This window comes from Rhinichthys klamathensis, unplaced genomic scaffold (assembly GCF_029890125.1).
Source record: "Rhinichthys klamathensis goyatoka isolate OS25496 unplaced genomic scaffold, OSU_Roscu_1.1 h1tg000110l_1, whole genome shotgun sequence".
Classification (NCBI taxonomy): domain Eukaryota; kingdom Metazoa; phylum Chordata; class Actinopteri; order Cypriniformes; family Leuciscidae; genus Rhinichthys; species Rhinichthys klamathensis.
The window spans coordinates 2152322-2289219 of NW_026606648.1; the positions used below are offsets into that span (position 1 = coordinate 2152322).

The window sequence follows — 136898 nt, forward strand, 5'->3', positions numbered from 1 at the left end:
AAGTATATCACTGCAAAAGGTATTTCCAACTTCTTTTTACTTTTAAGCAAAGAACAAAAATCAACTTTGCAGTTAGTAGGAACTTAGGAAGGATATCAGGGCCTAGAATCACTCGACTCGCGTTCATTCAGTTGTACGTTGCGTCAGTGTGCACGTGTGCCAGCACGCCACGAGCAATAAGTTCCTGGCTGCAGTTCACATAACGGCCACCGGTGTCGCTAATAACAATGTTTTTAATTTATTTTTTAATTTATTTTTTTAATTTACTGAGTTCCTCTAGTGCCCCCATACCTGCCAACTTTTGAGTTTTGCTCGGCGTGAGATTTGTTGACGGGGGGGGGGGGGGGTGGTAGAGACGAGTGAGATTTGTTGACGGGGGGTGGGGTCTCGCTCGCGCAAGGTCTCTCGCTCGCTCTACGCGGTTTGGAGCACAATCTCTGTCTCGCATGCACGCTCGCTCTAGATAACGGGAGATTTTTAACGAATTTGCGGTATAACTAGTCGATGACGAGTGGCTCAACAGGTAGATATATAGATAAACTCATCTTCCAGGCATTTGACCGCCCGGGTTGACACTTCAGCGTGAGAAATCGGGAGTGTGGCGTGTGAGCGTGTGAAACCAATCAAATGCGGGTGTCTCACGGCCAATGCGTGAGAGTTGGCAGCTATGTGCCCCCCTGGTTGAGAACTACTGTATCACGTGTCCAGAATGCTCTGTCACCACTAGATAGAACTATTTTGAATGTGTAGGCTATTACACTATATTCCACTCTTACATTCCAGTACCATTCTGATATAATGATGTATTATTGCACGTAGAAGAGGATGACAAATCACAGTGGTTTATGAAGTCATGAGTTTTAGCAGTCAGATAATGCTTTCCTCATTGTAAGCTCAGTGAACCCCAGAGCGCTCATCCTAGCAGCGGTGGAAAACGTGAGAGCCGTTTCTGAGTTGTCCTTGCCTGACAAAGTGCTTCATCTCCTGTGAGACTCCCTCAAGGGACCAGTTCAGCGTTCTGGGAAACTAATGGCTCGACAGCTGCAGTCATCCACAAACGTGATGAAAAGTCAGCTTCCTCTTCAAACTACACACTTTTCTAATGACCGCTGCGCACATGGGCACAACACAAGCCTACATTTGGGCGTCTACAATTTGGAAAATACTGTGTTTTAAATTGTGTGTGATCACTTTCTTATCACTTTGTATAAAGTGAAAAGATCAGCAAGTGCTGAGTTTGGGGGCCATGCGGTTTCCATGCAAAAGAGAAAAAATAAGCATCCTGAAAAGTTGGCATGATAGGAATTAAAACACAGTATTTTATGTAGGCTATTAAGAAACTTTACTGTGGACTTTGTGACATTTAAGCTAACTAGTACATTCCTCAAAGTATTCCTATTAAGTGGCACATTACAGTTTATGTGTAATACTGTATAGTGTAGTTCTCCAAACTGAATCACAGTATAACTATACAAATGAACAAATGATTTAACACATTAAATGAGATACACTTGGTCAACAGGCGTATACAAATGACTCCATCTGGTATAGGCTACATAAAAAGATTATTATGCATCAAGGGTGTTGATGTAGAAAATAATTGAGCGATTCCACAGGTTGAAAACATTGTCAAAATATGATTTTTAAATGTCTGCTGGGTGGTTAGAAAAATTGCAAGCGCTTTTTAAAAAAAGTGATTTTTTTGTGCTTCTGGTGCTCATGCAATTTTTTTCTTTAAAAGTTAGTTTTAAGCTACATACAGACAGCAAAATAATCAAACACAAAGTCATATGTTTGCTAGATAGAAAACATAATCACGCTATAAAGACAGATTTGAGTGCAATGACTTTGCTGTTTAACTACATGTACGTACCACATGCAGTTTTGTTCATTGCATAATGTCCATTGATGTAAGTTCAAAGGAAGTGCATGAGTACAGACAGTAAAAAGAAAGAGAGAGAGAGATGGAGGGGGATAAAAGACAGAGAGGTGCCAGATGTTTATGCTGTAGCTCCACATAGTCTGACCGCTGCTGAAATGTCTTTGGTGTCCTCTGATCGTGCCGAGACCACAAAAGGCCAGGTCTGTGGAAAAAGAATGAACAAGTCAGCCACACATTATTATTTGCATTACACATTACAGTAACAGTAAATAGTTTTATATACAACCCCAATTGAAAAGTTGTAATAAAATCAAGATTCTGTGATTTGTTCATTCTCTTTAACCTTTATTTAACGGACAAAACTACAAAGAAAAAAATCTCAATTTTTTTCACTGGCCAAATTAATTGTATTTTGTAAATATAAGCACATATTGGCTGCAACACACTCCAAACAAAATAAAAGTGAAAAGATTATATAGAATATAGAATATGTCTTTTGAAACAGTCCACAATAAGCAGTTGAATTGGTAACATGTGAGGGTATCATGATTGGGTATAAAAGGAGCATACGTTTACACGACAACGATATGCTTAAAACAGAAGTTTTTCCGCGTACAGACGGATAGTATTGCATTGTCAAAACGATTCCCATTCACAGGGATCTGTGAAAACGGCTAAAAACGCTGTATTCTGCTGCCAGGCCGATAGATGACAATGAAATATAGACTGAACACGTAATACGCATGCATGACGTCATTGTTTTCAGAAATTCGCATTTATGTTGTTTACACGGAGACCGTTTTCAAAAACTTGCACTTTGGAACCCGTTTTCAGAAGTTTTTGTTTTCAGGCACCCAAAATGCCATCGTCGTGTAAATTAACGGCCAAAATGGCATAAAAAGTTTTAGTTTTTAGTTGAAAACAGTGTCGTGTAATTGTAAACAGTCCCTCAGTCTTTGCAAACGAAGATGGGTCATGTCTCACCATTTTGTGCCTAATTTCAATTAAAAAATCGAATTTCTCAATGCAAGATTGTAAAGTATTTAGGTCTTTCACCAGCATCTACTATGGATAATACTGTGAAAATAAATCCAGAGAAATCTCAGTCCGTGTAGGGAAAGGCAGGAGACCTCTGTTGAATGTGTGTGACCTTTGAGCCCTCAGATGGCATTACATGAGAAGCCATCATGCTACTATGTCAAATATAGCCACATGTTCTCAGGAGTACTTTGAAAAACCATTATCACTGAACACAGTCTGCCGCTGCATCAAGAAATGCAACTTGAATCTCTGTTACGCAAGGAGAAAGCTATACATGTGTTCAATGCAGAGATGCTGCTGAGTTCTCTGGGCCCGAGCTCATCTCAGATGATCCAAAAGACATGGACCATCCAGTCTGTCATCAGCAACAGGTGCAAAAGCAGACATCTGTCATGGTATGGGGGTGCATCAGTGCAAACGGCATGGGTGACTTTCATATGTGTGCAGGTACAGTACCATTGACGTGGAGGCGTGCTGGGATTGTACAGAGACATATATTGTGCCATCGATGACATCTTTCCTGGGAAGCAACACAATGCAGGCCTCATTCAGGGTGTGCTACAGAGTGGTTTCTTAGACACAATACACCACACAGTGGATGTGCTTGACAGTCCAGATCTTTCTCTTATTGAAAATCTTTGGCCCATAATGAAAAGGAAAATCAGACAACGATGATCATGGACTGTTGAGCAGCTGTCTTGAATCAGGCGAGACTGGGCAAATATTCCATATGCAAAACTGCAACAATTAGTATCCTCAATTCCCAAATGATTAAAAAGTGTAATTAAAAGGGAAGGTGATGTGACACAGTTGTAAACATGTCTCTGTCACAACTTTTTTGGAGTGTGTTGCAGCCATCAAAATCAAAATGTTGTTTATATTTACAAAATACAATTAAGTTTGTCAGTGAAAACATTGGAAATCTTTTTTTGTTGGTTTTTTTTCGGTACTTTTATCAGTTAAATAAAGGTTAAAGACAATTAACAAAATCACAGTTGCTTGATTTTATTACATTTTACAAAATGTCCCAACTTTTGGGGAACTGTAGTAAATACACACACACACACATATATTTAATGCAACATATTTACTGTTACTGCAAGTATGCAAAATAAAAAGGTATTAATTATTTATATTTAGGCCTATGTATATTTGCAATATTTGTTTTAATATTTTTTATTATTATTGATATTTAATACAGAATAAAACACTTTATATATTAATTTGTTTTATATTATTTATAATAATTATTTATAAGTATTATTTATTTATATTTAATAATATTCTTATATTTAGATGCTATATTTATCTTTAATAGATAATTATAAACTTATATATATATATATATATATATATTAGTGCTGGGCAAGTTAACGCGTTATTATCGCGTTAACGCATTTATTAATTAATGCCGACAATTTTTTTATCGCGCGTTAACGCAGAGGTTTTTTTTATTATTATTTTGAAAGTCCGTTGCTCACTGCCTCTGAATACACATAGGCCTACAGTCAAACCATGATCACAGGAGGGGTGGGATGTTGGTCAGCCAGCAAATAACCCACCCAAACAAGCAGTGGAGAGGCTTTGGCAGGTTCTCTCAGGTGAACAGAAAGGGAGACAGCGCCCCGCGAGTGAATGACAGGCGCTCTATGGATAGTAACCATGGCACCGGCTTCTGTGCGCTACGCAGCGGTAGCCTTTTTAACTTAAATTAAAATTATACATAACTTTACCTGATAGGCCTGCGTTTAGTTTAGCGGGGATGCTCTGCAATGTGAATTCCCTTCTGTTGATGTCCTGATAACTATTTAGATTCTGGAAACTCACAAACAGCGAGCCGAGGATCAGTCTCTCTTCCAATGATTTGTGCTGCGCGTCGTGTACAAAAAAGTTAGACAATTCAACTTCGGCAACGCGCGGGCGCGTGCGTGAGGCAAGCATGACTGCAACAGTTTCACAGGAACGCACCCGCTTGTCGCTGCACCTGTGCTCGACCACTTCACCTCACTCTTTTCGGCTGATTTATAATTCTGTGTCGGACCTACGCCGGAGCCTCTACGCTATACAACGCGTTGGTTTTCATTTATATATCTGCGTCGTTGTCCGCGTTGACGCGCAATTACACATGAGGGAGAGTGTGAAACCCGGGGAGCGGTTCTAGCAATCACAGCGCTTGCGGTACGCGTAGAATTGACGTTACATTTTTGGAGAGATGCATGTCAGGGTACGCGCGCTACACAGCTACGGCGTGAGTTCGACGCAGAAGTATAAATTGGGCTTTACCTCTGTTTAATGTAATCTTACGTGGGAAATGGCATGCCATGACCAAACCTAAGCTGCTATCAGAGAAGTAACGTTGGTCGACTTATATCTGTAGTAGTGATCATGACCCTTTGACTACATAGACTGTTTCTGCTGCTCCCTGATACAAGATACCTGTTCAGAAAAAAAGAAAACTGGACTCGTTTTAACAAGCTAGATAAAAGGTAATGCCCTGGCAGTGGCAAATAGCTTTGTTTAAATATTTGATTTGATTACATTAATGTTTAAGTTGAGATTTACAAGAAATATTTTATTGATACTGTGTAAAGGGAATACTGCTGGTATAAAAGCACCTTATTTGTTTAAAGTTTTTGCAAACCACATGTTATTGCACTTTTGTAGCAGTACATTTAAATCAAAAGTGCGCAATACACTACTAGAATTCATTATTCAATTTTGCGCGTAACAATGCGATTAATCGCGATTAATCGCAAGAAAATCATGCGATTAATCGCGATTAAATTTTTTAATCGTTGCCCAGCACTAATATATATATATATATATATTATCATTATTTATATGATTTTTATTATTAATTTATATAATTATTAATTTTTATATTTTTGTAAATATTATATTATTATTCAATACAGAATTATAAAAAATAAATACTATATATATATATATATACACATATTAATATTTAATACAGTATACTGTATGTACTTTTAATCAATATCTAAAATATAAAGTTAATTATTAAGTAATGTACTTTAAATTATTATATTAATTATTAAATTATGATTACGTTATTTTTACGTATTTATTTATTTATTTATTTATTTATGTGTATGACTATTTTATGTGTATTTACACATTGTATTAGTGACATTTAATAATAAAAAATAAAATACTAAATACTTTAAAACCCAGTACTTTAGAAAATGACATACTATTATGGTACATTTCTAAAAACAAAAAACAAAAAAAAAAACATATATTGTTAGTGCATGGTATATGTTTTCTATATTTATATATTGTATTATAGATTCTGTATTATACATACAAGTAATAACAATAAAACTTCTCAACCAGATGGAAGTATATACAATCAGGTCATAAACTTAGACAACACTCACTCATACCAAGTTTACAGGATGCACAAAGCTGTTCTGGTATCTGTCCTCTTGTAAGAGCTGTCTGAGGTGAGATATATAGCTGGATGCCAGGCGCAGAGTGTCCAGCTTTGACAGTTTGGTGTCTGCCGGTACCCACGGCAGGCTGGTCTTCAGCCGAGAGAACGCTTTACTCAGAACTCTCATGCGTGCCCTCTCTCTGGCATTTGCTGCGTTTCTCTGAGACTGTCTGCCATCCTTTGCCATCTTCACTTGTTGCTTGTTGTTGCTGGTACCAGCTCGAGGTTGTTTGGTCTTTGCTTTCAAACTGTCATCGATACTTAACTCGTCTTCTGAGTCTTCCAAGGAACGAGTGTCCATGTGAGTGATTGACAGCTCCTGGAGGTCTTCAGGATCACTCACCGAACCTGTGGACATCACGACTGCACCTGCTTCAGAGCAAAAAACTTGATTTTGAAAAAAAAAACTGCACTCCTGCGTTTCAATATGTGATATTCAGCGTCCTTGCTGTAGATTTAAAGCAACAGGTGCTGCCTTGATTTCGAATCTCTGTAGAAGAAGCCCAGGGAAAAGGCACATCAAAACAAGGCCATCATTTAATCACCATTCAAGGTCATTCAGCATTTCCTGAATGTAAAAGGTTATTAAAATTGTCATGTAGACAAAGCAGACTGTATCATCTGCCCCTTCTCGCTGAGCATCTCAGAGCTTGTCCTGCCGTGTACCAAGCACATTTAAGGTTTGGGGTTTGGCCGGGTCATTATGGATCAAGCATTTCTCCTCCCCTTTTCCCCATCTAACTTTTGGCAAGACTGTTTGACAAAGTGGCACTGATAGCATATATATACAAATATATATATATATATTTGATAAATTCATTAGCTAAATATATATATATTTTTTATAAATCAAGAATTCAATATTAAATAAATATTGAACATATTATTACTTCTGAATATATTCAATATTTATTTAATATTTAATTCTTGTTTTATTTATTTAAAAATCAATAATACTATTGTTCAATAATAAATAATTGAACACATTTTGATTACAAAGATACATGCACATCAAATATTATCTATTATTATTTAATTATTATTATTTATATTATTTAATATTTAATACATATTACATATATATATACTGTATACATAGCCTATTTATTTTGTTATATATTAATATGCATAATTAAATTTATTTAATAAATAATAATAATAAAGCCAATAAACAATACATTCATTTTGATATTTATTATTATTATTATTATTATTATTAAATTAATTAAGTAAAAAATATTCAATACATTACCTTTAGTCATGGAAATATATTTATATATTATTTAAATCATTTTTTAATATGTACTTATTTAATACATTTGCTGACTCGGTCTAGATAGTTAGGATGTTTCTTTATTAAATAAAGAATAATAAATATTGAATCCAATTAACTAAAAAAGGCTCCAAAACAACCTGCACCAGTGTAACCAAAACCAACCTTGATACTTCAAATAAATAATTCAGTAAAAATATTGTGAAAAACTTTAGTTTCTTATTTCTTCAGTTCAGTGGTCACCCACGGTCCACTTAAATGCTTTTTCCCACATGCTCTAAAGCAAATAGAAATGTCTGAAAGGCTTATCAAACGTTCTTAATCCACTGGCCATTTCACAGAGATATTGGGTTTCTGCTTGGTTAGAGCGCTCTCACACACGCTCTGTGCACATTGGCCACAGCTGTCAGCACTTTACATTACATCTGCAGGATGGGGGGGCAATCACTGGGACCCAGAGGAAAAATACCCATGTTGACATTCTTCACACTGTGCTCTCATTTGTCTCTCCTATCATATAGAAACATGTGAGGTGCGTGGCAGAGGATACTGTAGAACCACACATGCCTGGCAAAATGATTTTTATATAATTTTTTTCTTGGCAGATGTCAGTTCAGCTGTTAGAGGAAACTTTGTATGACTGCTTCTTCAGTAAACTGTTCTGTATGCCCTGTTCATACTTTTAGAATTGGCAGTTAAATGACACATCAAAGGACGGCATAGCTATTTTGTCATCTGGATGTTTATAATTAATTAATCAATTTTCATCATTATACGGCATCTATAATTTAGGACTTTTAATTTGGCCATTTTGAACAACATCAGCCCATAAAAAAGTGATAACGTCCTTAGCCACAACACATTATCTGTATAAAATTACACAATACGTCAAAAATGTGCTATATCTCTGCATCTTTTATATGAACAAAAAATGAAGAGCGAAAATTCCTAAACCATAAAACTAAATTTCCCACAGCTGAAATGTTCTCAGCATCTCACAATATCTCTCAGTAAACTCGATATGTATGAGTTTTCATTCCAGCCTAATGAGTGTGAAATTAAGATTTTATATTACAGTGGTCACCCTCAGCCAACAATTATCCAAAAGCATAGCTGACTTGTAAGCTCCATTTTTGCAAAGGGTTGTTGCCAAGTAGACATGTGGGAATAACACACATTCTCATCCTTTGGCGTCATATAGGTGACGCCATATGACATTTCGTCGAAATCTTACGCACATGGCATCCTTTAGCGTCGATATAACACGCACTGTTATGGGTAGGTTTAGGTCTGGGGTAGGGTTACGGTTATGACGCCTTGGGATCTGCGTCTCATATTCACGCTAAAAGGATGCCATGTGCGTGGGATTTAGACGAGCGTCACCTGTTTGACGCCTTGGGTTCTGCGTCTCATATTGACGCTAAAGGATGCCATGTGCGTAAGATTTCGACGAAATGTCAAAAGCGTCACATGTATGACGCCTTGGGATGAGAACAAGCTGGAATAACCTACAATAAACAGTTTATTCTTCTTGCTCTGTGGAATTTTAAGTATTCATTCTTACTGTAAGAACCTGTTCACATAGAACGCCTTTTGTTCATTTTCAATCGTTTTTCTAAATGCTTGCTTTTAGACGGACGCCTTTAACCTTTGTGTTGCGTCCCAATGCTTTTTTAGCATCTTGCTCATCATGAATACTGTGTTTTTAAGACGGTCGAGTTAAAAGAAGTTATTTATTATTTTCCATTTGTCCGCACCTCGTCTCACATTTGTTCCACCATCTGGCCAAACGATTCCAGTTGAATTTCCACTTGAACATGGTTCAACAAACCGTTCCAGCTAATTACTTCCCCATGTTCAACCGTGCTGGTGAAACCACTGTAGTGACATGATGCTTTTCTAGTGTTGTAAGCCATATAGACTTCAAGCAAAATCGAAGAATGAACATGTGTGACGTAATTTTGGACAAAATAAGGCAAAAACTATATAGGTTTGTGTGGTGAGCAGGATGGCCGAGGGACGTGAGAGAACGTCGCGAGGCCGGTGGTGCGATTGCTAATGAGCAGCACCTGTGAAGCACACCGGTCTCGCATCTCTCACGGAGGAGCGGAAGCATAAAGGGGGAGCGACGGAGTGGATGATCGAGAGAGGAACAGGCCTGCTTTTGTTTGTATTTTGTGATATTTTATTTTGGTAGCCAGCAGTCGTCCGTGAGGGGCTGCTGGCAGGTATTTATAGTTTATTTTCGGTAGCCAGCAGTTCCGTGAGGGACTGCTGGCAGGTATTTTGTTTGTTTATTTCATTTAAATAAAGTTTTATTTGATTGTTCTCCGGTTCCCGCCTCCTTCTTCCCTGAACCTTGCTACACTGGTGCCGAAACCCGGGAGGAGGGAGGAACGCGCTGTCAGAGAGTCCTCGCCGCTGTGGGGAATCCGCGGTGCCATCGAGCATGGTGCGCGAGTCGCGGACTCGCGGCCATGGGCGCTCGAGGCGGTGTGCTGGAGTGAGTTGCCGGGGGGACGGTCGAGCTCGCTGCCGGCCGCCTGGGAGTTGGAGGGGCGGCTGCCGTCCGGGAGGGAGCGGGGGAGTCGCCGCCGCTTGCCGTGGGCCGGAGCCTGCTGCCGTCCACCAGAAAAGGGGAGGAGCAGGGAGCGGGGGACTCCTACCGTCTGCCCTAGAGCCCAAGGAGTCGTCGCCGTCCACCGGAGGAGCGTCGAGCCGTCCACCGAGGGCTACCCAGCGTCATCGCCAGGCACCGCGGAGGAGATCGCCCAGCTGGTGGGGGACCAGTTGACAGCGCGTTGGGGGAACCGGACCAAGTTTTTTTTTTTTCTCTCTCTCTCCCCTCTCTCGATCTGTCGCTCCTCATGCTTCCGTCTCCGTTTCCCTCGGCTCGTCGATCCATACCCCCAGGGAGGGGGGGGGGGGGGAGTAGGCACAGTCTCGGGTGTACCCCCCGGCCTGTGAGGGGTGATGGGGGTATGTGGTGAGCAGGATGGCCGAGGGACGTGAGAGAACGTCGCGAGGCCGGTGGTGCGATTGCTAATGAGCAGCACCTGTGAAGCACACCGGTCTCGCATCTCTCACGGAGGAGCGGAAGCATAAAGGGGGAGCGACGGAGTGGATGATCGAGAGAGGAACAGGCCTGCTTTTGTTTGTATTTTGTGATATTTTATTTTGGTAGCCAGCAGTCGTCCGTGAGGGGCTGCTGGCAGGTATTTATAGTTTATTTTCGGTAGCCAGCAGTTCCGTGAGGGACTGCTGGCAGGTATTTTGTTTGTTTATTTCATTTAAATAACGTTTTATTTGATTGTTCTCCGGTTCCCACCTCCTTCTTCCCTGAACCTTGCTACAGTTTGTTTGAAGTTCATTTGGACTTTGTTGTTAGTGGGCGTTCCCATTAAGGGCCTTTCACACTGAGGGTACATTTACACGACAACGATATGCTTAAAACAGAGAAGTTTTTCCTTTGAGCTTTCACAGTCATTGTCAAAACGATTCACACTGATACGCGAAAACGGCTAAAAACGCTGTATTATGCTGCCAGGCCGTTAGATGGTGATGAAACACTATAGACTGAACACGTAATACGCATGTGCATGACATCATCGTCTGCAGAGATTCGCGTTTTTGTTGTTTACACGGAGACCGTTTTCAAAAACTTGCACTTTGAAACTTGTTTTCAAAAGTTTGCGTTTTCAGGCACCCAAAACGCCGTTGTCACGTAAATGAACGGTCAAAACGCATTAAAAGTTTTATGTTTTTAGTTTAAAAACGGTGTCGTGTAAACAGCCCCTGAGTGTGATTAAATGATGCGATAATGCTCTTGAATCGAAACAATAGATCCACATGGAGCCATTCACATCGGCTGCGATCAATCTCAAGATTTTTGCACGACAAAGCAAGATTTTTTTTTTTCAGACCAAGTGTGTTTGTTTTTTTCAGTGCCCTGCGATGAAATGGGCCGTCCAATTAGATTTGAGCTTTAGATCACGTACCCGGAGCCGCTGCTGTTGCACAAAAGGGGCGAGCTTGGTGGCGCTGTTTTGAAAACCAGTGTAAACACTGAATAAAGTAATTCTGGAAGAGAGAAGAGAATGGATGTTGATTTCTTGTTCCTGTCTGAGAATAGATTTATTCTCATGTTTACTTCATATTTCTGAGAATATAATTTCTATTAATTTTCCACTGAATTATGGGATGCAAAGAGAAATTAAATGAGAAATGCTGAGCAGGTGTAACTTTCAGTCCATTAGAAAACACAAATAATGCATGTCTGCCCATTATAGCCTGGGAAAACCCAGAAAACTTCCGGCAAATTTAGATTTGCTCTGAAAGTTAGTCTGGCAAAGAGCTCATTTGAGCCCATTTCCAATCCGTCGAAATCCCGGCACCAATCAGAAACGTTGGGGCGGGCTTTACACGATGACGACAGTGCTGGGATTTTGAAGCAGATTTTGTAGCCTACATTACAAAGATGGATGCCGCTGTCGAACATCACTCGTTCGAATCAGCTATCACATCTGTTTTAAGCGATTTGAACGTTTCCTTTTTGTTAAAAACCGAGCAAAGAACAACACTCTGAGATGTTTCTCCACCGCTCAGCATACGCCATCTCCTTCATCGCTCTGATTGGTTTTAGGTCTATCCGCGACGTCCGTTGGTGACGCCCCTCTGGAAATTATTTGTCTATGACGCTTTGCCAGACCATAACTCAGTTACAACTGAGAATGGTCTGGTTTTACCCAGGCTATGCCCATTATATAATTTAGATTGCAATTATTGCAAGCACTTGATGATGGCTTAAAGTGGGTTTTGAGTATAATCTCATAAATTGTGAAGAGTATCTTGATGCTAATTGTTGCTTTAATTATGTTTTATGATGTTTTTGGTCAAAAAGTAAATTTGTGAAAAAAAGTATGTGTCTGAGACATAATACGTTATACACATGCTCATGATGTCACCACTTTCACAAATTTGAGTTTTTGTAGTTAAAACAGAGACAATAACGGTATGGTTTTCAAAAACCCATTTTCAAAAGTTAGCATTTTCAGGCCCCCGCTGTTGTAGTGTAAATGACAGGCCAAAACGGTCATTTTTTAGTTGAAAACAGTGTTATTTTATTTAAAATTAATTTATTGTAGGCTATGTTGTGCAGTGGACGAGGTTAAAGCCAAATGGGAAAACCTACGAAATACATACACGTGGAAGAATGCATTCTCGGTTAGCATTATCTATTATCGTGAATTAGCTGAAGGCGATCAATTGTTTAGCGTTTGGTGCTAAAGCACCATTCATCAGCGATTCGCTTCACTTTATCGTGTCGCATTTCAATGTGTTTACTGGTTGCTAACATTTGTGAATGACTTTCACAAATATTATTCCATATTGTAGACAAGTCTTCTTGCCACTGAAAACAAACATTCCGAAAACTGGTGAAAGTCGCTCTCATTCCCAAAAAGTTAAACATATCTCGAATTTGTCACTTCGCTGGACACACCTACATCCTGTTGCCTATAGGTTACTTTTACTCGTGTCACCTGAAATCGGCAGCTCTCCATTGAAATGAATGGGATCATGTCACTTGTCACTGCGTGTCCCTGGCAGTGTGAATCGAGCTTGATGTAAACTCCTTAAAATACTTGCAAAAACATATTACTCATAATTTTACCTTTCTATATAATAATCCTCCACAGTCCACTTGCTAGTGTTGCCAACTCTTGCATCACCAAGGTAACCTACATTCTAAAGGTGTGGTCACATTTATTGGAGTTGGTTTAAAAGTGATATTTGTGAGTGCAGTGCTTCATACATTGGTACACTATTGATGGACAAAGGACATTTTTGCACGCATAATTACGGTGTGGTCACACTTTTAGGTCACACAAAATTTTCAATAGTGTAGAGATGTACATATGAAGCGCAGCTCAACAGAAGTCACTCCCGCGTGACTACCTTGAACCCGTTGTGAAATTTGCATGAATTAACCCTCTGGGGACCAAGAACGCGCCCGCGCGTTTTGCTTTTTTTTTTTTTCACATAGCAGCAACATAGACTTAAAATACTCCGTCATTTATGGTCATATAAATAAAATCAATACATGATTATAAACTATAGAGGGTCTTCTTTTTTTGTGTACACTCACATTAACATCAAAACCTTGTGTTTTTTTTTAAAATAAATAAAATAAACAGGGTGCGCTTTCAGCTCACTCTGTCTCCGCAAAAATCTTTCTGAAACATGTCTGGAAAATGAACGGAAACTCCGCTAATACTTATCACACAAACATGAAACATACGTCTAAAGAACGCTTTAAATTTCTACTTTTAAATAAAACAATTCTCATTTAAAACAAATATTCTCCTGCAATGTAATCTGTCAAAAACTAAAGAGAAGTACAGTTTCTCCTGTCTCAGCTCATTATCGTTAATTTGTTCACACCCACTCGCAGAGCGCGCTATTCATAAGATAATGTGTTGAGGCCATTTGCAGGCCATTTGCAAAATAGATAAACGCCCCCAGGCAAATGCTGTAAACACACAATATTTTTTAGTCAGATTAAGATTCGTCTTGCGCGGCTATGAGGAATAATCCTGGGACATTTACCACAGAAGAGCTGGTTTATTTTCACTTCGAGGAGGAGCAACAGATTCAGCTGAGAAGTGTAAGTGTTTTGTGCTTTGTTCTAATCGCGATATAGAATAACGTTAGTGTCTGTAAACGGACAAATAGCATATCCTACTGTTTAAATGTGAATTATGTTTCTCTCTCTCTGTGTGTGTGTGTGTGTGTGTGTGTGTGTGTGTGTGTGTGTGTGTGTGTGAATGAATGAATGAATGAATGAACGCACAGATACGCACTGTTACAGACGAAATAAAAGAACATTTCTTTGACCAGTTTTGGATAAAGTTTTTCAAATCAAATAAGAATCAAATAAGCTTCAAAATAAAGACATCAAATAAGCATTATGTTTTGTCAATAAACTAATCAACTAAGATGTTTGTTCCAATGCAAGCTATAACAAAATAATGAATCCTCAACTTTGAAATATGTATGATCAAACTAAGACATTTATGGAAAAAGACTATTTTCTTTTCAAGATGTTTCCAACTCTAACTTTGAACTGAAATAAAACCATGTCTATATGGTGAAGGGTGTGTGATAGAAGTGTCCAGAGTATGCACCCTGTATTTTAAAGAAGAACATTTAATTATTTGCGATACATTATTCATTCACAAAGAATTCAGGGACATTATTCATTTCCCTAAAAGTTAGAGTTTTCCTCATTTTTTAAATTAAGGCATTAAGATTTTTTATTCCTCTTCTTAGTCAACTTTAGCATGGGTGTTTTCACTTATTCTAAGCAGTGTATGTGTGTGTGTGTATATACACTACCGTTCAAAAGTTTGGGGTCAGTGAGAATTTTATTTTTATTTTTTGGAGGAAAGAAATCAATACTTTTATTTATCAAGGAATAATTAATTTGATCGAAAGTGACAGTAAAGACATTTATAATGTTACAAAAGTCTTTTGAACTTCCTATTCATCAAAGAATCCTAAAAAAAAACAAAAAAAAACTGTACAACTGACAGACCAACAACTGTTTCAACATTGATAATAATAATAAATGTTGCTTGAGCATCAAATTCCCATATTATACTGATTTGTGAAGGATCATTTGACACTGAAGACACTGACACTGGTGATGCTGAAAATTCAGCTTTGATCACAGGAATAAATTACACTTTACTATATATTCACACAGAAAACAGCTGATTTACACTGGAATAATATTGAATACTATAACCGATTTTTGTTGTATTTTTAATCAAATAAGCGCAGCCATGGTTAGCAGAAGAGAATTCTTTTAAAAGTATTTAAAATCGTACCGACCCCAAACTTTTGAACGGTAGTGTATATATAATTAAAAAGCAATTTTAACCAGAAACCAGTCCTTTGTTGTGTATCTTTGGATTATGTTGTGTTGTAAATAAATCCAAACAATCTAAAAGCCATTCTTTTTTAAATCTCCTCATTCTTTGTGCAAGGCTCCTCATAAGGGCCTGATAGCACCTAATAGGGCCATTATGGGAGGGTCTTTGTCTTTCTCAGGTGTGAAATGCCATACATATTAATGAGAGATCACGCCTCCTCGCATAAAGCTTTCTCACACTAAACACGTCATACACATTATAAAAGACTTTATTGACTTATCTGAATGAGTAGTCAGGATGATTCTCACATAGTTTTGGAGCAAATATTCTAGGCTATGTGATACAATTTTCAAAAGTCTTGTGAATAAATAATCAATATGTGTTTTGTGGCCTTATTTCAGAAACTTTTATTTTTAAGTTTTTCAATAACCATGCATAAATAATATTCTCTCAAAAATACAAACATGTACATACATGTTGCTCAAATATTATGGTAGCCCCGTTTGTGCTATATAGAGTGAATTTACACCGTTGCCATTAACATGTTTATAAATAACTGAAAAAAGCACAAATGTCAGTGCATGTCAAAACATCCCAAGGGCCTCAAAAAACCCTTGGTCCCCAGAGCCTCAAAAAACCCTTGGTCCCCCCAAATGCAATTTTTGCATTTCAGCCTTATGCAAAAATTCACAATTGCATGGATTCGAATTGAAATCAGTGGAATTTCTGAAAATAATCTGATAAATAACGGGAAACACATTTTTGGCCTAATCCTGATTTCGTAGCATCACAGTGGATAAAACAAAAAACCGGGGAGGTTTCACAATGAGAACCATTCAGCCCATGATGGAAAAGAGGCTTATGAACACGAACAGTAAGAATCTAAATCTCCATATTGCATAAGGTACAGTAGCAAAGTGATCTCCATTTTCTTCCAGGATGAGCAAGATTTCTCACGTGTCATAGCACAGGAATGCTCCTTATCCAAGGACATGATTTTTTTTCGGTCTAGACTCTAGCATGTCTAAACTGTTTTACATGAAAACATCAGTTCATCCGATGGGAACCTGTTGCTCTGCTTGCATTGATTTCAACTAATAATAACTGCGTCTCTTTGAGAGAAACTGCAGGATCAAGATGCCTAGTAAAAAATTCTAAGCAAACAAATGTTAGTATGTGAATCAGTAACAGAGGCACCTTTCATAGCATTTTAACACTAATCTGTACCTTAAACAACTGTGTAAGAACATCTTTCCCAAGCTTCCTCATAGGGACTAATTACATGGGAACAATACTGCCCACGTTGTCTTGGGTCAGAGCTTACATGAGAAATGTGCAGTTGTCTGTCGATAAGCGTGTTAAGGGTCATAGTGTGGGCAGTGGCTCTTTTCCTTCTTTCTCTCCTTCTGTTTTGTGTGAATGAGTAAGCGAGACAGGTGCAGGACTATGACATCAGCTATGGGCACTCTCCTCCCCTGGTTCCCATGGTCACCACGCTCTCACAGCTGCAGTGTAAAACAAATGGCATGTAACAGCATCAAAACGGCCATTAGGAAAATCAATACGCCCCCATTTTAGTGAAGCCTCCCCCTGCATTGAAACAAGCACATTTAATTGAATGATAGAAGTGGCTGAAGAGTGAACTATCCATTTGCTATCCATGTCCAACCAGAATTTGATGGGGTGAATCTTGTGAAACCTGTCCAAGAAAATACAAATATACAATTATCTATCTAACTAAATATTTCATTAAGGTAATGTTAAAAAAGTTTATTTTAAAAAATGGTTTAAAAAAATAATTGTATACACGAAACAGTGTGCCATGCACAAACAATAAAGGACAAAGAATGAGTGAAGGTGAGGAACTTAAACACATGGTGATGAACTAAATGAAGAACAGCTGTGATGCATAAATAAATATATGTGGTAACTGATTATGGCGGGAAAATGAGAACAAAGGAACAGGCAAACAGGTGATTAAACAGACTGATAGAAAACCAAATGAAAAATAAGCATAACTGTGACAGAATGAGTGTTCAGGAGGCAGACGAGGGACTGGTGGAAGACAAAGCCCCAGTGGAAGGAACCAGGGTGGTGATGATGGAGGGAGGAGCCAGGGAGATGAAGATAGGGAGGGTGGCCAGGTGTCCATAGCACACCCAGGATGATAGCCCACGGTGGAATCAACGGGGTAGGAGCCATGGTGGAGCTTTGGTTGACGACACCCGGTGGACGACTAACAGGGGGGAGAGATGGAGCGCACTGGATGGCTTGAAAGTTTGTGGCGCAGGCAGGATGACGGCTGACCAAGGTGGAGCTAGAAGGACGAGGGAGCCCGGTGGAGCCATACGGACGACGGTCTCTGGTGGAGCTGAGGGAGGGACCAGAAGACCTGAGGCTTAACCACACAACGGCCAATTTAATCAACAAACCGATGTATATAGGCCTATTTCTAATTTATTGTGGTGCATGCGGGAACTGCATCAATAAAAGCGCATACAATTGCCAAACACTAATGTGAATGATTGATGTAACATTGTAAAACAAATCTTGCTCCATCCTTTATCTTCAATCAAAGTAGTAAGAACGACAGACAATCTGCATTAATAGACACAGTTTTAGGTGATGGTGGCCCACAACTGATTAGCAGAAGTATTTCAGTAAGACAGTAATAACGTTAGCCGGTTAGCCAGAAACTTACACAATATAAAACATAAAACATATTTCGAACACCCGGTAAAAAATATATACATCAATGATTATTCATACTTACAGGTTGTGATTCTGAGGAGCAAGCTGGTCCAAATAAACTGAGTACTGACCCATCTCTCAAAAGCAAGCATTTTGCGAATCTCGCGTTGAGCTCCCGCGAGATTTGAGAAGCAGTCGTCAGTAAAATGACCCGGAAGGACAATGTAACATACAGTAGGCGGGCATTATGCAAATGTTTTTCCAATGACTATAGAACCATAAAGTAAGATTCGAAACACAAACGACTCGTAAAGGCGGTTCAGAGTCGATTCTTTCTTTTGGGAGACAATAACTTTATTCATCGTGCACTTTCGACTTTACAACTGCATGAGAGAGAATATTCGAAAAACCATAATAGGGGCACTTTAATGCAAATAATGCTTTTGTTTTTACACAAACTTTAACTTCTTATTTTTATTTCTTAAAATAAATATTTATTTAACGCACTGTGTCCTGGACTTTTGTTAGAATCACCTGGTAATAAAATACATCTTAAAATGCCAAACATTGCGAAATGTCTTGATGTTCCTGCACATTAAGGCCCTCAAGATCGATGAATCTGCTGATCAAATCTGTGACATGGAAAGACACGAATTCTCCCTCACTGAAATCTTTTTATATTTGTCTTGCTGAGATCTGAGTGGTGGGTGTGTGAAATTCTGCTTACCCTTTTGGAGGAGGAAGTGATGTGTCTGGGCTCTGTAAACTCCTAATGCTGTGATGCACTGACCAGATGACAGATGAGATTTTTTTGTTTTTCTCTCATTTGTCTCCAAAGCCTAAGCACAGCTGATTGAGCTTCAGTGTCAGAGAATTGAAGACTCCAAAGACTCTGGTTGGCTTGAACACATATTGTGGCATTTAATTTATTTTCCTCACAATTTTTTCATGCTTCAAGCAAATGTACTCAACAGCAGTAAAGGTACACTGCTTAAAATACATAATAATCACCGCAATAATGATACAATCATAGTCTCTTAAGCATTTGCCTATTTAAATCCAAACAGCGACTTTTTTCTTTGGCCAGGCAGTTTATATTGCTTCAACTGACCAAATCTAAAACAAATCCATTCCATCTGGATATTGAAACCCTTGTCATCAAATGTACTACATCTCACAATGTGCATGCTAAATCACAAAGTGATTTTACAGTGTCCTGCAGGTGCATGTCTTAATCTACTCCAAACATGAGTGACTTTTGCTTAAGTCTGTGAAATCACCATTGACAATGTGATCAACAAGATGGTTTTACGTAATGCAGCTTTCATGGGAATATCATCATGATATAGTGGTGGGTAGGTACACTAAAAAGGGAGCTCAAACAGATCCAAAATATGAGGGTTACACACTTGTGCTCTCCTTTAACAGAACTACTTTGAAATCAGTGTTATGACAGCATCCGGGCACAAGGCCAGATGCAATTTACATGCTAATTCTTCTACAAATGTGGACCGATCGGTGTGATAAATCTATATGTGATGCATCACAGAGTTTGAGGTCTTTAAGTTTGCATTAGGAGCTTGTCAGTGCATTAATTCCAAATGCTTTTCTCAAACCACATCATCTTCAGTACTAGAGCAATGAGATCTTCATTATGCATTAAAGCATTGGATACCATTCAAACACTTCTGTTCTGAGTTCAGTACAAACTGCAAGAGTATTTAATAGACTGACTCATAATATATTATATATCAGTGTAACCTTCCAAATACATTATAATCCCATGATTAGACATTTACACTTAACCAGATGGGAGGAAAACCTAAAACTAACATCAAAACAGTCATTATGAAGGTTGACGGCTGAGTATTTGGCTTATATTTACACTATGTCTCTAATATTATTTCTTTGTCCTAATAGCTTGCATCAGTGGGACCCACTTTGACTTCTGAGATGAGGAAGTGGACTGTTTCAGAGCTCTAGGGTTATGTGGGCCGTCATATTCATCAGCCTCAGAAGTGATTTCCATCTTCTGAATGATCAGTTTGAGCAGATCATGCTGTTTCTCCAGCATACAGGACACCACTTTCAACCTGAAGGAAAGAACAGGTCAAATGTAGTTCATACCACTCCATAATGTACATCTGATAAACTCAATTTAAGGGATAGTTCAGTCAAAAATGAAAATCTGTCATCATTTACTCACTCTTATGTCATTCCAAATCCACAAGACCTTCGTTTTTATGCAATCTGAGAGATTTCTGTGCCTCCAATGAAAGTCTATTAACCCAAAGCTCTGACACTTCTCATAAAGAAATTGTAGCAGTTTAATCCAAGTCTTCTGAAGAGACGTGATCGCTTTTATATGATAAATAGATTTAATTTAGGCTGAAGATGAAAATGAATTCAGACGATGAACAAAAGCTTATGGGTTTAGAACGACATGAGGGTGAGTAATTAATGGTAGAATTTTCTTTTCTTTTTTTGGAGAACTATGCCTTTAAGGAAACGAAAATAAAAAAGCAAATGTTAAAGTATGTCTCCCCCTCTCCCTCTCCCTCTCCCTCTCCCTGTCATTTCCGTCAATATCAACGTGACCTGCACGCCTGCAGTAGTAGTAGTTTTTTGTGCAGAGTGACGAAGTATCAGGGAGAGGGAGAGGGGGAGAGGACTTTTCACGAGTGAAGATATTACAGCGCCGAGTCGAAGTGCTCCCAATAAGTGCTATTCCGCCATACATTATAGTTATCCATTTTACCCGCTTATAACAAGCGCCACATTTTATTTAGTGTCACCATACTTGGTCGTGTAACTACTCGTGTAACTATATTTAAATAGAGAAAACGTGGATGTGTTTGGTAGCTTCTAACTTCATCTCTGTTTGGCCCATATACAATGAATAGGGCTAAGCTAACTGCTCTCAAAGTTCTCCGCCCGACAGAGCGATTCAGTGCACGCACTGAGACGAGAGAGGTATGTATCAACTCGTCTTAGATAAGAGAATAACATAGTTTAATATGAAAAAACGGTGGAGTATCCCTTTAAATGACGCCACCACATCCGCACAGATGCATCTAAATGCTTGTATTTGTTATGAAACTAAATATTAATATTAATATATTATTATATATAATAAATCACATTATCTGAAACTGACTTAAAAGTGAGGTAGGGGAGCTATGCGAATCAGAGTCATCCACCATTCACATCTGGATTGAGAAATACCTTTAAATTAAAATGCAATTGAATTTGTGATGTGATTGATGTAGCAAACCGAACTCCAAATTGCAATTTGAATGTCTGGTTGGTGGTGCATTATAGCTGATGAACACTAGGGGCTGCTCTCCTACAAGTCTGAAAGGTTTGTGATATTTATTTTCTAGCACATTGCAAAAAAAAAGAAAGAAAAAAAAAGAAAGTAAAATCACAAATTAAATGCATATAGCCCAAATATTGAGTTAATTAAATAATAATAATAATTTAAATTACATAATACCCTAAAAATACAGGGAAAGGGTAGTACATTTTTTAAAGGTACACTTAATGTACTTACAGTACAAAATACAAATATCCATCATTTAAAAGTACTGTAGTTAAGGTGATCCTAAAGGCACAGTTTTTTTCCTGATAGATGGTTATATAGGCACAACATTGCATATCAAGTCTGATAAACCCTCCCAATAAATAGAGAAATGGAGATTCTCCCTATAAAGCTCACGCAAGCACAACAGTTGGTTCACTTTTAAAATCAGTCCCTTTATGTTGCCCTGGTTGGTGTTCCCAAAACAGAAGTGGTGGCACAAAGAGATCACCTGTTCTTCTGTTTGTGCAGCTCTCTCTCTAGATGCCCTCCCTGTCGTGAGCAGAGGTTCAGACGGGTGCGAACTGTGTTTTGGATCTCACCATCAATGAAGACCTGTATCAGCAATTTCTGTGTAACAAGTCATTGTCATTGTAAACTGTTAATATTCCCTCAAATGTCATATAATCATTGAAAAATGTTCGTTTACAGAATTTGATCAAAAGTTCACGTGTGACCAGAATAAGAACCTAATTTGTTGATAGTCAAACCTTGCATTTATTGGGATAGACGGTGATAGATGATTTGTCCACTCGCTTCAGGAACCAGTAAGGTAGTTTCTCCTCGAGGACAGTGTGAAGATCTATCTGTAATGATTAATGTGTTCTAGATATTATTCTATTTATACTTCTATTGAAAAGTGTTCTCTTTCCCGTGTTGACGTATTTAAACAGGAAGTTTGAGGTTGGGATAAATAGTTGATACTTTGCGTCACAGCTCTGAATCCTGATTTTACTAAAATGGTTTCTCATTCTAGTGAAGATTTGATTGAACAAAAATGTGGACACGCCCCTGAGTACAAGATGAGTCATTAATATTTTTTATTACAATATTTGAATACTAATGATATAATAATGCTTTTAATAATACTAAGAATATTAACTGTTTTTATTTTAATATATTTATAAATGCAATTTATTCTATTCCTGTGACGGCAAAGCTGAATTTCCAGCATCATTACTCCCATCTTCAGTGTCACATGATCCTTCGGAAATCATTCTAATATGTTGATTTGCTGTTTAAGAAACATTTCTTATTATTATCAATGTTGAAAACAATTGTGCATCTTAACATTTTCCTGGAGACCATGATACATCTCAGGCAGCAACATAGTGTCGGCCCAGATCCGGCCCACGTCTCGTACGTGTGGGGAATCCACTATGTTGCGGTCTGCGATTTCTTTTAGGATTCTTTGATGAGAAAAGAATAGCATTTCTTTGAACATTTATAATGCTACAAAAAAATTATATTTCAGTGTCACTTGAATTCAATGCATCCTTGCTGAATAAAAGTATTAATTTCTTCTTCTTTTTTTTTTTTAAAGTTCCTGACCCCAAACATTTAAACAGTATGATCACTCTGTCAACTTTGACAAGTACACTTCAAATCTAACAGACATAAAAGTTAGCTTTGAAGTGTACTTGTCAAAGTTGACAGAGTGATGCAAATCTCCAATTGTGAGTTAGTGATGTCTTTAAATCTTACTAAGCTTTTGCAAAATTTAGCAAAATATTGTTGAAAACATACATCAATATAGAGGTATAAGCGGTATTGAATCCAGTCTTCTCACCTGCATGGCTATCCGTTTCAACTCTGCGTTTCTCTGTACCTCTGCAATGTCTCCTACTGCCAAACCAATCTGCAAACATGATTTAGACAAATAAGCCTAATACATCCTGACAAATTGCAGCTGCCATTAACAACAAAAGCTGAATTCCAGCATGCCAGTGTTGAGTGTCCTACCATTAGGTTCATGAGAAGAATAGGCATGAGAAGCACAAAAAGCACAAACACAGAATAGGTGACCCCAGGGAATGCCATGTGGCCTTCTTCATAAGTGTTCAGGAATGTGCTCTGGTAGTTCAGCTCTCCCACTGTCATCACAAATGTCTGGGCAAGTGCAAGGCCGATGGAGTTGAACTCAGCCTGTTGAAAGCAGCAAACAGTAAACATCATTATCAAACTGCACCAGTTTGCCAAGACTTGATGGGTCTGTCATGCTGGGTTGATATGATCTCTCTTTTTGGACGTACCCGGTGGAGCATCAAAGCGTAGAAGGCCAATCCGAATGCCAGCAAAAGAAAGATAAAAAGAACCATGATGCATACCAGGGTCCTAACGATTCCACCAAACATCACCACGTAGATTCCAATACGCTCAAACCTGCAATGTGAAAATGGCATAAGAGTTTCAATGTTCTACATACATTCTAGACTATTTTGTAGAAAAATAAATAAATAAACTACTCAAATCAATCATAGTATATGCTAAAAGTAAATTTAGTCATCATAACATTGTAACGTTTGGAGCGAAAATGGATATTCCTTTTTAGAATTGCTGAAGATTACATTTAACATTGTTATTCAATTATTAACATTTCTAAAGATGAACTTTAAGTGAGTGTCACACGATGGCAAAGATACACTACCATTCAATAGTTTGGGGGTCATTACGATTTTTTCTTTAAGAAATTAAAACTTCTATTCAGTAAGGATGCATTAAATTTATCAAAAGTGACAGTAAAGACATTTATGATTTTACAAAAGATTTCTATTGCAAATAAATGCTGTTCTTTTGATCTTTCCATTCTTCAAAGTATGAAAAAAGTGTATCACCGTTTCCACAAAAATAACTGTTTTCAACATTAATATTATTAAGAAATGTTTCTTAAGCAGCAAATCAGCATTTCAGAATGATCTCTAAGGATCGTGTGACGCTGAAGACTGGAGTAATAATGCTTTAAATTCAGCTTTGCCATCATAGAAATAAATTGCATTTTAAAATGTATTTAAATAGACAATGGTTATTTAAAACTGCAGTAATATTTAATTTTTATTGCATTTTTAATAAAATAACTGCAGCGTTGGTGAGCATAAGAGAATTCTTTCAAAAACATTTGTTCAACTTTTGAACGGTGGTGTATTTTAAATGTAAAAATAGGGGAAATGGTCATGTACTATTAAATATCAAATATTTACCGATTAATTATTAAAAACCTTGAATATTGACAACTAGTTTCAATATACAGTATATTGTGCATTTCTTACAGTAGGCTCTATAAAATGCAATTCATAGTGATTAATCAGCATATGATGTACTTTAATTAATTTGATTAGAAATGAACTGATTGGAATCCCCAGTAAATTTCCTTGAGATAAATTTGTGCAAGCAGAAAATGTGATTGTTCATATTAAAATGTAAGAAACCTACAGGCCATTAAATCTACCTCTGGAAGTAGAGCAGGAAGCCGATCCATGAAGTCAAAATGGCGTAAGCTCCAGCCTGCCATTGCCACGTGTTGTCTACATTGAAGCACATGGGAATGACAAATACTAAAGAGCTAATAGCTGCACTCCAGTCAGCAGGGTTAGAGAAGTCCGTGAAGTAATTTATTCGCTACAATGTGAAAGACATAAGGGGTTAAATAAAAATCACCTTTAGCTTCCAAACATAGTGCAATTTGAATTCTCTCGCCAGTGCCAAAGACCATAGAACGATGCATGCAAAATCTGAGCTGTGTTTTTATAGGTAAATTACTTGGCTGGAAGGCTTAAAGCACTGCAAGGGAATCCCCACAGCAAAGGCATGTGTACTTAATGTGCATCATGACATTTATGATAAGTGACTGTTTGAATGCCCTCCACTGAGAGTCTCTGTAGAATGAGAGGAATTTATAGTGGATGCATCATGGGAAGTGATGACATGATTATTACCTGCTGAGCCAACTGCACCAGCTCTTTGCAAATGGAATACACATTCATGACGAGCACCATGATAATACAGACTGAGATTAAACATTTTTGCTGGATGGAGGGAAAAGAGAGAGAGTATCATTACAGCATTATCGGCAACTTAATCACATTAGCATAATGAGTGTATCACTTTTTTATTCATAACCCAACTAGCATATTATGCTGAATTAAAAATATCTGCTATGGTGTGTGCATGTTCCTCACACTCAAAAATAGATAATATTAATGCCAACATGAGCTCTCTGTGCAATTTCTCAAAAGATAAATAGTAATATGCGTACGAGATTAGACATACTTAATTTCATGGAGATAATAACCTTGGAGCTGATGAATAAGTGGGACGTTGATGGATGCCATTCAGTTGATAATAACACTCAAAATGTGAGAATGGAGATTCATGTGATTGTAAATGATGGCTTAGATAATTAGCTTGTCAATGCATAATAGATTAGGTCAAATTGACAACAAGAACTTCTGACCCCCATTTAATGACAAATAAGGTAAACGATGACAATATTGCTGTACTTTAAGTAACGCCAAAATCCTTTCAAAGGACTAGTTCACCCAAAAAATTAAAGGCAGCATTAGATGCTACTTACACTAAGTGAAAATAGCAGTATTTTCTTTTCACTAAGCATAAATAGTAGTTACTGTATATGCAATTTATACTATTTCGAACTTGGGACAGTAGCATTAAAAGTTAACGACATCTGCCTAACACGCCACTAGCTCAATCAGACAATGGTGGGCAGAGTTAGTATAAATAGAATCTGCCAACAAAGTGGGTTATTTGCCCTTCATAATTCAAATGTTGTCATCGTTTACACACCACATTGTTTACGTTGTTCCAAACCTTATGTCATATGACTTACTTTCCTCTGTGGAACATACGGTAAGAACATTTTACAAAACACTTTTTGTGTGTGTGTGTGTGTGTGTGAGTTCCAATTCAGGTTCGAAAGTTGGAACAACACAAGGGTGAATAAATGACGGAATTCTCTTGCATATGACCCCGAGCAGCCATTTTTTATATAAGGAACATATATACAGCTCATTTAAAAAAAATACTAAAGTCTTCAAAACTGTTTGTCAAGAAAATAACAAGCTTGCATTTGGATAATATATAATATATCAAATCATCCATGCAATCTGAAAACAACATCATAAATTTAGCTCAACTGGTGCTAAAAATGTCACAAACGGTCACTGTATTGAGCTCTACAAATTGTCCCATTTTTTATCTCTGAAGTCGTCTGACTCCTTCCCCTTGTTTTATGTGACAATTTTTACCATCATCAAAATCTACGATGTGCCTAAATTCATTTTAAAGTTGGCATGATGTTACAATTCAGCCTCTTTTTTTCTACATGCATATTGATTTTATTGTGAATGATTTATTCATGGATGTTTCATTTTTTTTTTAGCTCATAATTTTTAATGAAAATGTCATAACTCGATCTTCCTGCAAAACAACAGACTAATTTAGTCCAATCATTCAGTGTCCCAAAACCCCATCCCTATATTACAAATGACTGCAAGTTTGCCTCCATCCAATCAACAACCGATGTACAGAACCAAGTACCTGCCCTACACTTTTTTTACTGTTTAACTCAACTCCTACTTGTATTTTATTCGAAATTGTATTTTTCTTTATTTTATTATCATTATTTTCTAGTAGCAAACATTAAAGAAATAATGTTTCGCCAGTGTTTTTTTTTTTTCAGCCACCATTTTGATCATTTTCACAAAACTTTCATGGCCCTTAGAATAATTTGTTGTATGAACATCTGAATATGTAATATGTTAGAAAGAACAGAGCCTCTGCTTTTAAACAAACAAAAAACATTTTATTCAAGCTTCATGCATTATTTTTTTTATAAAAACTTGAATGTGGGCAAGTTTCATAAAGAAAGCAACATTTTGATCAAAAAGCTAAGAAAATCGTATTTTTGTCAAAGACTACAACGTGCATTAGCAATGCTTTTGTCAATTGTTTCTGCTTCTGTTTCGCCTGTGTTTTGATCCGGAGATTCTTTACTCTTTCAAAAGATGCGCCCTCTACCATATAACAGTGCAAAACATGGAAAGCTGGACAATTCCATCAATGGCTGGGAAGCGTTATCTCATAAATTATGTGAAAAAAGATAAAAGAAAAGGAAAGAAAAAGAAAGAAAGTAAAAAAAGAAAAAATAGATGGAAAATTCTGTCAATGGTGGGGAAAGAGTTAAAATCATCCGCAAATGAAAACCTAAGCTACAAGTTTAAATAATAAAAAAAAGACCTTAAATTCCCATAAATTAAATTACAGCATTTGTACAATCTTTTTTCTTACAATAAAGTAAAAGGCTTGCACTAAATGTCTGCCTTAATTGACAATGTAATAAGTTACGGGAATGTTCTATCCATAGAAAGAGCCCCCTTAATTGTATCATAACACACAGACCATCCCATTTGTTTTCACGCTGTTGATGTGTAGCACCACTCTGTACATGCTACCATTAGGAGATATCATTAGGGAACATGGAATTAGTTTTCACTGTAATGCCGATGATACTCAGCTGTATATTTCTTCAAAACCTAATGAAACTTACCAATTCACAAAATTAACGGAATGCATAGCTGATATAAAAAATTGGATGACTAGTAATTTCCTACTACTAAATTCTGAAAAAACAGAGAATCTAATTATTGGACAAAAAACTTCCACACGTAATAACCTAGAATACTGTCTAACACTTGATGGCTGCTCTGTTAAGTCTTCGTCGTCGTTTAGGTGTGCTCTTTGATACCAATCTTTCATTTGAAAGTCACGTGTCTAGTATTTGTAAAACTGCATTTTTCCATCTTAAAAACATATCTAAATTACGCCATATGCTCTCATTAACAAATGCAGAACAATTAGTTCATGCGTTCATGACATCAAGACTAGATTATTGTAATGCTCTACTGGGTGGTTGCCCTGCACGCTTAATAAACAAACTACAGCTAGTTCAAAACGCAGCAGCTAGAGTTCTTACCAGAACCAGGAAATATGACCATATTAGCCCGGTTCTGTCAACACTGCATTGGCTCCCTATTAAACATTGTATAAATTTTAAAATATTGTTGATTACTTACAAAGCACTAAATGGTTTAGCTCCCCAGTACTTGAGCGAGCTCTTAACGCATTATAGTCCTTCACGTCTATTGCGATCTCAAAATTCCGGCCAGTTGATAATACCTAGAATATCAAAATCGACTGCTGGCGGTAGATCCTTTTCCTATTTAGCACCAAAACTTTGGAACAGTCTTCCAGTGTGTCGGGAAGCAGACACACTCTGTCAGTTCAAAGCTAGACTAAAAACACATCTCTTTGACCTAGCATACACATAACACATTATAGACTTCTATAATTCAATGTTAGGCTGCATAGATTAGGTCAGCCAGAACTGGGAACACTTCCCTTAAATCCAGATGTACTCGTTACATCATAAGAAGAATGGCATCTACGCTAACTTTAGTGTCTTTGTTTATCCCGAGATTTTCCCGCAGCCTGCTGGATCCAGGCCGGATCCAGATCTGACGAAGGAGATTCGCCTGGACCCGATGACAATGCAGTGCTGAAGTGTCAACTAGCCTCTCCCTATGGAGGATCCCTTTCCCACTCTACAGATAAAGCGTTGTTGAAAATCCGGTTCGCGTACCCCGAAGTGATAAAATAAAACAAAATTCTTTATCAAATGTATAGGCAAGACAAGTAGTTTGTTTAGGCATGGTTTGTAGGGAAATTACAAACCTGCGCACATATATTCAAACGAATATAACTATAGAATCAATTTAATGCACATGTGAACGCCATCAGGTCACAGGTTCGCGTTTAAAGTCTGTTTAGAGAGAACGCCGTTGTCTTAGTGGCCCCTAATGTAATAACAAATGATAATTTTGCTGGAAGTGAATCAAAACTAACTTTAGCTGGAAATAACATTATTCAAAAATCGCTATAAAGCCAAAACAATCTCTGTTACCGTAAATTGTATGTTTATCTCTGTAAAGCTGCTTTGAAACAATCTCCATTGTTAAAAGCTATATAAATGAAGATGACTGACCACATTTAGAAGACAGCTGTTAAAATACACATTATATTACCAATTCTGGAAAAGTTAACAATAGTTTGCATCTCTCTTAGCATTTATGACAGTGTGACTTTGAAAAGTAATTCACAATCAATTTGATTGTCATTTAAATTCAACTACCATTATTCTCTTTGACCTTTCCCTTCTCTGCTTGTCACAGATAAGCACTGCTGTCATTTGTCGCACAAATGACAGAACTCTTTGAGCTCATCTCTTCCCTACAAGATGCTAGAGAGCTCTAAATAGAGGCTGTCTACCTCACTAAAAGATACGGGCACCATGGTGACAGATGTGCCATTGGTAGAAATGTCCTGGCTCGGTCTCAGATTGAGGATGAGGTATGTGAGGGGCAACAAGCCAAGCAGGTAGACTGCCAGGTTGAGCAAATGAACCTTGCTTCCATATGCCTTCCTGTCCGAATAAAACACAATATCAGTCGAAGATTCAAAAGTGTGCTTATGTAAACCAGTGTATTTGTTTGAAGTGATGTTAAGACTCGACTGCTGCTATTTTTAACCATATGCACAAAAGTTAAAAAGCAGTGACTATTTTGTATAGCACATAAAAACAAGTGACTGTAGAAATTAGCATATCAGAAATTGTTTCTCATGGGGACGTTTGTAAAAAACACATTTGCATGGCAGCAACTTCTTGTCACGATCTTGTCTTGTTTAGTTTGATAGTTTCATTGTCATATCCTGTTTTCATGGTTTCCCTGTTCCTGTTTGTTCTTTGTTTGTTTGTTGCCATAGTTTTTAATTAAGTTACACACCTGTTTCTTGTTCAGTTGATTATCCCTGTGTGTATTTAAGCCCCGAGTTATTTCTGTTCATTGTTCAGAGTCGTCAATGTTAAAGTGTAGCCTAGTGTTTCTTAAAAGTCTCTTTATTAATGCATTCTGGGTCACCCATAATCTGTATTGGACTCGCTGCATGCAACCATGACAGAACACTGAACTCAGATTAGATTTCGCAGCAGAAGAAAAGGACATATGAATTTCCCTCTAGTTTGCCTGCTTCTCCTCGAGCATACAGTTGGTAGTCAACCAGAATAATACTTTCAGTTCCCGTAGCGTTAAAATTGGGGATGTGTATTTGCTGCCTTTTACCGCTAGGTGTCGCTACAATCACAGACTTTGAAGTGTCAGTTTATTCTCTCTATTACGTAATCTGCCACGGCTCGTTGAGAGCTGTAGCAGATAAATTCAAGTGAAACATTGTAGTTTAACAAATTCATAAATCACAGTACTGAAATTACAGTACAAATTAAAAAATGAAAATAAATGTATAGGCTTTTATTATTTGCATCGAATTTAAGCAAAGTAAACCTTACTCTGTGAGCCCAGTTTTTCTACAATTAGAAAGCTATGCATGTCAATAGGTTATTTGTCTTAAACTTGGTGTTCTGTTAATTTGTTGTGGATTTTGTTTTAACTGAAACATAGCACTGAAATAAATTAAACTAAATGATCGTAAAATTAAAACATTATCAGGACTTGCTAACCGATGTTAGTCGGCAGCGTGTGTTTTTGCATTCTGTGTGAAATTAAGAATGAAACAGCCTACAGTTGGTTGTTATGATCAGCATAATTTTCTTTAATAAATAATGAAAACATTGAAGTATAAAATAACATTTCAATAGAAAAATGCTACATTAATCAGGCTTTGCATGGGCATTTCAATTGTGTTAGTATTCAATTCAAATAGTATTACTTTAGATATAAAAACTAATAAAAAAAAATTAAAAGAACACTAAAATTTATATTCAGTTTAAACCCCCATTGCACATTTCAAGGTTTAAATGAAGTGTCGGGGCAGTTTTATTTTATTTAAAACAGGTTTGCATCGAGTTTAGCGTTTATTCCCTGTGTGATGCAAAAGGAATACAGAATCTTATTCTTGCGACATTTTAAATTTGTATTGCCAAAGAAACAAATCAGTTGAAACAATTGGATTGAACATGTCAATTGATTCACGTGAAAAACCTTTAAATAGCACATTACAATATTTATTTATTGAGAATGAGATTCATCCTGAAAGGGACTTTGTCTTTGCCTGGGCTGTGTTTCCCAAAAGCATTGTAAACCTAAGTTAATCGTAGAGACCATTGGTGGCAGTTGTTCTACGATGCTTTTGGGAAACCCAGCCCTGCTCTTTAAAGGTGCTCTAAGCGATGTCACACGTTTTTTAGGCAAAAACATTTGTCACATACAGCAAACATCTCCTCACTATCCGCTAGCTGCCTGTCCCCTGAACACACTGTAAAAAAACGCGGTCTCTGTAGACAGCCCAGGCTCCACAAACGGCAACAAAAACAAACTGGGGCAACCCGCTCCACGAAACAAAACAAACAGTGTTCCAGCCAATAACCGACAAGAAGGGTTTGGGGGGTTAGTGCACGTACACATGAAGGGGGGTGTGAAGGAGAGAGAAGCATGAAGAGGGAAGTTAGAATTATAACTTATGAACAGATTGCAAAAATGCAAAGAAGAGGGAAAAGGAGAAGGAACGCGCGAAGTCCCGATTTTACATTGGAAAAGCCTTTGAAAGGTGGCGAGAACTCCGCCGGCAGAAGGGCTTCCAATCCGACATTCAGGTAACTCTGGTTTTGCTGGACAGGTGGGTAAATCCAGTTTGGTTTTTCTAAATGGACTTTCATGTTCGCCTAACAAACACAGGGATATAATTAGCTAGAAATATGAAGTCAGCGCTAACTTTCGTGAATCCAACATATAGGTTTCTAGCAGCTAGCTATCAATCTCTATTGTAAATGATCAAGCAAACTCAGAGTAGGGCGACAGTTTGTGTGAATGTTTTTTTTTACCAACTGTTTGTTATGAATTTGAATGTTCATTCATAGCCTATTGACAACTTTGACTAAATTTGTTTACGACGGGGAACCGTTGTTTATTCTCACTGGGAAACGTGAAGCTAACGTCATCTTGCTATTGCGTCCTTGTATGGGAGCTAAAGTTATAACCTCAGGTGGCGAAACGTTTTATCGTGTTTTTCTGGTAATGTTTCTTTTTTTTCTGCATTATATGAAAGCAATTATCTAACTTGGCGACATTACACCTTGAATGAAGTATCAGTAAAACTACAGGGGGAGGGGACGGGATGAGGAGGAGGGAGGAGCTATAGCCTCCGTTTTGTTTGACAATACTTCGAACATCAACAAGAAGTGACGTCACCCAACATCGCTTAGAGCACCTTTCGTCAGGCTGCTATCCGACACTCTCCAGCGATTCACACCTCATTGTCCGAACTGCCCCTCCCAACCCCCACAGGCTATCTGAGAGGAGAGGAGCATCTGAGACTGACTTAAAACGAAGACAAGTTGCAATTCACACTTAAACCACTATTCTCATTACACATATAAAAGTGTTGATAATGAAGGAATTAAATCATTCAGGCTATATGTCGTAGTATTTCTGTCATAAAAGTTTATCAACTAAATATTTAATTATTTCAATGATTGAAGAATTAAAACAGCATCAGTTGCTTTTGCTTGATCAGATGATGAGATGATTTAGATACTTCGTTTTACAAGGCCAGCTTTTTCCAAGCAAAACGAAATGGTACAAACTTCAAACTCATGTTCTTTTGTAGCACAACATTTTCAACTCACTAATTCCACACGGACCCCTTACAACCATTTAAAAAAAAAATATTTATGTATAGGGAACCCCATAAAGATTTTTTCCTTTTTTTAACGTTAATATTACGATTGGAATTTTACAGATGTAAATTCAGTCATAGCCTACTGTTGGATAATAGCCTATTTGTTCCTTAGTGTAAAATGGAAATACATGGAAATTTTATTTTATAAATGTAAGCAAAAAAACAATATGGTGTAACAAAGTTTTATAAATGCAGGAGACAAATCTCTCTGCGTTAATCAAAAAAAAGAAAAAAAGAAAAGTATAACAGTAGACAATGATTGTTCGGGATTTTAACCCATATCAAGGAAACTGTTGTCCAACAGTGAGCGCTCTACCACTCGACTGGCCTACGAAGTGACTTTGCTGGAAAAGGAAACTTCTGGATGTTTTTCAGTGTCCGTGCACACGAGAGGAGAATCGCTCTTCACTCGTCTTATTCCGCAATAGTAAAAATAATCAGCTTCATTGCACCTAATTTTTTTCACTGACTGCGAGATATGATGGTTTTGTGGTGTATTTTTTGCTTGGTATAGGCTAGTGCAAGGGGGCCGTCATTAAATCCTGATCAGTGATCGCGCTGCCATTTACAATATTAAATAGGCTATTGTTGTCATCTCTATTTTAAACTTTTGATTCTATTTTTCGGTTCTAAAAGTTTGTTCTATTCGGTTTAAAATAACTTTTACATGTAATCATTGCTTTCGTTAACTTTAACCAATTCTGTAGCTAATATTTAAAAAAGTTTTATTCTTTTTTTCTGTTCTAAAAGTTTTGTTTTGTTTGTTTATTTTTTACATAGTCTCATTCTTGACGAAATAATAAAACATTTTTTAAGACCTTGTGCTGTGTGTTTTAAAAATAATAATAAACAGATAGCTTACAAACAGAAATATATCAGTTGACAGCTCCACTTACATTTCAAAATGTGGCAATTGCAGCTGTTTTGCAAAATGTCCCTTTGCGCCACCTGGTGGTCATTTCGCGAAGGACTTTGAAATGTTACTGGTTTATTAAACGCGGCGGTAATAGGCATTCTGGTTGACTACCAACTGTAGATATAGCTCCCTCGAGGATCACACGAGGGATTTCTCAGATCTGGCGTGCCTGACCCACTATCCCTATACCACTCACTATGCATTTTCTACAACAGTGGCCTCAACGAGTGACCGAGGACATGGCTGCCCGTGGAAGGTCCTTGAGGGAGCCTTGCACAGTATGTGGAGTGGGTGCTGGTCCAATGTGGATCGCCATGCACTGTCTGCCTCGCTGATTGAGACAATACTAGCCCCATTCCGGACCCAGAGCCCAGCTAGCCTTCAGTCATGCCTGTTATGGATAATAAACCAGAGCCCACCACAGACTCAGAGCCCAAGCCCACCACGAAGCGAAAGCCAGAGTGTTTGCCAGTGGCCAATTTTGTCCAGGAGCCCAAGTACAGAAAGGAGTCTGACCAAGTGCGTGAACCGGCAACAGTGCCCGTCACTAAAAGTATTTTAGTGGAGTACGTCGGCATGGATTGGAGCCCCACACACACTCCCGTTGCTGAGGTGCATGCTACAGTATGAGCTGGGTCCCTGCTGAATAATTATTGTTTGATAAGCTAGATGATGAAATGTTGTTGATCCTGTTTAGTTCCAAGTCGTCTTCCTCATCGCTGGTTCACTCCAGCCCCAAGTCATCTTCTTCACTGCTGGGCCAGCCCAGTTCCAAGTCGTCTTTGTCACCACTGGTTCTGCCCAGCCCCAAGTCTTCTTCATTGCCTCTGGTTTCACCCAGAACCAAGTCTCCTTCATTGTCCACCCCCAAGTATCCTTCATCGTCCAGCACCAAGTCTCCTTCATTGTCCACCACCAAGTATCCTTCATCGTCCAGCACCAAGTCTCCTTCATTGTCCAGGCCCTAGTCTTCTTTGTCGTTCAGCACCAATTCTCCTTTGTTGCAATTGGCTCTGGTGGTTCATCCCAGTCCAAAGTCATTTTCGTCTCCGCTAGACCCAAGTTGTCTTTGTGGCCACGGGTTCTGCCCAGCCCCAAGTCTTCTTCATTGCCACTGGTTCGGCCCAGCGTCAGGTTTCCTTCATCGTCCAGCATCAAGTCTCCTTCATTGTCCAAAATCAAGTCTCTTTCTTTGTGGATGGTCCCGCCCAGCCTACCTCTCCCTCCTCCTCTGCCAAAGCCATCCAATTCCTCGGCCCTGCCTCCGCTGTCTCCATTCAGTCACTCGGATCTCCTAGCTCCACCTCGGGCCTCCAAGCCCTGTAGTCCACCTCATCCCTGCTCTCTCAGCTCCACCATGGTCTGTCATCCCTCAGGCTCCACTGGGCTACCACCTTTTTCAATCTTTGCTCTGGCATTGCTTCGGACTTGTGGATCTCCTGCTGCGCCTCGACCCTCCATCCCTCTGGCCTACCTCCGGTTCCACCATCATCCTGAGTCACACTGAATCCGCTCAGGTCTGCCAAGCCCATGCCTTCACCTAAGTACACCTACGGCTCCACCTTTGCCCTCCAGGCCTTCAATGACACCTTAGGTCTTTGTCTTTTCTGTTCCTCCTGGGTTTTCTCCTATCACAACGTCACTTCAGTCGGTCAGGCCCCTGGCTCCATCTTGGCTCCTCCCTCCATCAGTTATGCCATGGGCATTCATCCTGGCTCTGCTCTGGGTCATTCTCTAGCTTCTCCCGTCTCCACCCTGGTCCTCTCTCCTTCTTGTCCACCTTGGTGTTCCCTTCTGCCAGCCCATTTCTGGTCTCGTCCTTTGGCTCTTTATCATGAGGGGGATAGGGGTGCGGAGGGAGCTGGTAAATGTTGGGTGTTATGTCACATAAATAAATGGTATCTGTGAAGATTTCGAATTGACTTTGCATTATTCTTGTTTTCAGCATTTCACAGAAAACATTGTCCATATTTAAAACGCATGCACTTTATAGGAAAGTGCAACAGTTACTGTATAGTGCTAGGCAGTGGTCAAAAACAATTTACACAACGACTTTTGAATTGATCTCTTTTTGTAAACTTCAGATGGCAATGACATTACCAGATGACCCTGGTGTTATACGTGGTAATTTTACGTGGGTGGTTGTAGAAAAACACTGACATTCTGGATTCAAACAGCAGTAGAATCACTGACTAGCCCCTGTAAATGTTGAAATTATCTTACGTCACCATGAGCAACAATTACCATCCAAATAGGGTGAATATAGAATATAGTGACTTAAAACATTACAACTAGAACTGTAGGGACTTTCTGAGAGAATTACAGTACGTCTTTGACATACCACTTCATTTCCAGGTATTTTCGGCTAACGGGGTGAGTGAGGAGCTCCAGGCGGTTGTACCGCACCATTGCCTAGTGAGGTACAAGAGTTATGATTTATTCTCAAACCATTTTAAGATGCTAAATTAATTAGAAGTTTGTATTTAATAATGTATACAGCACAATGGGGTCCAAAAGTCAGACATCACTAGATAAAATGCTCATATTTTCATTTCATGTTTTCTCCTTCAATAAACAATTTTCCATCGTTAGAAAGGATGAGTGCCTTGAAGGACTGTAACCTATTGTAACATGATTTAAAGAGACTTACATTCATAGCTGCCAATGGTTGGAAATTCATGGTTTTGTCTGCTTTAGCATACTTCTTCAACTGTATAGGAGCTTGAAGCCAGTGAAAATCGTACCTGATCTGCCAATACCATTGAAGAATTGTACTTGTCATTAATGATCTTTTTATAGCATTAATGAACTATTAATAGTTCTAAGGCAACTTTTTGCACATTTGTGGAAAGCTTACATGATAATCTGGACTGTTGGCGTCGTGATCAGACTCAACAATACACCGGTCCAGAAGGTGCTGTTCAGAAGAGAGAGGAGTTTTGTGTCAAATATTGTATCAACAATATCTCAGAGATTTTCATAAGGTGTGAAGTTAATAGACAGACCTTGAAAGACTCCGGGAGGAACTCTATGATGTCCATCACGACACAGCGGGATTTGGCTTTAAATGACGTTAATGCCTCAGCACACCTGCAGTGAATTAATATGTCTTTGTCAACTGTTGGCAAACTGAGAGGAGAAAAATAATATAGGTTTTAAAAAATCTCAACCTATTCTCTAATATTGTTAGAATATTAGAATATTGGTCGAATGTTTTGTGTTGGTATTGTCTTTTCTAATTGCTTGTTCTTTTCCTTAGATTTATTATCCGTGTTAAGATATGCACTTAATTATAGTGTAATTATGTAACTGGCCTTGGTATTGATTTTGTTGTTGTATTGTGAAGTTTGTTGTTTTTGTCTTCCCTTATGTGTTAATATGGACTAGTCCGTTTGTATAAATGTGTCCCTGATGTTTAACTTGTAGATCAGTTTAGTTTGTTCTCACACGTACAGAGTTTAGTTTGTTCTGCTGATCTCTTTTATATGCCTAAACATTTGATTTGATTATTTTGACTTTCTATGGCCCTCATTACTTGACTGCTTGGTCCCTCACAGTCACCAAAGAGGCCAGCCTGGCAGACAGGGGAGTTGAGGAACCGAACGTTGTTGGACTCACGCATATCCGCCAGGTTCAGCTAAAGATGCCGTTCCTGGACCATTAAGGTTGACATCGCACGACCCAGGGAGCGTGCAGTGACTTTCGTCGCCCATGGGGTGAGGTCCGTCGCTGTACACAGTTCCTGCATAACCATTGTGTCGGAACTACCCTCGTAAAATTGAGTGCTTTGGCCTGGTAGACGTGCAGGAGCGCCATGGCACGCAGGGCGGAAGCGGCTTCTCTGCACGCTGTGTAAGCCTTCCCAACAGAGAGGACGAGAACTTATATGCCCGGGAGGGGAGACGTGGATTACCGTGCCAGGAGGTAGCAGTCTTGGGACACAATTGCATCGCCATAGACCGCTCCACTGGGGGGAGCTCCACATACCCCTTAGCTGCTCCGACATCGAGGGTAGTGAGGGAGGAAAGGGTAGCAGACAGGTTTCAGGCAGAAAATGGTGCCGTCCACGATCTGGTGACCCTCGGAAAGAAAGGCACTCGGGCGTGGCGCTGAGAACCAGCAATGGCCGCCCCGAGATACCAATCGTCAAGCCGTGAGGGTTCGGGACATGGTGTTGGGTTTCATTAGAGTCCGACGCTCACAGAGGCCCGGGAAGGCTCTGGGTCAGACTCGGGCAACAGTGCCACACCCGAAGGAGGCAGCACAGCCTAATCTTCATCCCTGGAGGACATTAGCTCATCCTCTGATGCAGCGATCGACATGTTCCACTGCAACACTGTGCTGAGGGAACACGCAATGCGTCAACGACGCTTTGGGAACGCCCCCAGCGTGAATGCGTCTGAGCATCAATGTCAACTAGTCCAATGGAAAGAATGAGCGTCACGGGCGGGTGACGTCATGACCAGGAAGGGATAAAAGCACATCCGGTGCAAACCGGCATTAGCTTTCTGCGCCGAGGCAGCGCGGAGAATGCATTCCTGTGGATCGCGAATAGGATCTCTTTACGGGGTTGGAGACGGGTCCGCGGATCTTATCTCCTCCCTTTCCACGAGGGATCCAGTGCTCTCTCGCCGGTCTCGGAATCCCGCGCTGCGGTCTCTTCCGCCCGGGGAGAGAAATCAATGCTTCAGTGCTCTACCTCCGAGGAGGTAGATGTGCTGGGCATTGAAAGTGACACAATCATGGGGGAAGTGGATTTGCCATCTCTTTCCCCAGCGTATGAGAAATATATATAGCCTATATATACAGGTCCTTCTCAAAAAATTAGCATATTGTGATAAAGTTCATTATTTTCCATAATGTAATGATAAAAATTAAACTTTCATATATTTTAGATTCATTGCACACCAACTGAAATATTTCAGGTCTTTTGTTGTTTTAATACTGATGATTTTGGCATACAGCTCATGAAAACCTCTCAAAAAATTAGCATATTTCATCCGACCAATAAAATAAGTGTTTTTAATATAAAAAAAAGTCAACCTTCAAATAATTATGTTCAGTTATGCACTCAATACTTGGTCGGGAATCCTTTTGCAGAAATGACTGCTTCAATGTGGCGTGGCATGGAGGCAATCAGCCTGTGGCACTGCTGAGGTGTTATGGAGGCCAAGGATGCTTCGATAGCGGCCTTAAAGGAGTAGTTCACTTTTGAAAAAACTTTTGCTGATAATTTACTCACCCCCATGTCATCCAAGATGCCTATGTCTTTCTTTCCTCAGTCGAAAAGAAATTACGGTTTTTGATGAAAACATTCCAGGATTTTTCTTCATATAATGGACTTAAATGGGAACCATACGGTCCAAGGTCCAAAATACAGTTAATAACAGTTTCAGATGCAGCTTAAAATGTCTTTAAACGACACCAGATGATGAATAAGGGTCTTATCATGCGAAAAGATCGCTCATTTAAAAAATAAATAACAACGTTTAAGTTTTATAAGCTCACATGCTCGCCTTTCTCTGTTCTGTGTGACTCTCCTGTTCGAACTCGTTCATCAAAATGAACAAATCTTTTTTCGAGTCATTTGATTCATTTAACGACCGAAATGAACGAATTGACTCGGAAAAAGATTTGTTCATTTTGATGAACGAGTTTGAACAGGAGAGTTACACAGAACAGAGAAAGGCGAGCATGTGAGCTTATAAAACTTAAACGTTGTTATTTATTTTTTAAATGAGCGATCGTTTCGCATGATAAGACCCTTATTCATCGTCTGGTGTCCTTTAAAGACATTTTAAGCTGCATCTGAAACTGTTATTAACTGTATTTTGGACCTTGGACCGTATGGTTCCCATATAAGTCCATTATATGGAGAAAAATCCTGGAATGTTTTCATCAAAAACCATAATTTCTTTTCGACTGAGGAAAGAAAGACATAGGCATCTTGGATGACATGGGGGTGAGTAAATTATCAGCAAAAGTTTTTTTCAAAAGTGAACTACTCCTTTAAGCTCATCCAGAGTGTTGGGTCTTGCGTCTCTCAACTTTCTCTTCACAATATCCCACAGATTCTCTATGGGGTTCAGGTCAGGAAAGTTGGCAGGCCAATTGAGCACAGTAATACCATGGTCAGTAAACCATTTACCAGTGGTTTTGGCACTGTGAGCAGGTGCCAGGTCGTGCTGAAAAATGAAATCAGATGGAAGCATGAAGTGCTCCAAAATCTCCTGCTAGCTAGCTGCATTGACCCTGCCCTTGATAAAACACAGTGGACCAACACCAGCAGCTGACATGGCACCCCAGACCATCACTGACTGTGGGTACTTGACACTGGACTTCAGGCATTTTGGCATTTCCTTCTCCCCAGTCTTCCTCCAGACTCTGGCACCTTGATTTCCGAATGACATGCAAAATTTGCTTTCATCCGGAAAAAGTACTTTGGACCACTGAGCAACAGTCCAGTGCTGCTTCTCTGTAGCCCAGGTCAGGCGCTTCTGCCGCTGTTTCTGGTTCAAAAGTGGCTTGACCTGGGGAATGCGGCACCTGTAGCCCATTTCCTGCACACGCCTGTGCACGGTGGCTCTGGATGTTTCTACTAGTCCAGACTCAGTCCACTGCTTCCGTAGGTCCCCCAAGGTCTGGAATCAGTCCTTCTCCACAATCATCCTCAGGGTCCGGTCACCTCTTCTCGTTGTGCAGCGTTTTTTGCAACACTTTTTCCTTCCCACAGACTTCCCACTGAGGTGCCTTGATACAGCACTCTGGGAACAGCCTATTTGTTCAGAAATTTCTTTCTGTGTCTTACCCTCTTGCTTGAGGGTGTCAATGATGGCCTTCTGGACAGCAGTCAGGTCGGCAGTCTTACCCATGATTGCGGTTTTGAGTAATGAAACAGGCTGGGAGTTTTTAAAAGCCTCAGGAATCTTTTGCAGGTGTTTAGAGTTAATTAGTTGATTCAGATTATTAGGTTAATAGCTCGTTTAGAGAACCTTTTCATGATATGCTAATTTTTTGAGATAGGAATTTTGGGTTTTCATGAGCTGTATGCCAAAATCATCAGTATTAAAACAATAAAAGACCTGAAATATTTCAGTTGGTGTGCAATGAATCTAAAATATATGAAAGTTTAATTTTTATCATTACATTATGGAAAATAATGAACTTTATCACAATATGCTAATTTTTTTAGAAGGACCTGTATATATATATATGATAGTTTATATATTATATATAAAATAAAGTGAATATATATAAAGAATATATATAAAAAAATAATAAGCTGGTGGAGGTGTTTACTAAGGCTGTAGATAAATTAAATATTTAATGGCCAGCAGAAATAAGGGGGCACTCGTCATAAAAATAAAATAAATTGAACGAGTTTCCTTCCCTCTATTTTTCCACCTCCATCACGGGGCCTTTCATTTTTCCCGATCTGCACAGCGAGCTGTCTAGATCATGGAAAAATGAGTACGGTGATCATGGTCTAGATCACCGTTCTCATCTTGTCTTTTAGCCCCCACATTCATGTATATTCAGACATTTGGAGGTTAAGAGAGTATGGCTATGGGGCAATACCCCGGGTAGAACAGACACTTGCGAGCTTTCTGTCTCCCGGTTCAGTATCGTCCCTGAAGGCGTCGACATCTCTCACTAAACCATTTAAAAAAAAACTATTTTTTAATCTAGTGGGAAAAGCATATATGGCAGTGGGTCTAGCATGAGCCTGCTTGCACACTATAGCAGTGCTACAAGCATATCAGGCTGACCTGCTGCGGTATTTGGACAGAAGTGAGGGAGTTTGGCCCGATGGGGTTTGAGAACTCCGTCGGGCCACAGATTTATCTCTCAGGGATGGCAGCCCTTGTGGTCACTGAGAGACACCTCTTGCTCAATTTGATGGGAATCATGGAGAAAGATACAAGATAATCTCTCCCTCGCTATGTCCAACCCCCTGGGGCTGCTGGGCGTGAGCAGCTCCAGCCATCTAGTTTCTCATACACAACACAGCAGCCAAAGCAGAAGCAGAAGCCGGATCCGAGGACCGTTCTTCACGCTGATAAGGCTGCGGCTCAAAAGAAAAGGTCTGGGGCCACCGGCGTCAGACAGGTGAGGGCAGCCCCAACCGACTCGACATTGCGTCGGACTCTCGCCCTCTGAGGGGGGTTCGAAAAAAGTCATTTTTTTTTGGCTGTCTTTATTACACCAGAGGCCAGCCTCGAGGGGCTGGTTCCCTTGGTAGATTTTCTGGCAGCGCGGAAGCTACTGCCAAATATATCTCTATGGGTCCTGCAGTTAGTAGTAAGAGGCAGATTTGGTTCTCGTCCTCCAGGCTACAACGGAGTGTTGCTCACATTAGTGCATTCCGAGCAGGCTCTGGTAATGGAGCAAGAGGTAAAGGCCCTGTTAGCAAAGAAAGCTATAGAGCAGGTGTACTCACCCGACATTACGTCGGGTCTTTACAGTCGTTATCTCATTGTTCCAAAAGAGGATGGAGAGCTGCGTCACATACTATATCTTCGTCTGTTGGAGTGTTTGGTGCTGGAACTCAAGTCCAAGATGCTGACACTCAAACAGATTGTGACTCAAATCAGATCTGAGGACTGGTTTGTCATGTAAAAGACGCATACTTCCATATCTCCATCCTCCCTCAGCACAGGAGGTTCTTGAGGTTTTCTTTGGGGCAAAGAACACCAGTATCAGGCACTGCCTTTCGGTCTAGCTCTATCACCCCGCACATTAACAAAGCGTGTAGACGCAGCTCTGGCCCCGCCAGGCTGCAGTGCATACGCATTCTGAATTGCATAGATGACTGGCTGATTCTAGTGGAATCAGAACAGTTAGCGGTTCGGCACCGAGGTGTCGTTCTCGCTCATATGCAGATGTTGGGGTTGAGGCTCAATGCCAAGAAGAGTGTGCTTTATCCAGTACAGAGAACCACTTTCCTTGGTGTGGTATAGGATTCAGTGACGATGCGGGCCACTCTGTCGCCCGTTCGTGTAGCTGCTATCCTAACAGCCACAAAAGAGCTGAGGCTAGGCCAGTCACGCCTTGGTTATATGGAGGAAACACTGGTTCTTAACCCAGGGTCCGGTGTTGGGAGCTCTTTGCCATCGAGTTGTGATCTCGACAGATGCTTCCCTCACCGGCTGGGGAGCGGTATTGGAAGGCCGCTCAGCTCAGGGCTTGTGGAGGAGTCATCATCTCGCTTGGCACATGAATTGCCTAGAGATGATGGTCGTCTTCAATGCGTTGAGACATCTCCTCCCAGACCTGAGGGGCCATCATGTGTTGTTCTGGAACAGTGACTGTTAGGCCTCAGGGCAGCAGCGTCCAATGTGATACCCTTTGACCTGCTGTACATGAGACCTTTACAGTGGTGGCTCAGGACCAGAGGGTTCTCCCTGAGGGGAAACCCACTCCGTACGATCAAGATCACGCGGCAGTATCCCCACGCCTTGGTTATATGGAGGAAACTCTGGTTCTTGACCCACAGACAACAGTTGGTGGCCTCTTATTTTGGTCCCTCAGGAAATTACGCTGTCTGAGGGCAGTGTATATTCCAGGGGGGCCAGAATATTGGAGCAGACACCCTGTCGAGGCAGGGGCTGAGGCCAGGGGACTCCACCCCGAGGCGGTGGAGCAAATATGGGAGTTTTACGGCCAGGCAGAAGTGGATTTGTTCTCGTCTCAGCATACGACGCACTGTCCACTCTGGTTTTCCCTCACTCAACCAGTCCCCTCGGGGCTGGTTGCTATGGTGCAGACGTGGCCGAGGCTACGTCTGTACACATTTCCCCCTGTTGCTCTGCTCCCAGGAGTTCTGGAGCGATTCCGCCAGGATGGAATAAGCCTATTTAGTAGCACCACCCTGGCCGTGCTGAATTTGGTTTGCGGACCTAACTTTTCTCCTCGACGGACCTCCCTTGGAGGTCCCGATCAGGAGAGACCTTCTGTCTCAAGCAGGGCATGCAATATTGCACCCCCGGCAGGGGATTTGGAAACTGTGGGTTTGGCCTCTGAGGGGGCCCAAATCATAGAGAGTGGTCTCTCAACCGAGGTTGTTGAGACCATTCTAAGCTCCAGAGCTCCCGCTACTAGGAAACTATATTCACTATTTCGAGAGTTTTTCACTTCTTAGTGTTACCAGCGTCAGTGGGATCCGGTTAACTGTTCAGTAAACACAGTATTCGAGTTTCTGCAAGAACGCTTTGTATCAGGTCTATGTCCTTCCACGCTTAAGGTATACGTGGCAACCATTGCGGCTTTCCACGCCCTGGTGGGTAGTACATTTTTGGGTCGCGACCCCCTGATCACTCGTTTCCTTCGTGGCACTTTGAGGCTGAGGCCTGCAACTTGCACTAGGGTGCTGGCTTGGGACCTGGCAATAGTTCTAGAAGGCCTATCTAGGGTTCCCTTCGAGCCCTTAGATTTGGTCTCAGAGAAGTTCCTTTCTTTTAAGACTATTTTCTGCACGCTATTTCGTCCCTATAAGAGTCAGACCTTCAGGCCCTTTCGGTCCCCACCTGCCTTGAGTGCACCGGGGATGGCCAAGGCAATCTTACCAGAAACATGGATATGTTCCAATGGTGCCTACCATTATTCCGAGGCCTATTGTGGTGCAGGTCTCTGTCCTCCCCCATTTTTTGGACCAGGAAAAGCTGAACCTCTTGTGCCCAGTGCGAGCACTGGACACTTATGTTCATCGGACTTCTCTGTCAAGAAAATCCAACCTATTGAGCAAATAGATAGTCGAGACTATTCTTCTTTCTTCTGAGTCTTCTGGCCAACCATTTGGTGGTCAGGGCTCATTCCACTAGGAGTATGGCTTCTAAGCGTATTATCTGGAGTTCTCTCTAAGACGTTTGTGATGCGGCGGATTGACATTCGTGAGTTTTACAGCTTGGACATGGATGCTGCCCCAGGATCCCAGGTGCTTGGTGCAGTGACAACAGGCTGACACTCAGGCATTTGAAAGTCTGCCGTTTTGGGTATTCTCGTTCCCAAAGCGTCGTTGACGCATCGCGAGTTCCCTTGAAAGGGAACGTCTCAGGTTACGACTGTAACCATAGTTCCCTGAGAAAGGGAACGAGACGATGCGTCACCCTGCCATACTTCCTGCATCCCTGTGATCGGCTTGCTTCGGCGATTTCGAAGCTAATGCCGGTTTGCACCGGATGTGCTTTTATCCCTTCCTGGTCATGACGTCACCCGCCCGTGACGCTCATTCTTTCCATTGGACTAGTTGACATTGATGCTCAGATGCATTCACGCTGGGGGCGTTCCCAAAGCGCCGTTGACGCATCGTCTTGTTCCCTTTCTCATGGAACTATGGTTACAGTCGTAACCTGAGACGTTTTCTTTTTGAAGTTAAACACTCTTAGAAAATAGAGCAGGAACAGTAGAATCGCTCTGCTCCGAAGATAAAAGCAAGGATGTGACGCTTCTTCTGCTCATTATATGCTCGTGCTGCGAGGCGGAGCAGCTGATGCCATTATCGCATGCCAATGTGCATTGATTGTAAACTAAACGAGCCAAAGCAGATTGGTCTCTCAAAGCGATCCCCAATTTGTTGTTCAGATCCTACATACATAGAACGTGACTACTGAAAGGGAACAATCAGATAAAATGAACACTGCAACAATGTTACAATATTAATTCATATATTATTATTAATCTGCAATCCAAGTTGCATTTTATATTAAAATCAATACTGTCCTCCAATCCTTTTTTTTTTTTTTTTACTACATGTATTAGCTGTGGGGTGTCAAAGCAATGTAAGGCTATTAACTTAACCATCTTGAAAGTGGATGTCTCCTTACCTCTCACTTTCGATAGTGGCATTCACTACATCTTTTTTCTCATTTCGCACAGCTTCATGCAAAAAAGAGTTGTCAGCATTGTTGAGAGTGATTTCAGCTCCTCTTTCCAATAACAGCAAAACAGCACCTACATGTCCCGCTTGTGCAGCAATGTGAAGGGCTGTGTTCTATTAAAGCATACATGTTTGGTTAAAAAGCAGTGTTGTTCAAACTTATCATAAATGACAATTGCTTTAAATGAGTAAATAAATAAATAAATACAGTATAGTAAAAGTATAAAAAATAAAATACTTTTTGAAAAAAGTGTCTAATGCTCATCAAGTATGCACTTATTTGACAACATACAGTAGAACAGTAATATTATGAAATATTATTACAATTTAAAAGAAATGTTTTCTAATTTAATATATTTTAAAATATAATTTATTCTTGAGATGGCAACGCTGAATTTTCAGCATCATTACTTCAGTCTTCAGTGTCACATGATCCTTCAGAAATCATTCTGATATGCTGATTTGCTGCTCAAGAAACATTTCTTATTAATACCAATGTTGAAAGCAGTTTTGCTGCTTAATTAATATTATTATTATTATATTATTATTATTACAAATTAATATTCTTTGATGAATAAAAAAAATCAACATTGTAAAATTGTAAATGTTTTATTTATGCATCTTTGCTGAATAAAGATATAAAAAAAATTCTGTAAAATGTTATGACAAATGTGAAATTTAATGAGAGTATTATGCTTTGTTCTTTGGATCTTCAAAGCTCAGTTTCCTATGGTTTGGTAAAATTGTATTCTTCAAACTGACTATGCTACACAGGTGTTAGGGATTGTTACGCTGCTTACCCCATCTTCATTTGTTCCGTCCAGTAGTTTGACATTGGCTGCGAGGAGGATTTTCATTGTCTGTGTGTATCCCTCAGCCGCAGCATGATGTAAACAGGACCAGCCTTTGTAATCACTAGAGATTAAAACAGACCTTATGACAGAACTTCCAGCTGAATGAACTCACAACGTAACCAAGCATTTTGTGAAGCTGGCACTTATTTAATTATAACATTTAAAAATGAACTTGTTTTATTCCAGGGGTAATTTTTTATTTATTTAATTGAATGTTGCTGAATCAACCAATTTTAATTTATACCAACAAAATACATGGATTAAAAATCAGCTATTCAATGTAACAATTCCAGGTTACCACTTTTTACAGTGTAGTATCTCAATGATTAAAATAACACTGCCTGGTAGTTATTAGAGTAATGAAGTTCTGCTTGTGATGACTGTGAAAAATGTAGATGTTTTGCTTTTCAAAAAAAAAGTATGGTGTACTTTTGAAACAGCGCTCCCCTCCGGAGCAGCAGCTCCACTACTTGTGTGTGTCCTGCCCTTGAAGCAAGATGAAGGGATGTCAGACCCTTTTCGTCCCAATCATTCAGCATTTTGGAGTCCGTGAGGTTCTCCAGCAGCCTGTGGCATGTGTTTAAACGCCCATATCTGACAGATATTGGAGAAGAAAAAAAAATTAACAGGTTTGGGAGCATGTGAAATGAGAAAGTTTGTATAAATTCCAGCAAAATTATCATAAATGGTCAGGAACGATATGTTATTGCAGGTCAAAACGTATTACTTATAAGAAAATAAGCACAAAGATATGGCTTTGATATAGCTCTGACTGCATTACAAACGTTCTCACTCTGCAGCGAAGTGAAGCGCTGATTTCTTCTCCCGTGACTTTTGACCCAAGAAGATATTGAGACCCAGCATATTTTTGACCGAATCGTGAATGCCAAGTTTGCAGGCGTAGTGCAGAGGAGTGCAGCCTTCAACATCCTCATCAGACAACATCTCCTTCACAGCATTACTCTGGAGGAGGCAATGGGTTCTTATAACTATATACAGAACATGCGCATGTTCAAAACAATGCATTATGTAATAATCCATAACACAGGGTCACTTGAACTCTTCAGGCTTTCTTTCAAAATGAAAGTGTTCTGCATTTGACAAACTGAACTTGACGTTTAGGAAGATTTTCATACCTGTAAGACTGTCTCAGGAAGATTTTTCAGCCCTTTCGGTTGAAGAATGACAAGGTGGAGGAAGTTGCGACCTGCTTTGTCTTTGACTTTGAAATTGACACCTATTTTCAATAGGACAAAATGTTAAATATGCAGAAACGTGCATGCAATTGATATTGGAGATAAAAAGTGTTGAAAATTCATGAAAATGCTTTACCTATTGACAGTAAATATGCAACAGTTTTCCAAGCACTGCAGTTGGAGGCCATCAGCAGTGGAGACAGTCCCTTACAATCAATACAGTCAATATCTGCTCCCTTTCCAAGACAAATGAGATCCAAATAACAGTGAATTGCCGGTGTTATCAAAGAACACACGATAATATAATGAGATATGGTGGTTAATATTAGTCCTATCAAAAGATCAATCCAAGCAACGCAGTTTGCTGGTTCACAAAGTGCACATTCAGCAAAATAAAGGTGTGAGTTTGGATGTTTCAGCCATTTACATTCTCACAAAGCAGCCATTCAAACATTTACCTTTGAAATAAGATATTCAGCCAACTCGACATGATCAAACAACGTGGCTCTATTAGGAAAATAAAGTCATTGTTAATCATTAAAGCATTGGGAATAAATCAAACAAATACATCTGCAAATTGCAATTGGACAAGCACCCTATAATGGCATCATCATTATAAATACATTTGTTTGGTCATAGCAAAAGTGCTTTAAAAGAAAGTAGTATAATTACTTCTAACATTTTTATTGAGACAAACAAGTTGTACAAACAAGAATACATATAACCAAACACATTAGGAGGAAAAATACTCACAAAAACGTGAGTTTAATTGTGAAAAGTAAGCACGTTTAATTGTTTACTTTCAGGTTTTTACTTTAGATATTGTTTACAAATACATTTTAGTGTCAATTTCAAAAATTTAAATCCTTTTACTATAAAGTCCAATGGATAAAAACTCAAAAAGTGAATGGACTTTCAATAGGAACATAAATCAGTCAGTTTCATTAAAAAATAATAATAATAATAATAATTCTTTATTTATGTTTCGATGATGAACGAAAGCCTTAAGGATTTGGAATGACATAAGTAGTCGAGTAATTGATGAATTATAACTTTTGGGGGAACTGTCCTTTTAACAAACTGAGATCAGCTCTGATATAATCCAGAAGGCTAGTTAACTTAATAATGACTATTGGAGAGTATAGTAAGGCATCACACTGACCTATGTAAGGGGGTCTGATTGGCTCCATCCCTGAGGTTGATGATGTCTTCCACTCTGTTGTAAGAGGAAATCATGATTTTGATGGCATCCAGAGCACCCTGAGTGCAGGCAAAGTGGAGGGCCGTGGATTTGTCACACTGCAAAACAATCAAGCCACACATACACAGACACAAAGATGGAAGTCAGCTATTAGCCTGACATAGGAGAGGCAAGGTATTGCAAGAGGGGGACATTCTCTCAGCTGCTGCACCAATAACACAAACCATTAATGAGAGAGCACCCTGAATTGCTGTGGCAATGGACAGAACGGCCAAGCTCAGTTATAGATGTAAGTGGCTGCAATTTGTATCAATTTAACTATCTGAAGCTATTACTGAATGCATTAACCCTCCTGCTACAGACTGAAGACGACAAATGGAGGAGTGTAAGTGTGTTTGTGTCTGTGTGGTCGAGAACGAGAGTCAGGAAATCAGGCTGCTTTTGTATTCATTGCAAACCACATTCTTCTATGGCTCCATTTCATGAAATTATTATTACATTTTTTTGTATCTCTTTCCGAATAGTGACATTATAGCCAGACATTAGGCATATTTAACAATTTTGTTATTTCTGTCCCCAAACTTCTTACAGGGCATGGTGTGGTTTAATGTATTAAAAAGCTTTTACAGAAATGAGTCTTGATGATAATGGATTCATGATTATATTATGTAATTTTGCAGAATATCTTATTACAGCTGCAGGAGGAGTATGGTAAAATATGTTTATGACAAAATTCTAATTGGTGGATAATACTCAGCAGGGGGTGGTTTCAACCTGCCATGATTTCTGTTTCTAGACCATTCTATTGAAATCCATTTCTGCCACACAAGAAAAAAAACATGCTCTGGTAAATCATAATTATAACATATGCCACATTTAGACTAAAAGACCACAACTCGTGTCATGTGTAGCCTGGTCAACGGATTCACATATTGATCAATACTACAAAATATACAAGTATGTGATCTGAATCACATGAATGATGAATTTGGCTGTTCTGTTTTAAAAAATATATAAATTATGTTATAGGGAAGTGTAGTGTTAAATCGTTTAAATAATGCCTCCTCCATAATCATTTCCCTTTGATCAGTTGGGGTCATGAAGCGGCAATATTTTTTAAACCAGCTGTCCCCGTGTCCCAACCTTCCAATACTGCATGACGTTCGAAGCTTCAAACGTCATCAATCACGTGGTATTGTCATTTCGATACAAGTATCGGTACAGTGTGTGATACAAAAGTGCTTTGAAAACTGCGTCGAAGCATCGGAGCCCCGGTATCAACCATCCCATCACTGCACAAACAACAACCGACAAATACAGAGTGAAGACGAGGAACTTAAATACACCGTGATAATGAGGAGATGATGAACAGGTGTGATGATCTGATGAGTATCCATGACAACTGATGAGTGGCGGGAAAATCAAACAAAGGAACACATGTGATTCATGGACTTTCAGTTTGTTTTCATTCAAGTGAAGCTAAAGATGAAGAAGTCCAGATAACTGTGACACTAAGGGCCAGATCTACTAACAGCTTGCTCCAGAGCAAACCCTCTTTTGGCCTTAAAAACTACTGTCTGGATTTACTAAGGACACACAGGGCAAAATTAGCACTAAAAAGGCGTGGACTGAGTTGTTTTTGTGGCTGAACGTATTGCATATTCATTTGTAGGCTACTGGGAGTTTCCCTTTCAGATGCAAAATTTATGGGAGGCACGCAACACGATTTACTAATGTTTGCACTAGTCAATTTACTGGAATTTGCGCCAATATTTAACACTCCAAAAAAGCATGTCTTAACCCATCTTTCGACATGGCTGCAATTGTTGCTGCTAGGAGGAGACACCACAGAGAACAGAGAGCGCATGGTAGAAGGGAGAAAATATGCCAGAGGAAGACGTTATCCGAACATATCATTTGCCAAGCCATGCTATTTTTAATTTGCTGCAGGAAATAAAAGATGACTTGGAACCTCAACTACAAGGAGTCCCGCAACACCAGGTGCATCACAACTTCTTACAACCCGTAATTGTTTGTCCTCTGGCTCTTTTAGCGGGGATTTCACAGTTCGCATTTTCACCTGCGTTATCCGTGGTCCCAACGCTAATTTGGGCTGCACTTGGTAGATTGTGTTGTTCATTATGTAAATGATTTGACTGCGTCTGTGTTCTTTAATTTGCACAGAATCACACGCAAAACTAGCCACTCCCATCGGCGCATTTGTGGAATTGTGCTCACGCTAATTTGCCCCATTTAGTAAATCTGGCCCTAAGTTCCTAAGAGGGGTTGAAATCAAGAGCCCAATAAAGTAACTTTTTTTGTTTAAAGACAGTTTTGGCATGAGGATGAATGATATGAGGATGATGAGTAAATGATGACAATTTTCAGTTTTGGGGGAACTTTCCATTTAAGACTCTCCAATTAGCGTGTCAAAATTACACAATTTTTATTTCCACAATATCATAGTTAAATGGACTGCCACAGACTCCCTGATAAAAGAAAAATAAACTTTTTCATCACAAGCCTTGGGCCATCGAGTCTGTTGAGTTCTTTGATCGTTTTAGTTTTGCTTGTTAACTTTTATATTATGATATTATATGAAGCAGGTGTGAAATCACTCCAAACTCATTGGCAAAACACAGTCCAGTGACAGATGATGGAGCATCCGTAAGCTATAAAGGACATCCGGACCAAACAACGTCAGCTTACGTATTTTCAGTAAGTGCTCTGTGTCATGTGAGTCTTATTTGGTGTTGTGTGACCCATTATATTATCATTATGGCAAGTAATAAGCAGCAGTTTAAAATGTGTATCCCGGCCCGTACTACATTATAGGAGATGACACACACCTGTGTGTGGTCTCCCTGGGAGATGAGTCCGCTCTCGAGCTTGCAAGCGTCTGCCATTGAGAACTCTCTATTCCCACCTGGCTCTCTTCGAGGAGGGAGGTCAGGCAAACGCACCTGCTCAGATCATGGGGGTTAAAAATGGAATTGACAGAGGAGCTTGAGATGGGTTTTTCCCTTTCTCAGCTCTCACCTTCCGGTTTCAGTGGCTTCATTCCAGACCCTGAAACACCTCTGTGGTTTTTTCCAGGGTGAGTGAGGCCCCATTGTTGGCTTTATCCAGCTCTGAGAAGTTGGATATTGTTAGCATCGAGGCAGTGGAGTTCAAGGATTCGCCATCTCTCTCCCCAGCTTATAAGGAAAGTTTGGAGATTTTGAGTTATGATGTTGCTAAATTGATTCGCCAGCAGAGAAGCAGGAAGTGCATCACGACTAAGTTAGACAAGGCTTTCCTGTCAAGTAATTCCCCACCTCCACGCTGGACCCTATCTTTTCTTTAACCTCTAAAGGATAAGAGAGAGGGACAAAACGTTCATGAGGACGCTCCGTTTCTCTTTCTGGCCTCTTTAGCAATGCAGTTAATACTGTTGTCGAGAGGTTTCAGGAGGCCAAGAAACAGGTGGTGACATTCCAGAATGCATGCCAGGGCTGTTACTAAAGAGCAGCCCCAGCTGAGTAAAAGCTCCTCTAGACGTGAACAACAAAAACAGAGTGTCCCTTCTCGAGCCCCCCTCAGAGAGACTGGGGGTCGAGATGGCTCTCACAGCTGAAGCCTTTCCAGGGGCGGACAGATCTGAAGACCGCCATCCTATAGCAGAAGGCTCGAGGGCAGGCCCCTCTGAGGAGAAGTGACCCACACCAGGGTTAAATGTGCCCATTTCTTCTCTCTGCCCTCGGGAGACCAGTCTGCCAACCCAGCCATCTCCGGTGTTTCGGGCAGAGAAGTTTCAAGTGAACATCTGGCCCGGTCTCCATCTTAGAATGTTGTGGAACTGGGATGCTCACTCCGTCCGAGGAGGGTGTTGGAGAAATATGTTCGGTGGTCCCCTGCCAGCAAGCTGTTTCAGGGCACTGGGCATATTACTCCGTCTACATCAGGGGTCAATCTCGAGAGACTGATATCTCTTTCAGACTATTGGGCAGCATGGCAACTTCTGGGTTTTGCAAATTATAAAAGCAGAGTGTTGCTACTTACTCGTTCACTCTGAGGAGGATATTGGAGAAGTATGTTTGGTCATTCCCTGCCGGCAAGTCATTTCAGGGCATATTATTCAGCCTTTACCAGAGATCAGATGGCGGTTTGGCATCGCAATGTTGCCATCGCTCACATGAGGTGCTTGGGGTTAAGATTAAACCACGAGAAGAATGTGCTTTGTCCCTTAAAGAGAAACACTTTTCTAGGAGTGATATGGGATTCGACTACGATGCAGGCATAGGGTAAGGGTCTGTCTCCTGCTTGTATCAAGTCGATTCTCTCAGCCATATAATAGATCAGGCTAGGCTAGGCTGTCACTGTAAAACGATGTCAGGGACTGTTAGGGCTCATGGCAGTTGTGTCCAACATGATGGGCCTTATAAACATGAGACCATTGCAGTGGTGACTCAAGACCAAGGGGTTTTCCCTGAGAGGGCAAACCATTTCCCATTATTAGGGTTATCATCAGGGTTAAATCAGACTACGTTTCACCAATGAGATTGAAGTGATTTCACACGTGCTTCAGATGCAGGTAATGCAGAAGCATGTCCATAGCTTCAACATTTTGACGTAGCATCTCGTTCCCTTCTCAAAGAACCAGGGTTACAATCCTAACTGAGACATTTTATACCTCTTGAAACAGCAGTTACCTGTTGCTGATCCACTCTGGCTCCTTTAATGATGCAAAGTTTGATCACCTCAATGTTACCCCCACGTACAGCTAGATGGAGGGGGGTGCTTTTGGTCTTATCCAAATAATTAATGTGCACTGAAGTGGAAATGCCAAGCTCTTCTCCTTCATGAGGATGAGAAAGAGAGGAGATGAAATGTTCAGCTTAATTTTTTCATATTTGACAGTTGATACAGATGAAAATACACAGAGGCATTTTAAAAAAATTAAATTGTCATCATTTGCTGACCCTCATGTAATTCCAAACCTCCACTTTCTCCTGTAGAACACAAAGGGTCATTTCTTAAGAATATCTTGGCCATTTTTTTCAATATAATGACGTGAATGGGGTCTAGAGCTCCACAATGACAAAGCACCATAATGTTATTATAAAAGGGTTTCATCTAACTCATGCTCTATATTTCAAGACTTCTGGAGACATACAATAGCTAAAATGAGGAATATAGTGCATGAAGAGAACAGGCCCCTTTTTATGGTGCTTTAGCATCTTTTTGAAGCGCCAGTCCCCTTTTTTGCATGTTTTTTTTTTTTATGCAACAGTCACCATTAATTGTAAATACATGGAAAAAGAATGGCCAGTGGTCTACATTATTTACATTAATTAATTAATCTACATTAATCTTTACAGGATAAACAAAAAGTAATACAGGTTTGGAATGACATGAGGGTGAGTAAAGGATGACTGAATTTTTTTCTTTTTTTTCTTTGAACTATCCCTGATATCACAAACCTCAATCACATTGAAAGCATGACTGCTTTGTTTGGTTACCATGTGACATGCTGGCAACTAAATCTCATAGCACTGAAGGTTGCAGTCACTTTTGACTTGTTCACCCTCTATCTGTTTTAACTGTTTTGCATTTCAGCATCTGAAAATATTGGACCGAAATGAAAACTGTGTCATAGCCACAGGGAACTGTCGGAAAAAGAAAAAGAAATATTTACAGTGTGTCTTGAACACATCATTCCGGAACAGAAGACCACCCATGCATTGTGCTAAATCACAGTGCCTGTCTAAACAGCTTGGTGAATAGGTTGGGAGTGGATTCGTCATGGTGAATTGGTGCAACGAGAATATTAAACTTGCTTACCAATTTTCAAAACCAGCTCCATGGCCTCTTTGGCACCTGCAAAAGCAACTGTATGGATGGCATAGTGACCCAGTTTGTTCTGAAGACACATCTTGGCGCCACGTTTGAACTGTAAGGAAAGAAAAAAAACACTTTTATTACACAATGTGATATTCTAGATTCTGTCTGTCACACTTGACTTTTAATGCCCTTTGTACTCACAAGAGAACGGAGAGCTTGGCAATTATTATTGCTGCAGGCCAGCATCACTGGGGTGTTTCCCAGATCCCCTTCCAGATTGACATCTGTTCTGTCACAGGACAGAAGGACCTATGCCAGACATGAGCAAAGTTATCATAATTATCTGCAAGGCACTCAAGTATAATTCCTTCAACATTTCAGCCCAACAGGAAGCAGACAGAAGACACCTTTATCTTTCCCACTGAGCTGTCCCTATGCTATCAAATTAATATCTCACAAGCCAGAAAATCAGTATGACTGTGATTCAACATTACGCATGAGGACACAGGTAATTACAGTGTGATATTGCTTCTGTACTTTGACTCTGACATTGCTACAGTTCAATAAACAAGAAGTTAATACTTAGTAACTTACATTTTAGACAATCTTGCTTTATTTTTACTTCAACCATTGTTATTTTAGAATTATTTAAATACTATGGTATTTATACAGTAAAACGACTAACTTGAAAGTCTTGCACATGTAATATCTAATTTACACCTTGAAAAATAACCAGAAGTTACAGAATACACCGCTCAATCAAATTCAACGAAAGTCGAAAAGTTTGGTAAAATTATTTTTTTATGTTTTTGAAAGAAGTTCGAACTGAAATTTGAAAATAACTGTTCCACGAAAATATTAAGAAGCATTATTTTTAATGATGAAAACATTTTTAAAAATTTAGCCCAGACGTTGAGACTTGAGCTCGCTGGAAAACACTGCACCCCAAAGCACACAAGGTGGCGGGGTTGGCAGAATGGTCCTCTGAGGGCACCAAGGGGAGATGGACACTGTATATAATGAGGTATAATCCATTTCCCCTTGGAGGGGTCTGCCAGTGGTGTCGGTCGGTCCTCATATCCATTTTAGCCATTGAAGGCTCCTTAACCATACTCCTTCAGACCTAAGATGTTAGAATAATTAGATGTTTGGGATGAATGAAGACTTGGTAGGAAACCGGTTTCTTCCACATCGGTATATGTGGAGATCAGGAAAAAACTGTAGGCCCTGACGAAGAGGTTGTGAAACGTTGGTGTAATTTACTTTTATGGCGAACTTCCTGTTTCTCGGCCGGCCAGTCGATGTTCAGTCTGGCCACGGCACGAGTCACAACCTCCAACAGCTCCTCATTTACAGGAGTATGAGGTGGTGATTCCTCAACATCTCACAACATCCAACATCTCAGAGCTGGAAAGTTGCAGTTCCGGTGCTTTACTCGGGCCTGAAGAAACCTCTGAGCGTGCTTCCAAAGCCTGAGATAAAGCACTGAATCCGGCAGGTCTCTAGGTGTCTCTGGTCATGGCGTTACCCGCCTATGGCGTTCCATCATTAGACTGATTTTACACGTGCTTCCATTACAATTAGGCAGGGGCGTTCCCACAGCGTCTTCAAAGGGAAATTCAGCTTTGCCATCACAGGTATAAATTATATTTTAAAATAGAAAACAGTTGGTTACACTTTATTTTAAGGTGTCCCTGTTACAGTGTAACTATACATTTAAGTACTAATTAATTAATTAATTAATTAATTAATTAATTAATAGCATGTACTTACTATATAATAAGGGGTAGGTTTGCGTTTAGGGTTAGTTGCATGTAATTATGCATAATTTAATATTCTTACTTCAGTTAGTACAGTACATGTAACAAGGACACAAAGTGTTACCAGTGTTCTTTAAAATTCTAATATTTCAGAATATTACTGTTTTTACTGTATATTTTGATCAAATAATTGCAGCCTTGCTAAGCATAAGAGACTATCAAAAAAAAAAATCCAAACTTTTTTAATAAATTAAAATATTTGATACAGTCTGATGCACATAATGACAAAATATTCAAGAGAATGCATATCTACAGCTGCTCTTTACCCTGACAGTAACCCAAACAGATTACCAGCAGCATGTGTGTGACTGACCTCTACCAGATGATTGTATCTTTTAGTGACAGCCAAATGCAGAGGGCCCATCAGGGCACTGTTGAGGATGTTGGGGTCAGCACCCAGGTCTAACAGTAATTCACAGCTCTGCTGTTGATCCTTCTCCACAGCCCAGTGCAGAGGAGTTCTGCCCTGCTCATCCTGTACATTCAGCTCTACAAAGCAAAAAACTCAATATATGCAATGGTTGTGACGTTCAGGACAGTAGGACATTCAGTAAGCGTTCAGAGGTAAGCTATGTGTCATAGTGATGAGTCAAAATACCTTATTTGGAAAGGCACGAATAATGACTTCTACCAAATAATAGAATTTTTTTAAATTATTGATTAATATGGTGATGTGAAGGGCTGAAGACAATAAATTGAGAACTCATGAACAAAAATGTGCATGTGTATTTCAAGTTTAAATAGGATAGCCACTTTGTCTCTCCTTTTATTGTATGCATCTCAGAAATCTAAACTTGTAAAGACTAACATTGAAACTATATCGTACATATTTTCTACATTCTTAATGGTCTAAATAAATGTTTTAACCTTTTCTAGCGAGACTGGATAAAGGTGAGGGAGAGTGCACTCCAAAGTGAACTACTAACACTTTACTAAGTATAAGGTTAGAATTTAGTCAGGGGTTAGTATTTCTTTTAGCATTGTGGGGACACGACCAGAGCAAAAGGCAGGAGACACTGCTTGCAGTCAAGTCAAAATTGTATTGACTTCAGAAAAATAACAACAAATCAAAAATAACAGGTGACCCTCCTCACGGAGGTCCCTCACCAGAACTGACTCGAACAGACAAAATAAATTGTATACTGAAAGGTTCAACCATTTCATGATAATAGGGAATTGAAATAATATGTACACATAATACATATATAAACTTAAATTAAAATAATATTCAAAATACATTAACATCAATTTTAAAAGGAAAGAAATACAAATAAAAAACAATACATTTCTACATGCTATCAAAATAAACAATAACACAATGAAACAATGACCCCCTTGCTCAATGTAAGAAATGGACTATGCCTACACTACCCAGAATTCCTTGGGATGGCATACAATGAGGAACAGGAAGGCTGCACTTCCTCTTAACCCCCACTCCCCGGAAACCATACTGCAGCCATAAGTTTTGAAAATGGGGATATAAACTAATATAGTTTATGTAAATTCTAAATAAAGAAAATAAAGAAATAAAACTCTTGGTGTCTTTTGTATCTGTCTAATGTACACCTTAGACTAGAAAAAGTTACCAAATTCATTTAACCAAACAATAAGAAACAAACATTTATGCAAAAAATATAAACCAAACAAACACAGGGCATACACCGCATCCAGGGGTAACTTATGACATCGTCACATCTTCCCCTCATCCCTCTCGCAAGGTAAGCGAGAAAGAAAGTCTGTGGTCACGTTTTCTGACCCTGGCCGATCTCTTACAATGAAATGGAAAGGTTGCATATAGCCAAACTTCAACGAGTTACACGAGTATTGGTATCTTTCATTTTGTCAATCCATTGAAGTGCTCTATGATCCGTTTGAACAACAAAATCTCGTCCCAACAGGTAGTATTTAAAAGAATCAAGAGCCCATTTCAGTGCCAAACACTCTTTTTCAATGACAGGTATCTTGTCTCCCGAGGATACAGTTTTCTACTCAATTAAGCCACAGGATGTAACTCACCTCCCTGCTCTTGTTTCAAGACCGCTCCCAATCCCACTTCAGAGGCATCTATCTGAAGCACAAACATTTTCTCAAAATCAGGACTACACAGGACAGGATTTGTCACCAATCCTTCCTTCAAATCTTGGAAAGCTAAACTGGACTGTTCGGTCCACTGAATTTGAATTAGGCCCGACTTCTGTGTCAAATATGTTAGTAGCGCTGCCCTAGTGGCAAAGTGAGGTATAAACCTCCGATACCACCCCTCTAGACCTAAAAAAGATCTGACCTGCTTTTTTGTACTTGGAAGTGGGCAGGTCTGATTAGCGTGTATCTTCTGGATCTGGGGTTTAATAACACCATTACCTAATATATAGCCCAAATACTCAGTCTCACTTTTGGCTATAGAACACTTGGCAGGATCAAGTCAAGCTTTCGTGTAAAAGCATAATTAGAATGGAAAAGCCAATTTTAAAATTTTAAGAACGCCTTATTTTCGTTTTAGGTCAAATTGCCTTTCGAATGGGAGTGCATGAGTGCATGGGGCTCTTCTATGATAGAATCAAAATCGCTATTTTTAAAACACTAAGGAGGCTCGACACAACATAAAACTGTGCTCGAAGTATCACCGGGGGCTCTACACATGAACTTGAGCATTGACTTCATTGTGTACACAGTTTACTAAAAAGAAGTTTGACCCGGGTAGATTAACAAAAAGAGCCTAGGTTAAATTTTGGCAAGAATTTCGCCTTTAAGTAGCGAAAATCAATACAGAAACGCAAACTTCCGTCATTTTCGGTACTAACACAACAGGGTTACACCATTCACTTTGAGAAGGCTCCACAATGCCCATTTCCTGCATTAACCTAACCTCCTCAGTAAATGCTGACACAATCTTTTCTGGAATACGATAACTCATTCTTTTCACTTGAGCATTAGGTTTCAACATAATTGATGCCGAATGAGAGGGGTACAACCAGGGGTACTCTTAAACAGTTCTGGATCACATAACTCTTGAATTTGTCATTTCTGCTCCCCTGATAAGTGCTCAAGATTAACTGATTAACTGAGGAGGTTTCCTGATTCACCGATATATACTGCTCTTCTACCTCCTCTTCTTCCACCAACCGAATCAAATTTGCACTTGCAGACTCTTTCTGTGGAAACCATTCCTTCAAGAGATTAATATGCAATGTTCTATGAGAACGTGACCAACTATGAGTGGCAAATTCATAAGTTGTAGGTCCTAACTTGTTAGTAACTTTGAACGGACCCTGCCATTTACCCAACAACTTATCTTCTGTTGGAAGCATGACTAAAACCTGCTGACCTACATCAAAGAACCGCTGCCTTGTCTTCCTATCATACCAACCTTTCTGCCTACGATGTGCTTCTTGTAAGTTTTCCACTGCTGACTTTTTTCCAGTTTTTTCTCCAGTTTCTCTCTCATTTGCAACACATAATCAATGACATTCAGCTTACTAGATATCTGTGAACTTTGTTCCCAGGTATCTTTCAGCAAAGACAGAGGACCCCGCACATCATACATCAACTGAAAGGGAGAGAAGCCTGTAGAAGCCTGTGGAACTTCTCTGTACGCAAATAATAAGTACTGTAACCACTGGTGCCAATCAGACCCGGTGTCACTTACAAATTTACGGAGCATTTGAACAAGGGTTTGATTGAATCTTTCTACAAGACCATCGGTTTTGGGATGGTAAGGTGTGGTCTTCAAACCTCTTATACCCAACAATTGATAAACCTGTTGCAGTAGCTTTGAAGTGAAATTGGTTCCTCTGTCAGTCAGTATCTCCTGGAGAAAACCCACTCTAGAAAAAAAACTGCACCAAACAAAAGGCTACAGATTTGGCCTTATTGTTCTTCAAAGGGAAAACTTCAGGATATCAACTTGCATAGTCACAAATTACCAGCATATTTTTGTTACCTGCTTTACTCCTCTCTAACGGGCCCACAATATCCATGCCTAGACGTTGGAAAGGAATCTCTATTACATGCAAAGGCATCAAAGGAGCTTTTGGAGGACCCCGAGGGGCAGTACATTGGCATTCTGGACACGTCTTGCAAAACTCAGCTATATCTTTGGTCATCCCTGACCAGAAAAAGTGTTTACTGATTCGATACATTTTACGACACAGCCCAGGGGATAGAATGCCCCATTTTTAACACAATCTTGCGTACACTTATGGGAAGAACCATTTGTTGCCAGTTTCGGGTCTTACAATACAGAAGTTCATTCTCTAAACAAAAAGTAGAACCATTGAAGACCATCTCTCTGCCTTGCTTTGCATGTTTATCATTCTAGAATAGATGGGACCAATTTCAGAATCGGTTTCCTGCAGTTCAGACATATTGGCAGGGATCTGCCACTCCAAATTTAATTTTGGTGAACCTTCCCTTGCTGTGACTTGCACCACAGTTCCTTGAAACTAGTCTAACCTCTTCTCTGCTTTAAACTTCACAGGTTTCACTGGATGGGTTGAAATATCACAATCATAAAAAGGAAGGCATTTCAAGGAGTTTGTCTCATTCCCCTCTTGGCTCTGTCGAGACTTTGCACAAATTAACACCACATTACAGGTACTACTTGGCTGCAATAAGTCCATTAACACAGGACTATCATGACCAATGATCACAGGATATGGCAGTTTTGGCGCTAGCCCCACTTTCATTAGGTAGGATTGCTCATCACCCTTACTCTTCAGTGGTCGGATAAGACCGTTCTTCTCCATGGATACATTTAACCATAACAGGGCACACTAGAACATTCAGAAACAAGATACATTTCTACCAAAGTTTGGGTGCATCCTGTGTCTACCAAAGCTATAACCTTTTTCCATTCAGTTCTACAGGAATTGTGACATCACTGGGCATTGGAGTAATGCTAGGTTCAGGTATCATAATCCGTGGAACATAACAGATATTGGTAAGCTTTTTATTTAGGTTTGGACACATTGGTTTCTTATGGCCTATCTGGCCACAACTAAAACACTTAATAGGTCCCAACTATAGTTAAGCTAGATGTTTCTGTTTGTTTCACCAGTCTCTGACCCATACTCTTACCCCCTTCTAGCAGTGAGGTTGTCTTGCGAGAGGAAGTCTTGTCCCTTGCTGTCTTCCAATGAGCAAAACTCCAAGGCTCAGTCCTTTGCCTAGCTGCCACAAAGACATCCACCAGCTTGGCGGCCTCCTCGGCAGAAGATGGATCATGCTCCTTAATCCAGGTTTGTAGTTCAGGACACAACATTCTCAAAAACTGTTCCAAGATGACGGTCTCTGCAAACTGCTGCATTGTCTTTTCTGCAGGTTTCACCCACTTATAGAGTAAATCCTTCAACCGAACATACAATTCCTTAGTTCCTTAGGAGTTTCCTCCATCAGAACCTCCATGGAACGAAACCGCTGTCGATAGGTCTCAGCATTGATAGAATATTTCTTCAGTATTGCCTCTCTCACCTCCCCATAGTCGCTGTCTTCGTCCACATCCATAGCCACATAGGCAGCACGGGCCTTGCCAGTGAGTAGAGGTACTAGTCGAATGGCCCAATCCTCTGGAGGCCATCTGCACACGGTAGCAATTCGCTCAAAGGTAGTCAGATAATGCTATATGTCATCCATCTCACTGAGCTGCTGCATCTTTGGCTCTTTTAATGGACCCCCAGCAGTTGAATGTCGAACTCCATCAGAATTTCTGGAAGAAGTGTCTGGGCCCTCACTCTCACCAAGCGGTGGATTTCTCATCGAGGTATGATGAGTCACTTCTCTCAAAATTGATGTTGCAAGGACCTCAATCTTGTTTCTTGTCGTGCATTTTCTTGTTCTTGACGAACTTGTCTTTCTTGTTGATTCACCAGGAACTTCTGGAACATATCCTTGAGCTCACCAATGTCCTTAGAAGAACTCTCAGAGAGAATAAGCTCAACAGCACCTCCACTAGCCCCATCGTTTGCCCCATCTTCTCCAGGGTCCACTTGCGCTAGTGTCTCCATACGTGCTGCCCGTTTTGGTGCCATCACACCCAAAGATTTCACACAGCAATGCTCCTCTTCTGGATTATCGCACCGCTGCCACCATAATGTGGGGACGTGACCAGAGCAAAGGCAGGAGACACTGCTTGCAGTCAATTAAAATTTGCATTGACTTCAGAAAAAGAATAACAAATCAAAAATAACATAAACAAAGACACTAAGGGTGGCCCTCCTCACGGAGGTCCCTCACCAGAACTGACTCGAACCGACAAAATAAATTATTTTATACTGAAAGGTTCAACCATTTCATGATAATAGGGAATTGAAATAATATGTACACATACATAATACATATATAAACTTAAATTAAAATAATATTCAAAATACATTAACATCAATTTTACGAGGAAAGAAATACAAATAAAAAACAATAAATTTCTACATACTATCAAAATAAACACAATAACAAAATGAAACAATGAAACAATGACCCCCTTGCTCACACTAGGAAATGGACTATGCCAACACTACCCAGAACTCCTTGGGATGGCATAAAATGAGGAACAGTATAGGCTGCACTTCCTCTTAAACCCCCACCCCCCGAAAACCATACTGCAGCCATAAACCCAGAAGGTAAGTTTTGAAAATGGGGATATAAACTAATATAGTTGATGTAAATTCCATATAAAGAAAATAAAGAAATAAAACTCTTGGTGTTTTTTGTCATCTGTCTAATGTGCACCTTAGACTAGAGAAAGTTACCAAACTCATATATAACCAAACAATGAGAAACAAACATTTATGAAAAAAATATAAACCATACAATCACAGGGCATACACTGTAACCAGGGGTAACTTATGACATCATCACAAGCATTGTGTAGGCAATCAGCACTGTGGTTGAAATTACCAATGTAATCTTTAGAATTGGCTGCAGGGGGAGTTTGGGACTGGTTTGAGAAAAAATCATTACTATTTAGCTGGTTGGTCAGTTGATCTCCTAGCCAGCTAACAAGTGTCTAAAACCCATCTAAAATCAGACCAGATATATTAGGCTAGGAGAGCAGCTAACCAGCCCAAGGTGGTTAGCTGCTCTCCTAGCCTAATATATCTGGTCTGGTTTTAGATGTTTGTTTATTTCGGCAGGATATTGCAGTGTAATAGATGTAATTAAGAAGAGAAATGTGCAATCTGAATATCATTTGGTCTTTTGCCATTGTAGTGAGTGAACCGGTGGCTCTGTTTTGTCAATGATTTATTGAAGTAGTGTTCACAATAAGCAGCCCAGTGACGTAAGTGTGTGATCCCTGAGGAGATTATGTGATAGTTTTATAATCATTAGAACATAATGACACATTGACCTGATGTGATCTGAATAGCAAAAGACTGGGGTGAATAAACAAGGCCTGGACAAGGCCTTCAAAACACACACATATATATATATATATATATATATATATATACACAATGCAATTAGTGCAAAGCTAGACTCAAGTGTAATTTCTCAAAATATGTTGTTTAAGAAGGTTAAAATGTAATTTTATGTAGATTATGAAGATAACGATTTGCTGCCTCAAGAGTCGGATCCAGTGTCTTAATTCCTAGAACTGGATCCTAAAGTTATTTCCTTCCTTTTTGCTGTAGATTGATTTAAAAGTAGTCTTATGATCTTCTACAAAACGTAAGTTATATTTCTGGGTTGTCAAATTTAATTTAATATGAAAATGTCACAGATTTTGCAGTTTGCTGGGCTTATCTGTTTGTCCAACCAACAGCAGGTGAGGAGAGAGCAGCTAATAGTGTAGAAATTACTCACTCAAGTCAGAATGAAATAGAAATTCTATTTGAGTCTGTAGGCCAACCTGGCTCTCTCAATAAAAAAAAACAATAGGATTTTCCTATTGACTTTTGTATTATTGCAAATAAAAAGCTCTGTGACCAACAAAAGTTTATGATTCGTACTTGTTTTGTTCATCAGGATAATCTTCAAAAATAAACAAATTTTTTATGAATTTTGAAGCCTAAATACAATTGCCAGAATTAAAAAATCTAAATGTAGGCTATAAACGAACTGCACAAACAGCTGGCACAAAGGTTGCATGACTTTAATACATGACTTTTAACGAAAAAACCCATTTGAAAAATCCATTGACTTCAGGACAATGGAACAGGAAATGCTAAAATGTTAACTTGTTTCAATGTTTTGGCCTACAAAAAAACATCATCCTTGCAACACTCTATTGTAAAAATGTATTTATGCATGTTTTAAACGTTTTATTTTTCCAGTGAAACAACAGACTTCTCTCTGGTGATGTAGTCCAGTTAAACTCCGCCCCATCTTACAATCGACTGCAAGTTCGCATTCAAATCTGCCTCCATCCAATCAACAACTAATGTCAAATTCAATTTAATATGAAAATGTCACCGAATTTTGCAGTTTGCTGGGCTTATCTGTTTGTCCAACCAATAGCAGATGAGGAGAGAGCAGCTAATAGTGTAGAAATTACTCAATCAAGTCAGAATGAAGTTAATAAGTTTGTCTTATCTACAATAAGTTACAATAAGATATTGTAAGTTTGTCCAAGTCCTACTTTAGTTTCTTTTTTGTGCATCACAATATGGAAGTAATGACCTGTCACTAATTCCATTACATTGTGGCTTTAAAACCATGTCAAGGATTAAGTTTTACCCTCAGGACCCACAGTAGAAACAATGAGTCGAATTATGTCCAGGTTTCCTCCGGCTGAGGCATAGTGCAGTAGGCTAGCTCCATTCTCATCTCTGAAGCTTAGGCGTTCTGGAATTTTCTGGATCAGGTGGTCGATAGCAGACGCCTTCCCTTTGAAAGCCAACTGGCAGAGGAACAGATTATAAAAGTATCTTGCCAAGGAAAGGTGAAACACAACACAAGTCAGTTTCAGTTACCTGGTATTTTTTCTGGTTGCTATTACTGGATAGAGAAGCAAACATATACAGTACACGCATGCTGATGGCATCATCTTTTGTAAATATTTGTGCTCCCCTCCGCCCTCAGCTCTCTAAAACACATATGTAGGAGAAACAACACGCACCTCAAACACATCCGCAGAATCCAGGTCTGTTTCCCCTTCATTTATCACACATTTGTAGAAGCTGTTTTGCCTCACAAACTCCTTTCCAAACTGCATTTGGTGAGCTTAGTGGGGATCTTCTGTAAAGACAATCCAATCGGTGATATTAATAATAACCTCAGAATGGCATTAATTGTGTTTTCTTTTAGTGGCTTCTTTTGTGCGCTGAGGTCCAAGGTTAAACTGAGAGCAGGTGATTGGAGTTTATTCTCACATCATTGAACTTGAATATCCACAAAAACTGGCATAACTATTGATTTATTCAATCAAAGACAAACATTGATTGTTTAGTAAAAGATTGTGAAAGAGAACTGAACATAATTTCAACCATTTGACCCAAGTATGACAGAATGTGTTTGTTGCAGGGTTGAACTACAGTCGAGCAACCCATTTGAAAATGTTGTTGTTCCTATATTACAAGCTACACTGACCTACATCTATTTTTGGCTTTTAGTCCATGTGTGTTACCTTTGAGGTAATCTTCACTAAAGTTGGTCTGTAAGATTTGTCTGTAAGGAGTGTCACGTGAATGATGCGCACAAGAGTATAATGACAGACTTTAATAACACTCTTTAACAACCACAGGAGAAAACACAAGAATAAATGTACACTACCACAGACGACACGGAAAAAAATAACTGAATGAACCGAGGTCTAATATACACATAGAGATAACGTAGCAAGGAACACCTGCATAACTCAATCAGCGACTACAGAGACAAACTAGCAAAGGAAACACTGGCAAACAGGAACTGAACATAAGGAACACAAAACCAAAAACAATTAGTCTCTTATGCTCACATTCATCATTTATTTGATTAAAAATACCATTAACACAGTAATATTGTGAAAATATTATTACAATTTAAACCAATTTATTCTTGCCCAATTAAATGCATCATTGCTTAATTGATATTAACTTATTCTTAAACTTTATAAAATATTATACTACAGGGCTGTTGAATGCTTGATTCTGATTGGTTGAGAATGTTCTAAGGTGTGCAATTATTTTCAGGGAAACGCACGGCTAAAGTAGTTCCAGGCAGGCTTGACCGCATTACAGTTCCATATCACTGCGCGTAGTTAACCGTAATAACGGAAAATAGGATACAATTCATAACAAGAAAAAAACATGCAGCCCCATGCGCTTGATCTGCAATTTTCGATGTCTAACTTCACAATCAATGGACACATACAGTTTAATTTTAATAAATAAAGTATGTAGTCCTATACCTATAGGCTAAATAGAAAATTAAATTGAATATAGGCTATATAAATAAATTGATAGTCCTGCTGGGTTTTCGTAATTATTCCAGATAATATAACAAATAAATAATTATTGATAGGCCTACTTGTTAAAAGGGCTTTGTGTGTTTCATTTATTGGGTTATCTACTGTCAATTATAGAAAACAAGAATGAACGAATTAAAACAAATTTAATTAATAAATAAATAATAATATTGACACACATGCTTTTCTTTCTCATTATTGCAACATCTCTCTCTCTCTCTCTCTCTAATAACGGCATTAATAACTGCATAAAGCCGGGACACACTGACTTAGGCCAGTTATGAATGTAATTTGATACTTATGACTGATCATGCCCAAACGCGTGTTCAGCGCGTTCAGTCTGTAACTTAGCTTCACAGTCTGTGTTGCTACAGTTGATGGAAACAGTCAGTCTTCGAATGTTTCAGCAAGTCGTAAGTGTGTCCCCATCATTAGTCTGCTATCAGTGGCTCAAACCTCCGTTACTAACTCTAAAATGATGTTTTGGAATTAGCAACGGAGGCATGGGATTAGATGCGTAAGAAATTAGTCCTACATACAAGAGCGTTTTAATGACAAAAACTTGACAAACGTCTTGAAATGCATCATCTGAACAATGTTTCGAGGTGTGGTAACTGTAGTATAAGCGGAATAATTGACTTCAGGCCGTTGAATTATTAGAAAAATAATGCACACCCGAGGTGTAACGGCCACTCCGCTTCGCGTCGTGACCGCATTACCACCTCGGGTGTGCATTATTTTTCGAATAATTCAACGGCCTGTCGTCAATTATTCCTTACATTACTGACTGCGAACCTTTGAATTTTGTACATAGATAGTATAATTTATTTTTGTTATCAGGGCAGCATTTATCTAAACCAAAACATAAACAGACAAAAACAGATAAAATCACAATAAATTTAAACCAGAAAATAACCAACTTTATACACATCAAAAACACACATCTTTTGGTTTTTAGTCCATGTGTGTTAGCTTTGAGGTCATCTATATGCTTACATACTGCTAAACCTTGACAAAATTAATTTTTAGCAGATTTATGCATGTAAAATGTAGTATTTTTCCTTTCAGACCGAAACTATTGATGACTCATGCTGCACTGACTCATTTTGTCTAATCAAATTCTCTTTATAAGGTGGTCCCTCCTTCAAATACCACTTCTGAATAGTACGTTGCAAGTCATGGCTTGTGGCCGTGATGTAACAAGGCTTTTGGCTGTGTCCGAAATCTCCCACTACTCACTATATAGTGGACTATATAGTGAGCTCGCCATTTTGTAGTGCTGTCCGAATGTATAGTGATGATTATTATACCCTATATAGTCCACTCAATGTATCCCAGAATGCATTTTGAAAAGTAGTGTACAACTGATGGTCACTAACCCAAGCCCTACATAGCATCATGCATTGCGCTGATCGTATCTATCAGCATCATCTTCATCTTTAACTTACAATTTGACGACATCTCGCTAGCGTAGCAAGAACAGCACGTCGTTTTCTGTGTCTAGAAATCGTCTCGGTTACGTATATAACCCTAGTTCCCTGATAGGGAACGAGACGCTGCGTCAAACGCTGTGGGAACGCCCCTGCGTTGTGCGTCATGAAGCACGTATGGAATCAGCCCAATGGAGAGACGGAACGTCATAGGCGGGTGACGTCATCGACCAGGAAACTATAAAGCACCCCAAAAAACACAAGCGCATCAGCTTCTGATAGGCCTGAAGGAGCGCTTAACGGGAATGCCGGAGTATAGCAGAACGACGCAGCGTCTCGTTCCCTATCAGGGAACTAGGGTTACATACGTAACCGAGACGTTCCCTTTCAAGGGAACTTCGAGCTGCGTCAAACGCTGTGGGAACGCGAATACCCACGTCGCCATAGGAGCAAGTGACCGTCATGTGAGATCTAGCGCACAGCGGACGAGAGCACCTGCACGGTGAAGACCATCCGGTCGCATCACAAACCTCACTCAGGGAAACTCCTGACAATAAAGCTTTGGATGCAGCCATACTCCTAGTAGAGCGGGCTCGTACAGCCAAAGGTGAAGGCTGACCAGCCGACTCATAAGCAAGTGAGATAGCCTCGACCACACTTGCTCATTCTCTATTTAGACGCAGGACACCCTTTCCTGGGTGGCCCGAAACATACAAATAAATGTTCTGATTTCCTCTACAGGGCAGCTCTGTGGACATAAGCGTCTAACACCCTCACTGGGCAGAGCAAATTAAGTTTCTCCTGGTCTGACGACAGAAATGGAGGAGGACAGAAAGCCTGCAGAACTGTAGGTCTAACAACATTAGTAGGGACCTTAGGAACACAACCTGGCCTAGGGTATAGAAAAGCCTTAACCATACCAGGCGAAAATTCCAGGCACGAACTGCTGGCCTCAGCCTCAAAGTGCCACGAAGGAAACGAGTTATAAGCGGGTGTCTCCCAAGAGAAACTCCACTGAAAGGGACGTGGTAAGCAGCCAGTGCCGCCACATACACCTTTAGTGTGGAGGGGGATAACCCTGTGGAGAAACGCTCCTGCAGGAATTCCAGCACTGCACCCACTGGGCAGTTAACTGGGTCCTACAGGTGTTCTCCATACCAAGAAGTGAAAAGTTTTCACTTCAAAGGCATTTAGCTTCCTGTGGATGGAGCTCTGGAGTGAAGGATGGTCTCAACAACCTCGGTTGAGAGACCGGAATCTAAGAGCTGGGCCCCCTCAGAGGCCAAGCCCACAGTTTCCATAACTCTGGGCGGGGGTGAAATATTAAGCCGCCCGCCTGAGAGAGTAGATCCCTCCTGACCGGGAGCTCCAAAGGAGAGCCGTCCAGGAGAGAAACCAGGTCCGCAAACCATACTCGGGCCGGCCAGAACGGGGCTACTAATAGTAGACTGACCCCGTCCCGGCTATCCCTCTCCAGAACTCCTGGTAGCAGAGCAATCGGGGGAAAAGCGTACAGACGTGACCTCGGCCACGGCTGCACCATAGCGTCCAACCCCAGAGGGGCTGGATGACTGATGGAGAACCACAGACGACAGTGCGATATCTCCTTGGAAGCGAATAGGTCCGCCTCGGCGCGACCGAAACTCAACCAAAGGAGCTCCACCACCTCAGGGGGTGGAGTCTCCATTCCCCCGGCCTCGGCCCCTGCCTCGACAGAGAGTCCGCTACCACATTCAAATACCCAGGAAGATACATTGCTCTCAGTGATAGTAACTTCCCTAGGGACCACAGGAGGACCTGACGGGCCAACTTGTAAAGCCGGCGAGACCGCAGGCCCCCCTGACGATTTATATAAGAGACCACCGACGTGTTGTCTGACTGAACTAGCACATGAGGACCTCTCAGGTCTGCTAGGAAGTGTTTCAGAGCCTGAAACACTGCCAACATCTCTAGACAATTTATATGCCATGATAGATGATGGTCCTGCCACAGACCTTGGGCTGGACGACCACTCATGACCGCCCCCCACCATGTGAGGGAAGCATCCGTCGTTAGCTTTACGCGACGACAAAGAGCCCCCAGCACAGGATCTTTGGATAGGAACCAAGTTTCTTTCCACAAGACCAGAGCACGAAGGCAGCGCCGCGTGACTTTGATCGTGCGGAGTGGATTTCCCCTCGGGGAGAATCCCTTGGTCCTGAGCCACCACCGCAGCGGTCTCATGTACAACAGGCCAAGGTATAACGTTGGACACTGCTGCCATCAAACCCAACAGTTTCTGAAACTGCTTTACAGTGAGTAGCTGGCCTAGCTTTACTGTTTCAAGGCTGAAGAATCGAAGCAATGCGGGTGACCTAATCCCAAACAATGCCCAGAAAAGTGGTCTCCAGGGAAGGAGATAAACACTTTTCTTCGTGTTCAGCCTCAGCCCCCACTTCCTTTTTCTCCGTAAAGTACGGGGAGATAGCTAGACCGAACGGAAGAACCCTATATTGGAATGCCTCGCCCCCGAAGGCAAACCTCAGGAACTTCCTGTGTTGTGGAAGTATGGAAATGTGGAAGTAAGCATCCTTTAGATCTATCGTGACAAACCAGCCCTCGGACCTGATTTGTGACACGACCTGCTTGATAGTGAGCATCTTGAATTGAGCTTCCCTACCGAGCGATTTTATAGGCGCAAATCTAAAATTTGACGCAACCTCCCATCCTACTTTGGAACGATGAAATATCGGCTGTAATAACCTAGCTCCAAACTGGGAGGAGGAACCCGTTCTATAGCCCCCTTTTGAAGGATTGTTTTCACCTCTTGTTCCATTACCAGAGCCTGCTCGGGGCCCACACTATGGGCAGAACCCCTCTGAGTTTCGGTGGACGACACCTAAATTGGATCGCATAACCTCTTACTACTGTCGGCAGGACCCACTGAGATATTCTTGGAAGGCTTTTCCACTCTGCCAAACAAATTCTACTAAGGGTACCAGTCTCTCGAGACTGGTCTTTGGTGTAATTTGAGCAGCAAACACAGCGCCCTGTAGCGGCGCACCGGCAGGGAACAACTGGTTTGACCGCTCTGAGACCCTCCTCAGAGGGAGCGAGCGTCCCTCGGGAAAGCACTCGCTGGGACCGTCTACGCCCCGGCATGAAGGCGGGGTTGGCAGAACGGGCCCCTGAAGGCACCGAGGAAGAATGGGCACCGTAAAAAGAGGTGAACACCTTTCTCCCTCGATGGGGACCACCCTCAGTGTCAGAGGCGGCGAGCGTCCCTCGGGAAAGCGCTCGCCGGGACCATCTGCGCCCCGGCATGAAGGCGGGGTTGGCAGAACGGGCCCCTGAGGGCACCGAGGAAGAATGGGCACCGTAAAAAGAGGTGAACACCTTTCTCCCTCGATGGGGCCCACCCTCAGTGTCAGAGGAGGCAAGCGTCCCTCGGGAAAGCGCTCGCCGGGACCGTCTGCGCCCCGGCATGAAGGCGGGGTTGGCAGAACGGGCCCCTGAGGGCACCGAGAAAGAATGGGTACCGTAAAAAGAGGTGAACACCTTTCTCCCTCGGTGGGGACCGCCCTCAGCATAGCCAATATAACTGTCCTCAAAACAGTTCTATTGCTTTTTTATTTTTTTTTATTTTATATATATACACTCACCGGCCACTTTATTAGGTACCCCATGCTAGTAACGGGTTGGACCCCCTTTTGCCTTCAGAACTGCCTCAATTCTTCGTGGCATAGATTCAACAAGGTGCTGGAAGCATTCCTCAGGGAGTTTGGTCCATATTGACATGATGGCATCACACAGTTGCCGCAGATTTGTCGGCTGCACATCCATGATGCGAATCTCCCGTTCCACCACATCCCAAAGATGCTCTATTGGGTTGAGATCTGGTGACTGTGGAGGCCATTTTAGTACAGTGAACTCATTGTCATGTTCAAGAAACCAATTTGAAATGATTAGAGCTTTGTGACATGGTGGAAGTAGCCATCAGAGGATGGGTACATGGTGGCCATAAAGGGATGGACATGGTCAGAAACAATGCTCAGGTAGGCCGTGGCATTTAAACGATGCCCAATTGGCACTAAGGGGCCTAAAGTGTGCCAGGAAAACATCCCCCACACCATTACACCACCACTACCAGCCTGCACAGTGGTAACAAGGCATGATGGTTCCATGTTCTCATTCTGTTTACGCCAAATTCTGACTCTAACATCTGAATGTCTCAACAGAAATCGAGACTCATCAGACCAGGCAACATTTTTCCAGTCTTCAACTGTTCAATTTTGGTGAGCTCTTGCAAATTGTAGCCTCTTTTTCCTATTTGTAGTGGAGATGAGTGGTACCCGGTGGAGTCTTCTGCTGTTGTAGCCCATCCGCCTCAAGGTTGTGCGTGTTGTGGCTTCACAAATGCTTTGCTGCATACCTCGGTTGTAACGAGTGGTTATTTCAGTCACTGTTGCCCTTCTATCAGCTCGAACCAGTCTGGCCATTCCCCTCTGACCTCTGGCATCAACAAGGCATTTCCGCCCACAGAACTGCCGCTCACTGGATGTTTTTTCTTTTTCGGACCATTCTCTGTAAACCCTAGAGATGGTTGTGCGTGAAAATCCCAGTAGATTAGCAGTTTCTGAAATACTCAGACCAGCCCTTCTGGCACCAACAATCATGCCACGTTCAAAGTCACTCAAATCAACTTTCTTCCCCATACTGATGCTCGGTTTGAACTGCAGGAGATTGTCTTGACCATGTCTACATGCCTAAATGTACTGAGTTGCCGCCATGTGATTGGCTGCTTAGAAATTAAGTGTTAACGAGCAGTTGGACAGGTGTACCTAATAAAGTGGCCGGTGAGTGTATGTGACCAGTTACGGAAACTAGGGACACAAGTCGGTTCTGGGGCATTTTGAGTTATTCATAGATTCTGAAAGTGTAGTCTCCAAGCTTTCCAACAATGTGTAACACATGGAAATCTGATAATATTTAGAGAAGTTGTGGCCATTTGAATGTAGGCACTTAAAATAACTAAAAGTTAAGATAACAGCCTCTAAAGATGTGCAGTTCTCACCTCTCTCTGCTGGGGGGAGTGACAATAGGGCTCATTTACATCTTATTTAGATAAGCCATACCCCCTGTAAAGCTTCCCCCTGTGCTTTACAGCTTTTTTTCTTTCCTGAGCTAGCTAATAACAATAGGTAGGTATTGGGAAGGTCTAAACAGACTAAACATGCGATAACGTGTAGCCTACGTGTTCTTAGAATGAACACAAAACGACAAACTTTAATGTTTATGGAAACTCACCCCCAGGACCGGCGAATGCACTTCTGCCGCTCTAGGCAAAAAACAATTGTGCTGCCCCTCTATTTGCAACGTATACCAGCAACAACACACACAAAGACCAATATGCCATACATATAACGCAAAACCAGCAACAACACACAAAGACCAATATGCCATACATATAACGCAAAACCAGCAACAACACACAAAGACCAATATGCCATATACATATAACGCAAAACCAGCAACAACACACAAAGACCAATAAGCCATAGGCCTACATATAACGCAAATAGTGCGCAACGCGCGTGTGCCCAAAATGTCAACAATATTAAAGTTTATGCAGGAGGCAAATGTCTGCTGGCATTTTTCTTTAAGCAGTCATGACAGGAATTTTCCAAATAATCACATTTCACTTCCTCAAATTACTGTTGCAAATCTCTTTACATCACTTTCTTATGTGCATATACACACACAAATGAAATGTCCGCAAGCACATTATATCATCAGCAGGTTCAGCATCTTAAATAACGACTAGAGAGCAAATGAAGCTTAACTTACGTTTCAGAAACGCACACAGCAGGCCTTCATCGCAGCAAAGGTCTTAACTGCATCCTCTATTTCGATTCTCTGTGCCAGTTCATGTTGTTGCCAGTCCATTAAGTCTGTTCCCTGTTCACAAAACGTTCCCCATTCAAAGCAATCGGGATGTCACATATGAAACAGCCAGCCACCGTTGTCAGCGAGCCGAGCCGCCGTATTCAAGGACCGAGAGCGCCCCTACTGCATGCTAGAATCCCCGAAAAACAAGCCGATTTCAACCTCAAAATGTACGCTTTTAAATATACCAATACTGTTATCTCAAACATGGAGAGGCTTCTTCATCATCTCAACTAACAGATTCTGCAAAAAAGCGGAAATCACAAATTTTGAAAAAAAACGCTTCTTTCTCATTTTGCTCGCAAGTTGTGCTGCCGACTTGTGTCCCTGGTTTCTATAACGGGTCACATATATATATATATATATATATATATATATATTATATTATATTATATTATATTATATTATATTATATTATATTTATTTTTCAAAAAGCTTTGGCTGAGAGTGCCGCGTCTGGTCCCACTGTCCAGCAGGGGGAGCGCGAGACGCGATACTATGCGATGAGCTCGTGGACGGCCGGGGCTACTCCCGCCCAGCAGCTCCGTGGAGAGTGAACTTTTAATGGAAGAAACCTTTTGGAAGGAAGGAACCGTTTGCCACTGAAACTGCTTAACGCACCAGTGGGGCTCGACAGCCTTATAGACAAACGGGTCGGTCCGTATGGTTGCGGAGAGTTTGGGTTACGGAGAGTTGTGAGATTATGGTTTTCTAACACCTACTCCCGTGTAATGGAAATCATTATGAACATCAGCTATGCTAATTATTTCCCATCTGCCTTTCTGCTGTTATCTCGGGACGCTTGTCCCGAGAAAAATGGCGTTCGTAGGCTCCAGTTTGGTATCCTGCCTCTCACGGGGATTTCGGATGCCTCAACGCCTGTGATGAGAAGACCAACGCCTGTGAAGAGACGACTCAACGCCTGCGAAGAGACGACTCAACGCCGGCGATATGTTATCCCCTAAATATTACATGATTAACTAAATGTATTTTTTCCAGGTACTCTCTGATATGGACTTACTGTAAAGCTTCTTTAAAACCCTATGATTGTTAGCCAGAGGAGAACTGGCCCCTGACTAGCCTGGGTTCTCCCAAGGTTTTTTTCTCCATCCAATCTGATGGAGTTTTGGTTCCTTGCCACTGTCGCCTTGCTTTTGGCTTGCTTAGTTGGGGATATTTAATATTCAACAATATTATTGAACTGTGTTGTACTACTTTCATGTTATCACTGTGAAGCTGCTTTGATGCAATCTGTATTGTGAAAAGCGCTATATAAATAAATGTGACTTGACTTGACTTGACTTTTAAAAGCTGCTGCCTGCTTCTTTTCTTCCTGAAATTATCAATGACAGTAATAACTAAGTCACTGAATAACCCCGCAGGGGAGAGAGGATCATCTAAAAGAAAGCTTTCTCTTTCGGTTTCATGTTGGAAAAAATCATTTTACCACAAATCGGCAGCCTGACGCAGTTCTCGAACCACGTCAGTACTGCCTTCTCACTCACGCTCACGTCCTTTAGCAAATCAGCCTGGTATGCCTGCAATATAGACATTGTATGCAGACACGACGCAGCCTGACCTGCCGCCAAATACACTTTACAAAGCCGAAATATTTCATAATGGCTTGGAAGGTAATGCCGGTGCTTTAAATGACAATGCAGCCTCGGAAGAGAGATAGCTCGCAAGCGTCTCTTTTACCCGCGGCAAAGCGCTGTCTTTTCTTTTCAAAAACCTAGCCCCCGCTAAATCTGAATATGTGAATAATTGGGGGCTAAAATTATATCAGAAGCCTGCTTCTTCCATAATCTCGACACCTCAGTATGGAGATAAAAAAAAAACGGCAAGCACCGGCATGGAGGTTGCACACGGGAAGGGAGAAATCTTTCATCTAACTTAGATTTAATAACAGACTCCTGCCTAGCCACTGGCCACTCAATGCTTAGTTTTGATACAGCTCGAGTAAGAACCTCCATGAGCTCTTCGCTTTCGGGAGTGTTAGGTGGCGAGTCCTCCACATCTTCTCGTCAATACTGCCTTTTCTCCTAGTTTTTATAACTAACGTTAGATAGTTGCAGTACTGGTGCCTCAGCCCGGGCGGAAGAAACCGCAGAGCGTGCTTCCAAACCGGGCTGAGACACTGGATCTAACAGGTAAAGGCAGAGATAAGGCAGAGCCCGTCTCTAACCCCGCTGAAAGATCCATTTGCGATCCCCACGATAAGCGTCGCCGCTCAGCCTCGGCAGAAGCGGGACTCGAACCGCGGGGAGCGCGCACCGAGCACTCTCCTCAAAGAGTGCCCGGCGAGAGTGGAGTGTCCATAAAGGCAGACGCTCGCAATGCTCGCAGCCAGCCCCCCCTCGAGAGCTGACTGGGCATGCTGCACTCCCAAACAAACAACACAAAGAATGTGTGTATCCCCGCCCGTTAGATAGCGCGAGCAGGGAGGAACACACTTCTTAAATGCCGTTCGCTCGCCATAGTCTCTCTATGTTTGTGTGGTGTAAATGTGATAACTCCTGCCTAGCAAATACTAAAGACAGACACAGTGTTTACACTCAGACAGATTCACATATAGCGCAACTGAAGGCACAGAAGCTGATGCGCTTGTGTTTTTTGGGGTGCTTTATAGTTTCCTGGTCGATGACGTCACCTGCCTATGACGTTCCGTCTCTCCATTGGGCTGATTCCATACGTGCTTCATGACGCACAACGCAGGGGCGTTCCCACAGCGTTTGACGCAGCTCGAAGTTCCCTTGAAAGGGAACCTGTTTCTTTTGCTAATCCGGAAAATCTTCTGAATCACGAGAACAAACAAACAAAAAAGATAAATATTGAGTGGCATCTCCACATAGTCTAAAAGCTGTTTTATAAGAGTATTATGAGCAAGATATTTGATAACGTAGATCTGTTTTTTTTTTTATGTCGACAGGCAAGAGAAAACGGTGTGGCGCGAAAATGAAAATATATGAAATATGTGTATTAATTTTATTTATGTTTATAAGTTATAATCATGTGTGGAGTAACGCATTATAACAGAAACGGCCAGAAATGACTTTTAATTTTACAATTTTGGAGAAATAAGCTTGTGGTGAGCAGGATGGCCGAGGGACGTGAGAGAACGCCGCGAGGCCGGTGGTGCGATTGCTAATGAGCAGCACCTGTGAAGCACACCGGTCTCGCATCTCTCACGGAGGAGCGGAAGCATAAAGGGGGAGCGACGGAGTGGATGATCGAGAGAGGAACAGGCCTGCTTTTGTTTGTGCTTTGTGTTATTTTATTTTGGTAGCCAGCAGTCGTCCGTGAGGGACTGCTGGCAGGTATAGTGTTTATTTCATTTAAATAAAGTTTTATTTTGATTGTCCGCCGGTTCCCGCCTCCTTCTTCCCTGAACCTTGCTACAAAGCTCAATATAATGTAATGTATTTATAAAAAAAAAATCTATTTAGCCCAGAGCTGGCTCGGCACCAGCTGACAGATGATGGCGCGTTTAATCAACGGCGCCGAGAGACGATCGAGTAGTGTCTGAAAGTGGTGTTTCTATTATGCTGGTGAGCTCACTATATAGTGCTCTACTCCCTACCCCCTACATAGGGGTTAGGGAGTAGTGGTTTGAGTGGAGATTTCGGACACAGCCTTTGTCTATTTAAAGCTGCAGTCCGCAGTTTTTCCTCTTTGTCGCCATCTCTGTTCGAAATCTGCAATTGCAGTCATTCGCGGAATTATCAACTTTACGTAAGTTGTACTTCGACACGGCACAGCGCGGATGAACACAATGTTTGAGGAGAGTGTGCAGCTGTCAATCACCATGCGGTGTGGATACTGGCATTCAGAATCACAGATTATTCTTTTTGGAAGTATGACCAACATAATAATTTTCACCGGAAAATGTCATCTGAACAAGTAAGTAATATCCACTTTTGTTCCGGTTCTGACATTGCAGTAAATCGCGCTGATTAAATCTAAAAATTGCTTATCATATCACGCGAAACCGTGCAAATTATACTTTGTTCTCAAATTGTTAATGTTAACAACGTCAGCATTGCGTGACTACATGTAACGTCCTTCCGATATGTATCCTTGTTTTCGCATGAGTCCGGTTGCAGTCTCTTTTTTTCTGTAGCCACTCCGAAGTCCGAACGAAGTCTTTTGCGTTTTACAATGGGTGAATCTGTTGTCAATGGTGATTGTCGTTTAAACCTTTCTGGATCCGCCATCAAATTGATAAGTTTAATTATATCAAGTTCTGTGAGAAAAGGCTATAAATCTCCACCTCCAACATCCTCACACACAATATAGCTTGTACTAGCCGAGACTCCTTCTTTATGTGTACAGATGTGACGTAATGACACAAAGACATGCTCGAATCTCCCGCGGAAATCCACCAGTACCACTGGAATTAAAAACATTATTACAAGCTTACCGCTTTGAATCGAGCTAAGGCAAGCAGATAGTTTTGAACACGGGCTGGTTATGTATTTTATCAAATATGTATTTTGGATAATTTTTAACCCAAAAAATAATGATACTCGGTTACTAACGTAACCTCGGTTCTCTCTAGAGAGGGAACGAGTATTGCGTAAGTTTAGCTTACGCTACGGGAAAGATTCATCTTCTCGAGATATTGAAGCCAAAAAAAAAACTATCCTTAATTTTGTATTCATTGTCAACACAGTGCAGCAGCTAGCAGACCTAGAGCAGGCCATCTCGCGTGCTCATTGGCTGCCCTGCTGGCATCTGCTGCAGCCTACCAGTGAGCCCCGCGTGACGTCACGCCCAATGAAGGGCGCTCGCGCCTTCATAGCGTCACAGCCCGCCAGAATGGGCGTGGCTTAGCGTATAAAAGAAGGGGCTGTAGGCTGACTTCCCTGGTTTTTCGACGACTGAAGCGAAGTCGCTCGTGGCGCGAGCACGGCCGGTTACGCAATACTCGTTCCCTCTCGAGAGAGAACCGAGGTTACGTTAGTAACCGAGTATCGTTCTCTTACGAGAGGTTCTCTCGTATTGCGTAAGTTTAGCTTACGCTACGGGAACACTTTGTCAACGCCATGCGCGCCAAGCATCCACCATGAGACCCCGAACTTTCAGGGGAATCCTATAAGGTGGAGAATAAGGTGGCCAGCCACGCGGGCCATCACTTGTACATAAGCACACATAGGGAATACAGAGCAGCGCGCCGGTCTGTATAGGCACATGGCACATACCCTACTTAGTGCAGCTCAACCAGGAGAGCTGAGTCATGTGAGAGTGATCTGAGCAGGAGGTCTGGGCAGAATACACCTCTCCTTTAAACTGACAACAGTTTAGCCTGCAAGGGGGAGCTCCAGCCCGCCGCTACACATATGTCATGGATAGAAATTCCACTGGACCATGCCCACGAAGAGGCCACGCCTCTCGTGGAATGAGCCCTGATGCCCAGAGGGCATTGCAGACCTTTTGAAGCGTAAGCGGCTGCTATAGCGTCCACTATCCATCTGGACAGGCTCTGTTTCGAGGAGGCGAGACCCTTGGTGCGCCCACCGAACGAAACAAACAGCTGTTCTGAACGCCTGAATGAGGCGGAGCGCGTAATGTAAAACCTCAGCGCTCTGACATCACTTTCGCTGTCAGATGCTGGCAGAGCTGACAACGAGATAACTTGCGCTCTGAACGGAGTGCCCATCACTTTGGGAACGTAGCCATGTCTAGGTCTGAGGATGACTTCAGAGTAATTCGGTCTAAACTCAAGACACGATGCGCTGACAGACAGACATGTGCTTGTGTGCAGGGGTGAACACTGGGGCGTGGGCACTTTCACTACACTTAAAACACCAACGGCGTGAGCCGGACCAGACATTATACTCCTTTGAGATTTTCTCTGGGTCGCCGTCAAAACGGCGTATGTGTGCAGGCGAGAGGGCAAATGAACCGGCTCGTTGGCTGCTAAATGGACCACTGCAGTAGCCTGTTTGAAGGGGACTGACAGGGAAATAAACTTGAATACGGCGGCTCGCTGAGGAGAGCCGCATAAATTTTATCTGCTGCGGGAGCCAGAATCGAACACGGGTCTCTAGGGCGAAAGCTTAAGGTTTAGCCACTGAGCCACAGGGGAAACAACATAAGCTTTAGTTGGCGCGAGCAGATAAGAGAGAGAGCGTCATCACAGTTTTCGTGTGCGTGTCGGCATTGTCTGCAGGAGTGCGTGTTATAACAGGCTCTCTACTGCAGTATAGACATTACCAGCCGCTCGAACTAGGAGGAGCTGGAAAATGTTTGAGAAAAAGAGGGGGTTTGTCAGGCCTCGGCGGGACAAAAAAACCACACTCTCTCCTTCTTTCGCCGGTGACGCATGCGCTCGGGGGCGCGCGCTCGCTTTCTGTACGTAAGAAAGCTGGTCGCGAGCTCAGAGAGGAGAGCTGCATAAATTTTTTCTGCTGCGAGAGCCGGGATCGAACACGGGTCTCTGGCGCGAAAGCTTAGAGTTTAGCCACTGAGCCACGGGGGAAACTACGAAAGCTTAAATAGCGCGAGCAGATAACTAAGAGCGCGCGCGGCGCGGTAGCTTCCTTGGAACGTAAAGGAAGCTAGTCGCGGTTAGAACAGCAGTCCATAGCGTGTCCCTCGACCTCATCCTCAGACGCGACGGCAGTGAGGCTCGTGAGCGGCAGCTGCGCGTCGGTGAAGGGAGGCAGGGAAGGTGAAAAAGCGAGGCTCGAGGGAGGCTTTCCGGCGAGCGCGTCGCTGTGGCTACAGGCTCCGGCTGCCTTTTGGGAACGGTGCTTATCACTGCGTGGTCCCACAAAGGGCGGAGTGACTGCTTCTATGGGGGGCGCGATAGCTTCCTTGTAACGTAAAGGAAGCTAGCCGCGGTTAGAACAGCAGTCCCTTGTGGCGTGTCCCTCAACCTCATCCTCAGACGCGACGGCAGTGAGGCTCGTGAGCGGCAGCTGCGCGTCGGTGAAGAGAGGGGGGGAAGGCGAGAGCAAGGCTCGAGGGAGGTTCTCCGGCGAGCGCTTCGCATTGGCCACAGGTTCCGGCTGTCTCCGGGGCCCTACACGAGCCGCAGGAAATGCGAGGCATCTTTAAAAAGACACTCGCGCTCTTTTAGGAGAAGCTAGAAGAGAATACAACAGAGTAAAAGGATACGTCGCCGGATAGCGTAGCTCGCACGGATGGCTGAAGGTGTCGAAGACGGCCGGCTTCCTCAGCGCTGTCCTTAGCTGGCTGTTCGCTGTTCGACAGCGGCGGTGGCTTCTCTCTGATCCAGCGATGCGGAGAGCTCGCTGAAGAGTCGAAAAATCAGGGAAGTCAGCCTACAGCCCCTTCTTTTATACGCTAAGCCACGCCCATTCTGGCGGGCTGTGACGCTATGAAGGCGCGAGCGCCCTTCATTGGGCGTGACGTCACGCGGGGCTCACTGGTAGGCTGCAGCAGATGCCAGCAGGGCAGCCAATGAGCACGCGAGATGGCCTGCTCTAGGTCTGCTAGCTGCACTGCGTTGACAATGAATACAAAATAAAGGATTTTTTTTTTTTGGCTTCAATATCTCGAGAAGATGAATCTTTCCCGTAGCGTAAGCTAAACTTACGCAATACGAGAGAACCTCTCGTAAGAGAACTACGGACTGCAGCTTTAAAATAGCCCATTCAAATAAAATCGATTTACTAAAATGATTTTCCAACACGATATGTGAGTAATCACAAAAGTGAGTGAGTTAGCAATCACAATTAACATGAAGAATAAGCCGATGTCATGTTTCACCTAAGATAACCACAATGCTGAGAATCAGTCAGTGATGGGTGTACCGGAGCTGTTAAGCAGGAAAATCAAATCCACCAAACAACAGCCTGTCTGATTGAACTACAGAAAAAGCTTTATTCCATTTCGACTACTGTTTAAAGTTGTTCACTGAGGTCAAATTACTGAAGATCCGAACACACGCTGACAACATCCACATGCTTTTAAATTTAGATCCAGGTAGTGTAGTGTGCATCTTTTGTGTGAGATTATTCTTGGAAAACGGCCCAATTCGGGAACTTTGGAATAGAACATCTAATTTTCAAGGAAAACACATTCTATCCTCTGCCAGATAAGTGCACTAATTGATGCATTACTGCCTGTGTAATTTGCAGCAGACACAGTGAATACAGGAAGTCTTTTTATTTTCAAGATGAAGCACTGAAGATGGTTGCCAAGCAGTGAGCAAACACTGCTAAATGAGATAGACCCGGGCTCCTGTAAACGCAACAGTCTGCTCTTGGAATACGGCCCGTCGCACAGGTGTGCTGAGATGCAAATTGTTTTCTTTTGTTTTTGTTGCCATCAAATCATTTTTATAGTCTTCTAAGAATTTGCAGAGAAATGCACATTGTAGTTCTCCATAATTGACCCATTATCTAGACTCGTTAAAAGTTATTCATTAATGAGAAACAAAAGACAAAAGATAGTGCCAGCAACAATTAGAAAAAAGAAAGTCACTGAAAAATCAAAAGGTGAAAAATATTTGTAAAATTAGAGTTGATAGCCAAAAAAATATTATTATTAAACGTTTGTTTGGCATAAGACTAGAACCCAGTCATGCACTGGTATTGTAATTAAATTGAATAAAAAAGGCATAATTTGTAATTGTAATTAAATACTTATAATCATGAATCAATAAGTTAAAATAAATAAAGTCATATATTTTATATCACATACATTACAAACTACTTGTTTATTATGACATAAAGAGAAGGAACATTTCCTACCTAGATGATGTGTCTGCTGAGCAGTTGTGCGCTGTGGTCTTGCTCTCTCTCGTATGAAGTGAGTTATATACTGTGTTGGTTGAAGGATATCCAGTTACAGTGGCTCTCACTCAGTCATCTAACGCTGTCATTACAGCCTATGCTAATTTCACATGAGACTACTTCAAATGCTGGTAAATGTAAAAGTAAATGTCCAGACAATGGCCTGTGGTTTCACATGTAATATTGCTTCCCAGAACTGATAAAAGGATTTTTGAAACTAAATAAAAAATTGTGGCTTGTGGCTTCACTCAGTGTATTGAAATAATTAAAATATGGATTTTTGGTTTGTCTTTGGTTAAAACTGTGCATTATTTAAAAGGAAAAGTAAGAAAATTTATACAAATAATATTTAAAGGCTGATGACTCAGTAAAAAAGAAAAATCCATATATATATATATATATATATATATATATATATATTTATCACACACACACTTAATGTTTGATAAAGAATGAATCATGGTATAAAGTATTGATATATATATATATATATATATATATATATATGATTTTATTTAAATAATCTTATTTACCTATTTAATTAATATGTAAATGTATTTATTCAAATGGCTTAGAAATCTGTTATTTGTGAATACAGAATTGTAAAAATCAGTTAAAAGATATGAGAATGATCAGTTAGTTAGAAGATTCAATTAGTTAAAATATCTATGAGATTGGTTTACATTTAATTAAATGGATTTATTGATGAAAAATATATAAACCTGTAAAAATGTATAAAAACTTATTTCGTTTAGTACTTATAAATAAATTAAATAGCATTCTTATTTGCTTCATTTATGTATGACTGACTGTGGAATACAAATGGATGGACATTTTATATGTTACTAAAATACTTATATCTTAAAAAAATATAATTTCCTTTAAATTTACTGTAGAAAGAAAACATATTATGTTTAATAACTTGTAGGTTGTCATATATCAGTAAATGGCAAAATAATGCTTTGAAATTGAATTGCATTCCCATGATGGCTGAATCTTTCACCCTATCAGATGTATTAGTGTCGCGCCCCATTTTTAGAATAAACATGAAAATGCACAATCCGAACTTAAATGGTTGTAATTCAAGATTGCTTTGGAAAATAGATATAAGATTGGTCTTGTTTTAAAGAAGACATTTGGCAGATTTAAAGAAGTTAAATAAATTAAGAAAGTGACACAGAAAAAAAAGTTATAGAAGTTTGAGTTTATGAAAATGTCAAATGTACAAATTTTATTATTCATATTTGATATAAAATATATTTTTTCAAAACCTGGTGGACTCTAAAACTGCAAGAAAATCAAAGCCAAAACTCTGAACAAGTTGTGTTTCAAATTTTAGGTTGATATCTCAAAAAATTAGCTTTCAGTAAGATTTTGTTTGGGCGCAGTACCAAACTTTTTCACTGGGTCACAACCAGACTCCATTACTGCCCATATAAGGGCACCTCCATTTCCATATGTGTTTTGAGTGATCTGAACCATTATTTTCATACAATTTATGAAGTAGGCACCCTATTCAGAAGTAGTAAGGGAAGTTTGGCATATTTTGATATGAATTGAACCTCAATAATCACATAAAAAGAACACGTATGTGTGTTATAGCTCGGTATATCCACATCACAAATGGTGAATCTATAATTTTTTTCTTTATATTTAAAACATTTTTTCAAAAAAAAAAAAATGAATGGATGTTATCTTTTGAACTATTGGCATGAAAACAAACTGAGGTTTCTACCATTCTTTCATGATTTTCATGTTCATCATTATTTCAAAATAAAGGTCTTAACACGCCTTAGGAGTATGAAAATATTCTTGTTGCAAATTGATAGATTACGGCTCTTCTGTATCAATCACCAAATATGGAAACTACAGATTGTAAGCTTTCAAATAATATATAGTTTGTCAATATTAGTTTAGGTTTAGTATAGTATATTACTGTTTTAAATATGTAATGGCTGTGGTAACTTAAAGGGTTAAAAAAAGATTCTGGCATTGTTAAGCTCACGTTCAAAGAGCTGCCCTCAATATTAATCATATTTTTTAGGCTTGACCTCAAACTGTCCATCCTTTGTCCCTTGAACTTTCTAACATGTCCGAGCGTGATCTGATAAAGCTCACGCTCCAATCTGTCTCTAAGGTAAATCCTTGTGATATTTTATCACAAAGCTGTCTTAAGATCAAATCAAGCTGGACTCAGCTGGACTCCCCAGGCTGTTGATCGCATGGATTATACAATATTCATTTGGGAAAAGAAAGGCTGGAATTAAAGGCAGGCATACTGTTTATCAAAAAGGATTATTTGATCAAATACATCATTAACTAGGGATTATGCCGTATCATGTGGGATATCAAGAATTATTGTATTCTCACTGTAGACATGGTGTGCTTGTTTACTACTTGCCTCATACGATTTCAACAGCTGAAGTCATACATTTCCCAAATTCATGAATGTTTTGCATACACAAGTGTTGGTTGCAAGTGTCAACTCTGGGTAGGAAACTAGATAATCAACATGAGGATCTTGCTCTCAGCAGTTTGTAAAACTCATCTGCAACTTTCATTACATTGATAGTGCATTAAATACTCTTGAGTGGGCAGAAATATTTATGAGGTTTGGGCAAGTGAGTTTTGAGCAGCTGTTCCTACTTTATGATTATTTATAAACATAAGCAAGAAAGCTAAACACAGAGGCATACTCATCTTTTTACCATGTCAGATAAGGACAAACAGATTGTCCTGTATCCATCCGTTCCACTTCAAGTCCATTCAAATGTTTGTATCTCCTTTATCATTTATCATTTAAAATGAGGGATTGCGATTGTTATTATAAACAGCACGCGACACATGCAAATATCTGTTGTGTTTATGAAGTTTTTGTTTTTTTCATTTGTCTGGTAACAATGTCATCGCATGAGAATTTCTTTTCAATAAATTAACAAATGTCATCTCCACATAATATCCTGTGGTATTTGATATAAAACTGCTGACTCATTTTGTCTTGCTAATGCTAATTCCATAGCTGGGCCTGGTATATTATGTACCATAAAGACAAACTTCAAGACAAACAAATGAATTTATATGAATTAGTACTGTCAAATCAATTAATCACGATTAATTGCATCTAACATGAAAGTATATATATATATATATATATATATATATATATATATATATATATATATATATATATATATATATATATACAATAACAATAACAGTATGCAATATAATGTATACATAATAACAACTACCGTTCAAAAGTTTGGGTCAGTATTTTTAGAAATTAATACTTTTATTTATCAAGGATGTGTTAAATTGATCAAAAGTGATAGTAAAGATTTATATTGTTAGATCTCTATTTGGAATAAATGTTTTTTTTTATTTTATTTTTTTACGTTTTATTCATCAATGAATCCTGAAAATTCAGCATTGCATCACAGAAATAAATTATATTTTAAAGTATATTAAAAATAGAAAAACCATTATTTTAAATTGAATTAATACTGTATGTATACATATATATTATTTAATTACAAACTTTTATGTTAGATGTGATTAATCACGATTAATCGATTTGACAGCACTAATGTGAATTAATATTGATGTATTTGTACAACTTTAGCCTATACTTAAAAAGGTTGTTTGGAAAAGATTCACTATATTCTTGAGAGTGTTATTTTTAGAGGCATGTTTGTTGATTGTGGGGAAAATTAAGCCACCACTGATCACTCCAGGCTCTCCCTCACTCATTCAGCCTTAACAGTCGCCAGTGTACCCGTGTACTGATCACACACACCTGCCACTCATCAGCCCTCATCACCAGGACTATAAAGCACACACACCACTAGTAGTTGATGGTCCTCGTCTGAGAACACAGACTCTCTTACCTGGGAATATCCTACCGTAGGCTTCAGTGATCATCTGCAACGCTGTTATGTTAGGCCCTGTCCACATGGACACGGGTATTTTTATAACCGTGACTTTTTTTACGCGGTTCGGCCGTTCGTCCACACGAAAACGCACTTAAACCGAACATTTTTGAAAACCCCTGCCAGGGTGAGGATTTTCAGAAACGCCGGTTACAGTGTTGTCGTGTAGACAGTGAAACCGGGGTTTTTGCCTTGCGACGTCAGAGTGTGCGCCGTTATCAGCTGTGTTTGACATCAGATTTGCGCTTCTGATTGGCCAACGTGGCTTTAGGGTTAAGGTTTATATCGCCGCCTGCTGGCATGGCATGCTCTTGACTGCGCTTGATTGCGTGTTTTTACGTTTTCATGTAGACGGAGACCGAGCATGTGTGGACGGGATTTTTTTTTAAAACGCTGTAGGAAAAACTCCGGTTATAAAAATACCCGTGTCCGTGTGGACATGGCCTTAGTCGCCGTCAAGTCGTTTCTAATGCTGCGTTCACATGCTAGTGCAATTCTTGTAAATACGAGTTCCCTAATTAAAAATGCGACCTGAACGCCATCTCAAGTCATATTTCCCACTGGGAAGCTTGGGGATAATTTTGATTCCAGAGTTGAACGTGTTATAAACTTTAAACATGGCGGAAGGGAGAACGATTTCTGCTGTGACTGGTAGCCTATATTAGTTTTTTTGTCACAACAGCTACATCACCATGTCTTGTCGTTGAAGTAGTGCATATTTACACATATGAATAATCATTTTAATGTTTTATACACAGAAAAAAATGGCTTGTATCTTACAGAAATTCCAGAAACTTTAGCAAGCTATCTAAATGGCATGGTGAATGTTTATGGTTGTCAATGAATGGAATATTGAATATAATTTAGATTTTTAATAATATTTCCCAATAAATAGGCAAGAATAAACCTAGTGTCCTCCATAATTCCTGGTCTTTCTGACAACAAAACGCAATGAACTCGTAATCACGACAGGAGTGGGAAATTTCCGATAGCACGTGAAGTCAACATAAGTCATTCAAGTCGTCTCATCGTGTGTGTGTGGATCTCCTGTAAGACAAAACCAGTTACCCTCTTCATAGTTGAAATTGCTGCTATTTATCCTGCTCATTGCTTGCCTACATTGGATTGTGTTCCTGCTGCTTAAAGGTGCCCTAGAATGTTTTTTATTATTATTTTATAATGTTTCCTGGGTTACCCTTATAATGTTAGTATGTTTTTTAGATAAAAAATAATCATAATTTAGAAATAAATGGCATTTTTCCTAGCCTGCTTTTAGCCTCTGATTTGAACACTCTGTTTGAAGGGGCGTGTCTGCTGTGGGATTCAGTGTAACCGCGGCCACTGCTGTGATTGGCTGACATGCTTGCATATGAAATAGCAACGCATTACATGTGAAACTCTCTCCCGAATACTTTTACTACTGCTATTATACGTTTTTACTATAACAGCTATCGAGATTAACGAATCGTGAGATGTTTTTAAAGTATTTAGATCTATTCCCATCACATAAAATGTTGCCGTGATGAGCATTAGCAGATGACAGTGTTGATCGCGAGAATGAAGATCTAATCATTGCAAAGCAGTTTCTGCACTCTCTCTGCTTTCCCCAATGCAAATACGATGATGTAAATACAGTAAGAACTTCGTTGTGCAGTAACGTGCGTCATTGATTTCATAACGAGTTTGGCAAGTGTCCAGATAAACTCGCGCTGTGTGGAAAGATTGTTCTTTGATCGCTTACTGTATATAATTTGTTCACAAATTAAATACGATTATTTTCATCCTACTAAAAGAAACGATGTGAAGCTGATATTTTAGTCACTGGCTTGACTTACTGATGCATAAACAGTATTGAACGATTTTGAGAGAAAGATTACCTGTCTGAACTTGAACAATTACTCATCAGAAAGTGTTGCTTGGTAGCTCGATCCGAGGCCAGCTCTGTATTGGCCCAAGTTGAGGAAACACTCGGTGAAATGTTTGGAAATTTCCAGAGAAAATAAAATTAACCCATTGTTTCTTCAGAGGCCCAGATGAAGGAACTAAAAAATACTTTTGTGTTCATGTGTACATCCACACTGAGCAACTGCCATGCTTCGGCTGCGCAGTTCCGCCTGGCATTGAGGGCTGGCATTATGCAAATATTTGGAGGCGTACATATTAATGATCCCGACTATTGCGTCACAGTCGGTATTGTGTGGAGAACCGACCGTTTTTCAGGGGTGTTTTTCATAAACGTGAATTAAATGAGAACGTGAAAATAGTCCAGTTTGAGATTCACTCTATGTCATGTCCATGCACTGAACTCTTGTTATTTGACTATACCAAGGTAAATTCAATTTTGAACTATAGGTCACCTTTAATAAACGTACCTGTTTCTTGTTCATCCAACTCTTGTGTTCAAGCCATATGACAACCACAGTGTAATTACATTTATTTTACTCTTGTTTAAAAAATTAAAGATAAGTAAAGATATTGTTTTAAAGGATTCTTATTAAAGCGATGCGAAGCGATTTATCTAAGCGATGTCACGCGTTTTTTTAGGCCAAAATTTTTTTTGTCACATACAGCAAACATCTCCTCACTAACCGCTGGCTGCCTGTCCCCTGAACACACTGTAAAGAAACGTGATCTCTGTAGACAGCCCAGGCTCCACAAACAGCAACAAAAACAAACTGGGCTAACCCGCTCCACGAAACATGACAAACAGTTCCAGCCAATCACCGACAAGAAGGACTTGGGGGTGTGGTTTGGGGGGTTATGCCGCGTTCCAGGCAACCTGTAACCCTTGTTTTTTCAACCTTATACCCGTGAAAGTGCACTGGAACGGCAGTCAAACCCGTGACTTCCCACCCGTGAACTCGTACTAGATCGATGTACTCCCAGTTACGAGTTCTGACGTCACATAGCCCGCAGAACCATACAAAACAACAATGGCAGCCCCCCCCCCCACACACACACACACACGGTGAGAATGCACTTTAGGCCAATATAACGTTTCAGTCAAATTAATAATTATATTATAATGATAAAAATACACACACGATTATGTATTACAATTTTAAGTGTCTCTGAAACAATAAGTATATATTGCGCACAGGTAGTTTGGCGTGACTGGATGGAACGCTACAAAGTCGTGAGTCGTGGTTTGAAGTCGTGATTTACCTGCTCAAAAACCTGCCTGGAGCGCAGCATAAGTGCGCGGATGAGGAGGAGGGAGGGTCTAGCTAGCCTCCGTTTTGTTTGACAATACTTTAAACGTCAACAAGAAGTGACGTCACCCGACATCGCTTAGAGAACCTTTAAGTATAAATAACACTATAAAGACACTGTAAAGAGTAGCAAAAATAAATATTTTCAGGACAGACTGCAAATGCTCTTCATAATTAATACTTTTTTAAGTCTGTTAGTTTTCGTAAAAATCAACCTCTAGCACCCAAATTTTCTACTTTATGTTAAAGTATAGAGACTATAACCTTATCTGGTGTGTATTCAATACCTAATACACCTGTCATCAGCAATGTGCAAAATGATGACTGAATGTTTGCCCTCCTCAAGGTCATATTTCAGTAATTTCCGTAGTTTAATTACTCTACACTAGTATCCTCTCCACAAAGCAAATAAAATCACAATGGACACCATAAAAAGGTGTAATGTTCCTTTCATATCCTAGAAGTCCATTTTAGACAACAATTTTCCAAATGACAATTAAACGTACCATTTTTCCAACCATCTGTGGTTTTAAATACTTCTCATGTTCTAATAAATGTATCCAGTTGTCCTTAATAACCTATAGCATATTACTTGGTGCGTTTATACAGCAATAGGCCGATTGGACTTTTCACAGAACTATGAAACCTGATCTTCACTCTTATGTAGATTGTCAAGGGGGAAACTCCTCCACATCCCACAAAACATCTTTGAAACTGCTGCTTAAAAGACTCGGGATCTGTGCATTATCAGCTCTCTATCTACTTAACTGTGAATCCCAGGAGAGCAGAGAGCACTCCGTGGAAAGCTTTCTTCTAGTACATTGACACAGACATCCCAAATGGGCAGGTGGTGCGTGGTTACATTAATGATCTGCACCTGCTGTATACTCACAGAAATCAAAAGCTGTACGTATTTTATACATGCAGTGACCTACATGGTTATATTAGATTAACCAACAGCTTTATTGCATCCACATGTATTATGCATGTTTGTCTTGGAGAATTCATAAAAATATAATTCTGTGTCACTAACTTTAAAGCACCTTATATATAGGCCTATAACACTCTCTACTTTAAATTCAAGATGTTCCAGAATTCTGCCTTCTGGTTCAACGTCTAATCCTTGACTTCATAAGACCAGACTGAGGTTAAAAGTTGACATGAAGTTCAGTCTTGTTCAGGAAGAGTTGGGGAAGTACTCTTAGAAAAAAGGTTCAATGGGGTTCTATATAGAACCCTAGGGTTCTTCACTCAATTTTAAAGTGCCCCTTATGCCAAAAAAGGTTTTATATAAGGAGAAATGTCAGTTACACTTTATTTCGATAGTCCACTTTATACATTTAAAATTTACACGTACAGTCTACCAGTCATTAGATTATTAGCAGACTGTCTGCTTAATATCTCCTAACACTTTATTTTGATGGTCCACCAACAGACATTCTACTGACTACTTTGCAAGTACTGTACATGTCAACTTATTTTACTAACCCTAACCTAATGCTGTGTTCCATTTACCTCGGAAGAGGAATGTTGTAGCTGGGATTGAACACACGTTGTGCTTGTTTTTTCGGAATATGTGGACGATTGAGTTTATTGAGATACACAAACAGAAGTACTAATAAACGATATTACTACTGTTTCACTACAGTTGATGCGCCATTTTGAATTCTGAAGCCATGTTTTGTTACGCTTACCCCTTTTTCCAGCTGCAAATCCGACTTGAGAGAGCGTTCCAGTTAAAAGTTCCTACTGGGAACTAGGAATTTCACACTTCTAAGGACAAATTGAACACACTATAATTCAATATGTACTAATACTCTGAGAGTTAGTTGACGTGTAGTTACGTTTTGTCAGGTGTGGTGGTGGTGAAAGGAGCGAGGACTCAGGTGCAGAGATGATGGGCTTTTAATGATAATAAAAAACAAAACAGACAACAAAAACTACCCCGAGGGGGAAAACAAGACAGACTAGCAGACTAGAACGACTTGACTTGACTTGACAGAAGCACACAGCAGGGAAACACACAGTGTACGACAACGAACCAGCACAGGACTGAAGACACAAGGAGAATAGGGAGAGCAAACAAAGCAGGTAACGAGGGAGGACTAGCCTGGTCCCACCAGACTCGCGTACATTTCATTTGTACAGAGAGTCTGGCCTCGCTCCATTGACAAGTGTTAACTTCCTTGAAGGCGGGTACTCTGTTGAAGTTTAAAACTATTGGATCTGCCCAGAGTTCCTCTGGATCTGCCATAACCAATCGCTGACGTTTGGTCTTGACTTATGACGACTCAAACCACTCAAACTAGCGCACGACATCAACGTCATTGTTCTCAGCCACTCCCTCTGTTCGCTGATTGGACCGGTAAAAAAATTGACTGGAGAAAACCAAAGAATAGTTCCAGTCCAAAATTGTCATGCCCTTCACTTGCTAACTTCCCTCCGTCTTGTTCACTCGGATGTACGTCATTGCTTACGTTGCACGAGTGCCCATTACTGGCGGAAACTGCAATTGGCTGAATTGGAACGTCCTAAGCCCTTGATCACTTGGTATCAGCCATGGAGTTGATTTATTATTTACATTTTTTTTCCTTTAAGAATTTGTTTAATGCAGCATCCAAATGTATATAGGTGTGTTTGGGTTGTTTTAAATTAAATATATATATAATTAATATTAGGGCCGGGACTTTAACGCGTTAATTAAGATTAATTAATTACAGACTTTAACGCGTTAATTAATTACACAAATTATTTTAATCACACTTAGTTTTGCACCGCGGAACGTTTCTCACTGGATGAGTTTCGGCGGACCGATTATACTGGCGCACCAACTAGCGCTCATGACGAAGAAGCTGACGAGATCGCTTTGGTTGGCCGGTGGATGGGAAATTTTGTTATAAAAAGCGAATGGATGGAAGCGTCGATAAGAGCATGGTTGTGTGCAAGCTATGCAACAAGGAATTCGCTATTGCTATTATGGTGTGTTCACACCGAACGCAAATAGAGCGTCAAATACGCGTCTATCGCGTCTAGTTAGACGCTTGAACATTTGCTCGAGTCCAAATTTTTCAACTTGCCGGGAAGACATTCGCGGCAAACGCGTCGCCCAATTCGCGTCATTCGCAACGCCCGGCGCGATTGATGCGTCTATTCGCATCTTTGCATTGACTTTGTATGTAATCTACTCGCGCAAATAATTAAATTCGCGTTCGGTGTGAACACACCATTAGTGTGTTCAATATGCTATTGCTACACTTAATGGCAAAAATTGCACTGGTCTGCTGGACTTGGTTGAACAAAAATAAACTATTTTGTTGCTTTAGCTTATGTATTCAGTCATTATTCAATAGTATACTAAAAATCCATGTGAAAAAAATTACTTCTCACTGTTCTCAGGTCAAATATTTATGCAATTAAAATGCGATTAATTTCGATTAATTAATTACAAAGCCTCTAATTAATTAGATTAATTTTTTTAATCGAGTCCCAGCCCTAATTAATATATCAGAGTTGTTTGTGGTGATTAGACGAGATCTGCGGTGATGTCACAATTGTGTTGCATTGTGGTATTTGGAGCTGCCTGAAGTGTACATATGAAGTAGACTCGCTCCCTCGGTCAAAATCGAGGGAACAAGTGTCTGTCCATATAAACTTCCCTCGTCCACTTCACGAGGGGAAGTGCTTAGGGAAGTTCGCAAGTGCGTGTATAAAAGTGGACTGGAACGCAGCCCTAGTACTAAAGGAAAATGAAAATTGAGTGGAAGTATGTAGGAGGGCGGAGCCAGGGTAAGGGAGGACAGGTGGGGCAAATGAATCAATAATCAGGTAACAAGATGGGAGGGGCTAGACAATCGACAGGAGAGCACATGGCACAAAGAAATGCATGACAAGCCATGTGCTCACACCAAACAGGAATAGAACACAAGCACATGGCCAGTAAAATAAATCACCAGCCATGTGCTCACACAAAATGAGACATGAACACGCAGCTAATGAGAACACTCATAAGCCAAGTGTTCACACAAAACATGGCAATATGACAGCAAACAGCTAGTGTAAAACACTAGCTGTGTGCTACACAGCACAAGACAAAGCATGACATGAAAGCACATGAAACAAGGCACAGACAAGACAAAACAGGAGTGTCAGGGCTCTGTCACAAAACCAAGAAATAGACTAGACAGAAGTGACAGAACCCTGACACGTTTCTTCTAAGTGTGTAGTCTGAAATGAACTACAGTGAAGTTACTGTTACTGTTTTGGTTTCAGGTTGGTTTTGATGGACTCCTAGTTTGTGTTTAATTATTTCCTGTGGTTCCTGCTGGTTTCCTTTGTTCTAGTCACTAGTTTGTTTCTGTGGTAACTGATTATGTTGTACACCTATTTCTAGTTTTGTTCACATTATCTTGCGTAGGCCTATATAAGGCCGTCAGTTTGTTCAGTTCTTTGTCTTGTGTTGTTTGCTCCTGTTTTCTCCTGTGTGGATTATCGGGGGGGGGGGGGGGGGGGGGGGTTGATTCATTTATTGATCATTTATTGATTATAATATCAATAAATGATATTGCTGCATTTAGAACCTTCCTTCTGGTTTTTGCCTGATCCGCCGTGACAATGATTGGCTGAGTCATGTCAAAGTGGTTGTAAAACGAATCGGTTACCTAACGTAACCTCGGTTCTCTCTAGATGAGGGAACGAGTATTGCGTAAGCTAGCTTACGCTACGGGAAAGATTCATCTTTTCTGAGAATTTAAAGCCAAAAAAGTATCCTATAATTTTGTATCCATTGTCAACGCAGTTCAGCTGCAGCAGACCATGAGCGGGCTAGCTAGCAGCTCATTGGTTCGCTCACAGAGAACTGCTTAAGCCTATGAGGAGACGCGAATGAACTCTCGGCCAATGAGAGTCTGACCTGCTCTCATTGCGTCAGAGCCCGCCGAAACGGGCGTGGTCAGAGAGTATAAATTAGCGTCCCCAGGCTGTAAGCTCTGGTTTTCATAGAATGAAGCGAGAACGCTAGGAGCACAAGCACGGCCAGGAACGCAATACTCGTTCCCTCATCTAGAGAGAACCGAGGTTACGTTAGGTAACCGATTCGTTCTCTTACGAGATGTTCTCTCGTATAGCGTAAGCTAGCTTACGTGCGTGCTAAGCATCCACTATGAGTCCCAGGGGAGACCCCGGGGAACCCTTATGAGTGGGAATAATTATATGTACCTGTGACAAAGGCCAGCAGAGCGGGCCGGAGATTGTGTAGTACAAAAGCACATGATAGAGAGGGACAGAGCGAAACCGGTCTGTGTGAAATGACTCCCTATAGTGCAGCTCAACCAGAAGAGCTGGAACCTACTAGACTGCTAGTAGTTTAGCCTGCAAGGCGGGAACTTCCAGATTGTAAAATCTGACAAAGGTGGAGGGGGAAGCCCATCCCGCTGCCACACAAATGTCATGAATGGAAATTCCGCTGGAATGGCAGGTCTTTTGATGCGTATGCGGCTGCAATGGCATCAACTATCCATCTGGATAGAGTCTGTTTCGAGGCGGCCAACCCCTTGGTGCGCCCACCGAACGAAACAAAAAGCTGCTCGGATCGTCTGACCGGAGCAGTGCGAGTAATGTATAATCTCAGGGCCCTGACCGGACACAGGAGATTAGAGTCAGATTCGCTATCGGATGCAGGCAGAGCCGATAGGGAAATAACTTGTGCCCTGAACGGGGTACCAATCGCTTTTGGGACATAACCATGTCTAGGTTTGAGAACGACTAAGGAGTCATTGGGCCCAAACTCGAGACAGGAAGCGCTAATGGACAGCGCGTGAAGGTCTCTCACACGTTTTACTGACGCGAGCAGAAAAACTGTGTTGAGCGAAAGGTATTTGAGGTCCACGGTGTTTAGCGGTTCGAATGGAGGGGCTTTCACAGCTTCGAGAACTATGGAAAGGTCCCAAATCGGCACCGAAGGGGGGCGTGGGGGGTTCATCCTTCTAGCTCCTCTGAGGAAGCGGATGACCAAGCCATCTTTGCCCAGTGACTGGCCGCGCCGGGGTTCAACGAACGCTGCGACGGCTGCCACATACACCTTGAGAGTGGACGGGGACCTGCCCTTGTCCAACATCTCTTGGAGAAAAACTAGCAAGGAAGGAACCTCGCATAACCGTGGGTCCAAGTTTCTGTCGGTGCACAATTTAGAGAACACAGACCATTTAGACGCATAGAGCCTTCTAGTAGAAGCCACTCTAGCCTGTATGATCGTGTTTAACACTCCCTCTGGCAAAGCAACGGGTAGTTGTTGATCACCCACGCATGTAGCGCCTAGCGCTCTGGGTGGGGATGCCAGATAGTGCCGCGAGCTTGGGAGAGGAGATCTGCTCTGATTGGAATGGGCCACGGGGCTGTCTGTGACAGCTGAGTGAGCTCCGGAAACCAAGTCTGACCCTCCCAACGCGGGGCTATGAGGAGCACCGAGTGGTGTGTTTCCCTGATTCTCTGAAGCACCTGTGGTAGCAGAGAAACCGGCGGGAATGCATAAAGCGGGCGGCTGGGCCAGGTCTGGGCTAGCGCGTCCTCGCTCTTTGAGAAAAACATTGGGCAGTGGGTGTTCTCTTCTGAGGCGAAGAGGTCCACCCCTGCTCTGCCGAATATTCGCCACAGCTTTTGGACTGTAAGAGTGTGCAGGGACCATTCCCCGGGGGGAATGGGGTTCCTGGACAGACTGTCTGGACCGTCGTTCAGATGACCCGGCACGTGCGTCGCTCTGAGCGAGAGCAGGTGACACTGAGACCAAACTAAGATGCGTTCTGTCAGCCGGAAGAGATTCCTGGATCTGACTCCGCCCTGACGGTTTAGATAGGAGACCACGGCTATATTGTCCGAACGGATCAGCACGTGGTGACCGTGAATGCGCGGAAAAAAGCGCGTGAGCGCGTTCTCGACCGCCAGCATCTCCAAACAGTTTATGTGGAGGAGGCTCTCCTGAGCTGACCAGGGGCCGAAGGCCAGTGAGCCCTCGCTGACCGCACCCCAACCCGTGTTGGATGCGTCTGTCGAGATGACTTTTCGGCGAGAAAGGGTCCCCATGGAAACGCCCCGCTGAAACCATTCTACCACAGTCCATGGCTGCAGAGCTGTGATACAGGTCTGCGTTACTTTTATCAGCTGGCGGCCCGTGGTCCACGCACGGTGAGACACACGGCTCTTCAACCAGAGCTGAAGCGGGCGCATGCGCAGTAACCCCAGCTGGAGCACCGCGGAGGCTGATGCCATGTAACCCGACGCCTTCTGAAAAGTTTTCAGAGGTGTGAGTCTGTACATCTGAAAAGATGCAGCGAGACGCTGAACACGGCGCGCGCGCTGTGTTGATAGACGAGCCGTCATCGTGACCGAGTCTAGCTCTATACCCAAGAAGGAGATGGTCTGACTGGGTTGTAGTGCGCTCTTTGTCCAGTTGACAGAGAGGCCCAAAGCTTTCAGATGGTCGAGGAGAACTGTACGATGAGACAGTAGCTCTCTCTGTGATTGTGCCAAAATCAGCCAGTCGTCCAAAAGGTTCAGTGTTCGCAGCCCCTGACTCCGCAGGGGGGCGAGCGCCGCATCCAAGCACTTCGTGATCGTACGGGGTGCTAGTGATAGGCTGAACGGAAGGACGGTGTATTGATAAACCTGGCCTCCGAAGGCGAAACGTAAGAATGGCCTGTGAAGGGGTTTTATCTGAATCTGAAAGTAAGCATCTTTCAGATCTAGTGAAATGAACCAGTCCCCCTGGCGCACATGCGCGAGGAGTTTTCTGATAGTGAGCATTTTGAACGGTCTCTTCATGAGAACTTTGTTCAGAAATCTGAGGTCTAAGATTGGTCTGAGGCCGCCGTCTTTCTTGGGAACCAGAAAATAACGACCGTAAAACCCCGACTCGCTCATAGACAGAGGAACTCTCTCTATAGCCCTTTTGCACAATAGTTTTGCTATCTCCGAACGGAGCAGTGTCACTGCTTCTGGGTTCACAATAGTTTCTAGCCGCGCTCGAAAACGTGGAGGGCGGCGGTGAAACTGTAAGCGATAGCCTAGCCTTATTGTGTTTAGCACCCACTGGGAAATTCCCGGAATAGCTTCCCACGCTTTGAAGCGTAACGCTAAGGGGTGAATGACTACATGGTCCCCGTTGCTGCACATAGCGGGCTGCGTGAACGCGCTCAAAGTGTTTATGACAGTGGGACTTACACTCAGAGAGGAGTTTAAGGGCCGTGTAACAGAGTGAGCAGAGGTGGGACGCGCACACGGGCTCGTGGGCGCGCTTATGTACTCTGAAACTCGAGCGGGTTGAAACCGCTTTATGAGAGTGGGCTCTGTGAGAAACACGGGAACTGAAATGCTTTTGTGTATGAGTGAACACAGTGTTCTACACAGGAGGCTTTTATGCTCTTTTTGAGGTTTCTCTGGGTCGCCGTGAAAACGGCATTTGTGCTCATGCAAGCGGGAAAGGGGACCGGCTTGGTAATGGCGGGGTACACTGCTGTAGTAGCCGCGTAAGCGGGGACTAACAGAGGGCGAAACTTTGACGGCGGTACGGCCGCGGCGGGAGAGCGCCGTCTTTTCCTCAGCTGTGCTAGGCAGACTTCGAGAACGAGGGCGGCCGCCCTGGCGTCGCTGAGAAGCCTGACTGTGCTGAGCTGGGCGCTGGAGTGGGGCTCGTGCAGGAGGCTGGTCACGTGAGCGGCCTGCAGAGGAGCTAGCGCGACGAGGCAGAAAAAGATTCATGGCCTGGGAGGCTTTCTGCACTTCGGAGAAACGGTCAACGATACCCGTGACAGCAGATCCGAAGAGGCCGGATGGAGAGAGCGGGGCGTGGAAAGGCGGCGCGCTCAGAATCTCCCATGTTGGCGAGTGTGAGCCACAAATGTCTTTCAGACACACAAATGGCGGCCATGCATTTCCCCAGGGCTTGAGCAGCAGATTTTGTAGCGCGAAGGGCAATGTCCGTGACGCTCCTCAAATCCGCGACTGTGGGGGGATTTTTTCCGCTCTCGTCCCATTCACGAAGTAAATCACCCTGTAGTATCTGAAAGACGAACATGGAGTGAAGTGCAGAGGCTGCTTGGCCGGCGGCTGAGTAAGCACGGGCGTGAAAGCTTGAAGTCGCTCTGCAGGCTTTAGAGGGAAGCACAGGAGAAGGCGGGCATAAATGTGCGGCGACCAGGTCCTCTACAGGGGGAATGGAGAGATAGCCCTTTTCTGCGGCTCCGTCCACAACGCGAAGCGGGGCGGAAGAGTCAGAGCGAGTTCTTGCAGAGAGCGGGGCATTCCAGGACTTCGTGAGTTCCGCGTGCAGTTCAGGCAGTAAGGGCGCGGCCCGTTTAGTGACGGGAGTCGAGCGCTGGCGGAAGTAGCTGCCGTCCATACGGTTGATGGTTTGCTCGGGGGGAGGGGACCAATCGAGCCCGAGGCGTTCGACGGCCTGTGAGAGGAGGCGCACTAATTCCTCCTCGATTCCAGCGCGGGTCCCAGAGGATTCTCGGGCCGAGGAGGCGTGTGAACCGGACCATTCCTCATTGTCTGAAGCGAGAAGCGAACAGGTTTGCTTAATGTCCGCGGCGTCATCGGAGGCGACAGAGCGGCCACTCGGCGGCAACTGTATGTCCGGAAGCGGCGGAGAAGGAGAGTGGGAGGCGACAGGCGGGATGAACGCTTCTAGCTGGGGTTCCGGCGGCCTCTGAGAGCGGCGGCGCGGAAGCAACTTTAGTGGCCTGAAGTCGAGCCCGCAGGGTCGACAACGGCATGTCCTCGCAGAGATTGCAGCCGCCATCGGCGAGGGCGAGCTCGGCGTGCTCCAATCCGAGGCAGAGAGTGCAGATGACGTGGCGGTCTCCAGTCTCGAGGGGAGCGCGGCAAGAACCGCAGGAGGATTTACGAGACATCTTTAAAAAGACGCTCGGCTCTTTTAGATACAAATAAGTATAGGAAGCTTTTTGTAAAAAGAATACAAATCCGTCGGATGGCGCTAGCTCGCAGGACAGCTGAAGGTGGCGAAGACGGCCGGGTTCCTCAGTCTCCCAGATGCTCGCTAGAGTTGCCTTTTCGACGACGGCGGCTTCTCTCAGGATCGGCAGATGCGTGTAGCCTCGCTGAAGAGATGAAAATCAGAGTTTACAGCCTGGGGACGCTAAATTTATACTCTCTGACCATGCCCGTTTCGGCGGGTCATGACGCAATGAGAGCAGGTCAGACTCTCATTGGCCGAGAGTTCATTCGCGTCTCCTCATAGGCTTAAGCAGCTCTCTGTGAGCGAACCAATGAGCTGCTAGCTAGCCCGCTCATGGTCTGCTGCAGTTGAACTGCGTTGACAATGGATACAAAATTATAGGATAATTTTTTGGCTTCAAATTCTCAGAAAAGATTAATCTTTCCCGTAGCGTAAGCTAGCTTACGCAATACGAGAGAACCTCTCGTAAGAGAACTCTGTATAAACACACCTTTGAACTTATTATATCAGTATTACTGCATCTGTGTGTATCTTGGCAACCGTTCTGCTACACTGCTGAAGAACTACAATGCTTGGCGGAGGAATTATTATTTGTTATCAATAAATTACTACAATTTTATTGCTGTATTTATTTTATGAAACATTGCCAAAGTATATGTACTGTACTCTAGTAATTGCTCTGTGTTGCGCCCCATTGCTGTTCTAAAATCACTGTAAACCACGGCTTCCTGGGTTTTTTATTGCTTTATTTTATAAGTTGTTTGTCCAAACTAACCGAATTACTAGAATTAATTGATTATTAAATTCCAAATCAGTATGTAAAAGAGGACAGAGAGTTAGCATTTCTAGTAACTCCCATAATAGTATGGTTAGTTACTGCATAATGCATCCACACAGGTGTGGAAATGTGATAGGATCACAATTGAACATGCACGTATGATAATATAAAATTTAACTTATGAGGAAGGAACAGCAAAGAGTGCATTAAATACAGAGAATTAAATATTGGACCAATACAGACCAATGAAATATTGGTCTAACTCACCAATCTGAAAAAGACAAACAATTGAAAGTCAGCAATGTTGGCTGAGCTTACTCATACTTAAACAAGATGACTCACATCAGGTCACATCCAAAAAAAAAAAAAAAAAGGAAGCCCATTTCTACCACATAAGAAATAAAAAACTTTGGTAAATCATAATTATGACAGTCACGGATGAGATGAAAAATGTTGAAATTATAACTCAACTTTTTATAATTATGCATTTTTTGTTATAATTATGATGTTTTAATTAATAATTTTGGCTTTTTAATGTCATTCTTATGACCTTTAAAGTCATAATTTTGACTTCTCATAAATATGACTTACTATGTCATAATTTTGGCTTTTCATCTAATAATTATGACTTAGTATGCTATAATTATGATTTATCAAAGCAGCATTTTTTTGTTAAATATTATCGTCACAACCATCAGCTGGAGTGCCTATGATCTCCACCAGATGGGATGATTTCCATCTGCTATATAACATGAACTACATTTCCCATAACCCATTGCCTGGACCAATCATGTTCTGATTACTTCCACCTGTGTGTTATTATCTTGTTTACTCTTGCTTATTTAAGCCATGTGTTTTCACTCATTGGCAACGTTAAGTATTCTGTGGCTGTTTTTTTTTTTTTTGGATTGCCTGTCTTTCTTTTTGGATTGTACGTGTTTTTGACCTTTTTCTTGTTACATGGATTCTGGATTGTCCAAATAAAACTGCATTTGGATCTTCAACCCAAGTCTCGGAGCAGTCCGTAACACTTTGTGCAACCTTAGAAAAATCCAGCTGTACACGTACAGTACGCGCATACTCTTCTGATTAAGAAATTCGCATCACGCGTATGCTAACCCTCAAGTAAACGTAAAAAAGTGAAGTGTACTTTGGCCTTTATGTGGCAGAAATGGGCTTGCATACAAAAGAGATCCACAGATCTATGAACTGTAATCTCACACAGGGTGAATTGAATACAGTATGGGCTTCTTTGGCTGGAATAAATGTTTGAATGGCAAGCTGGTGCTTATTTTACTATGCACTCTTTTTAGTCATATTATGTTACATAGCCAATGATCATTCAGATGATGTACATGTAATGACTGATCTCATTTGAGTATTCAAAATCTAATTCAAATGGTCAGAAATCTCTAATGCACCAATGTTCTGTGATTATTTGGGCTATAATAATAATAATAATAAATTATTATTATTAAAAGAAGACTAATAATATTTATAATATTTGTATTCTTTATTTTAAATAATATTTTTATTTGATTTTTTCCACAAATAATTAAACAACATCATCGATTGATTAGTAACTGGAAATAATAATGTTGAAGGCAATGTAATAGCTGAGATACCAGGATTATAATAGTTGAAAGGGTTCCCATATAACTAATTAAGTGAAATATATATAATACTTACTTCTTTCCAGCTCTTCAGTCTTCACAGATGAGATTTAATCAGTTCCTGTCTGTCTGTCTGTCCGTCTGTCCATCCGTCCTAAAGTACTGTATTTGTTGTTAACTCACTCATTTAGTCCTGTATATATACACCTCTTCTTTAGTTCAGTCTCTTGTCGGTTCTTGTTTGGATTTATGTGGATAGTGTTATTTCTGTTCTTGAGATCTAGTGATTGTTCGGTTTAGGTTAATAAAAGACTGTTTCCTGATATCTCCTGCAGGCTTGCTAACTACTCCTGACAGTATTAAGTATTTATATGTTTTTAAGTATATTCCATAAGTGTAATTAAAAAAAAATATTAACAGCAATAAACCACAGAAAGATATACACCTGCATATTTTGCTGTTTTACCAGTACTACTCAGTAAAATCTATTGGAATAGCTTTGTGTCAACTGTATTTCATTGTCTTTCAGCTGTATCTCTTAAGCTGTCAGTATGTGATGGTTAGCAGTTTAAGGAGGATATTCCGTTATGTCGGCTGGCACCTTTAAGCCAAGTCCTCTTAATTATCCGCAAATCTGTACTTACTAAAATAACTCCAAAAACGCAATTGATAAAACCTACCGGAGTACTACAGGTTAAGTGCATTACAAATGCATGAATGATCATATTTTCCCAATGAGTTGAATCCAATCAAGCAGAATCAGTTCGAGCATAGGTTAGGTTGAGCATTGATAGCGTTTGTTCCCTTCTCAAACCCCTTTAATCTTATTTTCAGGCATGCCACCATATGTCTCCATTTCTCTATCCCAGGCCACTTATTGAGAAAAAGCAACAGACAGAGTGACTTTTAGCACCGTTAGAGACCAGATTTGATGCTATTTGACAGGAAGGGTATGAATGTATCAGCTCAAGATGCCTCACTGTCAATTGCGTTGAATAATGAAAGGCATCTTCCTCCCATACCAAGCCAGTCATGAAGGTTAATACCAGAGGTCACATGTGCACTCAAGCGTATGATTCCTTTCAGGCTTCATAATAAGGAGTGTGGTGTACGGTTTAATGACAGTGGGTTGCAATTGGATAGAAAAACACTCCACAGGCTTTCCGTACACGACTCTGATTGAAGCTGACTATTTTTATTTCTCTTCCTATAGGAAAAACATACAGCTGTGCAATTTCCTATGTGTTTCACAAGGAGAAAATATGAATTTAATCGTGCAGGATTGGGAATTAAATTGTGTTAAATAAAAATAGGTGATATAGAAAGTTGTCTAAGACCTTAACATAGCAGAAAACAAGTAAAATATGACGCAATATGATGTGTTTATCACATAATCTACATCGGAAATAAGCAGTTCTGCTGTTTATTGGTTGAAATGTTCTATCTTTATTTTCATGAATTATACTAAATATTTACATTTGTTTGCACAAAATAAAATTCAGCACAAATGTACACCATTTTTTATCTTTTTGAAAGTATATTGCTGCATTTATTTGATAAAAATACAGAAAAAACAGTAATATTGTGAAATAGTATTACAATTTAAAATAACTTATCTATTTCAATATATTTTAAAATGTAATTTATTAATGCAAAGTTGGATTTTCAGCATCAGTCTTCAGTGTCACATGGTCCTTCAGAAATCATTTTTATATGTTGATTTGCTGCTCAAGAAACATTTCTTATTTTTATCAATGTTGAAAATTATTAATATTTTTTGTGAAAATCATTATTCATTTTTAGCGCTTTCCCATTAAACTTGTTGCATTGGTTCTATAGATGAAGGTTTTTATGTCATGACAGTTTGGTGGGCCTATTTTAATGATCCCACCTACAAACTTATGGGCAGGCCCTAGCATCAACCTTTAAGCTATAATAATAAAATCATTTGAATGTGTTTTGTGTTTGTAGATGGCTTATGTCCAGCTAATAGCCAATGAGCACATCTCCACCTTGTGGACATATTTTGACAGGCAGGATTTAATGAGAGTGGAAGAGTTTTAAGTTTAAACTAAAGAATGGTATTTGACAGTCAGAATAATGTAGGTTTTAAAATATGTTTCTTTGGTGCCATCAAGTTTTCCTCTGCATAAAAAGCCCTATTTGCATTTCAAATATACCCTAGATCAAAAATAAATAGTTTCACAGTGCTGACTCAGTGTTTGTTCCATCTGTGCACTCTTTGAAATTACTGCATGAGCTCATAAACACACTTGGCTCCTTATCATCGGCTGAAAAGTGATCTAATGAGTATTTTTGTGTATTTTTACGTACATTTACGTTTTCAAACACACCGAAAAGTACAGTTTTGCTCTGTCCTGTGACTTCTGCTGCAAACTTGTTTCGAAAGATTACATAATGTTAAACAAGACTTTGTGTTAAACATGACATAACCCTTAAAATGAATAGCATTTCTGTAATTGATTAACCATTGTTTATCATGTAGCCTAGTATTTATTTTGTTTGCCGTCATACAGGAAAGGTGTTTTCTCAGTATAGTTCTATGGTGTGACTGACAACAGAACCATAAAATATGGCAAAAACTAAAGTAATCAGTTTTATTTGTGCGCTACAATATAAATCTTTAGAATCCATACGTTTGCGATGAACATACCCAAATATAAGACTTTGTTCTGGGATCTCCATCTCCATTTTCAGCAGTGACCAGGGGCCTATATACCATAAAGCCGGTTTAGGTGGCTAGCCCGATATGTTTTAGTTTAGTTTGCGCCAACCCTGGGTTTTAGGCACCATGAAAGAAAAAGGGGGTGGGGGGAGAAGGTGGGGATTAAAAATAAAACAAATTCCAAATTAAGTAGTCCAAATTCCTAGGGAAAACCGGAAACCCGCGGAAACTTTACAGCACGTTTTACGGCAGTGATACCAAACGCTCATTGGCTGTCATCTGCTTTGTCACACATTGCGACATGCCGTGTTTTGAGTGATGTTGAAATGTTAAATGCGTGCCTTGCCCTTCACAGAGTGGATCGGGATAACATATTCAGTGATTAATAACTTAAATTCTGCACTGTACCTCACACAAATTATATAACGCCAGAGGGGACTGAGACTGCAAAACATCATCACTTGAACTATTTTTGGTATCACTTTTGACATTTTTGCAATAAATAAATGATTGTGATTCCACTTGTCTCTCTATTATGTTTTTCTTTACAATATTTTTAACAAATGTTCATGTGTAAGTTTATAGGGATTAGCAGCTTAAAATATCTTTATTGATACCAAAAGTGTAATTTTACTACAAGTTTCTGTCCACGTTTTATTTATCCTTTTTATATTTTCTATAAAATGGTTATGTTTGGTTTTGGAGGTAGGGTTAACAGATCTACAATTTATCTATAAATGGTAAAAAGGCAATTATACAAATATCTTACTTTATGATATAAAAGATTCGTGTATTTTTTTTCCTACATTTCTTTAGCTGTAAATACAAAATAATGTTTGCATTTAAATGTTGTCAATACATCCATTTTGTACGTTCCAGAATCTATCCAAACGTATAAAAATATACGTTTTGCACCTGAAAATGTTACGTATTGATGGCTACAGTACGTATTGAAAATGAAACCAGGCTGGCATAAAAGATATTAGGCAAAAGAAAAATGACATAGGACTAACTTCTCAAAGAAAAGTCCTGACACATTTCACTATGGCACTTGGCAAAATAACAAACAGAACCAAAAAAATGAAGGTAACTTTAAATATGGGTAAAAACCAGAAAAGGCGCCAACATAACATCACGACCTTCGTATTTTAAAAGATCAAGTTTGAAGCAAGATGCTGACACAGATCCAAAAACTGTTTGTAGGAGCTTGCATATAAATAATGCCCAAAACATGCCTCCTCAGCACGTTATAAATAATGAACGTGTTTATAGTTTAGGGATATTTACAGCCGCTCATAAGTTGGGCAGTCCTGTGATGGGGGCATCATGTTATTACCCCATTTATCACATAAATAATCACAAGTACGGAAGGAGAAAACCTGACAAGAGATTAGATTGATTGGCTAGGCCTTATACAGAACGTTTCTATACTAGATACGCTTCGTTTTAGAGTTGTTAAGCATGGTACTCGTCTCATAGCGAGCAGCATCCCACATGCAGAGCCTAGGCAGAGGTTAAGCACAACGTCCTAGCATAGAATCATAACCCTGGACAACAAAGCACTATGAAATAAAAACTTTAAGAAGAATCAGTTTGACTGTATGTGTACTGTACACAAGGTTGAAGACTTTGACCTGTGTGTGGGTATGTTCTTCCTAACGTGGGATGCAGCGCCATGGGAGAAGACATGCCACCCTGACCTTGCAGTAAAGCATGGAATAATTTATTCATTGCTCATAGTACTGATTTTGCACACGCTGATGCAATGGAAATGTGCTTTTCTCGTCACTTTCTGCCGTTTTAATAGGTTCCTTTTGAATTGTTCTTTGACCCGGTGTGAGACCTATTGATTTCATCTCTATCTTTGCTTGAGAGAACTCAGATTGTGATCTTAATTTGCAATCTAATCTATTTGTTTTCAGTGACTTTTTCCTCCATTTTATATTAAGTGAAAACTGCCTCTCCCCTTTAGCACACACACATGCCTACCCAATAGTAAAATCAAAAGTCACCTTTAGATCTAATTATCTAAACTGCTGTGCCTCCTGGAGCCATTAAAACGGCCCTTATCTAAGACCGTCCAGCTGGCAATGTCAGATAAATGGCATGCCATGAATCTTCTATATATATATTTTTTTACAATATCATTTGATGGCATGGGCATGGGCTTTCACAGAATAAAGACAATGTGTACATTATATAAAATAATGATATAAAAAAATATAGAAAAAAAAACAACTTCCATAAATAATATTAAATAAATTAATCAGTAAAAACAGTAGTTACTAATGGAGGATTCAAATAAATATATTTTCAGATTACGTCTATCAGGATTGATTAGTTTGTCTTTCTATTCCTGTGTTTTTGTTTCTTGAGTTTCATTGTGGTTTAGTCTTGACTACTCCGTTGTTATTTCCCTTTCGAAGTGAAACTTTGACGCTGCGTCTTGGTGTTGATGCTATGGGAAACGCCCTCGGAGTAACCGATGTCTGAGCATGTGTAAACACACACCAATCTATTGGCAGACAGCAGTCCATGACATCACATGCAAAGTGCCAGTGCATAGCAAGTTACACATCATAATTTTTTTTCATGGAGAACAAGATTTTTAGGTAGTGAAAATTTCCCAATTAGGGGTGTCGCAATATACCGGTGTTGACGATAATCGTGATATTCAAAGCATGAAATATCGACATCGTGTTAATTTAGAGTGTGGCAATATACCGGTATTGGCGATAACCACGATGTTTAAAATGAATAGGACTGTTATGATAACATAACACGTAAATACTCCAGCGTGAGTACCTGGTTGACCTCTCAGATGGCTGTATTGCACCCGTTGAGACCTATCAAACAAGAAGACGCAGCCCGGGCCGCGCAGCTACTCTGAGAAGAATGTCGTCTGAGCGAAAGAGTGAAACACTCTGTCCACACCCGAAAAAAGTAAGCTCGCCCGTATGGGAGTTCTTCGGCTCAAAAGAAAACAGCACTTTAAAGTGGGTCGCACACCGGACGAGAAGCGCAGCGCCACGTCTTTAAAATCCGAACACATTTTCTCTTCGAGTGTACACACACCGGTTGTGCCATTCGGCGTCTGTCTGCGGCGCCCAGCAACGGCTCTTGTTCAAAATCCTGCCGTGACACAGAGCGCCATTTACATAGTTTTATATTAAATTGACATTATATTTGTCTCAAATCATCGTAAATGACTTATACATTGCAATATACATTTAGTTTTACATTAATTTACAGAAATCAGCTGCTTGAATGAAAATTGCTGATGTTATCGGATTTTCAGGTGATATTCTCAATTCATTCAGTTAATGGATGCTCTGAGGTAAAGTGTTCAGATCACAGACTCAGCAACTATTGTATTTAATTCTACAGTACAATCATAACATAGTACAGACATTATCTTAATTTCATAATGTCCTTAAACATAAGAATAGTGCGCGTCCGGTGTGCGATACCTCGAGTTGTCCTACACGCGACGCCGCGCTGCAGAATGTGTAGCCACCAACCTTTTTACCCATCTTCGTGTCCATCACCCTAAGGATTACGCAATTTTACAGAGAATAAATTGCGATTATTTTACTAGTCATGGAATGGGAAACATGACATTAACCTGTTAACAGGGGGTTTCTGTGTGTACATTTAATAAAGGGTGATTATTAAGAACCCCGTTTTCTTTACTCATCTTTTTTTGTATTTGTATTTGCACTTGATTTTTTTGTTTGTACCCTTATGTTTGTTGGGTAAAAAAGAAAAACGATATAAACAAATTAAAAATTTATTTGACTGATAACCTATCGTGGCCTATTGGACAAGGTTCTAAATCTATATTAGGGCCTGAGCACCAATGGTGTAAGGACCCTATTGGAATTGCTCCATTTTTCAATGTTGTTTTTGTATTATTATATGTCTTAACCGTGGTTATTATGCCAGGATCAATGACTGCAGCGTTAGTCGGCGGCTGGTTATTAATAGGGCGCGGTGTTTCCTGATGCCCTTTAAATCTTTTGTCGGGAATTATGGGAAATGTAGGTTTTGGGATTTGATTTGTTTAAAAGGATAATTTTTTATTTGAATATGTTGTATAATATACTTTTGTATGTTCTAAGAGTATAGAGTTTTATGGAAAATGTGGCCTTTTTCACATTTTGTGGCCAGCATATTAAACAGAACTTTACAGTCAATAAAACAAGTAATTTTTTAAAGCTCTACATACACTGTCTACTGAATTTTGGGGAAGAACCCTAATAGAAGGGATTATGTGAGCAGGGGTATGTGCAGGTGCCCCCTGTGGAAGAGATGCTGGCGAGCTATCTCTTACAGAGGTATCCTCATTGAGGGCTCCAGTCTTACCATTGAAGCTATGTCAGACCACCTCGCGGCTTATAGGTTAGGCATGCGGGTCAGGCTGGCAGTGCTCTGCACACTATGGCAGTGGCATACTAAGCTAACTTGCTTAGGGACATAACCCAGGGGCAGGGATTGCCACCTGAGGCAGTTGCTGAGGCACTTCAGACCTGAGGCAGTTTGTTCGAAGTCTCGTTTGTTACTGTCACCTCCTGTTGCTTGACTGCTTCTTTCACTTCTTTCGCTTGTTGACTGTTGCTTGACTGCTTCCTGATCAGAGAGAGGCACCTGTGGTTTAATCGGTAGGAATTCAAGGATAAGGAGAAAACTCTTTTCCTTGATGCCCCGATCTCACCCTCTGGGCTCTTTGGCACCTCTGTTGAGGCACTGTTGGGGAAATTCAGGGGGGCGAGAGAGCAGCCAGCTGCATAGAGAAAGTACATCCCGCGAAGGTACAAATCACCTTCCGAACCCTCCACTTCCTCTTCCAGCAAGGACGATGTTGGAGCAGGCTCTGAATCTGGACTGATGATGAAATGGTGTTTGTCTCTCATTGGTCTAGAGACAATGCTTATTGTGAACACTGTTTGGAGGCAACTTCTTTATTGGATGCTCACAGTGAAATGATGCGGTCCTCTTCCTCTCAGTTGCCGTCTGTATTAATAGTCAACCACGAGTCTTGGGGTTGGTAAACAATGTCAATAAAATTTAATTTCTCATCAGTTCCACTCCAGCATTTTGGCTGGGAGGTGTTGGAGTCATTACATTTCCTTGTCGGGCTCGTGCTAGTTAGAGCAACAGTTGGCAAGTTAATAGACACAGAGTTAGAGCAGGTAAACTATAATTTCTTTAAAGGAGAGAACAAATGGAACCCGCTCTCTTTGTCGCCTGTTTCTTATAAGGCTGGGTGCAGTACTGTCTATATTATGCAAACAGTAGGATAGTGTTCCCCCATGTGGGTGAAGCTTGGTGAATGGGGGTAGCATTGGGCAAAATGCTTTGCGTCCCAAGCTCCCATTTACTGCCCTCTCCAATAATTCAGATTGAAGTTTTAGGTAGGGTTAAATGCTTCCCCCTAGAAGCCTCGTGTAGTATGATCTGTGTATAGTAGGGATAACCGTAGAGGTAGATCGCTTGAAATATGGCATCCCTTTTATTTGTTGCCCACTTAGCTGGAGGTCACTGGAGAGTTCCTTTTTTATATTTAGGGTAGAACTGGATAAATAGGAACGGACATAGTGTCCCATTATTATTCCGCCCTCTCCAACAACTTATTGGGGTTTTAAGTAGGGCTTAATCTCCCCTCTGATTCCCTTAGGGTATAGAGTCTTTCGGGGCAGGTTGAAAAAAAAATCGATATGATATTTCTCTCATTTGTCTCCCTCCCTTTATCGATCTATTCATGAGGGACATTGATCCCCTTTGGGTTATGGCATTCTGGAGTTTGTAGCCTGCCCTTCTTACTAACTACTTATAAACTACTGAACTACTCCCAATGACCCTCTCAGGCCAGAATATGTTCTTCTTGGGACACTGACTTTAGGGAAGAAAGCCACTGTACAAGTCACATAGGCTGTGCTTAGGTGTTGACACTCTTTTTGATTCTAGGGAAGTTCTGCAAAGTCATGTGATGAGCGAGCATGTGATGCTTGCTCTGCTTGTGCACATTTCCCTGCCTAGTGGGTGTGCATAATCTCAGCATGGCGTAGTGGGAATTGTGATCCCCAGAACATCAATACCAAGTTGCAGCGTCCAAGTTCCACTTCGAAAGGGAACGTCTTAGGTTGCATGTGTAACCCGGTTCCCAGAGAAGGGGAGCGAGACCATATTTCAGACCATACTTCAGGGCATGCCTGCAGGGCAAATCTCCTTCAGACAAAAGGCACCAGTGGTGCCTTTCCACTGGCTCCCTGTGCACTTTCGTATTGATTTTAAAATTCTTTTATTTGTTTTTAAATGTCTGCATGGCCTGGCCCCTCAGTACCTGTCTGATCTGCTCGTGCCTTACACCCCCATTCGTTTGCTCCGGTCAACTGATCAGGCATTGCTGGTCGTCCCCAAGACAAAACGTAAACTTAGAGGTGACCGTGCGTTTGCTGTGGCAGCTCCGAGACTATGGAATGAGCTGCCTTTGGACATCAGATTGGCTGAGTCTCTTTTTGTTTTTAAATCCCATCTTAAAACTTATTTATTTTCTTTGGCTTTTAATACAGTTTGAGGGTTGACTTTCAGTTTTGTATTACTGTTTACTGTTATTGTTTTATTATTTCTTTGTTGTGCCTTTGTTGTATGTTATTGTTTATAGATTGTGTTCAGCACTTTGGTCAACAGTGTTGTTTTTAAGGTGCTTTATAAATAAAGATTGGATTGGAAAAGAGTTGATAATGTGTAACTAATGCCGAGTTCAGACTGCACGATTTTAGCCCCGATTTTGGCTCACCGACAGGTTTTGAGAAATCGCCGACAAATGCCCGAAATCACAGGCAAATCGGTGCTCGTTCACGCGAGTGACAATCACGCAGTGTGAATGAGCAAAGACGCGATCTGAGAGAATCGCCGACGAGTCGCCGACGCCCGTGAGATATTTGGCATGCTAAATATCTGGACCTGTCGGCGATTCACAATCCTGCTGTGTGAATGTGTTCTGACTGAAAACTACATCGGCGATGACCGACAGCCAACGAGAGAGCAAGATACAGGGAGGAGGAGGAGTTATAGACCAGAATATCAGTATTTTAATAGATAGGCCTATATTTACAATTATATCAAACAGAAACAAAGCACAAACATTTGCGTGACCAGCAGCAACAGCAGGACATTTTAGCAAAATTATTTATTTACCCCCAACTCTCTTTGCAAAACACAGTCCTTGCTCCCCTCGTCTTCCCAACCATTTCCTGCATAGACTGTTTTTTTTTTTTCTTTTTCTTTTTTTCGCTACAAATCAGTGCACAGACAATTTGTAGGCTATCTTTTTTAATAACAAATTCAGTGTCGCGCGAGAACTCCGGTCTCACGCACGCGTGATCTTCCGTTATTTCCTAATCACTTCTCGCGTTTGTTTGGTTGTGAAACGTAGTTTGCGGACCAGGCAGAAGTTGTCTGCGATTCTTTCTTTTGTAAAGTCATGCAGTGTGAAACCTCCTGTCGCCGATCCATCGTGCAGTGTGAACACAGCAGCAACTGAATGTTACCCCAGATAGTCATGCAGCGTGAAAACAACAGTGACCCGATTATTTTGAAAATCGTGCAGTCTGAACTCGGCATTAGGCACCCTTTTATGTGCAAGGGCACTCCAAGTGTGACGTCATGGGCCCTGGTTGCAGCAGAGAAGAAACAGGATCTATATGCTGAAGTCTTTATTAATCACAAACTCAAACCAACAAAAATACTCAGGATACTTTGGAATTCGAATACACAGAACAGTATAACCAAGCTTACAACGACAGACAACTAGACAGAATTAAACTCAGGCTTAAATACACAGGTAAACAAGAGTTATTAATGAGACTGATTAACAAGAGACACCTGAACTCAACTAACACAATCAGTAGCCATAGAAACAAGCAGGGAGAGAACGAAGGAGAACTGAAGTAATTAAAAGATTAGAAGACTAACTAGGAAACAAACCGAGATTTGACAAAGAAAACTCAAACAGGAACTGAACATAAAAAACAGGTCAAAACAAACTCTAAACATGAACAAATAAACTCAAATTCTGACAGCACTGCAGTCTGCCAATATATATATATTTTTTTTACACGTGCTGAGTAGGGGTGGCACACATTAGTCGACTTGTCGACTTTAATGCTCTACCATGATGCTTTAAGCTTGATGTTGACTAGTCATTGATCATGTTAATCATGTTGATCAATGACTAAGAACAGCACCACATAAAAAAAACCCCCAACAAACTTGCACACATAAGCCGCTATCACCATGACAAAAGGGCAGGCACGTGTGCACAACTCAAGCACATTCGGCGGTAAGCGGATCAAAACAGATGCAATACCACCCAACCACACCAGCTTTAGCATGAGAGAAAACAAAACAAAAAAACACAAAATAACCCTTCAAAACTAGCCTGGTTAAAACCAGACCATTCTCAGTTGTAACTGAGTTATGGTCTGGCAAAGCTTCATAGACAAATCATTTCCAAAGGAGCGTCACCAACGGACGTAGCTCAAATGCCTCTGGGCGCAATTGGATAGACCTAAAACCAATCAGAGCGATGAAGGAGATAACGTATGCAGAGCTACGTTTGTCTGTTATAGAACAACTTAGTTTGAATAAACAAGCAGACACTGATTAGCTACTTGCTCTACGTTTATTTAAAATTAACAGCAAGACAACTAGAAGTGAATGTGCTTTCCATTAAATAAATCACACACAGTAAACAAAACCTTAACAAAAAAACTTTGCAATAATCTTTGCAATTTCGACGCGCAAACTGGGTGCCGGTGCGGTGAGATGTACATGCTCAGGCAGATTCGGCTTGAAGTCGTTCATCCTCGGACGCGGCGCCACGCGCGCTGTTACAAAAAAAGCCGTGCACACAGCCAAGTGAAATGGGGTCTTGCTGAATCCTACCCCCTCCCCCACAACTAATCCTAAACCTACCAATACTAGGGGGGTAATAATTTGGCGGGGGTCGAAATTCGGCACAACACCGGTCTTGCGCACCGAACGCGTCATTTTTGCCGCGCGCTCGTGCGGACGCGTAGAGTATAAACAAGGCTTTACTCCGTGTCAGCGTGCGCTCGGATCGTTAAAGGGGCAGAGATTTCAGACCTCCGTTTATTAAGGAGATCTCCAAGATTTCTCTTCTTGTGAGGGGGTGCACAGACCTCTCCCGAATCATCTCCAGCAGTAGCAGCCTCCGAAGCACCACTAACTCCACCTCCGTTTCCCTCGTAAGCTGATATTAGTATTTAAACATTCTCTATGATAAAAAATGTTTGTGAAAAAAAATATTTTAATAACATGGTTTTGGCGGTTATAGAGTTCTAATGACGGTGTTCAACTATAACTGTCACACCCCTAGTTCCACGGCGGCATCCATCTTTGTAAATGTCCAAAATCTGCTTCTCCGTCGCTGTGCTGTCGTCATCGTGTAAAGCCCGCCCCAACGTTTCTGATTGGTGCCGCGATTTCAAAGTATTAGAAATGGGCTTGAATGAGCTCTTTCCCAGACTAACTTGCAGAGCAAATCTAAATTTGCCGGAAGTTGTCTGGGTTTTCCCAGGCTACTTCAAAACAGCAGTGCCATCCTAATAGCGTTTATGCAAGAAGTGATCACCCCAACACCCCCATAGAGACAGAACGTCCACAAATAAATCAGTTAAAGGTACTAAAACCCAACTCACATGTTACTATAAAAAAAAAAAAGATTATGCATTCCAGATACTGGTCACTGACACACATGGGTCATACTGTTGCTCACAGCACAGTTTGCAGCAGCTTATACACAAATATGTGAATAGTACAAAACCAGAATTTACTAATGCATGAGCACCGACAGCAACTTTAGCCAAACAGCTAAACCATACCTTTAGGCGGAAACACACACACCAAGGGACCTAGCAATAACACATACCCAGGTGGCATAACCGCAGTCTTTAAATCAGCAGGGATTGAGAACTGATAGGCTGTCACTCCTGACAATCATTCAGTGACCACAAATAGGGAGGGAACTTGCCTTCCCTGCCACACTTGGTTACTCATTAGTCACACCTGTGTCTCAGTTAGTTCCCTGTGTATATATACTTCCTGTTTTGTTCTGTTATTTTTCGGTTATCATCACTGATTTGCTGTTTGATGTAGATATTTCTCCTGCATGATTTATTAATTAAAGACATCGTGCGTCTTGCTTGCCACAATAGACGTGACAACATCTTGGTTTTATGCATTATGCAAAAAAACTTTCTTGGTATCACTTACACTTGAAAATAGCCACGGCCAAGTTTCATCAATTAATACAGCATACTGTTGTTTATTATTTATAGACTGCAGAAAATTGACTGTCTATTGTTAAAATATAACCACTACATCTTCACTGAGTACTGATTGAAGTTTAATGATGTCAGTCTATTGCACGCAGAATTGGCCACCAAAATAAACATTTGATTAAACATTCAGGGACACGCACTCTGTGTAATTAAACTGTATTAGGTTAATTACCTCTCCCTCGACAGTCTAATTAAGTAGACCGAGCTTGAGATCCCTTCAGGTGTGGGTTACACAATTAGGTGTTCTCTTACAATTATGGCAAGTACACAGAGAGGTGAGTCTTAAAGACTATAATCCTATGGAACTGACTTTGGGGGGAACATTTTCCAGAAACTTCCTCCAGTCGCAGGACGTCCTCATAGAGACACTCACTGCAAGCAATTTCTTAAGTCCCCTTTTCAACACATTTTTCCATCATCTGATGGCTGATCTGAAGGTTATTTCACAATGAGCATTAAACTAACTGTCTTTGTATGTTTTTTTGTCAGTATTGAACTCATGGTGTTCAATTTGAGCTTAGTGCACATTGGATTTTTTTCACCTCAACCCTACTTAAAGAAGTGGAAGAAGTATAAAGCACTAGAAACTGAGTCTTCTGACACCCATTGCAACTGGAGGATAAGATCAAACAGGCCAGAAACAGGTATCATTACATGTGCTGTAAAAAGGCCATTGATACGTGTCTGTAAGCATGAGCAGCCTGCTTGTGCACTTAATCAATATTAATGAGGTAAACATTCAGCCGATTCATTTTAAATGTATTAATGAGAAGTATTCTGCTGATTTATTTTAAATTGCTTTACTCATTCTTGAAATTCACTTGGCTACAAGGTATCATTCAAGTTTAATGATGATTGTTGCAAACAAAGTTAACTGAAAAGACTTGATTGTTAAAGGTGAAGTGTGCATTTTTTTCTACATTAAAATAATTTCTCCTGTTCTGCACTGTGCGAACACAAACATTATACAGCTCCAAAGTTTGGGGTTAGGAAGATTTTTTTCCTGTGTTTTCAGTTTGTTACCTTGGTTAATCATTGTTTGATTATCGTTTGCACCTGATGTTCAGTTGGTTAATTAGTTCCGTGTATTTAAGCTCTGGGTTTCTTTCAGTTAAATAAGGCCTTGTCCACACGGACACGGGTATTTTTAGAACCGGAGTTTTTCCTACAGCGTTTAAAAAAAAATACCCCCCAACACATGCTCGGTCTCCGTCTACATGAAAACGCAAAAACACGCTATCAAGCGCGGTCAAGAGCATGCCACGCCAGCAGGCGGCGATATAAACCTTAACCGTAAAGCCACGTTGGCCAATCAGAAGCGCAAATCTGACGTCAAACACAGCGGATAACGGCGCACACTCTGACGTCGCAAGGCAAAAACCCCGGTTTCACTGTCTACGCGACAACACTGTAACCGACGTTTCTGAAAATCCTCACCCTGGCAGGGGTTTTCAAAAATGTTCGGTTTCAGTGCGTTTTCGTGTGGACGAATGGCCGAACGGCGTACAAAAAGTCACGGTTATAAAAATACCCGTGTCCGTGTGGACAGGGCCTAAGCCTTCAAAACGCTGCATTTAGATTCAGCATTCATCTTCATTGCAATCAGCTTGCTTATTCAAATTAGTAAAACTAGCATTAAGTTTTTGTACCCTTTAGTTTGTTTCATAAACATAAAAAATATCACTTATATAAAAACACAACTGGTGGCATTTTGTTATGGATTGTAGTGAAAATGACCTCAAATTACGTTTTTAATAATAATAAAAAAATTAACACAAATGTTTTAGTATTTACATATTATTAGTGTAATATTGTTGCAGTGTTTGTCTTGTTGCTAGGCTGATAGTTTTATATGTTGTAATGGACTACTTTGATCTAGGCTTTAAGGAATATACAGACAAAATTATAAATGTAATTATCATGTATTTATTTAGTCACTAGCTGTGTATTAAGCAGGATAATGTACAGTCATCCAGTCATTATTACAAAATAAATCCCTTCAGTGTGATACAAGACAGGGTCATTTTCCCTGTACATTATCCCTTACATTGTCACAGGCTGGTTGAAGCAGGAAAGGATGCAGGATCTTAATTACAGCAGTGTTTATTTAAACAAACTCGAATACTCGCAAACTGGATCAAAAGAAACATGTAGCAACGACAACAGACTGAAACACAGGGCTTAAATACACAGAACAGATAAGGGAAACGAGACACAGCTGGGACAAATGAACTCATAACGACTAATTAACAAGACAACAAGTGACAGGGATTAAATCAATGAAACACATGTGCAAACTGGTGCACCGTTTACACAAAGGGAAGACGCAGATAGTTCCCTTTCGTAGTCACTCCGAGTTACGTCGGATGACGGAGAATGGGGGTTTCGCCAGAAAGCCTATCATCTTTGAGTATTAAAAAACGAGCCTATGGCAATGAAATGCCATGGGTCTGCGGAATTTGCATAATGTATCTCCGCCCCACCGCGTGGGTATTTAAGGAGAGACACCTGCAACAGCAGATCATGTTTTCGCTTCGGAGCCAAGAGCATCTCTTCACTCCACAAGCCAAATCCTGAGTTTTCTCAGTGACTACATCTCTTCGAGACGAGCGAACTTTCCGGTGTTGGTGTGACGGCGGTATCCAGCGAGTTTCTCATTGCCTGCGAGCTGAGCAGTGGTCTGCCAGTCTGTGTGTTCTCCCTGGTCGCTTCAACATCTGCAGAGTTTTTCCTCTCACTAAAGAGCTGCACGCGGCACGTCTTTTTAAAGACGCGTCTTTCTAAAGACGATCTGCCCGTGTTTTTCTGAGTGTGGTATTCTGATAGATTCAGCTGATGGGCGCGAGCGCTGTTTTGAGTGTTTGGGCTTTGATCGCGCTCAGACAGCGCTCGTGGGTGTGTCACGTTCTCTCACTGGGAACGTGACCATCGCAATGTAACGGTCGAGACTCGATGAGCTCAATGAGTGAGAGTCCCCTCATCCACACCCCGATCTATTTTTCTCCACGTGAGATAATACTTCGGCTGGTGGCCAGGGTGACCTAAGACGGCAGGTTTGGAACTAAACCGACGAAAAATTCCTCGGTCCACACCCCGTCTTTCACATTGCAACCTGCGTGGTCCCAGGTGAGTTCGCCGGCCCGCCCGCGGGCCCGCGGTCTCATTCGGTACCCCGGCTGATGAAATCATGTATCACCGCATCACAAGGTGAGCTGGAGTCCTCTAGAGATGATGGCTCGTCTGTGCTGGCGTCCTCGGATGTGCTAGCATAACGAGTTTGATCCAGAGTGCACAGCTATGCTTCCCGGGTGATTGGTTTTTGGGGGTGGCGAACCCAAATCCTTTCTACCCGGACGTGCATGAAGAGATCATGAGATCGTGGAAGTCTCCTTGACTTTTCGCGACTGCTCAGTGGCCTCTTCCGCCTTCTCTGCCCTTGTAGAGGCCGCGGCCTAGGGTGCACTGGGGTTCCCCCTGTGGAGTGTTCTGTGGCAACACTTATGTGTCCCCACAGCGCCTCCACCTGGCGTGGCGACTCTTAAGCACCCCTCCAATGCCTGTAGGTTCTTGTCTACTCCGGTGGCGGGGACCTATAGAGCTGCGGGGCAGGCTGCCACCTCACTGCGTGTTATTGCCATCCTCCTGGGTGTTCAATGACATGCACGAGGGTAGGGCTGATTCAGGGCTCATCCTTGAGCTGCCTGCCGTCACCGACCTTGCTCTCCGAGCGACGTAGGTGACCGCACGCTCCCTGAGTCAGGTGATGTCCACATAGGTGGTCAGACACCTCTGGCTAACCTGGTTGATGTGCGCGAGGCTGAGTGATTTCGTTTCCTCAACTCCCCCATATCCCAGGCTGGCCTCTTCGGCGGCGCGGTCGAGGACTCTGCCCAACAGTTCTCGGCCGCCCAGAAGTGGACTGTGGCTATTTTGTCTGACCCCGCGGCTTTGCTGCCTCCAGCTGCCGGCTCAGACGCCTCAGTCCGCTTACTGCCGAATGCGCCCTCCTGCGACTTCCGCCCCCTCCCGCCCGGCCCCCAGCAGCACCGGGCCGCGCCGTGGAGGTGGTCGCAGGAAGGCGCCCCTGCCCGTACCGGTCCCGCAGCCCCGCCAAGGCCAGGCTTGCGGCGCTCCCGTTACGTGCAGCTCAGATGTGGGTTGCAGTTCTTCAGGGAGTGGTTGCAGGGCCACTCCTTCCCCCGGTGGAGGGCTGGGGGAGAATCTTTCTAAACCAAAGAGCTGCATCCCATCTCTGAGCCCTCAGAGGGCCGGACGACAGTGCGCGACGCTCCCGGGCCTTGCCGCTCTCGTCCCCCTCTGTCTCTGAGGGCGCGGATGACAGTGTGTGCCGTCTCCGGACCACACCACTCTCGTCCCCCTCTGTCGCCAGACCCCTGGCAGAGCAGACCCCCGTGGAACGCTGGTCCTTCCCTGGTCTCCTCTGTCAGGACGCGGAGCATGACCGTGCCCCCGCACCGGGCCGCTATGCCACCCACGCCTGGGCCGGTCACTCCGCTCCGCTCCGCTAACATACATGTTGTTGATTTAGATGATTTAACAAGTTTAGAAAATTCGTCCTCTCCTTTGTCAACGCAGTGCAGCAGCTGCAGACCTTGAGCGGGCTAGCTAGCGAGCTCATTGGTTGCTCTGCGACAAACTGCTGCAGCCTATAGACAAACTTGAGTGAACTCGCGTCCAATGAGAGGCGCTCGCGCCTTCATCGCATCATAGCCCGCCAGAATGGGCGTGGCTAGAGTGTATATAAGCGAGGTTCGTAGGCTGCATCCCTGCTTTTCATCTCTTCAGCGAAGCTTTTCGCATCTCTGAACTGCAGAAGCCGTGTCGCTGTTCGAGGGGCATCTAGCAAGCTTGGACAGCGCTTGAAGAAGCCGGCCGTCTTCGCCACCTTCAGCCATCCGGCGAGCTATGCTATCCGGCGACATTTTTAAGCTCTATATTCTGTATGTTCTACACTTCCTAAAAGAGCAGCGAGACGTCTTTTTCAAGATGTCTCGCACTTCCTGTGGCTCGTGCAGAGCCGCTCAGCGTTGGAGACCGTAATCTGCGCTCTCTGCCTGGGCCAGGAACACGCAGCCCTCGCCCTCTCGTGGAGGATGCGAGCACTGCGAGGAACTTCCGATGTCGACCCTGCTGGCTCGAATCGAAGTCTTTAACCACAGCGCCACGCGGCTAGCTCTCTTTACGTTACAAGAGAGCTACCCTTGCCCTCGCGCCCCCATTTCGCGCGTCATGCAGAGCCCTCTCGAGCTCTCTGCATGACCCGGACGGGCATCATCTGTGTCACATGTAGGTCCCGTGCCCACTACTAGTGCGTGCGCCAGTGTTAATTTCGTTGACGAAGACTATGACGAAAATTATTCGTCAACGAACCTTTTTCACAGACGAAAACTAAATAAAAACTAAATAAAAAGTCAGATATGATGACGAAAAATGTGACGAAATATAACTGACACTTTAGTCAACGAATAAAAACGAGACGAAAATATTAGGGAGGGACGAATGGAGAAGAGATCCAATCATAACTACTCTTTTTGTGGGACAAATGGGAAGAAATCCAATCAGAGCGAATCTTTGAGGGTAGGTTGATCTATGCAGAAGCAGCAGCCATTTTAAAAAGCCGCGGCAAATGCAGGAGTTTACACGGGAGGAGAACAAAAGACGAGTTGAGTTTGCAGAACGTTTTCACAACAGTTAGGTTGTTTAATTACATTATATTTAGTAGTGTTTAGTTGCACAGTCTTGGACTTAGTTACACAGGTTTGGCTGATTTCAGTTGGCTTTCCTCGTTACCAACACGCTAACGTTTTTCATGAACAATAGAAATGTCAGAGCTAGGTCTAGGACGAAAACGCAGAATTGACGTCTGGTCACACTTCACATATGACAACAAGGACAACAAGTCCGCGTGTAAACCGTGTGGAGCAAAAATCGCTGGGAAAAACACCACCAACTTGAAGCGACATTTACAGACGACTCATCCAGAAATACATGCGAAGGTAAGCAGACACGCTAAGTTTATTTTATCAGATAAACCACCGTGTTTCCGCTAAACTTGGAATAAAATATAAGCTAAAGGAAACCACCTCTGAACTGTATTGATTAGACGATTGTCTCGCTGAATTAATATGAGTATAAATATTAAATGTCCTCAAATTAAATCAAATGTGTACTATTATAGTAGATGTTGTGGTGTTGTAATGTATATGACTGGACAAAGGGTGTGTGTGTGTGTATGTGTGTGTGTGTGTGAGAGAGAGAAAGAAAGAGAGATAGAGAGAGATCTGAGGAGATTGGGCAAAAAAGAAAAAAAATCACAACTTGATTCCCCTTTTCACCCTCACAGATAAAGAAGATGTCTGATGACAAAAATGACCATGGGCCAAGTGGAAATAAAGCTAGTACTGCTAGTGCAACCCAGCAGCAGGCCATCTCTACAGCTTTCCTTAGTTCTTCAAAGTACAAAACTGAATCGAAGGAACAACAGACCAAGGAGCAGGCCATAGCTAGATGGATTGGACGCACAGGTTTACCACTCACAACAATTGAAGATGAGGACTTTGTGCTAATGATGGAGATAGTGGATAGGAGACTAACAGTTCCAAAGAAAACTAAAATGAGCAATATGATTGAAACACAGTATGAACATGAAAGACAAAAATTCAAAGAGAGACTGGGTGCTGCACGGAGAGTATCCATTGGCCTTGATTTGTGGACAAAAAAAGGACTGACAGCCTCATTCCTTGCTATAAGCACATGCTACTTTTGTGTTGAACAAAGTAAACCTGTACACATATTGTTGGCCCTTGAACAAGTAGCTCACCCACACACTGCACAGTCTATTAAGGCATGTGTGGACAAATGTATGCAAGAGTGGGCCATACCAAAGGAGAAGATCCTGACAGTAATAACGGACAATGGGAGTAACATGGTGGCAGCCTTTAAAAACACCACAGCAGAAGAAACCAGCTCTGAGGACGACTCCCCTGGGTCCACTATGGAAAGTGACTCTGAAATTGATGAACAGCGGTGAGCCATGTTTGGTTTATTCTTTTACATGACAGTCGATTATAACATGAATGATTTTCCCCCTGCATCACACTACATATATACAGTATACAGACACACACCAGCCACTTTATTAGGTTTAGACTTATTTGGTTGTCTTTTCTTCTTGTTATAGGTACCATCATGTTGAAATGGACCGGACCCCGTGCGTGGTGCATTCCATACAACTTGTGGTCCACCTGTTGCAGAAAGAGACAACTGTAAAAAGAGTCCTCGATAAAGCAAGGTTTGTGGTGAAGCTCTTTCGCAAGTCCTCAGTTGCAACACAGAGGTTATTGGACCAGTGTGGTGTTATTGTTGTAAATGACTGCCCCACACGCTGGTCAAGCACATTCAACATGGTCGCACGACTCCTCACAGTCAAAGATTCAGTGTGTCAAATCACAAATGACATGGGATGGGACAGTTTGCTTACTAGTGAGTGGCAAAAGCTTTCATCATTGCATGACCTACTGCTGCCTTTTGCGGAACACACTAAAACCCTCCAGAGTGACACCACATCTATGTCTCTAGTGGTTCCTGCCCTCTTTGATCTGCTGAGCCACCTAACTGACTTTGCACAGAACACTCGGTACAGAGACCTCGCCACTCTTGCAGAGAAAATGAGATCAAATCTGAACCAGCGTTTTGCTTGCCTCTTGGATTCAACTGATGAAAAGTTCTCAGCACTTGCAGCAGCTGCATGCTTTGTCAACCCAACTGTCTGTGAAATCCTTGTTAATGTTGATGTGGCTGATGGAAATATCCAGGAACTGCTGAAACAGGCAGAAGACTATGTGGTCAAATGCACTTTCCAGGAGGACCAGTCTGAAGATGATGCAGAAGAAGAGGTTATTGAGGAAGCAGCACCATCCTCAAAGCAGCCGGTGTTTAGGTTCCTCTCAAAATGCCGCACCACAAGGCCTAAACAGAAAACCTCCACAACCAGCATCAGGCAGCAGATTATCAAGTACAAGGAAGAACTTTCACATCCCATCACTGAGGACACAGGGACGGACTTCTGGCTGGAAAAGAGTGACAGTTTTTATCACAGTTTAAAACCTTTCGCATTAGACTTGTTGGCTATACCAGCTTCTCAAGCTTTTGCAGAGAGGGTATTCAGCATCACAGGTGACCTCACAAGAGGACGGCGCAACAGAGGAAGGGTCACATTGGAGCGAAGTGCTTTCCTTAAAATGAACAGAAACAAATAGAACTTGTATTCACTGCTATTTACAGCATTTCCTGTAGTAGTATATGCACAACTTGAAAGTTACTGATTTTGTTGTTCCATGCAATAATGACATCACAGCTTAGCATGTAATTCACTTGTCTTGAGTTGAGCTCATTGATACTACTTTTAATTATTAACAGAAGAATATTTTATTTTGTGTGCAATGGCATTACAGCCAATACATCTTTTATTCTACATTTGAGAATTGCACTAATCTGTTCTGTTCAAATCTTGTTGATTTTGCACAGAGTAGCAATGCATTGTTAGGCATTGTAGCCTAGTTATTTAACTTCTCTTGAGGTACGTGAACATTTACAGTAGTGAATTATCTGTATTTAGATACCTTGTGCAATGGCATTACAAACAATAGTTTTATTATTTTTAAGAATTGCTCTTTATTTTTCTTAAAGTTTTTGATTTTGCACAGTTCAGAGTTACTATATTTCAATAGTATTGTACTTCATCGTGAAAGAATGTCATATGCATTGCATATCATTCAGGGAGAATGCATATCTTTTTCAGGGAGCAAGTATATTTTTCTGGGAGAGCAGGCTGTATGCTTATTTTATGTGAGATTATCTTTTGTGAAAAAGCCACGGTGAGTGTTTTTGACATTAAGAATAAAATACATGTTTTGTATTACAACTGTTAAATCTGTGTCTGTATTGCATATTCAAATCTTAATACCATTCCATAACAGACTGATGGATACTTCCAATGACTGGAAATTTTGGAGAAACATTTAGTCAAGTCAACTAAGTCCACTGTAGATTTAGTCGACTAAATTTGGTCTACAAAAACTAGACTAAGACTAAAACTCTTATTATATTTAGTCGACTAAGACTAGACTAAGACTAAAAGATTTCAGATGACTAAAATATGACTAAAACTAAATGGTGTGTTATTCAAAAGACTAAGACTAAGACTAAATCAGAATTTGCTGCCAAAATTAACACTGGCGTGCGCCCTCATACAAACACCATTACCAGTAACTGCTCGACCAACGACCACGCGGCTAGCTCTCTTTACGTTACAACATAGCGACATAGCGAATGCGACGCCAATCTCCTCTGCCCTGTTAGAGCACTGAGATTGTATACTGCGCGCTCTGCCTCTTTCAGACGCTCTGAGCAGCTTTTCTTTTTCGTTCGGAGGGCGCACTAAGGGTCTCAAAAATTTGGTCTCGCCGCCTCGAAACAGACACTGTCTAGATGGATAGTGGACGCTATTGCTGCTGCGTACGCGTCAAAAGACCTGCCATGCCCGTTAGGCATTAGGCATTAGGGCTCACTCCACTAGAGGCATGGCCTCCTCGTGGGCATGGTCCAGCGGGATTTCCATTCACGACATATGTGTGGCAGCGGGCTGGGCTTCCCCCTCCACCTTTGTCAGATTTTTACGATCTGGAAGTGCCCGCCCTGCAGGCAAAATTACTAGCGGTTTAATACGCTACAGCTCCCCTGGTGAGGTGCACTGATGGGACACATTCCACACAGGCCGGCACCGCCGCCCTGTCTTCCCTTCCTACTATGTGCTTATGTGTTGCAACACTGGCCCGCTCTCTTACCGGCCAAATATTATTCCCCCACCCACTCTGTACCCGGCTATGTGTAAATGTGGCCTGGGTGTCACAGGCAAACATAACAAACACTAAACGTGACATACATATCCTTTTATTTGAAGCAATTAAAGCCCTTAGGTATGATGCAATGCTAATTTTGAGCTAGAAACCAGAAACTGATTGCCCAATACCACTTTAGCATGACCCACACAAGACATTTTCACTCCTCATTACCATCAGATTCAGTCACAATGAGTTTATCAGTAAAAAATTGTATCAAACTTGAGAACTTTACAAAATTAGATAAGATTAGATGCACTTATTCTCTCATCCATTTGTAATTTCTTGTCACCCTTAATGGCACAAATAAGACTCTCTGTCTGACCTTTTCCCAGATACCATGGGGCACAGCCTTGGCTGTCTGTACAAATGAAGACTGTCAGCAAAGTGCCACAGAGGGATGGCAGAATGTCAGGAAGTTCTCCATAATTGCGATATGACACCGATCTACTGGCAAACTGTAAATAACGACCCCTCGTTCATCAGAAACCAGACTGCTGACGTTTTGTTGCCCAGTCAAGACTGACCTAAGCAGATACAGTAGGTGAGTTCAAAAGAAACTGGACCTTGATTATTTGTATTTACAGTCAAGTGGAAGTTAACATTTTTATGGTCTGAGGTTTTGATGAGTGCAGAGAAATTTCTGAAGCATAGCAGAGACTGAATACATGAATACATAAACTTGGATTCATCCAAGCATTCAAACAAGTGCAAACTAAATTACATAATACATAGCACAGGGATCCAAGGGGAAACAAGCTATACATCTATGTAGTTTCTATATATAAATCTATATAGTTATAAATCTAAAACTATAACTGTGCTTTCAAACGGAAGTAGGGATAGTCTTTTCTATTGTGATTTTTTGTCACAATTGTCCATTTTGATTTTATGGTGACTTTAAGCACAGCGTACTTTATTCTACCTGGAACACCATTCATAAAACTATATTCTTTTATTTATTCATTCGATTTTACTCTTTTAATCTCAAGATTTAAAAAAGTGTTTGTTTTTTGTGTTACAAGGTCTTAGAAAACATGAAAAAGCTCTGTGTCTTTTGTTTAATGTTTTAGCTCATAAAAATTACCTCTAAAATGTCCGACTCGTTCTGCACTTCATATCCAGATATTACAAGTCCAGATATTAACTACATAATTAAAATTCACGTTTGGGCTGCACTGCTGCAGTTAATTTCCTTTCTCTTTTATATTTAGCCTTCAGCCTTTTTCATGTAGGCCTACAGTTTCAGAAATAATCCCATTATTACACAACCTTGGTTTTCTAATCAACTCTAATTCGGAGAGTCTAATTTCTTTAACATATAAAGAAATATGCAGATTTTATGTAAAAAAAATAGCGCTTTCTGTTTATACAATAATTAATGTCATTAATTGATGTGCAACTGAGACGGTAACAGTTCAACACAAGAGGGAAAATGCAGTGGATCATATATTTCAGGAGTGAGTGATGTTAGTATTCAAAGAAAGTTTGTGTGGGCACATCCATGTGAGAGTCTATCTGTGTGTGGGCCTCTCTTTGTCTGTGTGTGTGTGTGTGTGTGTGTGATTGTTAAGGACTCTTGAGAAAGAGAGGAAGATAGAGAGTAATAGCGCTACATGTGGCCTTGTTACTACAAACGTGAAACGTTTGAGAATATGCTAGTTGAGCGCACCTGTCTCATTCAGCGTTTGACAAATCACCTCTATACGTTTGTTGCTACAGTAATTAAAATGTGAAGCAGGCCCATATTGCCCATCGATTTTAGTTGCTGTCATTGTCTGTTACATAACATCTGTGCAGATACACATAAACAGGGTCCAAAAGTAACACCCGCCAAGTGCCAATAAAGTAAATAAAACAAATTACTTTCCAATTGACCAGTAGATTTTTATTTATTTAATTTATTAATGTTTTATTAAACATAGCTGTGGCGAGCAGGACGAGGCCGAGGGCCATGAGAGAACAGCGCGAGGCCAGTGGCGTGATTGATAATGAATGAGCGACACCTGCGCGGCGCACCGGTCTCGTATCTCTCACGGAGGAGCTGAAGCATAAAGGAGGAGCGACGACAGTGAAGATTGAGAGAGGCCAGGCCTGGATTTATGTTGTGTTTTGTTATATGTGACAGCAGTCGACCGTGAGGGACTGCCGTCTTTACTTTCGTTTTTGTATTTGTTTAATTATTTATTATTAAAATTGTTCAAAGTTCGCCGGTTCCCCCTTCCTTCCTCCCATAACATCGAACCTTGCTACACAACATAAATCCAGGCCTGGCCTCTCTCAATCTTCACTGTCGTCGCTCCTCCTTTATGCTTCCACTCCTCCATGAGAGATACGAGACCGGTGCATCGCACAATGGAGTGCGTCCGTCGTCCAATAGCTCCTGGAGAAAAGAGAAAACGATGTCGATCTTGCAGGCCATGGGGTCTATTAGCCGGATACCCCACTTTTGACTATAGAGGCGCCTGGTAGAAGGTGCTCTCACCTCAGAGATTGTGTTCATAACCCACCGAGGAATGCTTAAAGGCTCCGTTCTAGAGGCTATAGGTGGACGCTCCACAGCTTGGGCTGGGGATGCCAGATCGACTCTTTCACTTGGGAAAGGAGGTCCCTTCTCAGAGGGATCGGCCACGGCTGGTTCTCCCAGAGTGGTGCCACGAGTAAGACTGAGCATTTGTCCTCCCTGATTGGGCTGATGACCTGAGGGAGCAGTGCTGCCGGCGGGGAGGCATAGAGGTGCAAAGGAGGCCAACTGTGGGCCAATGCGTAATTTTTCTTTGAAAAGAATATGGTATTCTCTTCTGATCCGAAGAGATCCACTTCTGCCTGTCCGAAAATACTCCAAATCATGCGGACCGTCAGGTTGTGGAGTCTCCATTCCCCTGGAGGTGGTCTGTTCCGGGACAGAATATCTGCTCCCTTGTTCATGGAGCCCGGCACACGCAGAGCTAAAATCGAGCGAAGATTGTCCTGTGCCCACAGGAGGAGGCAGCATACCAGTCTGTTCAAAAGACGGGACCTGAGACAATTTATATAGGTTACCACTGTCGTGTTGTCCGACCAGACCAGGACATGGAATTTCTTGAAAGCCAGAAGCAATGCCATCATTTCCAGGCAGTTGATGTGCCAGCTGGACATTGGCTGGACATTGGCTCTGTCGCAAAGAGCCTCTGTCGCAAAGTCTTCAGTTATGACTACCTTCCTTCTGGAGACTGAGCCCAGCTCCACGCTCCCCTGATACAGATGGGGCAACTTCCAGAGGACCAGGGCTCTGGCACAGCCGTGGCTCACCCTGAGAATAACACAGTCCTGGCGCCACGCTCAAATTGGGATGCGGGCCTTTAACCAGTGTTGTAGAGGCCGCATGTGTAACAGGCCCAATGGAACTAATGAGGAGACTGCTGCAATGAGGCCCAGTAGCTTCTGATATGTTTTTAAAGGGAGGTTTCTCCCCGGTTTGAAGCCGTCGCTAGCTGCTGAATTTTCAGGGAGCAAGATCCAAACCTGCATGTCGGACTAGTCGAGTACAATGCGTTTGCTGGGTCACAGCGAGCTTTTGCTCAGGTTGATTCTGAACCCCAAGCATTCTAAGTGGTTGAGGAGCAGAGATGTGTGAGCGCACAGCTCCTCCTTCGATTGGGCTACAAGCAGCCAATCCGCCGAGGTAATTCAGGACGCGAATTCCCCTCTGTTCCAGTGGGGAGAGAGCCGCATCTATGCATTTTGTAGAAGTGTGCAGAGCCAGAGACAGTCCAAATGGCAGGACTGTATATTGATAAACCCTAAGAATCTCAAGAACGGTCTGTGATGGAGGGCTATCTGGATGTGAAAGTATGCGTCCTTCAGATCCACCGATATAAACCAATTCCCTGGGAATATCTGCAAGAGAATTTGCTTCAAGCTTAGCATCCTGAACGGCTGTTTTATTAGAGCATGGTTCAGAGATCTCAAATCGAGGATGGGCCTGAGGCCACCATCTTTTTTGGGGACCAGGAAATAGCGTCTGTAAAAGCCTGACTCGCTGTGGGTTGCAGGAACCTTTTCCATCACGCCCTTTTCTAGCAGAACCTGTATTTTGGCACGGGGGACCTGAGAGTTGGTGTCCAAGAGCGAGTAACCCCATTTTTTTTACATGTCCCAGTTTGACATGTCTGGAATGGCTTCCCAAGCCTGACTTCGGGCGGCGAGGGGTTTGACTGTGGCGGGGGGCTGACGCTTGCAGCAGCATGAAATGGAGGAGAAATCCTCTTTTTGTGAAGGTGTTTGTTTTTATTTGATTCACTATAATAGCGGAAAAAAGTCTGGGCGCCCTTACAACAGGAGATAGGGGTCCAGTACAGGCAACAAACAAGTGTTACGTCCGCGGCACGTCTAGGGGTGGGAGACTAACAAATAGATAAATACTCTGGGTGGAAAAAACCAAGGATGACCCAAAACACGTGTCAAGTTCATGTATTTATTGCAAGAAAATCGATATGAGGTGTGTTATGTAAAGTAAATTAATTACAAGATATTCAGCAGGAAATATGCAACAATACACAGTCTCCACGGCTCCCACAGCGCTGTTGAAACGCACGCGGAGATTGCCCGCCGCTCACCACACCGACCTCCAGCTTGTCCATGCTGGGCCGACAGCTGACTCCACAGAGACACCGGACGCACGGCGCGGGGAGAAGTTAAGATCGGCACCCAGTCGATCACGTCCCGCCACTGTCCACACCATAAATCACACAGTAATCCACACAGTAATCCATAGAGTCTGACGCGAGCCACCAGCTAAAAAATGAGAGAGAGAGAGAGCACTTCACTGGCTCAGCTTATACGCCCCACTAATTGCCGCCAAAGTCCTTTTAGGCAAGTCATGCCACTCGGCCGCCATCTTGGCAATGCCTCCGGGCAGCTATTTCGGACTAACAAGACCAGGCTCCTATCTAAATGAATGGGCAGAGAGTCAGAACTACAGTTTCACTGGTCGCCGGGACATAAAAACTGCATGTATAGAAACAGCAGTAAATTATGATAAAAATCGCTGAAAAAGTTTGATGACTTTGCCCCAAAATAAGGTTTAAAACGCCCTTTTCCCCACAGGTTATACTTTTACTACGCATGCGCAAGGGTTCTCGTCTCCGCTGTCGCAAACATCAAATGTGTGCATGCGTCAGTGGAACCAGACGATAGGCTTAAATGTTTCCCGGCTTGACTGTTAAAAGCAGACGATTGGCTTTCCAGCGGGAGGGGCGGGACATGTGCATACAACCGCCATCTTTGGCATTACGGGTTTTCCCTATATAGTTGTATTGAGGATTTAGGAAGTGGCATGTCTCTATATAAATTGTCTCTGTTGCCGCTGATCAGCTCCAGCTGCGGGATTTCATTCAGCGTTAGGCTCAGAACACGGGTACACACCTGCAGGCGAGAGACAGAAAACACCCACAGCAACACAAGCACAACACACAGACCTCACAGGTCGTAAAACAAGCAACAAATGCCTCCAGCGCCCGGAACTGAACAGGGGGTTGCGAGGTGAACACACTGTTTTTTCGGTGGCTGTCCGGCCTCAGCGGGACTTAGCCTTCTCCTCCTTGTTCTGGGTTCTGCCTTCCTCTGGGGCTGAGCAGGGGTGGATGCCGGCTTGACTGCTGAGTCGGCGCTGTCTTAGGGCGACTAGAAGCAGCTAGGAGCTCGCTCTTTTAGGCAGAAAATGACGCATGACTTGCGATGTCTTCTGTGCTGCTCCACGAGGCCGTCCACTGCAGGACCGAACAAGCCCGAGCAGGAAACCCGGGGATGTTGAGGATAGCTGTCTTGTCAGCATCCTTGATTTCAGTTAAGTTGAGCGTAATGTGGCGGTCGAGGACCAACAAGTTGGCCATGGTGCACCCGATCACCTGGGCTGTGGTCGGCCTGCGCAGCTCTCTAAAGGCCGCCGAGGCAGGGCCGCTCTCTTCCATGTCGCGGAGGAGTTTGACCTGGTACACTTGTAAGACTGTTATTGTGTGGAGGGCGGAGCCAACCTGGCCCCCGGAGTACATTCTAGACGCGAACGCAGTTGTCGTCCTGCACAGCTTGGTCAGATAAGAAGCTTTCGCCTTCCAGCCGAGGGCCGTGGGTGGGCACAGATGCGCAGCAACAGCTTCCTCTAGAGGAGGAAGGATCGTGTAGCCCTTTTCCTCCGCACTGTCAACTGATTCATGTATGATTGTAGTTTAGAAATGATGTTTACCGTCATAAATCTAGAACCTAATAGGATGATATTTTCCTGGTGTTAGTGCACCTAAATAAAAATAAAAAATATACAAAAAACAAACAAACAATGGATCTCAATGTGAGAAGATATACTTATTGGTGGGACTGGCTATGACATTGGTCTGCAAACATGCAATGGAAAAACAGCTGAAGACATGTTCGAACAGGAAAAGTGTTTCAGTTCTGTTTTCCAGAACTGAGATTTCTCTGTAAGATAATGTCCTTCACCATAGTGGCTTTCTTGAGTGTTCCTTCAGAGCCTAAAAATATCCCAGAAAACAAATGGATGGGTGCCATTGGTTTTTTTCCTGTTGACATCAACCATCTCCTCCTCATCCTGGCCTGAGCATGGCTGCTAGTCCAACGACTGCTTCATTAATGCGTTTTCTTCGCCTTGCGCTTCAGAAATCCATTAATCATTAGAATTGAAAAATACATCACTCCAGGTCTCTCACTTAATTTGTAATGTCGTCTGACAGAAGGCTGTTTGGTTGACACCAGAAAACTGTGACAGAATTTCCTACCTCAGCTATTTTGTGTACTAGTTTCCAATAGGGTGTCAATTTTTCTTATTTTTATCATCACTTATGTGACATCACTAAGAATAAATGAGGGTTTACAAAGGTTCCATTGTGTGTACATCATTGACCCTATATTAGCCCACTTCTTTTATGGACACACACACAATTCAATCAAGAGCTGCTGCTATTTTTAGCAAGGGGTCCTGCATCGATTGAGAGCTTATTATTATAATTTAACTGAGAGGTCCCTCCCGCCTCTTCTTCCTGCAGACGTTCACTTAAATTATAGCCCTCTGCCTCATCCCCCCCCCCCCCCCCTTTTTCCCTCCCGTCTCAGCCCTTTGATAACTTAATGCCATGCACATACACAGAGTAAATAAACAGAGCAGCTCACTAGCATCAATTGTCTTGCAAACTCACAAGCTAGCAGAACTGAAATGCTTCAACCACGTCTATATCGAACCATTAGCCTTTCTGTGTATATGTTATCCTGTTTATTTTGTTTCATTGAAACGGAGCATCCGGCACTGTGTATATTTGGAGGGGTCAGAGGGCCTTTACAACAAATGGGAAGGAACAACTGGGTACCGGTGTGGGCAACTACCTGTTACTGTTAGGTTAAGCGGAAACTATTTCTTAAATCCCACCATAAACACTCCCACTATAAACACCCACCCACGAACACACAAGCATGCACATACCAACATTGTCATGCATACATGATACATGCATGGGCTGCATATGCTTGCATATTTTCTTTCGTGAGCACATTCACTTTTAAAAGTCCTCATGTTTGCTTTATGTATAAAATCAATCAGATATATTGATAGTATCATGCAATTCTAGCTCTGAGGCATAACCCTTTTGCTGTGCCAAAATGTTACTAGTGCATGATGCTAGGATTGCCGTTTCTATGGTAACTGCCTACACACACATGCCCACATGATACTGAGTATTAAACATGCATTACATTCCCAAAATGTTTTGTAGTCTTGGTAACATGAGTGCTTTGACACAATGTTGGCATAAAGTTTAAAATTAAAAATGAAGAAGCTCAGTATCATTTAATCATCATTCACATGGGGCCCAGAGTGCCTCTAGACAACAGAAAGTCAGCCTTATTTACACTGGTAATACCGATGTCAACATACACTGAACTACATGACTTTCAGATGCCCTAATATCTTAAACAATTATAATTGTGGGTTGCACTTTATTTTACAGTACGTGTACTTACCTAAGAAAGTACTGGGTGATATAAAGGAACTACATGGGTTAAGATTAGGTTTAGAAGTAGGTTCAGGGTTAGTACCTAGTTATTACCCAGTTATTGTAATTACTATAGTACGGTCACACTTTAGTTTAGGGTTATTTCCGACAGTTACGGCTTGTTAGAAATAGATTTCTGACCACTCTGAATAAGACAGAGAGATAATATAGAGTGTATAATTACATTTATTTGAATTAATGAATTATACCATTTATTTGAATTAATTATGGAATGAGAGATGTGTGTGTGAATTACCTGTGTCTGTTCTGCGTCTGAGTTTAATATCTTCAAAATCAGCGACGTTACCCCCTCGTTGCTGAGAAATATAATGTAGCGATTCAGTAGCGAAGCTATTTTTTTTATATAAAAGTTGCGGGGCAGCTTTGATAAGTTTATGTGCTCCTGAATGATTGTATGTGTGCGCAGTGTGATCTCCGCTCTCTGTGTGCAAGTGACGTATGTGTGCATGAGCTTCAATGAAAACAGCGCATTAATATAAACGGTGATTAAACTAACTTGGAATTACCTGTGCATTAAACAGTTTTATTGCACACCTTCCAGCCAATCAGAATCAAGTATTCAGAAAGACCATGGTATAATTAGTACAGGATTTAAGTTAAATAAAAATATAAAGTTATGAAACTTAACTTTGTTCTTAGCCAAATCGATTTGCTTTGGATAAAGTCATAAATTACTAAAAAAACAAAGAATGTCAATTTTTTATATACCTTAAACAAATTATATCTCTTGTTTAACCATCATCATGAAAGCCAGCGACAAATTCCCGAAGGACTGGCCAGAAAATAAAGCTGTTCTCTGCGAGTACATGAGCTCTGAACGGCAGCTGACGGCCTGGAGCTCACATCTCCGAAAATGCCTTAACTGTTAAGGCCTGTTCACACCGGGACGAATTTCGCGCGCGATATTCGCCGACGTTTAACGCCTCGTGACTAAACAAAGGGCGCCAATGTGAATGTGCACACCGACGCGAAAAACGCCACGCGTAAAAGCGTCATTTTTTTTTAAAAACGCCTCGGGTTCGTTTTTTTGGTTTGATGCGCCGCGTCAAAAACTATCCGACCAATGAGATTGGCGCTTTTGCTCACGTGTCTGGAGCTTCTGAAGTTACAGTAAAACACAACTTGGGGGCGCTCAAACACAAAACGGTCTTGCTGAGCACACATACGTAACGGCGAAGAAGATGCGCCAAGTAGCGTCTACAGTACACCATAAATATCCATAAGGCTAGATGTCTGGTCCGCGCTGCTGGCCAAATATGGCCTTTATTATGGATATCTATGGTCTACACTGCCGGGAAGAAATAAGACGAGGAAGATGCGTGGCAAGATGAATGTAGAGCTGCTGGTCTCGTTGGTGTCGGAACATAAAGAACTATATGACAAACGCGACAGCGACTACAAAATAGGACTATTTCTGTTTTACATTAAGCGCCATCTAGAGTCAGGGAATGAATTTGCATGTTCACTCGGCTCATCGTCAGCGAAAATCTCTTGGGTGTGAACACAAAAAACGCGTTGAAAAACGCTGACGAATAACGCGCGCCGATATTCGTCCCGGTGTGTACGGGGCTTCAGACTCGGGAACGGAACAACCACCATAGTGCAACGATAAGAACTGACAAAGACTGAACTAAACGCAGGGCTTAAATACACAGACAGACAAGCCTAATAAGATAACAAGGGGGCGTGGCTAATAAGAAACACCTGGGGAGACTAATCAACATTAAACAACAAGGGACTGCAAAACATGGAACAAGACTGGGGAACACAGGTTGAAAACATCACATAAACAAATTGTCAAATTGGCGATATGTTTATATATAAATCACATATTTGAGGTCTAGGCAACTACATTCTTGTCTAAACAAAACTCATGAAAAAGTATGTGGGTTTGCTTGACCTCTGAAAGACCTCTCAGCCAATCAGATTCGAGGACCAGAAATAACTGTTATATGTAATAAAAATATTATAAAAATAAAACATTATTTTGACTTTAAGCAATGTATTAAACAATTTTTAAAAATTCCAAATTTGTATATATATATATATATATATATATATAGTTATATACAGTATGTGTATATATATATATAGTTAAAATGTGTGAGAAATTTTGAAATTGTTTAATACATTGCTTAAAGCCAAAATTATTATTATTATTATTGATTAGAAATACAAACAGAAACACGTGAAGTTTATTAGGAAAAATGTTAAATCATTATATATTTTAAATAATTATAATGACATGTACTGTACTGTGTATAATCATGTTTAATAAGGAAGCCAATAGGCATTTTTGAATTGATGAGAAATGCAAACTATAAACAGCTGGACAGGCATAGCAGCAAGATGTTTACTTGTAAGGGAACACTGATATAGGCGGACAACTAGCATATTTCTATTGAACTGCAGTGGCAGTTGATTACGACTCTTCATTAAATTGTGTCTAGTCCTTTGTTACTATTTCCATCTCTTTTTTCCAATTGTCCTTCACCCTCACATTGTGGCTCATAGCAGACTATGCACAAGAGTCAGAAAAATCTATGGCAATGTATTGATCACTCATCATTTGAGGCTACAACATCAATCACACACACCGTGCTGTTTGGTTTCACAAAAATGCCGTGGTCAGAGGAAAATTTCAAGTGGCAGAAAACATTTGGGCGAAAGGCATTTCTCTAGAATACTGAAACACAACACAATGAGTGAATCAGATTTGTTCATTGTTATTAGTCGTACTAGTCATCTAAAAAAATTAACGTAAATGTAAATGTCACC

The 136898-nt window shown here is 41.4% G+C and overlaps 2 protein-coding genes across 3 annotated transcripts; both read right to left on the bottom strand.

Moving 5' to 3' along the window:
* Positions 1–1363: 1363 nt before the first annotated feature.
* LOC130087626 (transcription factor 21) lies at positions 1364–6782 on the bottom strand. Its single transcript, XM_056254031.1, has 2 exons — positions 6331–6782; positions 1364–2084 (listed from the first exon to the last, which is right to left on the bottom strand). Exons 1-2 carry the CDS (start codon positions 6736–6738, stop codon positions 2001–2003), a joined length of 492 nt encoding a protein of 163 aa, XP_056110006.1. The 5' UTR covers positions 6739–6782; the 3' UTR covers positions 1364–2000.
* Positions 6783–19174: 12392 nt separating this feature from the next.
* Positions 19175–83597, bottom strand: trpa1b (transient receptor potential cation channel, subfamily A, member 1b). Of its 2 annotated transcripts, none has more exons than XM_056254132.1 (28): positions 83547–83597; positions 66140–66258; positions 65758–65920; positions 57401–57576; positions 55469–55576; positions 55268–55376; positions 54136–54281; positions 49406–49542; positions 48702–48750; positions 48380–48479; positions 48184–48284; positions 47841–48010; positions 47477–47641; positions 46994–47108; positions 46141–46307; positions 37324–37408; positions 37176–37235; positions 36969–37067; positions 36660–36730; positions 29980–30133; positions 25572–25661; positions 25085–25254; positions 23892–24021; positions 23602–23784; positions 23429–23497; positions 22350–22445; positions 22091–22209; positions 19175–20371 (listed from the first exon to the last, which is right to left on the bottom strand). In XM_056254132.1, exons 2-28 carry the CDS (start codon positions 66233–66235, stop codon positions 20179–20181), a joined length of 3321 nt encoding a protein of 1106 aa, XP_056110107.1. In that variant the 5' UTR covers positions 66236–66258; positions 83547–83597; the 3' UTR covers positions 19175–20178. The 2 variants fall into 2 exon arrangements, with proteins under 2 accessions (XP_056110107.1, XP_056110108.1); XM_056254133.1 differs by lacking the exon at positions 83547–83597 and adding an exon at positions 66647–66689.
* Between the last annotated feature and the right edge of the window lie 53301 nt (positions 83598–136898).

Coding starts and splice junctions, on each gene's coding strand:
- trpa1b (XM_056254132.1), bottom strand. CDS start 66,235: ATGCAGTTTGGAAAGGAGTTTGTGAGGCAAAACAGCTTCTACAAATGT. Junction 30,134..36,659: donor AAATACCTGGAAATGAAGTG/GTATGTCAAAGA, acceptor TTATTCGGACAG/GAAGGCATATGGAAGCAAGG. Junction 20,372..22,090: donor CTGCACAAACAGAAGAACAG/GTGATCTCTTTG, acceptor TCTTTCCTTCAG/GTTGAAAGTGGTGTCCTGTA.
- LOC130087626 (XM_056254031.1), bottom strand. CDS start 6,738: ATGTCCACAGGTTCGGTGAGTGATCCTGAAGACCTCCAGGAGCTGTCA. Junction 2,085..6,330: donor TTGTGCATCCTGTAAACTTG/GTATGAGTGAGT, acceptor CTTTTTCCACAG/ACCTGGCCTTTTGTGGTCTC.